At 50.8% G+C, this 142,605-nt stretch overlaps 1 protein-coding gene across 9 annotated transcripts; it reads left to right on the top strand.

Annotated features, from left to right (window-relative positions):
* Nucleotides 1–67,738: 67,738 nt before the first annotated feature.
* Nucleotides 67,739–123,023, top strand: CD82 (CD82 molecule). 9 transcript variants are annotated; one of them, XM_031653537.1, is made up of 12 exons: nt 67,785–67,887; nt 68,426–68,483; nt 89,724–89,805; nt 96,417–96,544; nt 96,910–96,992; nt 102,852–102,924; nt 107,772–107,896; nt 108,068–108,142; nt 118,272–118,373; nt 121,183–121,386; nt 121,657–121,740; nt 122,036–123,023. In XM_031653537.1, exons 5-12 carry the CDS (start codon nt 96,930–96,932, stop codon nt 122,111–122,113), a joined length of 804 nt encoding a protein of 267 aa, XP_031509397.1. In that variant the 5' UTR covers nt 67,785–67,887; nt 68,426–68,483; nt 89,724–89,805; nt 96,417–96,544; nt 96,910–96,929; the 3' UTR covers nt 122,114–123,023. The 9 variants fall into 9 exon arrangements, with proteins under 9 accessions (XP_021781568.1, XP_021781570.1, XP_031509399.1 ...); XM_021925878.2 differs by lacking the exon at nt 68,426–68,483 and having other exon boundaries at nt 67,760–67,887; XM_021925877.2 differs by lacking the exon at nt 96,417–96,544 and having other exon boundaries at nt 67,786–67,887.
* The last annotated feature ends 19,582 nt before the right edge of the window (nt 123,024–142,605 follow it).

Here is a 142,605-nt window from a genome sequence, read left to right as displayed (position 1 = left end):
TTACTTAGTACACTGGAAGAGAAACTTCTCATCAGAGAAATTCAGCTGTCACACTAGTGATGTTTTAGAGTCCAGTCTGGTCCTGGTCTAGGGCATTCCAGAACATTTCTTTTAATGTAAAGGACAGATTATTGCCTCTCAACTTCTCACCACTAAGACTGAAGTACAATGACTGGTAGGCCTCTTCAGGTGCTAGAAGCAGAGTATTTCATGTACATTCCAACTTATATGTCAGGTGAAATGAAAAGCTGCCAGCTTTAGGGGGACCAGCAGGAAAGCAGTGTATAGCAGATCCAGGCCGTAATGCAAGAAGCTCTGCTGCTTGGGCCATACAACCCAATAGACCCTATGGCATTGGAGCTCTCCATGGTGGGAAAAAATGCTGTGTAGATGTTATGGTAAACTTCAAAAGGAGAATCTCAATGTAGACCTCGGAAGTTCTGGAGCAAGCTCATACCATCTGCAGTGGAAAATAATACACGTTTCAAAAATAACTCCTGGAATGGTACCGTGCCCTGATAGAGATGGAGCACCTGACTATGGGACATCATGCAGCCAGAACTGCTCATCATTAGCTGGGATCAGTCACTACTGCAGAGCCATCAGATTGGGTGGGCCCAGTATGGCCAGAAAGCACAAATAAAACTGCACAAGCAAATCACACAGCTTCCCACATCTTTGGCCTCTGTTACACTGGCATCCTCCTTTGGCTCTCATCTATGTCCATATGGAGGGTCCCTTGTAACCAACTGACAGAGGAGCAAAAAAATTCACCCATGGGTTAGCTTGACTTGTGAGTGCAAGCTACAAATGGCCCATTACTGCATATGACCCCACTCAGGGCTAGTCCTGAAAAACAGTAATGAGGGAGATTCTCCCGGGTCCAGAGCTATGAGGACTGACCTGCTCATCCCTCTAGTGCAGAAAGAGAAGTGGCCCAAAGTTAGAATGTATATGGACTCATGGGCCATGGCAATTGGCTTGACTGGTTGTCTAGGAACCTGGAAGGAGAACATTTGGAAGATTAAGAACAAGAAGTTATTGGGGGCGGGGGGTGGGGGGAAACACGTGGATGGATTTAAAAGAATGGGCATAAAGTCTGAAAATCTTCCTGTTGACCCAGTGACCATCAGAGAGCATCTCCCTCAGAAGAGGCACTAAACAGTGATGCAGACAGAATAACTCAGCCAGGTGATGCCAGCCAACCTGTTATCAGTCACCCGAGGACTGCATAATTAGCACCTGCATGGAGTGGCCACAGTGGCAGGGATGGAGGCCATACATGGGAGAGATCCCATCATCAGGACTGATCTAGCTATTGCTAAATATCCAACCTGCCAGCAGTGTGATCCATGCTAAGCCCTTGATATGGCCTCTTCCCTCAAAGAGACCAAAAAAGCCACTCAGTGGCAAGTGATGGCATTGGCTTCCTTCCACCCCGGAATGAGCAGACTTTTATCTCGACTGGAATCGACACATATTCGAGGTGTGAGTTTACCCTTTCTGCCCACGGGGCTTCAGCCAATACCATCACCCAAGGTTTACAGTGTGTTCATCCATCCACACAGGAGCCTGCATAACATTGCATAGGACCAAGGGACTCACTTTAGAGAAAGGAGGTGCAACTCCCTTCCTTCATCTTCAAAGTGGATCACTCCAAGTCAAAAAGAAAATAATCTCACATAAAATATTTTGAAGAAAACACACAAAATAAAATACCTTTGCATGGCACTTCAGGAACTGCGTAAGATTTCTTCACATAACTTCATAAAATCTCACCTCTAGCTACCGTCCTCTCCTTTTCTGTTATTCTCTAGGTATTTTGTGTTTTGGCTACCATCTTGTTTAAATCCATGTGTATTCAACAAAATCTGCCTAGTCCTTTTGCTAATCATATACTTTTTGGTATCTATCACTAGATAATAAGCCTTTTGACAGCAGGGCCAGTTACTCTCAAATTTGACATAAATTCAGAATAGTTTTCTTGCAAATAAACCTGAGTTCAAATCATGAACACTCATATAGTTATATGATGTTAAGCAGGTAATTTAACTTTTCTTTGTCTCATCCTGCACATTTATAAAATGGGGATTATAACGCCCGAAGGAATGTCTCGTTAGAAAAATTAAATTGGGCTGGGCGCAGTGGCTCATGCCCCTAATACCAGCACTTTGGGAGGCTGAGGCGGGCAGATCACCTGAGGTCAGGAATTTGAGACCAGTGTGGCCAACATGGCGAAACTCCGTCTCTATTAAAAGTATAAAAATCAGCTGGGTGCAGTGGTATTCACCTGTAATTCCAGCTACTGGGGAAGCTGAGGCAGGAGAATCCCTTGAACCTGGGAGGCAGAAGTTGCAGTGAGCCGAGATCACGCCACTACACTCCAGCCTGGGTGACAGAGTGAGACTCCATCTGAAAAAAAAAGAGAAAAGGAAAAAAAAAGAATACTTAAATTGTATCATTAATTTTATAATTTTTATTATTGTTTTCTTAACTTTGTATTCATTCCCTGCCATCGTGGCACTGAATTCAGCACTCTGCTCAGACACACAATAAATATTTTTTGACAAAAATAAAAAACAAAACCACAAAGTGCATCACTCCAACCATTTCTTCCACTGTCACATTTCCTCTCTGACTTGGACCTTCCTGGCTTCTCTTATAAGGATCCTTGTGATTCCATTGGGCCTATCCAGATAATCCCAGATAATCTCCTATCTCAAAATCCTTAACTTAATCACATCTTCACATTTCCTTTTGCCATGTAAGGCAACATATTCCCAGGTTCCAGGGCATTAAGATGTGACCATCTCTGGGGGAGGGGGCACTTTTCTGTCTACCACAAGTGTTAACCCCTCACAGCCACAGCAATCATGACAACTGGGCACAAAGCCCTCCCTGTGGCTCTTTCACACATTAACATTGGAAATCTAGTGAGCTGGTCAGCCTGATCATGGCTAGGGCAGAAGGCAGAGCAAAGGTATGTCTGATGTAGAGCTGTAGACGGGCTAATGAATTGGCAAGAGCTGAGGGGTGGTGATGGTGGTGATGATGGGCAGGGAGACCAGCCCAGGGTCTCTGCATAGGGGGTGATGGAGCATGGGCAATACAGAGGCTGGCGAGACAGCTGTGGTGTTGGTCAGACAGCACCAACAGGTAGCCTTCCAGGACAAGTTCAGAAATGGACCCCACCCACCTTACCAGAACACTTAGCAGTGCACAGAAGAAACCACTGCTTCTGAGAGCCAGCTCTGCAGCTAGAGGTCATCTCTCAGGGCCTCACTCCTCAGCTGGAAAATGCAGGTGATAAGAAGGATGCCTCCCTCATAGTGTTACCATGAGCATCCATGAACGATGGGTGGAAAGGGCATCACGTGGTGCCAGGTGTATGGTAGGCGCTCAGGGAGTGCTGGCCATTGAGGCAGAGGTAGCCATCTGTGCACCAAAGGTGTATGCTCCCCAGCTGAGTCATTGCTGGAAAACAGCAGCCCAGCCAGGGACTATATTTCCTGACCCCCCTTGCCTCTGTGTGTGGTCATGTGACTGGTTCTGCATCCAGTAGAATGTGACCAGAGTAATAAGCCACTTCCAGGCTAGGCTCATTAGATGCCTGCTGTGGTCCTCCACATCCTCTCTCTTCTCCTAGCTGCCAGCTGAATGCTGATGCCCAGGCGGACTGTTGAAGCGAGAGGGTAAAGACAGCAGAGCCTCCGTCAGCCTAGGACGTGAGTACATCTCCCCGGTATTCCACCGCCATTCAGACTTCATGTGAATGAGAAATAAAATTCTATTGTGTTCAGCCACTAAAATCTTGGGATTTCCTCTATTCATAACATCAACTAACTTTACCTTAACTGATAGAATTGTCAATAATTCTTAGCTATCTGATCATTTGAGAGCCCGGCCCAAGAAATAAAATTGGCTTGAGGTTCAGAGACGAGGCTTGGGAAATCTGAAAATGGAAGAATGGGGCATTGCATTGACTATAACCCTGAGGTCTCAGGGCTGACCCTTGTTGGGACAGTGTGAGGTGTACGGACTAAATGTTGCAACCTGGATCAAAGGACCGTTAATAACAACAACTACAAATCATTAAGCACTTCCTGTGTGCTGATGCCTTCTTTGCTTTATGTCACTGAGCCTTAAGAAACAGGTACCAAGATTATTGTATTTACCAGGAGGAGCTACTACAAAGATCACCCAGAGAGATTGCAAGTTTGGTTAAGGTTGCACAGCTGCAGAGCAGGGGAGCTGAGATGCAAGTCCAGGGTGCTTGATGCCAAGCTGCGCTCTCAACCTTTGCAGAGATTCCCTCCATTATAGGCTGCTGGGAGCTACGAGGATTGCAAGCTCATAAGATTTTATTTTCAGCAATGACAAATTACCCAGGATTTGGCTAAAGCCATCACATTCAGAGGCTCTAGAATCAGATTTGCGTAATAAGCAGAGGAAGTCCTCAGGAGAAGGGCCTAATTTATAATTCTGGGGCCAAGAAGTCTGCAAGCTTTGGGTTTGAAGACATATAAAGAGAGGTGACCTGCCTGCCTTTTCCTTCCCAATTTCTTCATCTGGCCAACATCACTAATGTTTCTGGCATTTTTATTCTTGGCTGTTTACCTCCAACGAAACAAAACAACAAAGTTTAGTTATTATATTTTAGATTTTGACATTTATGGGTTCACAGTTACATAATCTTATAGCTATAAAGACAAGGGTGAACTCTCACTACAACTGTCAATGCCTTTGGGTCCCAGATCCCCTAGGACCCATTTGGAAGAGTCTATATTTCTTAAGCAAGCAGCCAGAAGGTTGCATATTAATATCTGCCTCCATTATTTCTTGCCACAATAATGCTGAGTAACAACCTCAAAGACTCAGAGGCACACAACAGTAAACACAGATATGGCTCAAGAGTCTACGGAGTTTCACTGGTGTGGGCTGGGCTCAACTGACCTTGGCTGGACTGGCCCATGTATCTGCTGTCAGCTGTGGGTGGTCTGGGAAGCTCTGCTGATCTTGGCTGGGCTTATTATGCCCATGTCTGGAGTCTGCCAGCTCTTTGCTGATCTAGGATGCCCTCGTCTGAGATGACTGGCGGACTCAACTTTGCTGCACAAGTCTCATCCTCCAACAGGATAGCCCGGGCATATTCCCATGGCAGGTACAAAGGCTCAAGAGAGAAGTGAGAAAAGCACAGAAGCTTTTTAAAGCATGGGCTTGTGTCACACCTGCTAGCATCCCACTGGTCAAAGCAGGCCACATGTCTGAGTTGCAGAGGAAGGACACTAAAAAGTTACATAACAGACAGCAGGAACACGAAGAGGGGCAGAGAACAAGGACAATTGTTCTCCGCCGTTGATCTGCCACAATACCTACCATTTGCTGTGTATTTACGGAGAGCCAGAGACAAGGTGATACCCATGAGTATTGAAGATGATGTATGTAAAGGATCTGGCCCTTGAGAACCAGATTCAGAGCCTCAGAGAGGTAAAGTAACTTTACAAAGGTCACACAGCTAGTAAACAGCAGAGCTGACATTAGAATTACATGTTCACTGACTCCCGTAGGTGATTTTTCTATACCAGCACATGACTTGGTTATTAATATTTTTATTAGTCATTTTGAGGCTGCATCATACCATAACTGCCTAAATTTCTAAATTAGGCAGAAGATCCATCCAGAACGTTTGGGCCTTTGTGGGTTTGTTAGTGTAAACATTTTAAATACACAATTTTAATATAAGATGATGACTCTGAAATAACAACAGTAATATTAATAACTTATCAAGAATTTACCATATGACAAGCATTGTGCTAAAATTTTTACATATGTCCCATTTTATTTAGGCCTCTCAATCACCTTATAAGCCAGGTATCATTTTCCCCTCCCTTTTACAGATGAGTTCATAAGAGGCAGGTATGAGCTCTAACCCAGGTAGGATAATGATCAAGCTTAAGTTTCGAACCGTCTTACTAAATAGCTCCCCGTCTGTGTTATGAAATAGAATTTGACATGTTTGCAGTCACTTTGGGGGTGATCAGCCATGGCCCCATGAACCTCTCCCTTTCTGCTTTCATCTGCTTCTCTCAGGTGTCTGATCTCCTCCGGCAGGATTAAACCAGGCATGGGGTGGGGTGAGGGCTCTGGGTGGAGGGGCAGCTTCCAACATTGCAGCGAGGAAATTGTGCTGGGAAGTGGGATGGGGCAGCGGGGGTTGCTCCTCGTGGAGTGAATAGGCACTGGCCACTGGAACCTGGCTTCTTGGCAGTGCAGCCTCCAAGATGGATGGCCACGGCCTTCAGGGCTGGACAACCACTTCGCGGGCCTTTGATGCTGAAAGCAGAGCAAATGTGAGCCGGCCGCCTGGCCACAGCTGCCTCTCATTAGGGTCTGCTTCCTCCAGCCCAGGACAAGGTGGGCCCACGAGGTAAGCGGGGGCAAACACCATATGTGTCACCCCCTCTGGCTGCAAAACCTTGCTCTTGACTTCTTGCCCCCAAACCCTCTTCCGAGCCCCCCACCCAACATCCCCCCTGGTTCTTCAGGCCAGAATCCGAAGTCTGAACAGGTCTTCCCTCCCCATCATCACTACTTCCCCACATTCAAGCCATCAGCAAATCCCATCGGCTCTGTTTTCAAAATAATCTTCAGCCTAACTAGGCTTCTCATCTCCATTGATAGCACCTAAGTTACACTCAGTCTGGCCTGGTTAAGGGCAGGAGCCTCTGGTTATGGGTCAAATTGTGCCCACCAATTAAATTTATATGTTCAAATCCAGGCCCCCTTAGCACCTTATTTGGAAATAGGGTCACTGCTGGTCTGATTACTTAACATGAGGTCATACTGGAGTAGTATAGGCCCCGAATATTCGTATGTAAGGGGGAAATGTAGACACAGACATGGACACAGGAGAATGCCTTGTAAAGACGAAGGTGGAGATGATGGTGATGCCAAAGAATGCCAAAGATTGTCAACAAACTACCAGAAGCTAGGTAAGAGAGAGAAAATGAATTTTCCCTCCCAGGGCTCAGAAGGAACCACCCCTGCTGACACCTTGATGTCAGATTTTTTAACGATGGGATGATAAAATTCTATTGTTTAAGCCTCCCAGTTGGACATGCTTTGTCACAGCAGCCCTAGGCAGTTGCAGCAGCACCCAGCTGGATTCTCCACCTCCTCTCGCCTCCCTCCCCATTTGACCCCACTCACATGGCACTCCACAGAAGACTGATACTTCAACAATTCCAATTTAGACCAAGTCATTCCCCTGCCTAGAATTGTATGCAAGCTTACCATGGCCTTGGGAGGTAAGCCAGGCCCTGGGAGACCTCACTCCTTCCTTTCTTCCTCTTTCTCCCTAGCCCTCTGCCCTCTGCCTACCCAGTCTCCTTGTCCATCTTGAGCATGCCTCACCCTTCCAGCTAAGGGACTTTGCAAATACTGTGCCCTCATTCTCTTCCAAGTCTTTGCACAATCACCTTGTCTAAAGAGCCAGGGAAGGGGCCGAGCGTGGCGGCTCACGCCTGTAACGAAATGAGGTCACATATTGACCCATTCAGTTTCAAATTCCAGCTCTGCCATGTCTCATACTGGATAATCTTGGGCACTTTGGGAGGCTGAGGCCGGTGGATCACCTGAGGTCAGGAGTTCGAGACCAGCCTGGCCAACATGGTGAAATCCTGTCTCTACTAAAAATATTTTAAAAAATTAGCTGGGCATGGTGGTGGTCACCTGTAATCCCAACTACTTGGGAGGCTGAGGCAGGAGAATTGCTTGAACCCAGGAGATGAAGGTTGCAGAGAGCCAATAGAGTGCCACTGCAATCCAGCCTGGGCGACACAGTGAGACACTCTGTCAAAAAAAAAAAAAAAAGCCGGGGAAACACTGATGAGAAGGAAGAGGATAGAGAAGGGAGGGTGGGAAAGGACCCTGATGGAGACTGACCAGCCTATGCCCAGCTCACAACCTCTGAGGGGAGAGGACTGCTCACCAGGGGTTTGAAGTTTTGAGGTGCAGAACCAGACTCTCACCCCAGCTCCTCTCTAGGGACTTGTGTAACCTCAGATAAGTCTCTGGTATGGTGATGTAGGCCTTGGCTTGTCCATCTGTAAAACGGATCAACATGTGACCTCATTTCATTCTCCCAACATCAGCGTGAGGTAGGTGATGTCTCAATAGATGCTGTTGGTGTCTTCATTTGTTAGAGGGGAAAACTGAGGCTGGGGGAGATGAAGCAACTTGCCCAAGATTATCCAGTATGCGACATGGCAGAGCTGGGATATGAAACTGAATCTCTCTGACTCCAGAATCCCATCTGTGGTCACTGGGCTACTACGGTGGTTCTGAGAAGCTGGGCCACTGACTGTCCACAACTGTAAAATGGGCAGATGATGGGACTTTGGGCGCATCTGTACAATGTAATTCCATGGAGATGATCCAGAAGACAAAGTGCATCTAGATACACTGTGAGGTGGAAAGCACCACACCCGCACAAGATAACGTGCACATTGAATACACTGCGTGTCCTCTGTTCTTCGGCTTCAACAGGACAGAAATTCCAAAGCCACTCAATGGAAATCTCCAGTCTCTCCCCAAAGGCAATGGCTGCTGCTCTTGGGGAGAGGGAGAAACAGCTGGCAGAGCCTCTGGAATTTTGCCAACGTGGAAATGATCCTATGGAACATAAGTTCCATAGTTTTTTTCAATTTACACCAGCTCTAAGGTTAAAAAAAAAAAAAGGAGGTTAATGAACAAAATCATAAGATCAATATGTTTGGGGAAAAAAATTGCTTTGAAACAGTCCTAGTGTAGGTTGCATATTAAATGGGAAGTCCCCAACTACAGTCACCTCCAAACAACAACTACTGACCAATGCCCAGCCTCTTTAGGGGGCCTGGCTCAGGGCTAAGATTTTTATCCATCTACTCTCATTTAATGCTGAAACAACCCTGTGAGGGTTCATATGGGGAGCGGTTCCCTTACCCATTTTGTAGGAAGAGAAACTGAGCTTCGGTGATAGGGAGTCCTTGGCCAGTCAGTGGCTGAGCGGAGATTTCAGCCAGATCTGTGGATCGCAGAGCCCGTGCCATCAGCCACACTTGGAGTGTGGCAGGCCAAGATGTGACCTCTTTATTAACATGTTTTTCTACAACTTCTTAAGCCCTTGACACTCCCCACCTCTCACTTACAAATAATGTGTCTTTAGCTTCAAGGAGCCTTTCACCATTGTCCCCAGGGACAATGTATATCACAAGCAGTGGGGAAAGAACAGAGTCCACAAGCCAACTCTAATTCTCTTCCACTTAGGGGAAAAGCTGAACCATTTGGGAAGAGGATTTCTTCAATGAGCTTGGAAAGGCAAAGTTGGAAGGGGTAGCCGGAGACTGTCTCAGAATGGGGACTCTGCCTGGCACCTGGGCCGAATCTGGAGGTAGAAGATGGGAATCACAGCCCCTTACACTGGAAGGTGGTGAGCAGAGGGACATTTCTGTCCCTCCCCAGGGAAAGCCCGGCAAGCCTGAGTGTGTTTGTGCACACTGGCTGCATGGGGGGTGGGGTGGGTGGGGTTGGGCTGTACCCACGTCCTCAAATGCGCAGGGCCTGGAGCAAAGGTGTAGAGTGCGGGGTCCCCACAGTCTCCCCAGGGTGTGGCAGGAGAACCCCCAGAGCCCAGAAAACCGCACCACTGCTAAGGAGAAGAAGATGATGGCCCAAAGCAGGACCTGGCCAGGAGATGAGGAGAATCCCAAGCTGTGAGGAGCCCAGAGGAGGCCTAGCTGCTCCCACATCCTAACCTGAGGGGCTGGCGCCTGAGAACAGCCATCACCATCGTCACCATCATTGGAGGATGAAAAGGTGTCAGCTGCCCAGACCTGAGGAAGCCCTGCCTCCCACTTGGGCCCAGTAAAATCCTGGGAAACTCAAGGCAAGGTGTGGCCGCGCAGTACAGCATCAGCACAGAGAGGGTCCAGGGAGAAATCAGCTCATCCCAGAAAAAGAAAGAGGTCACATTGATTTACACACCCAAGTTTATCACCTGCAAAGGGTTACCTGCCTTAGGATTCTGCCTCACACTAGTGCTTGCTGCTAGGATGTGCAGTTCTGTGCACCCCTACCTTTCTTCCTCACCCACACCACACACGCACACATACCCTCCATACACTCTCCACTCCCACACACACACCACCCCACACTCTTCATACGCTCTCCATACACACATCCTGTCTTCACATACTCACCGCACACCCTCCATACACTTTCCACACACTCACCCCTTTCACACACGGACACACAACCTCCATGCACACCACACACCCTCCATAAATTCTACACACACACAAACACACACCCTTTACACACGCACCTTCCATATACTCTACACACACTATCTCCACACACTCACCACACACCCTCCATATACTTTCCACACACACATACCCCTTCCACACACAGTCACACAACCTCCATGCACATCACACACTCTCCATAAATTCTACACACACAAACACACACACACACACACCCCTCCATACACTACACACACACCACACCACCCTCTCCATACACTCTACACACACACACACGACACACTCTCCATACACTCTCCACACACACACTGTCTCCACACACATACCACACACCCTCCATACACTCTTCACCCACACACATTCTCCACACACACACCACACACACCTTCCATGCACACATACATTCTACATACACACACTCTCCACACCCTCCACACACACACATACACACACCCTCTGTACACACACCCTACACATACATCACACACACCCTCCATATACTCCCCTCCACACAATTCACGGCCACACGGTCAAACATACACCTAGCATCTCCTTTCACACACACACATTCTACACACACACACACCCTCCGTACACACACCCTACACATACAGCACACACACCCTCCACATGGAGACTCTGAAGCCCAAGAGGGTTTCTCTCTGACCCTGTGTGAAAGGCAGAATAACACCCCCTCCATATATGCCCAAGCCATAGTCCCCAGAATCTGTAATATGCTATGTTCCATGACAAGGGAGAATTAAGTAAGGTTTGTCCTGGTCTGCTTCAGCTGCTGTAACAAAATGCCATAGACTGGGTGGCTTAAACAACAGGCATTTATTTCTCAAGGTTCTGGAGGCTGGGAAGTCCATGGTCAAGGGGCCAGGAGGATAGGGGTCTGGTTAGGGCTTGCTTCCTGGCTTGTAGACAGGCCTCTTCACCAAGTCCTCACATGGCTGAGGCCAGACAGGGGGCTTACTTAGCCCTTTTCCTCTTACAATGACACTAATCCCATCATGGGGGCCCCACCCTCATGACCTAATCACCTCCTGAAGGCCCCAGTTCCTAATACCATTGCATTGGAGCTTCAGACTCCAACCTATGAATTTGGAGCGACACAAACATTCAATCCATAGCAAGATTATAGAAGGAACTGGGGTTGTTAATCAGCTGACCTTGAGTTGGGGAGACTATCCTGGATTATCTTGGTGGTTCTTATCAGTGAAAGAGGGCAGTGAGAGTCAGAGCTGGAGAGAGTTTTGAAAATGCCACGCCACCGGCTTTGGAGATGGAGGAAGGAGCCAGGAGCCACAGAACGTGGGTGTCTTCTAGAAGCTGCAAAAGACGAAGGAGTAGATTCTGCCCTGGAGCCTTCAGGAGGAATGTATCCCTGCAGACACTTTGATTTTAGCTCAGCCAGACCCATTTTGGACTTCTGCCCTCCAAAACCATAAGATGATACATTTGTATTGTTTTTGGTGACCAAGTCTGTTACAGCAGCAATGAGTCCAATGCTGTCTGTTTCCTCAGCACAGCACTTTCCCTTTGCCTCCTGGCCTCTCTTCTGCTGTCCCCCGCCCCACCCATTTTATCACATTGCTCTTGCTCTCCTGGTCCCCTACCCCACCCATTTTTATCACATTGCTCTTGCTCTCCTCTTTCCCTACTATGGTTTGGATCTGTGTCCCCACCCAAATCTCATGTTGAAATGTAATCCCCGATGCTGGAGGTGTGGCGTGGTGGGAGGTGATTGGATCACAAGAGTGGTTTCTCATGGTTTAATACCCTCCTTCCTTACTGCTGTTATTGCGATGGTGAGATCTGGCTGTTTGAAAGTGTGTAGCACCTCCCCCCACACTTCCTCCTGCTCTGGCCTTGTGAAGTGCCCGCTCTCCCTTTGCCTTCAGCCATGATTGTAAGTGTCCTAAGACCTCCTCAGAAGGCAAGCAGATGCCAGCATCATGCTTTCTTTATAGCCTGCAGAAGCATGAGCCAACTAAACCTCTTTTCTTTATAAATGACCCCGTTTCAGTTATTTTTTTATAGCAGTGTGAGAATTGACTAATACACTTCCCAATCACTTTTTCTTCCTTGGACTTCTAACTCCAGTCCAGAGCAGGGGACATTGAATCTTTTTTAACCAGTTTTGGGCCAGGCTGCTCCCAGGTTTCAATTTCCATGGGGCAAAGTGGGAGCAAGCAGCCTGGGACAGGGGCCTGGACCCCGGGCCTCCTTGGTCTTTTCTGGGGTGGGGGCAGTTGCTTCCACCCTACCCCACCAAGCCAAGGGTGGATGTGCAGGCCGAAGGTGGGCTAGGAGCAAGAAAGTGGGAAAGAGGCGGGCGGGGTGGATGGAGTGGGAGAGAGATTGTCTCGAAGGTACCAGAGTGAGTCACACCTCATAAAGCAGCATGAACCGGAGTGTGGAGAGTTACTGCCATTGGAACTTTCATGTCCTTTCAATAAAGCCTTATCAACACCAAGCTGTATTTTTGGCTCTTAATTCCAGATGTCTCCCCAACAGGTCCCCAGCAGGGCCTCCTTTCTCCCTGCCTTCTTTCTACACGGGCCACTCAAGGCAACGCTGGGCCAGCTGAAGGAGTGGGACATCCGAGTAGCCTAAATCAGCCTTTGAGGACTGGGTCTGGGGTCACAGGAGCCAGGCAAGCCCAGCCAGTTTAGAGGAAGGTCATGGATGCAGAGATTTCTGACCCGTGACGCAGAGAGAGAGGAGGAGCTGCTGGTGGCTCTGCCAAAGGTCTGACTGAAAGACAGGGAGGGGGCCACACCCTGGGCTAATGCTGGGACACCTGGACCTTTACCCCAGCACTGTCCTTAACTGAAATGATAATCTTAGACAAGTCAGTTTGTTTTCCTAGGCTCAATAGTCTTGGCAAAACAAGGAACTTGCTCTAGCTTCTTTTGTTAATTAGTCAATGATTATCTAGAAAATGAGTAGTACATGCTGGTTTCTGTTGTTGCCTTGGGAGATGGTGGGTGAGTGAGGAGCAGGGTCTTGTAAAGCGTTCATTCCAGGAGGGAGAGGCAGACAAATCAAAAGAAAACACAGAAAAGGGCAAAATAACTACAGACTGTGAGCAATGCTGTGCAATAAAGGAAAGAGGATGGTATGATGGAGGGACCCTTAGAGGAGGAGCCTGGGAGGAGCCTGCCTTAGGAAGGCAGTCAGGGGCACCTTCTCTGAAGGGGATCTCTGAGCTGAAACAAATGAGATGATGTAGAGGAAGAGCATTCCTGGCAGAAGGAACAGTGAGTGCAAAGTCCCCAGGTGGGAATAAGTTCGGAGAGTTGGAGAAAGAAAAGTCCTTGTAGCCTGCATGGAGTAAGTGACAGAGAGAGACAGAGGAGCAGGAGGGGTGGGTGGTCTGATAGGCGGGGTCAGATTTCTTTGTATTAATTAGGACCAGGTCAGGTGCATGTCCAAAAAGTACAGAGGTAAGTAGTTTGGGGCTGGTGTGACATTCCACACCGTCATATCCCCAGCTCCTTCCATGTTGCTATTCCACAGCCACAGCATGAGGTTCATTCCTCATGACCCAAGATGGCTGCTTGAGCTCCAGACATCAAGTCCACTTTCCAATTATCCAGAAGGAAGAAGGAGAAAAGGAAGCCAGATTTTCTCCCTTTAAGGGCACTGCCCAGTATTTGAACACACCATTTCTGCTTACATCATGTTACCAGGAATGCTGGAAAGCATATTCTTTATTCCAGTTGGTTACATGCCCAGCTAAGAATCAAGGGTTAGATTACTCAGGAGGAAAAGGAGAATAGGTATGGGGTAGACAACTGGCTACTCTGCCAGCTCCCTACAAGGCAGAGAGTTCTCATGCAGGGCCTCCCCTGCCTCATCCACCACTCACATCCACATCCAACAATAGACTCATCATTTACCCCCCAAAACCAAATCTTCCCTATCTCAGGAATTGGTGACGGTGTCTGGTCAGTTGCCCAAGACAGGAATTTGATGACTCTCTACGCTCCCCGCAAGAACCACATCCAATATATTACCAAGGCCTGCCCATTCGACCCCCCAAATATATCGCAAGTCTGTTCTTTTATCTCTCCTGCCACTGCCCTCGTGGAAAGCCCATCTGTTCCCTGATCCTCTGCCATAGCCTACAAATTGGTCTTCCTGCTTCCTCACATCAACTCTGCACAGAGCAGCCACCAGTCTGAAGGCCACTGGGTCCATCACAAGTTGTTCAGTGCCTTTCAGAATAACAATAATGAAGTCCTAAATCTATGATATGATCCTGCAATGACCAAGCCCCGCTTTGTCTCTCATGCAATGTCTCCAGTTCTCCATCCCCTGGTTTTTGTCTCTTCTCTCCCTTCTGCCACGTTGGTCCTCTTCCTTTCTTTCTTTCTTTCTCTCTCTCTCTCTTTTTTTTTTTTTTTAGATAGAGTCTCCCTCTGTCGCTCAGGCTGGAGTGCAGCAGCGCAATCTCGGCTTACTGCAACCTCCGCCTCCTGGGTTCAAGCGATTCTTGTGCTTCAGCCTCCCAAGTAGCTGGGATTACAGATGTGCGCCATCAGGCCTGGCTAGTTTTTGTATTTTTAACAGAGACAGGGTTTTGCCATGTTGGCCAGGCTGGTCTCGAACTCCTGATCTCAAGCGATTCACCTGCCTCAGCCTCCCAAAGTGCTGGGATTACAAGCATGAGCCACCGCACCCGGCCACGCTGGCCTTCTTTCAAGTCATCAAACACTCCATGGTCCCTCCTATCACAGGGCCTTTGCACATGCACTTCTCTCTGCCAGGAATGCTCCGCCTGCCTCCTTTCTCCCCAGTAAGTCCTATTTCAGAGAGCCTCCCGTGACCTACCACTTCCACCCTAGACTCAGCCATTTGCTCCCACACCACCCTGTACATCTCACATGCAGCATTTGTCACCATTGCAATTAACTAATTGTTTAATGACTTCTCCTGTCAGAACATCAGCTTTGGCTCTGACCACCTCTGCCTAGAATTATAGTTTCCATTCACATTCTGCTAGTCAAAGGAGTCACATGGCTCCACCCAGCTGCAAGGGAGTCTGGGAGGTGGAAGAAGCCCTTGGAATATGTGGTGAGTTCTAACTGTCTCTTTCACCCTCCATGATATGATGTTGGGTTGGAGAAACCTCTACATGCATGGGTGTAACTCACCAGCATCGAGCACCTTCTACGTGTGTGCCCCAAAATAGGGCCACACCCTGGACACTCACCTTTGCTCACACTCACATTCCAGCTGACATACAGAGACCACCATCTCTCCTGCACACCCACCACTCCTCAGTGGAACATCCAGCACCTCACAGACATTTGGAATCCCTCCTTCCTAGTGGGAGATATGGAACTAGCCACAGATGGTGTCTTGCCAACCATGGGGCATCCTTGGTATGACTAAGGGGACATCTGTTCCCCCTTTGTCTTGAATATGGTCAAGGTAAATGGAAAAGAGGTTGGCCTTTCAACCAATGAGAAAACATTTGAAACCTTGAACTTGCTACGTCTATAATTCTCCAACCACACAGCCCTCCACCCATCCATTCTGTTATTCAACGGGCATTTTATGCCAGACATTGGATGAGACTTTGGGGTGTAGAGCCCCTAGAATGTATAAAGTTTTGTTGGTTGCACAAGGAGAATGGTATAAGAGTATGGCCCTTAGGGCAAGTCTAACTGGCTTGCTGAAACTAATAATAAGCAGGTAATCATAATGATAATGGACATGCCAAAGACAATGGTGATAGCTGCTGTTTCCTGAGTAGTTATTATGTGCCAGGCACTGGGTACTGTGCTTAATGTCTTGAAAATGTGATTGCCATTGATCTTCAAAATAAGTCCAGTGAAGTGAGAGTTATTATCCTACTTTCCCCATTTTCTTGATAATTCGACATCCAAAGCCAGCCTAGGTGTCCAGGTGCAGCACAGCTGGCTGTGCACCTTTGAGGTTTGTTCAGCGATGGTGGTAGCATCTCCAATGGATCCATTCTGTCCAGGGATTAAGGCATTCTTCCTCACTGCATAGCCTCCAAGCCTGCTTCTCCAACCCCTGTCTCCTTAAATTAGCCACATTGGTGTCTGTCGCCTGCTACAAGGAGCTCTGTGTAGTTGATGTGAACCAGCAGGAAAATATCCCAGCAAAAGATGAGGGGAATCACCAGTGCCTCAAAGGTGCCATCTTTTCCTTCCTCCTCTGTCTCTGCCTGAGTTCAAGGTCACAGCAACTCTCCCTGGATTATTAAAACGGCCACTACATGGCCCTCCCTATGTCCACAGTTGCTCCTTTAATAATTGTTCACACAGCTGTGAGGGGACCCTCTCTAACATAGAGGGTCTCTAACATAACATCTGACCCCTCACCCCCAGCTTCTAAGTGTCTGCAGGTCCCAGTGACCAGGGGGATAAGGGCTCCATCCTCCACCATGCCTTTCTGGCTCTTCAGATCTGCCACTGTCTGCCTACCTCCAATCATGTCCTCTCTTGGCCGCCTCTGGACAGTTCTCCAAATGTGCCATTGACACTAAGGCCTCTGACCCTTGATTCACATGGTTGTATCTGGTAAATAGTTGTTGAATGTTGAGCCCTGTGCTTGTCCTGTCTTTATCCCCAGTACCTGGCACATATTGAGTTCTCAACAAGAAGAACTTAACTGAATTAAGTTCAGTTAAGTTGTTGAATTAACTGAATTAAAATGAAATGGGATCTTGAGTGGTCATCTATTTCAGAAGTCTCAAATGGGTTTCCCAAAGGCTGAATTCAGCCAGCATCATTTAAAGATGTTATTTTAACTAGCTGTCAGCATTTTCTAAAGGAGAGATTCTACATAGGAATGGATTCAACTTTCTGACTTCTCTTCTATCAGCAAAAGAGCTGCTCCTGCTTTCCTTCCCAGCCCACATTCTGCTCTGACAATAATCGCGTTGGTGGGAGCAGAGTGGTGGATGTTTCTTATGAACAGGATAAGGGTTCTCCATTTTTCTGCAGCTCCTACCCCATTCACCTTTCTCTTTTTGGCAAAATCTGTCTTGGGCTCTTATAAGCACTAAATTTTTCAGTCCCTGAACTGTTTGAAATCTTATTTTACAAGTGGCCATAGATGCCCGCTAGGGGCTTGTCCAAGTTTGCATTTGGGGGAAAGTTGGGGCTGGGACCGAGATCCCCAGGTACTCACTCTGGTCCACCATCTGTCACACCGTCCCCATGCATCACTCTCCATGCAATGGAAGTGGCCCTGCAGGCCACACATGCTGGAATCTCCGTTTTGGATTTGCCTTAAGCTCCTTTTGCTACAAGGTTGGAGATGTTTAGAGCCTCCTAAGACTACATAAACTCCTCCCGTTACCACCCCCAACGAGCTCCTCCGATGCCCCCTAGCTCAGCGTCCAGGGCCACATCCATCATGGACACTGGGCTGTCAGCACGGCCATGTGCCCCTCACAAAAGCCCGAATCCAGAAAGGATTTATCCTGGGGGGAACCTTGTTATGCTTTTATGTCTTCAATTCATTAGATGTTCTGTCAGCAGCATAAATCAGGACCGGGCTTTCTTCTTGCACACTCGGGAACAGAAAAGACATGCAGGGAACAGATCTAAAACTCACAGAGGGCTAAACACAGAAGACCATGTTTTATCACCACCACCCCCCCATCCCATATTTATTCTTCTTTTTTTTTTTTTTAACCAAAAAGAGATCTGAGAGAGATCCCAGGCACTGGGGGAGAGTGAGGAGGGAGGATGGATAGGGAAACTGAGGTTGAAGTTATTAGTTTTCCCATAATCCTATGAGATTGTCCCCAATTTTCCTCAATTCCATAGTTTTTAAAATCCTATTATTCTTCCCTGGCACACCTAAGGGGAGTTATTTTTTAAAAACTAAACCCAATCAACCGGGCACGGTGACTCACGCCTGTAATCCCAGCACTTTGGGAGGCCGAGGTGGGAGGATCATGAGGTCAGATAGAGACCATCCTGGCTAACACAGTGAAACCCTATCTCTACTAAAAATACAAAAAATTAGCCAGGCATGGTGGCAGGCGCCTGTAGTTCCAGCTGCTGGGGAGGCTGAGGCAGGAGAATGGCGTCAACCCGGGAGGCAGAGCTTGCGTGAACCGAGATCGCGCCACTGCACTCCAGCCTGGGCAACAGAGCGAGAATCCATCTCAAAATAAAATAAAATAAAATACCTAATCATGTTAAACTCTTCAATAGCTCTCCATCACAATGGGAACAAAATCCAAACTCCCTACCAGGGGGCCTGGCCCATGCCTTCCTCTCCCATTTCATCTTGCACAGCTCTCTCCCTTTGCTCAATGAGTTGCAAAAACATTTTTCATTTATTCAACACAAGTTTAATGAGCACCTACTAGGTGCCAGGTACTTTTGTAGGCCCTCAAGTGGGGCCTATAAAAGCTCTGAGGGGGCAGCAGTGAATGGTACGGACCGAGCTGGTGGGAAAGATAGATGTCTTATAAACAGGTAATTGAACACTTCGTTAATTTCAGCTAGCCACAGAGGAGGCTGCCTCACAGGAAAGCCCACGAAGACTAAATTGTTGCTTCCAGAGCAGAACCACATCTCTGTTCTTCAGGAAAGCCTTTTCTGATCCACGACTCACTCATTGATTCATTCATTTATTCATTGAACAAGTATTCATAAGAGGCCTACTAGGGACAGTACATATAAAGTTAGTAGGGAACAAACATACATTCGTGCCTTAAGAAGTTCACATTTTGGTGAAAGTGAGACGATATCCTAAATGAACAAATACATGTATAATATGTCAAATGTGACAAGTGCTATTGAAAAAGAAACCAGAGGCCAGGCCCAGTGTGGCATGACTGTAATACAAACCACCCAGGAGGCTGAGGCAGGAGGATCACTGGAGTCCAGGGGTCTGAGGCCAGCCTGGTTGACATGGTGAGCCCCCATCTCTGAAAAAATTTTACAGGCCAGGCACAGTGGCTCACATCTGTAATCCCAGCACTTTGGGAGTCCAAGGTAAGCAGAGAACTTGAGCCTAGGAGTTCAAGACCAGCCTGGGCAACATGGCAAGACCCCATCTCTATAAAAAAATACAAAAATTAGCGGGGTGTGGTAGCGCACACCTGTAGTCCCAGCTACTCAGGAGGCTGAGATGGAAAGATCGCTTGAGCTGGGGAGGTGGAGGCTACAGTGAGCAGAGATCATGCCACTGCATTTTAGCCTGGGCAACAGAGTGAAACCCTTTCTCAAAAAAAAAGAAAAAAAATTCAGATGGGGTAGCCTGAGGAGGCCTCTCTTAGAAGGTATCATTTAGGCAGAGACCAGAGTGAAGTGAGGGAATGAGCCGTGAGGATAAAAGGTGGAGGCGCATGAGTGCTCCAGGGAGAGATAACAGTGAGTGCAGAGGCCCTGGAGTGGGAGTGAGCAGGATGTGTTCAAGCACGTGCAAGGAGGCCCAAGTGGCAAGCCAAGGGTGGGGTAAGAATGAAGATGGAAGAGGAGGCCAGAAGCCAACTCACGCAGGGCCTGTGGGCCATGGGAAGGGCTCTGCATGTATTCTGAGTGTGGCAGGAAGCTCTGAGGGTTTAGACCATGGAGAGCTTGAGTGGATGCTGGGAACAATTCAGGAAATGTCCCCAGCTGAGGCAAGGAGAGACTGGAGAGGGAGGAGTGCGTGGGGATTCTTGGCATCTGGAGAATGGAGAACTGAGCTTTATGCCTTGGGTGCTTGCCTGAGGCGCACACAGTAACATTCCATCTATGCTACATTCTTATATTATCATTACCTCCCTCCAGCTGTCCCTCTGTCCAGGAACCACATATCCTACTCTGTCTCTACTTCCTACACTGTTTTGGACATCTGAAAGGGTATTAAGTTCACACCAGCATGAAGTCCGACTTGATGTAATACTTTTCCAAGAATAGAGGATGCAAATGAAAGAATTTCGTTCTTTCTAACCCCAAAGTTATTCCCATATTGGGCCTTTGATGCAGCTACTGCTTCTGGAATCTGGACTCTCCTTCCCCCCAGCACCTTCACCCAGAGCCTCACTATTCCCTCCTTTAGAGATGTGTTGCCCTAAACTTTGCATGTTGAAGCCCTAACCCCCAGTGGGAATGAATTGGAGACAGGGCTTTTAGGAAGTAATTAAGGTTAAATGAGGTCATAAGGGTGAATTCCTAATCCAATGGGATGGGTGATGTTATAAGAAGAGGAAGATCTCTCTCTCTTTCTCTCTGGAAAGGTCATGTGAGGACAGAGTAAGAATGTGGCTGCCTGCAAGCCAGGAAGAGAGCTCTCACCAGGAACCAAATCAGCCACCACTTTGGTCTGGAACTTCCCAGCCTCCAGAACTATGAGAAATAAATGTCTATTGTTTAAGGTATTCTTTAAGATACTTAAGCTATTTTGTGTGGCTGCCCAAGCAGGCAAAGACAAGAGGTTTCCCAACTCTTTTGATCATGTATCCCTCTCCAACTGTAAAAACATTGATGGGCATGGTAGTTCATACTTGTAATCCCAACACTTTGGGAGACCAAGGCATGAGGATCACTTGAGCCTAGGAGTTTCAGACCAACCTGAGCAACATAGGGAGACCCTTTATCTAATAAAAAATAAAAAATTAGCCAGGTGTGATAGTGTGTGCCTGTGGTCCCAGCTACTTCAGAAGCTCAGGAAGGAGGATCACTTAAACCCAGCAGGCCTAGTCTGCAGTGAGCCATGACTGCACCACTACACTCCATCCTGGCAACAGGATCAGACTCCGTCTCAAAACAAAACAAAAAACATTGAGCACACCCTCCGCCAACTGTACGTATAACTATAAATTTTACATACATATACCACATACTTTTCCGTCAATCTGTACATAAAGCATCAGAGAAAATTTTGGTATCTTGTTTTTAAGATTGACAAATAACAATAAATGCAAGTTTTACTATTTTCTTCACGTACCCCATGGATTGTCTTAGGCACCCCTCTTAGGAGGCATTATTTTATAACTCAATCTCTGTTCTTCAGGAAAGCCTTTTCTGATCGACAACTCATTCATTCATTCATTCATTTATTCATTGAACAAATATTTATAAAAGTCCTACTAGGGACTAATATAAAAGTCCTAATATATACTAGGGACAGTATATATTAATGCATCAGATGTGGTTCTGCTCTGGAAGCAACAATTCAGTCTTGGTGGGCCAAGGAGACGATGCAGTCTCCTCTGTAGCTAGCTGAAATTAACGAAGTGTTCAATTACCTGTTTATAAGACATCTACCTTTCCCATCAGCTCAGTCTGTACCATTCACTGCTGCCCCCTCAGAGCTTGGCACACAGTAGGTATTCAATAAATAGCAAACGGATGAATGAATGAACACATGAACAAAAGAATGAATGACTGAGCTCACTCCCCCTTTTTTCTCCCCTTTCTTCAGGTCAGTCTTGCCATGAAAACATTTTGAAGTAGCCCAGGGACCGGCAGATCGGCCAGCGGAGTGGGAGTGATGGGGGAGATTTGTGAGCAGGGACCAGGTTAGCAGTGGTTTTATTACATCCCATTAAGCATATGGTCATAATTATAATAAGCACATGAATTATGGCGAGTGACATATGTTTCTTTAGAAAAAAAAAAAGGAGAGGAGGAAGAGAAAAAAAAACACTGCAAGCCCCCAGAAGCGGCCTGGATAGCTGGCTGGGCCAAACGAGCGAGCAGCGAGCGTGGGCCTGCCCTGCCCTGTGCTTTTTAACCCCTTCACATCCTGGGCGTGACCTGCAGGAGAGAGAGAAGGCAGCCCGGGCTGGGCTCCAGGGAGATCAGGGACTCCCGGGCACCTGGCAGGGTCTGGGGGCTTCTGACAGGGTCTTGCCCACTTGTCTGAGAGTCACCAGAGGACAGGCATGTGGTCAGCTAGTTAGTGTTCCAGTAGCTAGGATGAGACCTGGCCCAGAGCAGACATTTGGGGTGTGTGTGCATGCGTGCGTGTGTAAAGAGAATGGAGGAGGCAGAGGAGGAAGGAGAAAAGAAAGAATAAAGAAAAAAAGAAGGGAGGGAATGAGGGAGAGAAGGAGAGAGGGAGGTGATTACAGCTTCTAAATGAACTTTCATTTGGTCATTTATTCAACAATCAGGTTGTTTAACGCACATGGCATGGTGCAGCGGGTGAGCCCTGGGCTAGGGTTGGGACACCTGGGTTGCTCCCTGGGCTTCTCCATGCATATCCTGTGTGGTCTTGGGTAAACTGCTTTCCTTCTCTGATCCTGATTTGTCTAAGGAGCTGGTCACTTGAATCTTTCTTGGTTTGGGCTTTGTGAGGTCTGCCACCCTCTGGGTGGAGAGGGACCCAGAGAAGCCTGCCTCCTGCAGGAGATGCACCAGGGAGGTCTGCAGCCAACCCTCAGAAAGCAGGCTCCTAACATCTCCTTTAACCAACCTCCCTCTCATCCATTTTCCAAGTGCAAAAATAGCAGCCTGGATGTCTGTGCTGCCTCCCCATGAATAAGCCAGTTCTTCTTTTGTCTTCCATGCCCCAAGATCCAAAAGGACTATAACCAAAACTTCAAAGACACAAGTATCTTTAGCCCATTTTCCATGATCGGGGAGATCTCCATATCCGGGAAGCAGCAGAAGACAAGGGACCCTATTCTAGGAAGCACCACCTCACCCTGGCAGCCAGATCTCTAGCCCTCGGCCCCTAGAACAGGCATCAGGGGCTGCAGAAGGAGGCTGTGGGAACTGGGGACCATGGCCACCAGAACCTGGGGTGTCAGGAGGAACCAGACCCCATCTCTGAAAATGTGCACTAGAGCCTCGTCACCTAGAGAACAGTGCTTTAACTCACTCGAGTGGTTTCACACCGCCTTGGTTGATGAGGAGATGTGATTTGCTCAAAGTCTCTCAGCAACAGGGGACAGAGCCTGGCGGGGATGCAGGTCTGCCTGAAGCCTGTGCCAGGTCAGTTCTTCCTGCAAGAGGGCCCTACTTCTGCAGAGTGGAGGCCTGGCCTGGCCTCCAAAGGTGTGACTTAGGGCAAGTCAGGTCACCACTCTGACACTCAATATCTTCCCCTGTAGAATGGAGACCGCCCCTCAGAGGGCTCTCAGCGGGGGTGTGGGGCTTGGGGCAGGACCAAGTTAGAGCTTCCCGGGTTTTTCCCCAAGGGAGGTGGCTTTTGTCATCCTGTGTTTTGAAAGATTTCTATCTCTTGAACAAACTTTGTTTTAAAGTAATAATTAATTTAGTTCCCCCTTCTTATTCCTCAAAGACGCAGGTGGTCATCCTCTGAGAGATGACTGTGGCTTCCATGCTTGGCTGTCAGAATTTCAGTTGCCTCCAAGATGGAAGACTCTGCCCAGCCTGGATTCCTTGACCACAGGCAAAATATGTCTGGTCTGTGAGGGCCCCGGAACTGTTGGGATGACAGGATTAAACCCAGAAGGCCATCTGCCCTCTGAGGACCCCAGGCCAAGCACCCCTGAGAGGGTGATGGTGATCATAAATGAAGCTGTGGTCCTTCATGGAGCTCCCTGACAGCCCCACATGGCTCCAGGAAGTTTGCACGTGTGACCTGGAGGGCTCTGGCACTTGTGCTCATTTTGCATAAGAGGAACTGAGACTAAGATGTCAATGATTTCTCCCAAGCTGGGAGGTGGCAGAGTCAGGGCTTGAGTTCTATCTGATTCCAGAACGACCCTTCTGCTATAGTCAGCTTGGCCTGTCTTAACAAGACACCACAGGGTGGGTGGCTTAAACAACAGACACTTATTACTCCTAGCTCTGGAAGCTGGAAGTCCAAGATCAAGGTGCCAGCAGATTCTGTTCCTGGTGAGGGCTCTCCTCCTGGTTTGCAGACAGCTACCTTCTCACTGTGTTCTCAAGTGGCAGGGAGAGAGACAGAGAGGTGTAACTCTGGCGTTTCTGCCTTTTATTATAACGACGTGAATCCCAAGATAGGGGTTCCACCCTCATGAGGACATCTCAACCTAATTATCTCTCAAAGGCCCCACCTCCAAAACCTTCACATTGGAGGTTAGGGCTTCAATATGTAAATTTGGGGGCAACACAAACATTCAATGCATAACATGCCCAATTTCCCAACACTAATCTCCCGCTTCCCATGACTGAGTCCAGCAAAGCCCCCGTGAGTGGATCCTTGCCCTGGAGGACTTTGCAGTGTAGCAGAGAATGTGGACGCAAATTGATGTGATCAAACTTGCAAGGCAGCCATGCAAAGGCCCCAGGAGGCCTCGCAGGATTTGGCCAAAGATTGGCCACTGATCCTGCTTCAGAGTCAGACAGCCAAGAGAACTCTGAGCTTCCCTCTCTGTGCCTCAGTTTCCACCGCTACAGAGCACAGACACTGATGCCTCAAAGGGCTGCTGAAAGCTTTCCAAGAAACAGCAGAGGTCAAAACGCCCAGCGACCTGCGACTGAGACAAATCCGCCCTCGGGCTGCAGGCCTTCTCTGTGCGTTACCAGGTGGGGGTGGGAAAGGAAACGGAGGAGGATCGCATTCTGGGGGCCTGTCCCGGGAACTGGGGCCGCCCCGCAGAGTGATGGCCGCAGTGGGACGAACCTCCAGATAAATAAGAACAGTCCGCGTGAGCCGGGCTCATCTTAACACTAAGCAGAGGGGCCTGGGGCCGGACTTGAAAGCCGCCGGCTGAGATGGATTGGCTGCTGCCGAGGCGGGGGCAGCTGGGCGCGGGGGATGAGTGATGGGGTGTCGGGGCGCTCAGTCACCGCCAGCCAGAGATGCCGGCCTCTGTCCGGCCGCCGGGACATGTGCAGGGCCGCCGCCCCTCCCACGGCCCTGCGGGGGATTTATGGCTTCGTTAAAGGCCCGGAGAGGGGCTGAGGCCAGGCTTGCGGTGGGAGGGTTGGATGTCGGCCTGGCTGCCCCTGCTGGATTTCCGCCCTGAGCAGTGGAGTGGAAACCAGGCCGGGCCCCACGGGGCAGTGGTGGCTAGGGGTCAGGCACAGAGGGGCGTGAGGCCTGGCCTCCTTCCTTAGGTCGGCTGGGCCCGGAGGACGTCTGGGTGGAGGGTGCTGGCATCTCCCAGTGACCCCCTGTACGGGCCCCACCCTTGGCTCTTGGTCTATGTTTATACCTTGGCGCCTTCGCAGCTTCGCTTGCTTTTTCCAGCTGCCTTGCTTTTCCCCACGCAGGTCCTTCTGCCTGGAGTGCCCGGAGCCTTGCAGAGATCCCACCCTTCCTTGCTGCCTTGGCGCCTGTGCCACCGCTGTTGGAAGGCTTCATTTGACATTCCTGCTCCATCCTGTCAGTGTGGGGCTCCCTCATCAGGGCCCTGCCTTTCTCCTTGTCCATCGAGGCAGGGAGCCCCTTATTCTTCATCTTTAACCTGTGGTATTAACTAAACCATTTATTGAGCTCTTACTATGAGCCAGAGGCTGTGCTCAGCATTTCAGTATTTTATGACTGTGTTCATCCGTTCATTTCATAGACAGGAAAACCGAGCCTTGGAGAATCACTTGCTGGAATTCAAACCAAGGTCTGTCTGATTCCAAAACACAAAAGTGCTTGACAAGTCTGTGAAGCGCCAGCCTTGGGGAAAATCAGCAAACATGGAACAAGTTTTCTCTTTTTTCCCTTGCTACTGTTTTTCTGAGTCTAGCACCCAATAGATTCAGTGATATGACTTCACATATGCACAGTAATGGGACTTCACATATGTCCTCCCATTTGATCCTTATAGCAATTTGGCGAGGTCAGCCTTATCATGATAAACCCATTTTACAGAGTGGAAAAACTGAGGTCCGAAGAAGGGACAGGCCCTGCCAGGGTCACAGCCAGTAGGTGTCTGACCCAGGGTTCCAGGATGTCCCACGCTCTTTCCAAGGTCCCTCGGCTCTTCTCACGCCTCCTCTCTCTCAGCTAGGTCTCAGCTCTGGAGGGTGGACCTGGGGAATGCTGAGACCCTGCAGGTGGACTTTTGATCCTTCTCACTGGGGGAGCACAGGGGCCTTCAGGCATGAAACTCCTGGGTCATCCATGAGCCTCCCTAAAGCCCAGGCCCTCATTAACACCCACTCCACTGACCCCGCCCCAGGAGAGATCCTTCCCTTTGGTGGGATAAAGCCCCTGGCTCCCAAGTCACCCTGGCCTCCTACCCCTCTACATCCCTCTGTGCTGGGGTTGAGGTGCCTGCCTGCCTGAACCTGCAGCTCTGGAGTTGGCACAGCTGTTAGGAAGCAGCCTTCGCCCACCACCTCAGCCTCCCTGACGGGCACTCTGCCTCAGATAAGAGTGTGGACAACAGCTGGGCGTGGTGGCTCATGCCTGTAATTCCAGCTCTTTGGGAGGCTGAGGTGGGTGGATCACGAGGTCAGGAGTTTGAGACCAGCCTGGCCAATATGGTGAAACCCCGTCTCTATTAAAAATACAAAAATTAGCCGGGTGTGGTGGCACACTCCTATAGTGCCAGCTACTCGGGAGGCTGAGGCAGAAGAATCGCTTGAACCCAGGAGGTGGAGGTTGCAGTGAGCCAAGATTGAGCCACTGCACTCCAGCCTGGGTGACAGAGCGAGACTCTGCCTCAAAAAAAAAAAAAAAAAAAAGGTGTGGACGACAGACAGTCCATCAAGGCTGTCTGGGGAGGAATTGGAGCAATGCAAACTGGATGGCTGTTTGCCCTCCACATCCTCACAACCCCACTGCCTTCTGGGTCTCTTAATCATCTGTTTTGGGTCCAGATGTTTAACCAGTTGAGATTCTTAACACCTGTCCCAAAGGATCGGTCAAGCTCCCCATTTATTCCCTATTGAGGAGGAAAGGGAGGCTTTGAGGAGGAGATTGACGTGTCTGCAGTTGTTGTGGGGAACAGGACTAGAGTCAGCACTTGAGCCTGCAAAGATTTTTCTGCCTCCATCATTCATTCATTCATCCATTTATTCATGCACTCATTTACTCATTCACCTACTGTGTGCAAGGCCCTGTTTCTTGAGCACCTACTGTGTGCAAGAACAATGTTCTAGGCATTGGAATACCTTCATGACAAGGCTGGCAAATATTTTGTCTTCAGCTATAGCCCAGTAGAAAAGACAGGCATGAGACAGAAGTTCAGAGAATAATTAAGGCATGCTGTGACAAATCACTTTGCTCACATCTCTGCTCAAATGTCATCTCTTCTGGGTGACCTTTCCGGACCCCCCTGTCTAAAATGCCACCTTGTCAATCTCCATCCCCTTTCCTGATTTTTCAAAAAGTAGGAGTATGAGTATTTGGTACAAGGTTGTGCATTTCTTTGTTTTCCGGTCTTCCCCACTAGACAATGCACACCACGAGGGTGGGAGTTGTGACCCCTTTGTGCTCTGTCTGCAGCACCTGACCTACCGTGTGTGCTGAGTAGATACTTATTGAATGAAACATGAATGAATGAATGAATGTTACAAAGAAGAAATACAGGGGCTCTGGGAGGAAAAACAGGGAAACCCAGCCCAGCCTGGAGTTCAGGGGAGGTAACCCCCAAAGCAGAAGCTAACTTCAGCCTGAGCTCCAAAGCAGGCCAGGACACTAGAAAAGAGGCAGGAAGTCCAGGCACGGTGGCTCACGCCTGTAATCCCAGCACTCTGGGAGTCCAAGGCAGGCAGATCACAAGGTCAGGAGTTCGAGACCAGCCTGGCCAATATGGTAAAACCCCATCTCTACTAAAAATACAAAAAAAACCAAAAACAAACAAACAAAAAAACTAGCCAGGTGTAGTGGCACACGCCTGTAGTCCTAGCTACTCAGGAAGCAGAGGCGGGAGAATCACTTGAACCCAGGAGGCAGAGGTTGCAGTGAGCTGAGATTGAGCCACTGCACTCCAGCCTGGGTAACAGAAGAAGACTCCGTATAGAAGAAGAAGGAGGAGAAGGAGAAAAAAAAGAGGCAGGAAGAGCATTTCAGGCAAAGGAACCACAGCACCGGCAGAGCCCAGGGTATCTACGACCTGCAAAAGTCTCCTATCTGCAAAGCTTCCCCTATAGGACAGTCACAGGCAGCTGCCTCGAGGGCACACCAGGGGGAGCCAGCAAGCCTTTGATGGCACTGCAAAAGAGGCTGCAGATCCTTGGATTAAAATTCTGGCTATGTGATCTTGGGCAAGCTCTTTAACTTCCGTTAGCCTCATTTTTCTCATTTGTAAAATGGAGATGAGAGTGGCACCTACCTTGAGGGGTTACTATAAGGATGCATAGAATGACAGCTTCAAGATTTTTAGATGAGAGCCTGATCCGTGGTGAGACTTTAACAAATGCTGGTGGCTGGCTGCAGTGGCTCATGCCTGTAATCCAGCACTTCAGGAGACCGAGGCAGGAGGATTGCTTGAGGCCAGGAGTTCCAGACAAGCCTAAATAACATGAGATCCTGTCTGTACAAAAAATTTGAAAATCAGCCAGGTGTGGTGGCATGTGCCTGTGGTCCCAGCTACTCGGGAGGCTGAAGTAGGAGATTTGCTTGAAACCAGGAGTTCAAGGCTGCAGTGAGCCATTGATTGTGCCACTGCACACCAGCCTGGGTGACAGAGTAAGATCCTGTCTCTAAAAAAGAAAAAAAAAAAAAAGGCTGGCTATGTTAGCACAGTGCTGCCTCCCCTCACCCGCTGGAAAATTTAGGCCCAGGTGATCAGACTGTCACAGAAGCAATATTCTCAGCTGGCTTCAATCTAGGAACGGTGGGGTGGAAAATAAAACAGACTCCCAGTCCCTTGAGCAAAGCAGTTGCCTCTCAGCCTCAGTGTCCCCATCTGCTCAAGGAAGCCTCTCCCAGCTTCTCCGTGTGGCCGAGGTTCCCTCTCACAGCCTGTTCCCAGCCAAGCTTCCTGTTCCCTGAGGCTTTCACTTCCCGTCAGAGACCTCAGGGCCTTGCACATCCAGGCCTTCACCTCCTGCACGGATATTTTGCACTTTCCACCTTCCCCCAGCCCAGATGTCCTGGAGTCTTGCCTCCCCGGGTCCCTCTGGGCCTGCTGTCTGTCCCTGCCTGGCCAGCACCTAGCCAGCAAGCTGTTGGCCTCTCCCCAGGCACGCAGCGCCTGGTGCAGGGGCTACGCTGCCCTGAAAAGCCCCCAGGACACCAAGCACCCCCGAACTCCACCCGTCTGTGATGACTTCAGCAGAAAGTCCTGCCCGTACTTGTGGAAATTAGTGGGGAGGGGGGCGTTGGGGGCTAATCTTAGAGAGGGCCCTATTTGCCTCTCGCTGCACAGCACAGGGAAGACATGCTCCAGGTAAGTGCACGTTTTCACACATACCCTCCAGTGCATGTGGGCTCGGGAGAGCTGCAAAAGCTTCCCCACGGGACAGTGCTAGTCTCAGAAACTCAGGACGTGGGAAGGGGGTCACTGAGGGGGAGGCTCTGGCAGTGGGCCCAGCACTGTGGTTTCTGATGCTGCCTCGGCCGCCAATTGGAGGGAAGCTTGGGAGGAGGAGGAAATGCTGAGTGTGCAAATGAGCAGTGACATGGGAAATCTCACAGGGCAGAGGCAGCCCCCAGGATCTCCGCGAGGTGATGAGGTGACCTGGCTTCCCCTGGTTTGGTGGCCCTGGAGGAGTCACTGTGCTTCTCTAGGCTGATTCCCTTTTCTGAAAATGTCAGTTCCAGAGAGTAGGCAGCAAAGAGTGGGTAGACCCGAGTCCCAGTCACAGCCCGTCTCCCCGGGATCCTGAGGCTGCAACAGAGGGTGCTCCTCGCTGGGCCTCCATGTCATCATCTACAAAACGGGGACAGTGACCCTGACTTTGGAGGATTGCCCCAAGGTTGAGAAATGGTGTACACAGAGCATCAGACATGCTGCTTCTTAGATACATCCCTTCCTCGAGGCGCCTGCCAGGCCCCAAGTGAGATCAAGCCTCCTCTCTAGGGTCTTCCCTCACTAACAGTGGCCTTCACAGCACTGGGTGCTGTCTGAGCTTTTATGCATATTCATGGGATGATTTGATAAACGTCCCTTTCCCCCACTAGATTGTAAGCTCCTTGAAGGCAGGGATCTGAGCCTTGCACATAGCAGGAGCTTCTCTTAGTCAAGATCCAGCCAGGAAACTAGAACTCAAGTCAGGTATTTCAACAGAGGGCATGTGATATAGGGAGCTAGTTCGGAAGGGGTTGGAGGAGCTGAAAGGCCTGAACGGGATGGTGAGCCAGCCACGGACAAGCAGCGGCAGGCAGCTGTGACAACCTGGGACTCCAGAGATGTGGGAGGAAGTGTCCATATCTAAAGCCTGGGAACCGGACTAGGTGTGGGACACCGGAACCACAGTCAGGCAGGGGGCTGCCCATGGGAGCTGGAACCCTGGCGGTGACCCGACAACTTCCCAAGTTGCCCCTAAAGCAGAGAGAAAAAAGGAGGAAGACACTGGCTCCTCCCTTCCGCCCCGCCGGCTGATCTCCATCCAGTTCTTCCCATTGGCCAAGACTAACAGGAAGCCAGCAGGCAAAGGAGCCTGGGAAATATATCAGTAGAGTTGGCAGGAGTCAGCCCCGAGTCACAGGGGAGGGCCAGGGGAAAGCAGATGATCCATCCGTTCGCTGTCTGAGAGGGAAGGACAAATGGCTCCCCTTATTTACTGGTTCACAAATGCGTACAGCATTTAGGAGGCACACAGGGCAATGTTCTGAGCTTTTGACGAATGAGCAGCAGGAGTTCAGTAAATGATACCCATCCTTGTTGATGGTGCTTTTGTTTTTGTGGTCAGACACGTTCCAAGGGGCTCAGAACTGCTGTGATTCTGAGATTTTTCTGTCTCTGACCCCAAGATCCTCACCCCAACCCTGGCCTTTTTGGGCTCAGGGAGCCCAGACCCACTCCCGTCTCCAGGCCCTGCTGAGAGTAGGGGAGGAAGGGCAGAGGACGCAGCCCCCGGGGCCTGAGCCCCTGCAGAGCCCCTCCATCTCTGCCCCGGCTCCGTGGGGAGCAGGCGCTCCCTCTCCCCGCCTGTCAGTCAAACCCTGCCGCTTGGAAGTTCAAGCGTGGCCAAAAGGAAGCAGATTTCAAAACACACCTCTGCTCGCCCCCGCTTTCCTCCCCACCCCCTCATCCGAGCTGACCCAGGCTCCCTGGGGGCTCCCTTGCCCCTGGCCTGTCCTAGGCAGAGATAAAACCATAAGGATCTGGGGCAGAGGTCTGGTGGGATGTGGGGAGCAATGAGGGGAGCCAGCAAAGGCTCCCCAGCAGCCTCGGCCCACCCCTGTCTGGGGGCTGCTCCTCCTGCGTGGAGAAGAACCTGAGGCAGATCCTCTAAGAGGGCCCTGGGGGCGACAGGTGGGAGGGGCCTGAGCCCTGAAAATCAGTGAGGCTGGGGGCCTGCCTGCTACCTTTCCACACTTGCTGTTTTATTTATGATGCCATCCCTGCACTAGCATAAGCCTTGGCTTCTAGAAGATTCTCTGTAAATATCTGTTGAGTGAATGTATGAATTCGTGAATTCCCACTAAGGAGAAATTGGTTCCACTTTGACTCAGAAGGTGAAGGAAGGTGTGGGACTGGAGGGGCCCTGATAGTTCCACCAAAACCAGAGTCTCGGGGCCTCGCTCCTTTGTTATCGCCTCCCTCTGGCTTCCTCTCAGCAAGGCGGTTTGGGTCAGAGCCCTTGGGACCTCATCCTGACCCTGCTGCCTTCTAGCTGTGGACATTGGACAAGCCAGTCCCTCTTCAAACCTTAGCTTTCCTCACGTACATCGTGGGGAGAGACCTGTCTCCTCCACAGTGTACTGTGAGCCCTGAATTGAACCAGGTCCCACAAATAAATCCTAGCACAGCCCCTGTGTGCAACAAAGACGGCCTCACAGATACCGGCAACCTCACAGATACCAGAATGCACTGGAATGCTTTTCCATGAGGTTGTCAATAGGGTTAAAAGCACGGCCACTGTGAACAAATAGCAAATAGCCATTGCTTCTTGGCAATTTCTTTGCAAAGGCAGATGGAAATGAAGCAATGCCCAGGCGTGGAGGCCGATTTTGGAATGAACGTCTTGACAGTGGGAGTTCACCCTTCCGGGTTGTTTTGCGAATTTTTTTTTCATCTCCCCTGGTGCCCTCCGCTCAAATCCCAACCATAAAAGCAATGACAGCCGGGACCACATTGTTCATTTTATTGCAGTTTTGTTTTCCATTTGGAAAATCTCTCCCCAGAATGTGCTTGAAATTTTGAAGAGGTGAGTTAATATATCGATGATGTCTTTATTGTCAGGACACTTCCTGAATTAGAAATAAAAAGCTCTGCTGAATTCAGTCAAGTGGGATGGGGGAAGGGGTCCTTTCCCAGGGTAGAAGCCCTCCTTTTGTGATCAGCCTGGAGCGGGTGGGGAACCAAGCTTTCTGAGGCTGGGAGAAGACACAGCTTGACGGTTGGTGCCCCGTTTCCCCCGAAGGCAAAGGAGAAATCCCTGCCCTCCAGGGAGCAAAGGGCCAGGCAGGTGAATGTCCGAGGTGTGGATCCATTCCTGGCTCCTCCGGGACAGCTCAGCTCCCTACCAGCCCCAGCCTGATCCTCCCCCAGTAACTCACTTCATGTGAGTCACCCGGGAGCGTGGTGCAGACCCTCCCTCTGCAAAGCCATGAGGAGACATACTTTGACCTTGGTGCCCCCTCCACCGTGAGTTCCCCTCCTCTGCTCCACCAGGCCTCACCAGCCTGAGCCCTCATTCCTGAGGCCCCAAAGCCTCTTCCCCGCCACTGCCACTTTCTTACTGTCCTGTCGGAATGCCTCTGATCTTAGAGTCTGAAGTCTGTGAATCATAAGAAGAGGCAGATGGCAGGGTGGACTGCAGAGACCAAGGTCTTGGAATTGCACAGATCTAGACTTGAGTCTCCTTGGTCTCTTAGTTGCTGTGTGATGTTGAGCAAGTGACTTCATCTGTCTCTGTGCCTCAGTTTCCTCTGCAGTGATGGAAACACCCAGCACAGTGCCTGGTGGCTACTGATACTACTTGTTCACTTTCCTAAAGTCTGTCATTGCTGGGGAAAGAAGCAGCCCATGGATTTTGGCAATGGATAGCACCAGGCAGCAAAAGCTTCTTTTCAAGTAGAAACAAAGGACAGGGATGGTCATTTTAATGAATACCTGCTGTGCATCAGGCACACAGCAACCCTATTCTACAGACTCAGAGAGGTTAAGTTACTTGCCCAAGGTCACACAGCTAATGAAAGAGGGCCAAGTTCCTACCTGGGCTTACCAGACTCCCAGTTCATGCTTAGTTTTCTTCACCCTTGGCAAAGGAATGAATCTCGAAGGGTGGAATGTGGGTCCTGATGGGTGAGTGGGGCACAGGAAGCCCCTACTGCTGAAATCCATAAGCCACCCCTGCTGTGAAGGAGGAAAGGGTCAGGGCTGAGGCCCTACCACTCTTGCCCTCCTTCCGGTGACCTTGGCTGAACACAGTGGGGGACTCTGCCTTCACCTGGAGCAGTCATGCTCTGGGCAGGGCCATTTTCCTCTAAGGAGAAAACATCTTTTTCACACACAGATGCCTGAGTGGAATTCGTTTCCTAGGGCCCAGTGTTTCTGCTTCTATTTTTTAGTTTCTTTTGGTGGATTTGTCCTTACACCTTGACCGTGTGCCACTTTGAGTCCCGCTTCTCAGAGGCCATTTTGGTCCCCCTTAGGCCAACAGCAAGAGGGGTCCAGGACCCAGAAACAGGAAGCTGGGGAGAGCTGCATTCACTGGTGGATTTTTCTGTGTTGTAGGTGGGGGCATGGGGACTAGCAGGATCAGGAGGAAGGATGGGCCCTCTGAGAGCCTGGGTGACTGCCGATTGGCATAATTCTCAGGACCAGTTGAGGGGTTATTTGAAGGAGCCCTGGGCTGGGGTAGGAAGGAGACACCATACCCAAAGCTGCACTTTAGCTAAGGATAAGATGGTTTCAGGTCAGGTGCATGGGCTCACACTAATAATCCCAGCACTTTGGGAGGCCAAGGTGGGTGGATCACCTGAGGTCAGGAGTTCAAGACCAGGCTGGCCAACATGGTGAAACTCTGTCTCTACTAAAAATACAAAAAAATTAGCTGAGCATGGTGGTGTGTGCCTGTAGTCCCAGCTACTCAGGAGGCTGAGGCAGGAGAATCACTGAACATGGGAGGTGGAGGTTGCAGTGAGCCGAGATTGCACCACTGCACTCCCGCCTGGGCGACAGAGTGAGACTCCATTTCAAAAAAAAAAAAAGGGATAAGAAGGCTTCAGGTCTCAGTGCTCAGCGCCACTTCCTTCACCCCAGGCAGTCTAGGAAGGAACCAAGATCCTGAGTTTGTTTGCTCTCGACGGCTGAGCTCCCTGTATGAATTGCTACCCCTCTCTGTGCCCTGTTTCTTCTACCTGAAAAAGGGGAAGGCTCTGTCTCTTTAGGCCCCTTTGGAACCTCAGCCTCCCCTCTCGCTCCATCGTCCTCATCCTTCCTCTAAAATACGACAACATCCTGATTCCTCTCCTCGCAGGCAACCAGGCTTTGTTTTCTGTAAAACTTCCAGCTAATCTAAGAAATGCATCCCCACCCATGTGTTCCTGTGTTCATTGCGGAGGTCTCTTCTTCCCTAAGGCGTCCCTTCCCAGTGCTGTTGAAAAGGTAACAGGGTTCACGTGGAGAAGCTCAGATGTGGGGTCAAGTCACAAGTCTGTTACCGGAAAGGGGTCTTGATCCAGACCCCAAGAGAGGGTTCTTGATCTCTCACAAGAAAGAATTGGAGGCGAGTCCATAGGGTAAAGTGAAAGCAAGTTTATTAATAAAGTAGAGGAATGAAAGAATGGCTCCTCCAAAGGCAGAGCGGCAGTACGGGCTACTTGAATGAGTATACTTATAGTTCTTGACTATATGCGAAACAAAGCATGGATTACTCATGCGTTTTCTGGGAAAAGGGCAGAGATTTCCCGGAACTGAGGACTCTTGCCCTTTTTAGACTATATTTAGACTATATAGGGTAACTTCCTGACGTTGTCATGGCGTCTGTAAACTGTCATGGTGCTGGGGGGCAGTGACTTTTAGCATGCTAATATGTTATAATTAGCATATAATGAGCAGTGAGGATGCCCAGAGATCACTTTCATTACCATCTTGGTTTTGGTGGATTTGGGCTGGCTTCTTTACTGTATCTTATTGTAATAGCGGAGTCTTTGTGACCTGTATCTTGTGCTGACGTCCTGTCTCATCCTGTGACTTAGAATGTCGAACCTCCTGGGAATGCAGCCCAGCAGGTCTCAGCCTCATTTCACCTAGCCCCTATTCAAGATGGAGTAGCTGTGGTTCAGACACCTCTGACAACCCCACCACACTGGAGTCAGCCACCTGGGGCAGGGGCATCTTAGTGTCTCTGATGACAGTGGCCGCTCCTTGTTCCCTGGGCTGTTTGGAATAGAACCTGAGCCACCTCCTGCCCAGCCATGCCCAGTGCAGAGGGTCAAGAGATCAGCCTTTGGTTTCAAGCCTGCCCTCTAAGTTGCCATTGGCCAGGGATACATAACTTCGTGTCTTTGTGTCTCAGTTTCCCCATCTGAACAATGATGGTGTCCCTCATCTCCACCACCCACCTCTCCAGACACTGAAAGGAACCAGAATTGTGGGTTGCAGTGGCTGCTCCCTGATGAGGAGAGCCAGCCTGGCCTGGAGGCCTGGAGGAGGCTGAGGAGGTGGAGGAGAGGCCACGTGCTACAGCCCTGCCCAAACCTCGCAGCAGGCACATCTGCTACTCCATCTGGAACAGCGGGCCCCACCCACACACATGGTCGGGCAGCCAGACCTCCAGCACGCCCCCCACCCTGCCTGGCTGCCTTTCCTGCCACCCCCGGATTTGTAGCCATAATCTGCATATTTAGCAGTTCACCACGTTGCAAGCCAAACCATAAATCCTTCTCAGGCGGGGCCCTGGGAAAGCTCTCCTCATGCTTCTGCAGAGCCGCAAGACCTGGCGTCTAAGACCCCATTTTCCAAGTCTCCAGGTGGGCAGGACATTAGCTCTGTCTTCAGGTGTCCCCTGGACCTTCAGAGGCTGAACTAAGCAATCAGAATAGTCAGGATAATTCGAAGAAGAAGAAAAAGGAAATGAGAATGAGTTCATCATTTGACTTTCAGGACACTGAGTGAGACGAGCTGGGCAGTACTTCTCCCCATTCTGTAGAAGGGCATACCAAGGCTCAGGTTCAAGTTCAGAGTCATTCAGGGCCGACTCAGCCACAATGCCAGGAGGAGCCGTCATGTCTCAAAGGCCCGACCAATTCACGTGAATTTCTAATTCTCGAGTCTGGAAGCAGCTAGGAGCTATGGACAGAGCGTGGGGCAGGGGACCCACATGCTTGGCCTCCAGTCCCAGCTCTGCCCCTAATCAGTTGTGTAGTCATGGCTGCAGGGTTGACCCCTTGGAGCCTCTGTTTCCACCACCCCTTTACTCCTGGGCTCTCTCTAGGCCCCAATTCAGCCTCCCAGCCTCCCACCTCCCCAGCCCCAACTCCAAAGGAGTATATAGGGCTTCTGAATGTCACTGACTCTTCTTGAAAATGGAAATGGACACCCTTAGAGAGCGGTTGTCAAGAAATGTGCAAAGCAGACATCCCGGTGCCCTTAACCCATCCTTGAACCTGACCCCTACCCTAAAATACCAGCCATTAGCATTTTCCTAGCTCTGTCTTCCAACCAGATGGTGCAGTAAGTGGTCCATGGAGACTTTCTCATTTAGTCCTGACATCAGCCCTTCGGAGAGAGAGGAAGATGATGAGGAAGATAAAGAAGATGATGTTGGTGAGTGGCAGAGGCTGGGCTCAAAGTCAGAGCTGTCAGATTTGGAGGCCTGAGTCTTCACTACTGCTCTGTGCCATCCAAGGCCATGGGAGTCCCCAGGAAGAATGAACCCTCCACCATCTCCTCTTGGCTGTTTTCTGTAACCCAGTCAGCCGCATGAGGCCCATGCCTCTGCCTCTCCCCAGGTCCTAAAAGGTGTGTGTACCTCCCTATTTCCAGCACCCACCATGTCCCCTGCTCCTCTGCACTGGGGCACCCACTGCCTGGATTGGATATGAGAGGGAGATTGGAGATATGACCTCCATAGCCTGACTTTGTTGCCACAGGCCTGGTCTTGACTCCTCAGCTCACTGGGGGCTCCTCAGGGTGGGATTTGGGGTTCCAAGTCTTCTGTTCTCTCTTCTATTCCTGCACCTAATAAGGGTTTCTGGATCTCCTATCCCGTGCCAGGCATTGCTCTGGTGATGGAGACAAAGCCATTCAAAAAAAAAAAAACAAAAAAAAACACAACTATATCCTCAGTCCTACTGTCTTCAGCACAGGCTGTCCCCTAGGCAGTCTCTTCCCCCAAGTGTCCACGGATGGATGGAACAGAGAATTGAGAAGGAAAATAGAAAAGCCACATCTGGAACCACAAGACCAGCATGCAAATGCTCACTTGCCATTAGCGTGCTGTGTGACCTTGAACAAATCATATGCCCTCTGGCCTCAGTTTCCCCATCTGACGAACAGAAGACCTTGGCTCCAGCAATCATGCAGCCATGGTTATTCCTGTCCCAGCTTCCCAAGCGTTGCCATGCCCACCTGTAACTCTCTTTATTAAAGATTGTTCTTTAGATAAATGTACCTTTTCCAATTAAATACATTTATTTTAAAAGGTAAATTTATATTGCTGGGCACCGTGGCTCATGCCTGTAATCCCAGCACCTTGAGATGCTGAGGTGGGCAGATTGCTTGAGCCCAGGAGTTCAAGACCAGCTTGGGCAACATGGTGAGATCCTGCCTCTAAAAAAAAAAAAAACAAAAAAACAAAACAAAACACACACACACACACACACACACACAAATTAGCTGGGCATAGGGTGCTCACCTGCAGTCCTAGCTACTTGGGAGGCTGAGGTGGGAGGATCATCTGATCCCAGGAAGGTTAAGGCTGTACTGACCAGTGATCGAACCCCTGCACTCCAGCCTGGGGGACAAAGTGAGACCCTATCTCAAAAAAAAAAAAAAATTATATCACTCCTACAAATGAAAAAAAGAATCAGTATCATTTGCCATAAGAAATTAAAGGTGGCTGGGCATGGTGGCTCACGCCTGTAATCCCAGCACTTTGGGAGGCCGAGATGGGCGGATCACGAGGTCAGGAGATCAAGACCATCCTGGCTAACACGGTGAAACCCCGTCTCTACTAAAAATACAAAAAATTAGCCGGGCGTAGTGGCGGGTGCCTGTAGTCCCAGCTACTCGGGAGGCTGAGGCAGGAAAATGATGTGAACCCAGGAGGCAGAGCTTGCAGTGAGCCAAGATCATGCCACTGCACTCTAGCCTGGGTGACAGAGCGAGACTCCGTCTCAAAAGAAAAAGTAACCAGAAAAAGAAGTATGATGAAAACAAAACAATGTTATTGGCTTTACTGGAAACTGCACTGTGCCAGAGCCCAGCATCCCATGCCCTGCTCTCTCTTCCAATTCATTCACCTAACAAGCCTTCACTGAGCTCCTCCCATGAGCCAGGTGCTGTGCTGGTGCTGGAGATAATGCAGTTAACAAGAAAGAGACAAAGTCACTGCCTTTGTGGAGCTCACACACTAGTGGAGGCAGAGAGAAAATAAGTAAAATAACATGTAATAGAAGCACTGACCAAGAAAAGCGAGCAGGGGAGGGTCAGTACCTTACCCAGGATGGTCAGGGATGGACTGGATGTGAGTTTGAGTAAATTGAGAAAGGATGCAAGGGAGTGAGACATGTGGGCATCTGAAAACAGCATTCCAGGTGGAGAAAACAGCGAGTGCAAAGGCCCTGAGGCAGGAGTGCCAGCAGATCTGAGGAATGAACAGGATCTGAGATCAAAGAGCTAACAGAAACTGAGGTGAGGGAGGAAGATTAACAAGATAAAGATGAACTGGGAGTCTGATAAGCCCATTTAGGAACCTGGACCTCTTTCGTTAGCCATGTGACCTTGGGCAAGTAACTTAACTTCTCTGAGCCTGTAGATTAAAGTTGCTGTGTGCCTGATGCATAGTAGATGTTCATTAAAATGACCATCCCTCTGCTCTGTTTCTATTTAAAAGGAAACTTTAGTTGTCTGGTGCCCCCCATTGCCAGGGAGACTGCTGTTAGCAAGGAAGGTTTAGAGCCTTGAGAAGGGTTCAGGTCGGAGGGGCAGCAAATAGAAACTTCCTCATTGGTTTAATCAGAAGAAAGGGAAAGAGTAAAGTGACAACTCTCTGGCTGGGTGACTGTGCTAAGTAGTGCCGGGTCTTTACAGCTCTCTGAAATCAGCCTGGGGAACTCCAGAATGTGAATATTGACCTTCCCTGAAGCACACTTTGGGGCTCTCTAGGTTTCTTTCTTGCTCTGTTTCCAAGCTGAACACAGAGGCATCCAAAGCAGCTCAAGAAGTGATCTAAGTGGTCTGTAAATACCCTAGAGGGATCCCTTTCCCTTACCTCCCCCTCTTCATCCCATACATCTGCACTTTGTCTTGCCTTGCTTCCTGCCCCAGCCAGGTGAGATGGTCCCTGGTGGGGGCTGGAGCCTAGTGCAGATGGGACAGAGGGAGAGTCTGATCAGGCATCCAGTTGGAGGGAGGGTTGATAGAAGTTTGGAATGGACCTGCTTCTGCTCCTGTGGATGGATGACTGGAGGGTCTGGGCGCCTCGAGGGCGGGGCTGGGTTTTCGTCATACCGAAACCTGGTTGTCCCGCTCAGAGGCCAGCCTGGTGGGTATGTAAGATGGTAACTAAATAGCCTGCAAGCTGATTGGGCACAGATAATTCCCAAGGCGGCTGTGAGATGGCAGAATTCCAGTGAGGACAGGAGAAGCCGGCAGAAGTCTGGGCAGGGCAGGCGGACCCTCAACGCTCACCCCGGGCTAGGCCAATGGGTGGTACAATTCCTGGGGGCGCTCCTTGTGTTGCCTTCTATGAAATGGTACCTGCTGGGGCTGTGCAATGCTCAGCCTTGCCTGAGGTCCTGAGTAGTGCTCAGGACCTGGTAGTGCTGGCCAGGAAGGGGGAGCTAAGCTGTGTCTAACGTCGACCTCTGCCTATAGCAAAAGGGCTTCCTAAAAGGCCAGACACTGGACCTAGCCTGGGCTAGGGCTGAAGGCTGGCTTTACTATGTCGCCACTGTATGACCTTCGGCCAACTGCTTTAAAAAACAAAAAACAAAAAACAAAAGAAACTCTTTGTGCCTCAGTTTCCCCATCTGTAAAATGGGGACAGATTAAATGAGTTAATACAAAAAAGTACTTAGAACAGGGCCTACATTGTCAGTCCTCAATACATGTTAGCTTTCATGATAAATACTGTTGTGGTCATTATTATTATTTTCCTTGGCCATTGAGTTGGAGAAGGAGTTTGCTTCAGGAGGGACATGACGTGGTGAGGACGGGCAGAGATGGGAGTAGGAGATGGACACCACCTGTACCTGGCCCTGAGCTGGACACAGGGAGCAAGTGATGAGGCCTGCAGGAAAAGCTCAGCCAGAGAATGTTGTGATGCAGAAGGGGGAGGAGGGGCAGCGCACGGGGACTCAGGAAAGTTCCAGGATGACCTGTAATCCCAGCACTTTGGGAGACCAAGCTGGGCGGATCACTTGAGGTCAGGAGTTCGAAACCAGCCTGGTCAACATGGTGAAACCCTGTCTCTACTAAAAATGCAAAAAATTAGCCAGGCACGGCTAATTAGCGGGCACCTACAGTCCCAGCTACTCAGGAGGCTGAGGCAGGAGAATTGCTTGAGCCTGGGAGGCAGAAGTTGCAGTGAACTGAGGTCATGCCACTGCACTCCAGCCTGGGCAACAAGAGCAAGACTCCATCTCAAAAAAAAGAGAGAGAGAGAAATGATCTAGCAATATATAAGGTGCTGGGTGCTTATGCATTTTATCTCATTTAATATTCACATGTTCAGGACATTTAATATTGTTGATGATTTATTCCTATCATCAACAACTGTTATTATCCCTGTTAGGGATGAAGAGACTGAGGGTCACGGAAGGGAAGTAATTTTCTCAAGGTCACGCAGCTGGGAGGTGGTGGAGACAGGAGTAGAACCTTCACCCACCCTCCAGGTTGCCCTCCGCAGGTGGGAAGAGTGGGCGTGCTGGGCTGAGAATCGGGGCAGGTCTCCTCCGGGCTCTGCCTCTGCTTTGCTGTGTGATCTCCACTCGGAGCTTCTTACCCCTCTTCTGTGGAATGAAAGGGGAGCTAAGGAGGAGGGTGTCTGAGGGGTGAGAGACGGGCCCGGAGGAAAAGCAAGGGCGAGCAGGAGGGGCCGTGACCTCAGCAGGCTGGGTGAGGTCCCAGCTCAGGAGCATCCTGGGAGCTCTGGTGGACCTGGCCTGGAGCTAATTAGCTGCTGGGAGGGGAAGTGCAAGGGCAGCGACCTTGCGGGGGCGGGCCGACATCCCGCTGGCCCTGACACCAGGCCCAGCACCCACGAACATCTGGCCCGCTCTCATGCAGGCCTGGAGAGAGGCTCGGTCTGAGGGTCAGAGGTGGGGTGCAGATTGGCGGGGAGGACCTAGCTCTGCCCTGGGAGTTATGGGACCTTGGACCAGTTTCCCCATCTATCCCAGTGATAGATGAATCTGGCAGCCCCCTCCATGGGCCCCCTTCCAAACCTCACATTCCCTGGGCCTGCGAGTGTGGGGAGGGGTCAGGGAGATGGGACATCCCTGGAGGCCGGGGACGCAGGGCGAGGCCTGTGGGAGGACAGCTGAGGTGAGCCGGGGAGAGGACTGCAGCGTCATGAAGACTTGCACTTAGAAAGAGCCTTTTAGGGCTGGGTGGCTCATGCCTGTAATCCCAGCACTTTGGGAGGCCAAGGCAGGCAGATCACCAGGTCAGGAGTTCAAGACCAGCCTGATCAACATGATGAAACCCCGTCTCTACTAAAAATACAAAAATTAGCTGAGCATGGTGGCGCATGCCTGTAGTCCCAGCTACTTGGGAGGCTGAGGCAGGAGAATCGCTTGAACCTAGGAGGCGGAGGTTGCAGTGAGCCAAGATCACACTACTGCACTCCAGCCTGAGCGACCGAGTGAGACTCCTTCTCAAAAAAAAAAAAACAAAAGGAAAAAAGGAAAGAGCCTTGGAGAGCTAGCCCGTGGTTTGAGTCACTTAGGATCACTGCAGTGAAAGGGTGGCCAGGGGAGTGGGGTCCTTGTCCCGTCATCCTAGGCTGCAACAGCTTTCTTTGTCTACCTCCATATCTGTCTTCCACACTGGGTGTTGCACAGTCAGGCCTCTACTGCTAAGCCTGAAAATGCCTGACCCAGGCCAGCCCCATTTCACAGAGAGAAAGGCCCAGAGAGGGGAAGGGGTTGCTTGAGCCACAGCCAAGGAGGCTGAGGGGACCACGGCAACAGAGGAGCGCCACCTCCACCTCCCTATCCGTGTAACTCCAGCGCGTCTGCCTCTGAGGAAAAGAGACCTGCAGCCTACCCAGATGTGCTCACGCCAGCGCAGAAGAGTGTGTCCAAGGTGTAGAACGCCTGGACCACTGGCTCTCCTGGCATCTTCCGTAGGAACCTACTCAGCTCCATATGTTCTTCACCCCTGGTTTCTCCCTCCTCAGAATTCCAGGCTGCTGAGCTTTTCATTTCACTGTCCCTCAGAGAGGCAGAATCCATGTGCTGGGGAGGTCTGGAGATGCCTCTGGACTTCCCTGGGAGGTGCAACTTAAAAACAGAAAAGAAAAAAGGAAAAAAGAAACAAAACCGCAAATCCAACGCCTCTCGTCTGTCAGGTGGGGCCTGACAACATCCCGATGTCCCGTCGCAGGATTGCCCCCACTTTGGAGGGGAGGAAACCAAGGCTCAGAGAGGAAACGGGTGCTCCTGGTGTCCCCCGCTGGTACTAGAACCCAAGCCTGGAAGCTCCAAGCAGCCTGTGACCTACTCTGGTGAGGTTTTTCGCACCTCTCCCAGGGCCTCTTTCCTACCCGACACAGAACAACCCAGATCTGCTGGGCCCACAGCATATGCCTCAGGTCTCATCTGACCCTCCCTGGGCCTGGACTGCAGTGAGCAGGGCCCAGACAGCCGTTTCAGAGACAAGGGCAACACCTGCTGGAGACACATGAGCATGACATGCTGTGGCGTGTCACCCGGGGAAGGCGGGGGACACATGCACTGCCTGGCTTCCTTCCTCCCTTGGTGTGTATTTATTGAAGGCCTGCTAGATGCAGCGTCTCTGAGGTGTCAGAGACACTGAATGAAACCTGGTCTTTCCCCCACAAGAAATTTCCAGCCAAATATAGAAGGTGCGTAGCAATAATTGCAATGTAAAGTATGAAAACTAATGGTTTTCACTTTTTTCCCCCCTTTTAATCAGTGGAAATAAATTCCTGTGTGAAAATGTAGTTAACAGGCTAGGTGCAGTGGCTCACACCTGTAATCCCAACACTTTGGGAGGCCGAGGCAGGAGGATTGCCGAAGCTCAGGAGTTCGAGACCAGCCTGGACAAAATGGCAAAACTGCGTCTCTACCAAAAATGCAAAAATTAGCAGGGTGTGGTGGCATGCTCTTATAGTCCCAGCTACTCCAGAGGCTGAGGTGGGAGGATTGCTTGAGCCTTGGAGGTCAAAGCTGCAGTGAGCTGAGATTGTGCCACTGCACTCCAGCCTGGGTGACAGAGTAAGACCTTGTCACCAAGAAAACCAAAAGCAAAATGAAAAAAGTAATTGACAATAATAGCCAACACTTAGTGAGTACTTACTATGTGCTAGGCGTGGTCCTAAGTGCCTTATCCAAATGAACTCATTTATTCCTCCCAGCAACCCTTAGGAAGCAGGTACAACATTAGCTTCACTTTACAGATAAGGAGACTAATGATCAGAGAAGACGAGTAACCTGGCCAGGGTCACACAGCTTGAGATGCAGAGTCAGGTTTTGATGCAGGCCGACTGACTTTGAAACCTTGTCCTTCATCTCAAGGTTATACTGCCTCTCTGTACACCTGGTACAAGTGAGGCTTCTCTGGCAGTAGGGGTTGGGGGGATGTGAAGTTAGGAACCACACTTGCTCTGCCCATCCCCCACCTCCTCTGGATTCCTAAGGAACCATCAAAAGCTGCTGACCCCAGCGTGGAAATCCATGCATACATGATATTGATAGGTCTTAAGCAGGGAAGAGGGAAAAATTCTTTTTGAAGGAGAATTTGTGTCATTTTAATAAATTTTATGTACAGAAAACAAAAGTGTACATTTAACCCAGTTAAGTGGCAAGTTCTTTAACCTTTGCCTTTTCCAACTCGGTAATGCAAGCCGCAGATTTGGGAACCAGTACGTTTCTTCCCCGGTGATGACGGATCTCATCATTTCTGTCATTGTAATTAGTCCTGATAGCTTCCACCAGCTTAGTCAAAGCTCCTTTGTCTTTTGAGTTAACTTGTGTGAAGACAACAGTGGTGCAGGTCTTCCTGTGGACTGGACGTCCCAGTTGTGCCTTCCCCTTGATAATGCAATCAGAGACCCCCATTTTACAATGCAGGGCAGGCAGGAAGACAACAAGCTCAATGAGTAGTCAAGTGCTACTCAAAATGGTTAGGCCCGTTGTTTCCAAGCTACCCGCTGAGAGGTCATTGGCCTAGCATGCACACTCTTCTCTGCGGGAGGCAGCAGGCTGGCAACCAAACGTCTGTTCACAAGAAGTCATCACCGGCTGAGCCTTCTTGTTCTCCACCAAGGTGGTGACGGTGTTGACTCCTGCTTGAAGGACAGGTGGTCTCTTAGTGAGGATGTCCCCTTTGCTGTCAGCTTTCTTCTCAGCCGGGGCCCACAGCCTCTGCTTCTTCTCTTGCTTTGTCTCTGGTCTGTATTTGTGGGTCAGCTTAAGGAGCTGAGTAGCTGTTTGGTGGTGGAGGGCCTGGGTCAGCTGTTTGTTTGGTGGTGGAGGGCCTGGGTCAGCTGTTTGTTTGGTGGTGGAGGGCCTGGGTCAGCTGTTTGTTTGGTGGAGGCCTGGCCAGCTGGGGTTTGGGTGGGTGTGAGGGGCCCCACTTGCATTTGTAACGTGGCAACTCTGACTGCTGAAAGGAGAAGGATTGTAGGGTGGCAAGAGTGAAAGCCAGGCCAAGTGTGGTGGCTCACGCTCATAATCCCAACATTTTGGTAGACCCAAACGAGAGGATCACTCGAGGCCAGGAGTTTGAGACCATCCTGGGCAACATAGCAAGACCCTGTCTGTAAAAAAAAAAAAAATAAAAATTAGCTGAGTGTGGTGGCGCATTTGTAGTTCCAGCTACTCAGGAGGCTGAGGTGGGAAGATCACTTGAGCCCAGGAGTTGGAGGCTGTCTGCAGTAAGCTGTGATCACACCACTATACTCCTGTCCAGACAACAGAGTGAGACCTTATCTCCAAAAATAAAAAATAAAAATAAAAAAGACTGAAACCAGGGAGCTGAGTTGTCCAGTTAGGAGATGATTGCATTAAGCCAGGAGGGAGATGATGGTGACTTGGAACAAGAGGGTGGAAGGATGCAGATCAAAAGCAATGGAAGGTAGAGGTGGCTGGGCTTACTGAAGGGCTGGAAATCCAGGTGGATGGGGAAGATATGTCAAAGGAAGGAACCAAGGGTATGTCCTAGAATTTGCACTGTGGATATATGGTGCTGTGACTTACTTAGATGAGGATGACAGGAAGAACAGGTGTGGGGCAGATGCTAAGGGGAACAAGTGTTCCACATGTGATTGCATGAGAGGAGATGAGACGTAAAAATGCATATATGAGTCCAGGAACTGTTGAACAGATCAGATCTGGAATTATAAATCTGGCTGTCATCTCATGAAGAAAAGGTGATCCATGACCAGAGAGAAGTTATTCACAATTCTATATCCAGCAATAAAAAAAAAATAAAAAGATATCCCATTGATATCGCTATTAACACTACCAATGTCAATCCCATTCTTGTATTACCATTGTTGTCATCAGGATCACCACCATCATCAGCAATACAATCATCACTATCACCAGCACCATGATTGTTATCATCACCATAATGACCTCTCATTACCTCACCATCACACTTCACCATTCTTCTCATCACTACAGTCATCACTCCCATCATCACTGTAGCAACCAGCATCTGCATCACCATCACCATAGCAACCACCATCTCCATTGTCATCACCATAGCAACCACCATTACCATCCTTATCACCATAGCAACCACATCATTCTAATCAGATACCATTATCAGCATTGTTATCATTGCCATCAATGTTATCACCACCTCTCCCACCATCAGTGTCACTAGTAACGCCACAATTTTCATTCTCATCACAACTCTTACAACCATTTATCACCACTTCCTCCATCACCAACTCCATCACCATCAGAAACTGCAGACCTGTATCTCGATTACAGCTACCCTTGCGTTATCATTTCTATCACCGTCATCCTCCTCATCATCTGTTATTAAATGTTATTCTTTCTGTAAAGCTGAAAGCGCTTGATCTGTGACCTCACTCATCTGCACTGTTCTTCACTGTTGCTGAGTTCACTTTTCCTACTTTACAGGTCGAGGGAGGCCTCAAAGAGGAGGCCTTGTTGAGAAACAGTCATGGAGTAAAACATGGAGGTTTTGGTTTGGGCAATGAGGATTAGAATCAAGGATCCCTAAACTTTGAAGATGAGTTTAGGAAAAAGGTCACTCTCTGAATCCATGTAAAGCAAATGAAACCAAGAGAAACTGCAAGGATATAGATTAGTCTGCTGTTAACAAAAGATCTCAAGTTCAGTGGCTTCAGCAAAATGGAAATCTCTCTCTCTGGCATGGCTGCTTAATGTTGGCAAGGACCCAGACATTCTATCATGTTTCTCCATCATCCCCAACATGCAGTTTCATGCAGTTAAAGAAAGATGACAAGTTTGTCTGTTGGGTCTGCTTTCCAAGCAATGGAAATGGAGTAAAGGGAAGAGAAGGTCTCTCTCCATCTCTCCATCTCCTTTATCTCCTTTATCTCCTTTAAGGGTGTGACTCTTGATTGGAAAATAATGGGACCCTGCAACTTGGAATAGGGACAGGTGGGAGGAACCTGATGAAGCTGGGGACACTGAGTTTGTAAACTCTAATGAACCTTTTTTGCCAGAAGGAACAGCTTCCCCATCCCCTGTAGTGGCAACATCCCCTCCCTGACCCATGCTGCCATCAGCCTTTACACCTTTGTCTGAGGAGATTAACCCTGCACTGCCTGAGGCAACAGTGATGGCCTCACCTGAGGCAGTTGCCACGCAAGATAACGTTGTTTCTCCTCAGAAGCCATCGTCAACACCTCTGTTTGCTTCTAGACCTGTAACTAGACTGAAGTCCTGGTGGGCTGCTAGAGGTGAGGTTGAGAGTGTGACCCATGAGGAGGTGCACTACACTCAAAAAGAACTGTTTGTGTTCTCCAGTTTATAAAAACAGCTATCTGGAGAACATCCATGGGAGTGGATATTAAGGGTATGGGATAATGGTGGAAGGAACATACAGTTGGATCAGGCTGAATTTATTGACTTGAGCCCACTAATTAGGGACTCTGAATTTAATATTGCAGCTTGAGACGCTCAAAGAGGTTCTGTTTGCTTGGTTAGCTGAACTATGGATTAAAAGATGGCCCACTGTGAGTTAGCTGGAGATGCCTATCTCCCTTGGCTTAATGTAGAGGAAGGGATCCAAAGGCTTGGGGATATGGGGATGGTGGAGTGGATTAGTCACTTCAGACCTACTCATCCCAGCTGGGAGGGTCCAGAAGATATACCCTTGACCAATGCCTTATGAAATAGATTTGTAAGGGCAGCACCTGTATCTTTGGAGAACCCTGTAATTGCTCTTCTCTGTATGTCAGATCTAACAGTGGGAACTGCAGTCACTCAACTACAAAATTTAAATACAATGGGAATAACTGGATCCTGAGGTGGCAGGGGCCAAGTGGCAGCACTCAACTTTCAAAGGCAAGGTGGGTGTACTACCATAATGGACAGCAGAGGCAAAACAGCAATCAGAATAGTCTCATTTAGAGCTTTGGCATAGGCTAATTAATCATGGTGTTCCTAGAAGTAAAATTGATAGGAAGCCTACTGCATTTCCACTTAAATTATGCAAGAAGAAAACTTCTAGGTCGAACGGACAAAAGGTTAATTTCAATTATAAAAACAGAGAATCATGGTCCTTCAATCAATTTCCCAACTTGATTTACAGACCCAGCCAGTTTATTGACCCAGAACCCCTTGAATGAAGGGGAAGCCAGGTCCCCTTGAGGAAGGACCCCACTACATTACCCACTACTTATTCAGTGAATCTTTCTCCCATCCTTCCCCAAGGAGACCTCCGGCCTTTTACCAGGGTACCTGTACACTGGGGAAAGGGAAATGATCAGACATTTGGGGGACTACTGGACACTGGCTCTGAGCTGACATTGATTCTGTGGGACTGAAAATGTCATTATGGTCTTCCAGTTAAAGTAGGGGCTTATGGAGGTCAGGTAATTCATGGAGTTTTAGCTCACGTCTGACTTACGGTGGGTCCAGTGTGTCCCCAGACTCATCCTGTGGTCATTTCCCCAGTGCCAGAATGCGCAATTAGCGTAGACACACTTAGCAGCTGACAGTACCCCCACATTGGCTTCCTGACTGGTAGGGTAAGGGCTATTATGGTGGGAAAAGCCAAATAGAAGCCATTAGAGCTGCCTCTACCTAGAAAAATAGTAAATAAAAAACAATATCACATCCCTGGAGGGATTATGGAGATTAGTGCCACCATCAAGGACTTGAAAGATGCAAGGGTGGTGATTCCCACCACATCCCCATTCAACTCTCCCATTTGGCCTGTGCAGAAGACAGACGGATCTTGGAGAACGACAGTGGATTGTCGTAAACTTAACCAAGTGGTGACTCCAATTGCAGCTGCCATACCAGATGTGGTTTCATTGCTTGAGCAAATTAACAATCACCTGGTACCTGAGATGCAGCCATTGAGTTGGCAAATGCCTTTTTCCCCATTCCTGTCCATAGGCTCACCAGAAACAGTTTGCCTTCAACTGGCAAGGCCAGTAATATACCTTTACTGTCCTATCTCAGGGGTATATCAGCTCTTTGGCTTTGTGTCATAATCTTATTCGCAGAGACCTTGATCACTTTTCACTTCTGCAAGATATCACACTGGTCCGTTACATTAATGACATTAGGCTGATTGGATCCAGTGAGTGAGAAGTAGCAAACACACTGGACTTATTGGTGAGACATTTACGTGCCAGAGGATGGGACATAAATCTGACTAAAATTCAGGGACCTTCTACCTCAGTAAAATTTCTATGGTTCCAGTGGTGTGAGGCCTGTCGAGATATTCCTTCTAAGGGAAAGGATAAGCTGCTGCATTTGGCCCCTCCTACAACCAAGAAAGAGGCACAATGCCTAGTAGGCCTATTTCGATTTTGGTGGCAACACATTCCTCATTTGGGTGTGTTACTCTGGCCCTTTGTCAAGTGAGCCGAAAGGCTACCAATTTTGAGTGGAGTCCAGACCAGGAGAAGGCTCTGCAACAGGTCCAGGCTGTGGTGCAAGCTGCTCTGACACTTGGGCCATATGACCCAGCAGATCCAATGGTGCTTGAGGTGTCAGTGGCAGATAGGGATGCCATTTGAAGCCTTTGGCAGGCTCTCATAGGTGAATCGCAGTGGATGCCTCTAGGATTTTAGAGCAAGGCCCTGCCATCTTCTAAGATAACTACTCTCCTTTTGAGAAATAACTCTTGGCTTGTTACTGGGCTTTGATGGAAACTGAACGTTTGACTATGGGTCATCAAAGCACCATGTGACCTGAGCTGCCTATCATGAATTGGGTGCTTTCTGACCCATCAGGCCATAAAGCAGCATTCCATCATCAAATGGAGGTGGTGTATACGTGATCTGGCTCGAGTAGGTCCTGAAGACACAAGTAAGTTACATGAGGAAGTCACTTAAATGCCCATGGTCTCCACTCCTGTCACCCTGCCTTCTCTCCCCAAGGCTGAACTGATGGCCTCGTGGGGAGTTCCCTATGGTCAGTTGACAGAGGAGTGGAGACTAGGGTCTGATTCACAGATGGTTCTGCACGATATGCAGACATCACCAGAAAGTGGACAGCTGCAGCACTACAGCCATTTTCTAGGACATCCCTGAAGGGCAGCAGTGAAGGGAAATCTTCCCAGTGGGCAGAACTTTGAGCAGCACACCTGGTTGTACACTTTGCATGGAAGGAGAAATGGCCAGATGTGTGATTATGTACTAATTCATGGGCTGTAGCCAATGGTTTGGCTGGATGGTCAGGGACTTGGAAGAAGCATGATTGGAAAATTGATGACAAAGAAATTTGAGGAAGAGGTATGCAGATGGACCTCTCTGAGTGGTCAAAAACTGTGAAGATATTTGTATCCCATGTACATGCTCACCAATGAGTGACCTCAGTGGAAGAGGATTTTAATAATCAAGTGGATAGAATGACCCATTCTGTGGATACCACTCAACCTCTTTCCCCCGCCACCCCCGTCATCGCCCAAAGGGTCCATGAACAAAATGGCCATAGTGGCAGGGATGGAGGTTACGCATGGGCTCAGCAACATGGACTTCCACTTACCAAGGCTGACCTGCCTGGCTATGGCCACTGCTGAGTGTCCAATTTGCCAGCAGCAGAGACCAACACTGAGTCCTCGATATGGCACCATTCCTTGGAGTGATCAGCCAGCTACCTGGTGGCAGGTTGATTATATTGGACCTCTTCCATCATGGAAAGGGCAGAGGTTTGTCCTCACTGGAATAGACACTTACTCTGGATATGGGTTTGCCTATCCTGCACGCAGTGCTTCTGCCAAGACTACCATCCATGGACTCACAGAATGCCTTATCCACCATCATGGTATTCCATACAGCATTGCCTCTGACCAAGGCACTCACTTTATGGCTAAAGAAGTACAGCAGGCTTTTGCTAACATGGCAAAACCTCATCTCTACTAAAAATGCAAAAATTAAGCCAAGTGCGGTGGCTCGTGCCTGTAATCCTAGCACTTTGGGAGGCTGAGGTGGGCAGATCACCTGAGGTCAGGAGTTTCAGAACAGTCTGGCCAACATGGTAAAACCCCATTCTCAGTGAAAATACAAAAATCAGCTTGGCATGGTGGTAGGTGCCTGTAATCCCAGTTACTTGGGAGGCTGAGGCAGGAGAATCACTTGAACCTTGGAGACAGATGTTGCAGTGAGCCGAGATCACACCACTGCACTCCAGCCTGGGCGACAGAGTAAGACTCTGTCTCAAAAAAAAAAAAAGGTGGGGGGCTTGGAGATGAAAGACTTGGGGTCAGGGGAATAGGGCCTGCCCCATTCCTCATGGTCTCAGTTTAATCCCCCTGGCTGCAGGGTCAGGTGAGGGCAGACATGGAATTAAGTCTCTACACCAAGTTTCAACTGCAGACACCCACCCACCTCAGATAAGGACACTTGAGGCATGGGATTTACAGGCCAATGATAACTGGCCTAAAGTCACAGCATTTAATAATCATATGAAATAACATTAACCACAGTAGGTATTAGTTATAAGCATGGCAAGTGAAATCTAGTTGTTTGTGCAGAAAAATTTTATTTAAAGGCTCTTGCAAAGCCTCCCAAATTGTTGAGCATGGGGTTGGGGTTGGCTGGAGAGTCACAGCTTCTGTGAGGTTATACTGCAGTAACAAAGAACTCCCCAAATCGCACTGATTTATATCAACAAAGGCCCTATTCCCCACTTATGTTACATGACTGCTAAAGATTGCTGGGGGTCATGTGAGACTCTGTTTCATGTGTCTTTGTTATTCCCAGATCCAAGATGGAAAATCCGTCCCTATTGAGGGTCTTCTCATGGGAGAGGAAAGAAAAAGCAGTGGTCAAGCCACATGGTGGCTCTCAAAGCTCCTGCTTGGATGCGGTATCTGTCATTCTGCCCACATGCCATTGGTTAAGGCAAGTCACGAGGCTGAGCTCCATATCATTGACAGAGAAGTGTCCTCCCAGAGGGAGTTGTCACCAGTCACATGACAATGGACGGGGCTGTCTAATCTTACAGGAATGGGAAGGAACTCGTTGGAGAAAAGGAAAACACATACCAGTCCCTCTAGCACTGACAGCTGGATTCTGGAGAGCACAGCTACCATGTACATCAGTTACAAAGCCACTGAATGCCACAAATCATGCTTCATAGTAGCTCTCATTTGACTATATTTCATTTCTGCATTTCACAAATTATTTATTGAGTGCCTCCTGTGTCCTGGGCGACATTCTAGCACTGAGGATATAGCAGTCAATGCCTTTGCCCTCTTGAATATATAGCTGGATACATATTATATATAATTTATACGTAAATAAAAATATGTACATATTTGCCATCATGATTTGAAAAAATATTTACCCCAAATTTACCCTTAGTCTGTTAAAGCAGCTGTAACAAAATACTTTAGACTGGGTAATTTATTCACAATAGAAATTTATTTCTCATGGTTCTGGAGGGTGGGAAGTCCAAGACTGAGGTACCAGCAGACTGGCATCTGGTGAGGGCCCACTCTTTGTTTCCCAGATGGCTACATTCTAGCTACATCCTCACATGACTGAAAGGGCTAACAAGCTCCCTTGGGCCTCTTTTAAAAGGGTGCTGCTCACATGCACGAAGGTGAAACCTTCATGACCAAATTACCTCCCAGAGGCCCTATCTCTTAATACCATTGCATTGGGGAGTAGGTTTCAACACATGAATTTCAGGGGACACAAACATTCAGACCATAGCACTGACTGATGAACAAAAAGCCTGCTCTAATGATTTCACACAAAAATGAAGGCTAGACCATTTGGGCTGTGGGTGGATACTGCAAGAAGACACGTGAGTGTGAGTTGTATCTCAGTAGTTCTTCCAGGAGGTCTACATCCAATGTTCGCAGTGTAATGTGTAACCACCACTATAGGCTCATTCTCTTTTCTCTCTCTCTCTCATTTGTTTTTGAGACAGAGTCTCACTTTGTCACCCAGGCTAGAGTGCAATGGCACAATCTCGGCTCACTGCAACCTCCACCACCCGGGTTCAAGCTATTCTCCTGCCTCAGCCTCCTGAGTAGCTGGGATTACAGGTGCCGGCCACCATACCCGGCTAATTTTTATATTTTTAGTAGAGACGGAGTTTCACCATGTTGGCCAGGCTGGTCTCGAACTCCTGACCTCAAGTGATTCGCCTGCCTTGGCCTTCCAAAATGCTGGGATTACAAGCTTGAGTCACTGTGCCTGGCCTACTATAGGCTCATTCTCATTATTAGGTGTAACTGTTGCCTAAGAAAGAGGAAGAGCCTGTGGAGGAAGCAGATGAGCCAGGAGATCTGGGAAATTTAAGCACTCATAGAAATATTCAGCAATGAAAGAAATGCACCAGTGAGCCTCCATTTGGCCGTGTGTGACTCTGCATACTGTGCATATTTTTTTTCGTGAATAAGAAAGTAAAGAATGATTATAAAAGTGTTGTTGGTTCTGGAATACACTACCACATTTCCTGAGCACAACAGGTGTTTTCTAAAAACCTAGAAAAACAGATTAAGTGGTAGACCAAAAACCATCATCTACCAAAGAGTCCCTAAGTCGGCAGACACACAAACGCACTAATGACTCCATTTAGGGTTGGGTAATTAGGCGATTGGTGTTTCAGATGCTCTCTATTATGCAGAAGTCCTCAGAGAATTGTAATACTGTGCATGTTTGTATGATATTGGATAAATCGATTGGGATTTTTGGATAGGTTAGTATTATGTCCTAAATGATTATGTCCCCTCTGATATTCACATATTAAAGCTCCAACCTTTAGTGTGGCTGTTTTTGGAGATGGGACCTCTAAGGGGTAAAGATAGGGACCTGATCTGATAGGATTAGTGTGTTCATAAGAAAAGACACTGGAGCTCTTTCTCTCTCTCCACCATGTGAGGAAAAAAGAGAAAAGTCAGAATCAGAGGATTACCTAAGGTTGTAAAACAGTTTATGCTGGAGCCAAAGTTAGAAAATGTCTTTGTGATTCCTTGTTCCATTGTCTTAATGAGGTGACTTAGTCCACTTGTACTGCTATAGCAAAATACCTGGGACTGCATAATTTCTAAATAATATAAATTGATTTCTCACGGTTCTAGAGGCTGGGAAGTCCAAAACCAAGCCCTGGTGGATGCAGTGTCTGGCAAGGCCTGCTCCTCATAGATGGCACCATTTAGATGCCCTCACATGGCGGAAGGGATGGAAGGGCAAGAAGGGCTAAGCTGGTTCCCTCCAGTCCTTTTATAAGGTACTAATCCATTCATGAGGTTGGAGTCCTCATGATTTAGTCACTTTTCAAAAAGAAGTGATCACTACCTCTTACTACTACCAAGGTGGGGATTAAGTTTCAATATGAATCTTACAGGGGCTGCACATCCAAACCATAGCACTAGTATTTCAAACAGTGACATCACATGTTAATATTGGCCCACTATGAACATATTTTAAGAAGCAGAAGCAACATATGTTATCTGCCAAGATCTCTCCCTTCCATTCTGCTAGAAGTCTTATTAGGGCCCCAAGTCTATGGTGTCAGTCCCAGATCCCAGTGTGGCCCTTTTATCACCAGCCCAGCCAGGAAGCCTGCAGGCTGTCTCTGGAGCCCAAGCACTTTCCTGGAAGTGAAGAAAGAAGAAATGAAGAAAGAGCTAGAAAAAAGAAAACCTTCTAGTTCACCAGGAGAGATCACCTTTATCCTGGATCTAAGAGGAATTTGCTTGCTGGGGTCTTTAGGTATCAGGTCACTGGGCCATATGATAAACTTTATCCATGACAGCAGTATTTAAAATAATGTTTTATCTGAGTTCTATTTCAAAAATTTCCAGGTTATGCCCTTAAAAGGACGAGAGGTTCAGGCGATGGGTTCATCAAACTCTTATAAGTCACCACTAAATAACTTACTGTAACCAAATACCACTTGCTCCCCCCAAAACCTATGGAAATAAAACATTTTTTAAAAACCCCCACAAAACCCATGAAAATATAGCTAGAATGAAAAAAAGAAAAAGGACAAGAGGCTGCCTTTTGCTTCCCCCTCCCTGTCTTCCCTGAATTCCCACTGGCTAGAATGGAGATGTGATGGCTAGAGTTGAAGCAGCCATATTAGACCTCAAGGTAGCACCAAATATTGAGGAGACCGAGCAACAAAGACAGGAGACAAGATTTCAACTGCATTCTCAGCTGTCCACCAAATTAAATATTAACATAAGACAGATATTAACTTTGGCAGCATCATCACTATAACCACCACCACTACCACCATTGTCACCATCATCAATGTCACCATCAATGTCATCAGCGTCACCACCAACACCGTCAACATTCTCACCATTACCATTACAATCCACTATCAGCACCTTCACAATCACCACGACCATCTCTATCACGTTTGTCATCATCACTGTTATCATCATCCCCGTCATCGCTGCACCAACCAAAGTCATCATGAATGACATCATCAGCATCATCACTGCCATCTTCATCATCATCATCACAATCATTATCAGCATCTTCATTACCATCAACAGCAGCTTTGCCATCACTATTCCCACCCATGGAATGACTCTCAGTCCACAGACTGTCAGGTCAGCAGCCCAAAAAGAAATGAGGCCCACTAAGAAATACTGTTGCTGCTGCTCCTGCTACAGTTCTAACCACCATCACTGCTATTATTACTGTTGCTGCTACTACTACTGTTATTGTTGCTGGCAGTCAGCCCTCCATCCATATCTGTGGGTTCTGCATTCATGGATTCAACCAACCACACAATAAAAATATTTCGAGACATAAATTCCACAAAATTGGCTGGGCGCAGTGGCCCAGCACTTTGGGAGGCCAAGGTGGGCAGATCACTTTAGGTCAGGAGTTCGAGACCAACCTGGAAAACATGGTGAAACCCTGTCTCTACCAAAAACTACAAAAATTAGCTGGGCATAGTGGCATGTGCCTGTAGTCCCAGCTACTCGGAAGGCTGAAGTGGGAGAATTGCTTGAATCTGGGAGGTGGAGGTTGCAGTGAGCCAATATCGCACCACTGAACTCCACACTGGATGACAGAGCGAGACCCTGTCAAAAAAAAAAAAAAAAAAATCCACAAAATCCCAAAAAGCAAAACTTGAATTTTCCAAGTGCTGAGTACTACCTTCAACCCACATGAATGAAGTGCTGTGTAGTCATTGTATTAGGTATTATAAGTAATCTAGAGATTATTTGAAGTATATGGGGGAATATGCATAGGTTATATATTAGTCAGGGTTCTCTTAGAGGGACAGAACTAATAGGATATATATACTATATGTGTGTATATATATGTGTATATATATATTATATATATAAAGGGGGGTTTATTAGGTATTAACTTAAACAATCACAAGGTCACACAATAGGCCACCTGCAAGCTGAGGAGCGCGTAGAGCCAGTCCAAGTCCCAAAACTGAAGAACCTGGAGTCCAATTTTAAAGGGCAGGAAGCATCTAGCATGGGAGAAAGATTCAGGCTGGGAGGCTAGGCCAGTGTCGTTGCTTCACGTTTTTCCACCTGCTTTATATTCTATGGAGGCTGATTAGATGGTGCCCACCTGATTAAGTGTGCGTCTGCCTTCAACAGTCCACTGACTTGAATGTTAATCTCCTTTGGCAACACCCTCACAGACAAACCCAGGATCAGTATCACATCCTTCAATCCAATCAAGTTGATACTCAGTATTAACCATCACAAGTCCACCCCTTGTCAACTTGAACCCATACACATCTCCTGAGATCATACACAAAACATCACACATCATACATAATCTTCAAATAAAGACAATAGCGATGTCATAATTATGCCTAACATAATACAACTATCCTTCATACAACAGGAAATGCACCAATCCCCAACCCAAATATGACTACATAAAGTTAACAATACTTCAATGCTGATATGAATAAGTCAATAAATCTTATGTCACATGATGAAGGAAAAGGAAATAAAATGAAGATATTTTCTTAGTACAAGTGTATACATGCACAAACATGTTTTTAACAAAAGAAGGAGGAAATACTCATGACAATTACAGTCCTCGTTTCTGCAGTTGGTTGTGTGGTCGTAGCTGGTATTGATGACTACCTTCTTCTACTACCCATTCTGTATTCCCTTTGCCTTCAGCAAGCACCTCAGCAGGTTGTGTTTTTGTTGTTGTTGTTGTTGTTTTTCCTGGTGGAGTGACCCAAACCTTCATTCCTGAAGGGCCTGGGTCATTTGTAGTCCTCTCTGGATTGGGCTGTTGTAGTTTCCCATTGACCTTAATCATAGTGCGTGGTAATACTAAGAGAGGCCCTAATGGATCTCCTGTGTTCCATGCACACTCTTCCTTATCTCCGGTGTGGAGTAGTAGACTGATTTCATCTTGATTTTCTGGGTCAATCACCCCAGCCAACACTGTAACTTCCTTCTTAGCCTGTTGACTTAAAGATAGGAGGAGCCCAAAGTGTCCAGGTGGCAATCTTAACTTCCAGTTTAATGAAATCGTTGTTGTGTCTCTTGGTGACAGCATTCCTCCCTCTGAAACTAAGACCTCTAGGCTAGCAGAATGTAATGTTGTGGAAACAGGAAGCAAAAGTTTTGCTAGTAGGATCACTTGGGGTGATGGTAAATGGTGCCATTTCCAGTTCCACCCCTTGATTCCTGGACCCATTAATACTGGCTATGGGAGAAACAGTACCATATATTGGATGCTGATTCAGAGCATACATGGCCTTCTAGAGAACTTTGCCCCAGCCCTGCAAAGTACTGTCACCTAGTTGGTGCTGTAATTGTGACTTCAAAAGTCCACTCCACCATTCTATCAATCCAGCTGCTTCAAGATAATAGGGAACAGGGTAAAACCAGTGAATTCCATGAGCGTGAGCCCATTGCTGTATTCCCTTTTTTTTTTTTTTTTTTTTTTTTTTTTTTGAGATAGAGTCTCACTCACTCTGCTACCCAGGCTGGAGTGCAGTGGCGTGGTCTCGGCTCACTGCAAGTTCCGCCTCCCGGGTTCATGCCATTCTCCTGCCTCAGCCTCCCGAGTAGCTGGGACTACAGGCACCTGCCACCATGCCCGGCTAATTTTTTGTATTTTTAGTAGAGACGGGGTTTCACTGTGTTAGCCAGGATGGTCTTGATCTCCTGACCTTACGATCCACCCACCTCGACCTCCCAAAGTGCTGGGATTACAGGTGTGAGCCACCGCACTTGGCTTAATTTTTGCATTTTTAGTAGAGATGAGGTTTTGCCATGTTAGCCAGATTGGTCTTGAACTCCTGACCTCAGAAGATCTGCCTTCCTCAGCCTCTCAAAGCTCTGGGATTATGATTACAGGCGTGAGGCACCATGCCAGCTGATTTTTTTTTTTTTTTGAGATGGAGTTTCACTCTGTTTCTTGGACTGGAGCGCAGTGGGGGTGATCTCGGCTCACTGCAGCCTCTGCCTCCCAGGTTCAAGCGATTCTCCTGCCTCAGTCTCCCGAGTAGCTGAGATTACAGGCTCATGCCACCACACCCGGCTAATTTTTGTATTTTTAGTAGAGACAGGGTTTCACCATGTTGGCCAGACTGTTCTTGAACTCCGGACCTCAGGTGATCCTTCTGCCTCAGCCTCCCAAAGTGCTGGGATTACAGGCGTGAGCCATCGCGCCCGGCCTTCAAGCCACTCTTAATTGGCCGCACTGAGCGCTGTGGTGGACACCAGAGGGCGATAAACGCTCATTTTGGAGAGAAGATGAGAGATTTTTTTTTGGTTTTATTTTATTTTTTTCTCCTCTTTCTCTTCATTTCTGTTGGTAAAAGGAATGACTCGGACACAACTAACTAGTTCATCTTATAGCCCTAAAGTAGCAAATATTGTATGTGCATTGCCTGCAGCCTAAGCAGTGAGGAAACAAACCCAGAGAGGTGAAAGTCACATGTGCCCAAAGTCACATGCTTGAAAGTTATCAGAGCAAGGACTTGAGCTAAACCATGTCTCACAGAGGAGGGCAGTGCAAACATGGCAGCTTTCACAGGGATCATCCTGGAAAGAAAGGAAGAAACAGTGTGGTGTCCCTGTCTTCCTGCTAAGGTCTGTGTGGCCCTGCCAGCTACTCAGAATGCTCTCAATATGAACGTGAATTCAGCCAGTATTGCTCCCCGGATTGCAAACTCAGTTGCCCATGGGAACCAGGCAGGTCACAGAAATGAGGGAAGCAGGCTAGATGAGCCACAGGCACAGTGGGGACGGTAGACAGCTGGAGGGTGTATGTCACAACTGAAGAGGTCAGCCACAACTCAGGTCCATCTGCTGTGGGCCCCATCAGAAGGCACAGCAGGAGGCTCAGATGTCCCTATCCCTATACATCTAAAAATCAACATAAAATTCCCCAATTTTTAAATGCTGGCCACAACTTCAAAACTTTTTCAACTCAACTCACTAAGCCTTGGCCTTCTCAACTGTATAAGGGAGAGAATGTCTACACCATCAGCTTCTCGGGCCACAAGTGTGTTCTTTTAGATCTCAGGCCTGATTCAGGGAAAGATCTCCCGATTGATTTTGTGCAGCTCCACCGAAGAACAGGTATGAGAGTTTGCCTTTCCGCAGCACCTCCTCATCCGTCTCAGGGGCTTATGAGTGCAGGCGTACATTGCTTTTTATTACACTTTGCGGATACTGTATTTTTTCACAAATTGAAGGTTTGTGGCAACTGAACTGAGCAAGTTTATCAGTGCCATTTTTCCAACAGTATGCACTCACTTTGTGTCAGAATTTTGGATCAACCGCTTTTTTTTTTTTTTTTTTGAGACTGAATCTCTCGCCCTGTTTCCCAGAGTGCAGTGGCGTACTCTTGGTTCACTGCAACCTCTACCTCCTGGGTTCAACCAATTCTCGTGCCTCAGCCTCCTGAGTAACTGGGATTACAGGCGCCCGCCACCACGCCCAGCTAATTTTTGTATTTTTAGTAGAGACAGGGTTTCATCATGTTGGCCAGGGTAGTCTCGTATTCCACAACTCAGGTGATCCATCCACCTCAGCCTCCCAAAGTGCTGGGATCACAGGCATGAGCCACCGTGCCTGGCCAGGATCAACATTTTAAAAATAAAGTATGCACATTTTTTAGACATGCTATTGAATACTTAATAGACTATGGTGGAGTGTAAACATAACTTTTACATGCATTGGGAAACCAATGCAAATTGTGTCTCACTTTATTGCAATAATTCACTTTAGCGTGGTGGTCTGGAAAGGAACCTGCAACAGTTCCAAGGTGTGCTTCTATCTGGACACTCTGAAAAAGCACTGCCCAGAGAAGTCCCCTTTCTTCTGCTTTGCTATTCCAACAATCCCTCCCTAAGGGCATGGCTGATGGTCTCCAATGTGATCTGCTGGGGTTCAAGGAGAAAATAATAGGACTGCTTTCTGTTTGTTTTTTAGATATATATTTTTAAAATAATTATCTTTTAAAATTTTTGTTTTTTGGCTGGGCGTGGTGGCTCACACCTGTAATCCCAGCATTATGGGAGGCCGAGGTGGGTGGATTACCTGAGGTCAGGAATTCAAGACCAGCCTGGCCAACATGGTGAAACCCCATCTCTACTAAAAATACAAAAAAATTAGCTGGGTGTGGTGGCACACACCTGTAATTCCAGTTACTTGGGAGGCTGAGGCAGGAGAATTGCTCCAATCCAGGAAGCAGAGGTTGCAGTGAGCCAAGACTGCACCACTGCACTCCAGCCTGGGCGACAGAGTGAGACTCTGTCTCAAATAATAATAATAATAATAGTAAATAAAATAAAATATTTGTCTTTGCACATTGTTCATAATATGTAAAACGGCTAATAAAATAGTACATACATATCTACTATAACTAAATGACATATATTGGGATGTAGGCCCAACATATATTTGGGGTACCCAACCCCTACCATGGGATTAAGCTGATGCCTAAAAAGCAAAATAAACAGGTGGAACAGGGAATTGTGGATGGGGAGGAGGGGACATGATTTAATAGTTTCAAAGACTTACCCAAGTGCCACAGTTGTAAGATAAATATAAATAAGCTTTAGAATATGTAAAGTGCTACACAAATCCTAGTTATCAAATTAGTTAAATATATTTAAATTAGTCATTTTACAGCTTACTTTTAAAAAGATGGCTGCCATTATTAGTATCGTAGTTGCTATGGCAACATGGCAATGTGCAGGGGCCAAAAGCCCCCTGAGGCCAGGGCTGGCTGGGAGTAACCCCTGGACCTTCAGATGTAGTAGGTGGCAGGGCAGGATTTGAGTAGGGGCCTCACTGATCTTTTTGAAATGATTGAGACAGGGACAAATCAATGGCTCAGTCTCTTCTGTGGGAACTCAGCCCCTGTCCTCAGCTACAACCCAGTTATAATGGGCTTAGGGTTCCGAGCCGGTTTAAGTGGTTTGGAGAAAAAATAAAGGCTGGTGGTCCTGCTGAGCCCATTCAAATGCAGGAATGACTGCATTTAGAAAGTGCTATTAACCACTTCCTGACCTGAGACTCAGCAAGAGGACAGAGGATGGGACGGAGTTATGCCAGGCAAGCATTGGAGCCCAGCTTTCTGGGGCCAGCCTTCTTTCTGTAAGCAGGAAGCAAGGTCCCTTCAAGGCCCTGGGGAACCTCCTTGACCCAGTGCGAGGTTTGCGATTCAGTGTTGGGCGCTCACTGGGTCCCAACTTGGGCCTTTCCCCTAGGGCTCAATTTCAGGAACTGAAAATTGGGTTAGCTATATATAAGCTGCAACTTCACTTTCCACCATCACTGGTTAGTTGTATGACTTTAGCATCTGAGTGCTCCATTTCCACATCTTGGGAATGGGCCTCATAATAGTATGTGCCTCATTGGGTTATTGCTATCAGGATTAAATGAGTGCAATTTTTAAGTCTATAACTTTAAGGAAACTGTGCAGGTTGAGGGAGGGAGGTGCTAACTCTATTCTGAGGACTCTTGAAGAAAGTTCTTAAGACATCCAATTACTAGGCCAGGCGTGGTGGCTCACGCCTATAATCCCAGCACTTTGGGAGGCCGAGGCGAGCGGATCACGAGGTCAGGAGATCGAGATCATCCTGGCTAACATGGTGAAACCCCGTCTCACAAAAAAATTAGCCAGGTGTGGTGGCATGCACCTGTAGTCCCAGCTGCTCAGGAGGCTGAGGCAGGAGAAACCCTTGAACCTGGGAGGTGGAGGTTGCAGTGAGCCGAGACCACGCCACTGCACTCCAGCCTGAGCAACAGAATGAGACTCCATCTAAAAAAAAAAAAAAAATCGAAGTACCCAAGACTAATTATCCACTGCTGAACTTCTTGTTCATTTGTGCACAAATGCTTGTGTGATACATATTGCATACCGTTTTTTAAAACAATCAATTGAGTTTGAACTCTCAGCTCCCAAGCTCCCATCAGGGGAACTCTCCTCCAGTCATTCTGAGGACTCGTTTGGGGCAGATAGTATTTTTCACAGATGGCTGCAACAATATCTCCTTTCTTGAAAATTCTTCTAGAATTTCGTTACCCCCTGGTTAAGAAAGAGACTATGTACCCTGCTCTTGAATCAGGTAAGCCTTGGTGACTGCTTCTACTAATAGGATGCAAAGGAAGTGATCCTAGGTGACTTCTAAGGCTAGGTCACAAAATGCCATGCACTTCTAAGTGGGTCTTTGTTTGTCCTAGAAAACCAGCAGCCTAATTATGAGGAAGCTCAAGTCCACAGCTCTGGCTGACCTCCCAGCTGGCAGCTAGTGCCAACTTGCTAGGTGTGTGAGTGCACCATCTTGAAAATGGATCTCTAACCTCCAATTGAACCAGCTGACATTGTGTAGAGCAGAGATAAGCCTTTGCTGCTGAGCCCACCCCAAACTGCAGATTTAGGGGCAAAATAAATGAGTGGGATGGTTTGTTACACAACAGTAGGAAACAGATACCCCCACTCATTCTCTTTACCTTCCTCCACCAGAGTTGTGCAATAGTCTTGGGGCCTTAACCTAGGCCCAGACACCAACAGGGAACTGGCCCCCATGTTCTTGCCTACAACTTCTTTGAAGTCTCCTGCTCAGCTGTTCCTCTTCCACCTTTGGGGTGGGGGAATCTTCTGAGAGTCTGGGAATCCTATAGCCATATCTCTCTGAGGTCTTGCCATGCCACCATCTTCCCCACCTCCAAGTTGGCCATAGATATCTTCTCTCAAGGCTTTCTAGGGTGGTTCTTCTAAACCCTTTTCCCACCTCCAGAACTCCTGGCTCCATCTCTAGAATGGGCTAAAGAATTTCCAGAGGTGGAGTCTCTCACTAGAAGTATCTGTGCTCTCTGCCTGGCAAAATGTCCAAGGTGAGTCATGACAAAGCCTGCCTTCTGCTGGAAGAGAGGAGATAGCGACAATGCTGAGGGAGCCAACCCCATGTGATATTTCAGTGAAGGACTCTGCTATGGTTTGAATGTACTGGAAACTGAATCCCCATATTCATATGTTGATGGTATTTGGGGGTAGGGCCTTTGGGAGGATTAGATAAGGTCATCAGGATAGGGCCCTCATGGTGAGGACTGGTGGCTTTATAATAGGAGGAAGAGAGACCTGAGGTGGCATGCTCTTGCCCTCTCACCATGTGATGAGGCAGTAAGAAGGCTTTCACCAGATGTAGCCTCTCGACCTTGGACTTCCCGGGCTCCAGAACTACATGAAATAAAATTCTTTTATCAATTACCCAGCCTATGGTATTGTATTATAGCAACAGAAAATGGACTAAGTTAGACTCAGATGCACATCTACTCAACAACTGCCCCTTAAGCTTCTGGACATGTGCTAGAAGCTGGGGAGACAAGGCCAAATGGCAGTGTCACCATAGACCTGGACAAGAGGGCACCTGTGGTCACCCAGAGCCCACACCTGACCTTGATCGTGCTTTGGGTGTTTAAAAACCTAGACCGCCTAATCAGCCCAAGCTGGTTTTTTTGTTTTGTTTTGTTGAGACAAGGTCTTGCTCTGTTGCCCAGCTGGAGTGCAGTGGTGCAATCTCAGCTTACTGCAACCTTCACCTCCCTGGCTCAAGCGATCCTCCCACCCCAGCCTCCTGAGTAACAGGGACCACAAGCGTCCGCCACCACGCCTAGCTGATTTTTGTAGTTTTTGTAGAGACAAGGTTTCATCCTGTTGCCCAGGCTGGTCTTGGCCCCTGAGCTCTTCAATCCTCCTGCCTCAGCCTCCCAAAGGGCTGGGATTTCAGGTGTGAGCCACTGTGCCCAGCCCCCCAGTCAGTTTAAGGTTTACAAAGCTGCCTGCCCAGGTCCATCCTCCTGAGGATACATCCTGTCCCTGGAGCGTGCACCCATAGAGAGGTAACCAAGAGGTGGCTCTAGGCAAGGCGTGTGGGCAGAGTTTGGGTATGTGGGCTGGAGTGTCCACATGCCTGAGTCCTAGGCCACTTGTGACATAGGACAGAGATGGGGTGGGAAAAGAAGTGGAGTGGGTGGGCTGAGGGCTAGGGCCAGGCTATCCTCCCGCACTGCCATGTTCTTGCATACAATTCTAAAGAGTCCAATAATTCTAAATTTGAACATGGTCTTCCTGGTCATTAGAAAGAACATTTGTCAAGGCAGGAAAATACACATTTTATTTCACAGTCTGTTAAATGTTTGGATACAAGGTATCTGGTCCTTGATTTGTGCTCTTGGGCTTTCCGTGTTTGGGTAGGTCAGCATAACAGGACCAGTGCCCCAGGCCCTGCACTCCTACAGGGAGACACTCTTCTGTGGGGCTCAGACAATGACAGGGAGTATGGCAGAGATTCCAGAAGCTGCCTGAAGACTGCTCTCAATGTCACCACAGCTGCCTCTATCTCTAACCAGGAGTGGCAGGGCAGCAAGGGATAGCAGATGGGACTAATATGAGGGAATGTCTTCATGGGAGAAGGGGACAGTGAGGGGATCCAGCTGTTTTGCCAATGGCCAGTCCCCATCTGTCGTGCTGGAGCCCTATTAACTTCAGCAGGGATGGCACTAGGTTCAAAAGGCTGAAGGAGAGACCAGAGCCAGCAACTGGGACATGGGGGTTTATTGGGAAGCTTACACACAGGAATGGCAGGTGGCAGTGGGCTGGAAAGGAGAACTGTACAGGGCAAGAGAGCCACAACCGCTTACAAAAAGGATACAGTTTATACATCATTCTCACTTAGCACCCTCCCCCTAACAACCTCCACCTGATAACTTTCATTTGGCCCCAAAGAACCTTGAACCCCTGTACAGCCTGCATTCCACAGGATGGGCCAGGGTTCAAATGTTCCTCACAGATAAGGAATGAATCTCCAGGTTGGTCACTCCCGAGTTCCTTAGCTCAAAACTCCAAACACACATTTGGGTGCATCTGCCATACAGGACCATTCTCAGGGTATGCTTAAGTCAAGTTATCACTGGCAGGAGCATCTGTCATACACCATCACAAACACCCCCACCTCGGAGGGACGGGGTGTGGAGTAGGGTGGAATAGGAGGATATTTTATGCCCATTTTGCATGGGCTGGGTAGGGTAGGGAATCTGAAACCCAGCCCAAGACAGAATGGCACAGTGGTTCTCAGAGTGTGGCCCCCGGACCAGCATCCACATCACCTAGGAGCTTGTTAGGATCTGAACCACTAGCAGGATAGAGGGTGTCTCTCTGCGGGTAGGACACGCTGCTGGGTTTAAAGGATTCCCCAGCCTCACTCCTCTGACTTGGTGTGGGAATTCTATGAAGGAGACTTTTTGCTGAAAAAGAGAACATTTTCTGTGCATGTACGGCATTCAGATGGTGGGCCAAACACTTCATGAATGCTGTCACATGTAATCTTCAACAGCCACCGTCAAGATCGGCATGATTGTTATGGCTCTTTTTATTATTATTCCCTGTTTAAGGGCTCATCCCAGAGAGGTTAAGTATCTTGCCTTGTCCTGGGGTTAAAAAGCAACCAGGAAGCTACCTAGGTCTGTGTGATTCTCAGACCACTCTAACTTCTTTACAATTTCTCAACAGTGGTTCATGCTTGAATGTGATTCAGAATCACCTGGAGGCCGTATTCAAACCAATTGTCCCACAGTTTTCCATTCAGTAGGTTGGGATGGGGCTTCAAAATCCACATTCCTAACAAGTTCCCAGATGATGTTGCTCCTGGTTCAAGGACCACGCTGTGAAAACTACACTGCTGGGCTGGGATCCAGCTCCCGCCCCTACTCCACCCAGACAAAGCGCTCATAATCATACCCTCCCACAATGGTGTGTTGTGAGATGCCAATGTGATAATGGAAGTGAAAGAGCTTCGTCAGCTGCCCAGATGAATGCCCCTGGTCATTAACCAGTTAATCTGCCTGAAGCTAGTCCCCCGGAGGCTGGGGGGGCGCAGAAGGCTGGGACACAGGGTGGGCACCGCAGCCATCTAGAGAATTCTTGCAGCCCACCTCAATTCTGGGTCACTTTTTTTTCAGGGAGAAAGCCAGCTTTGAGGGCTTAGGCCCGCAGTCCTTCCTGCCACTCTTCTCAACCCACACCTCCTCCCTCACCTCAGGCAGCTGCTGGGCACTGCCCCAGCACTGGCTGGCCTGGGCTACTTCCCCAGGGGCCAGTCCAGGCAAGCTGGGGCAGCTCAAGCCTGTGACTCAGGACCTGAGGCTGAATCCCGCTCACGCCCGCCTCCATGATATTCAGAGGCCGTGACTTCCCTTCTGTGAGCCTTAAACTGCACATTAGTAAAATAGGCGCAACGAGAGTACCCATGAGTTGTGGGAATTCAAGGACTAGAACTTCATACAGCGCTTGGCATAGAGCCTGGCCCCTGGCAAGGATTCAATCAATGGTAGTCAGTATTTTCAAAAAGTGCCTGGGCCCAGGCCGCCTCCTGATAGAGGCCCCGACTTGGAACACAAACCGCTCCCACGCCGTTCCCTGGCTGCACCCGGATACACCCGCCCTGGAATGCCAGCGTGGGGGCCCCAGGGCTACCCGCCCGGAGCTGAGAGGGGCAGGGCAGGCCAGGATTAGGAAGGCGCTGAGCCGGGGCTGGGGCGGGGAGGGGCGTGGCCTCACCCTACTAAGGCCGAGGGATGGGGTGGGCACGAAGGAGAAAGTGAAGGAGGCAGGGGCGCTGGGAGGGCCCGGGAGACCGGGAAGGACGAGGTAGGCGGGAGCTGGGCGGGACCGTTAGGCAGCGCCGCGAGTGGGCAGGGCTGGAGCGGCGCTGGCTTCATCCCCTGTGTAACCTGGGGGCGGGGCTGCCGGGATAGAAGAGAGAAGCCGTAGCGGGGCGGGAAGAGGGGCGGGGCCTCAACTCCAGCAGGGCCCGGCGGCGGGGCTGGTCGGGGTAGGGCCATAGGGGGCGGGGCCTGGCCATAGGGGGCGGGGCCTGGCCGGCGGGAGCGCACCGCCTTCTCAAAGGGCTCGGGGGCGGGGTCGGCGGAGGGGCGCCGAGGGGGCGTGTCCCCGGGGGGGCGGGGCCTGCCGAGTCCGCGGCGTTCCCCGGCTGCAGCCAGGAGGGGGCCGAGGAGTGACTGAGCCCAGGGCTGCGCAGTCCGACACTGACTGGGGCACAAGCGGGCGACGCTGGGCCTGCAGCGCGGAGCAGAAAGCAGAACCAGCAGGTGAGCAAGGGGGCAGCAGGCCGGGGGAGCCTGCCCGACAACCAGAGGCAAAGTTAGTTTTGACCCCCGCTTCTGCGGTCCGTCTCGGACAGCTTTCCTCGGAACTAGTGACAGGTCGGGGCAGCTGGTGGGTGAAAAGGAGCTTTAGCCCCCAGTCCTGAACCCCCAGTTCTCACACTCGGGCTTGCACTAGCTGCGTGATCCTGGGTCCGTCCCTCCACCCGGCTCTGGACCTCCCAGGTTCCAGCAGGAGGAAGTGAACCAGATTAATTCTACGCTGCCGTTGCCCTTTCTCACTTAAAACGCCGGAAGGTGAGAGCTGGCAGGTGAGCGCAGGCTGCAGGTCGCCACAGGTGTTCCCATCGCATTGCCCTCTGCAGTTTCTCTCCCTGCAAAATGGGACTAAGAGAAGCGAATTGCTTTAAAGAGTGCACTGGTTCCTCGGTTGGGGCTCGTAACCCATGAACTCTGGGGAAGAGGAGGCCAAAGCAAGGAGGTTCCATTTCCCGCCTCACCTGCTTCCCACAATTTCTGACAGTTCAGCTGAGTCGGACCCCCTAAGACTTCAAGTTGGAAACGCAGTGGGGCTTTTCCAGGTGAGCTGGCCTGAGCAGGGGGTTGGAAACGGGAACAGTTCTTACACTGGTGACTGGGGAAGAGAAGAGAAAACGCCACCAATCCTTGCGCCCAGAGTCAAGCCCAGGGCCCCAGTGGCTCTTGCAGCATACCCAGGGTTAATTTCTTGGCTGACAGGTTCTGTTCCTGGTGGCCGTGGGTGCTCTGTGCTGGGCCCCAGTAGTGGGGCAGCCTAGTTCTGTGGTCAAGGGCCTGGGCTTTGGGATCAAACTGATTTGGATTCCATTCCCCCTCCAAACTTCAGTTTCCTCACCTGTAAAACAGGGATAATGGCAATATCCAATGGCAGGAGCAAGCACTAAATAGAATACTGTGTATACACTACTTAGCAAGGCGCCAGGAAACCAGTGAGACCTCCGTCCGTGACAGCTGCTTTGATGCGGATGGGCAGGTGATGGGCTTGCTTCCTATGCGGAATAAGCCTTTTTTTTTTTTTTTTGAGAGATGGGGTTGGCTACAGCCCCTCCTGACCTTGTGATAGCCAGAAATTGCCACCTGCCACCAACATCACTCTATTTAAGGGATGAGGACTGTGTCATCTGGAACAAAGAGTGACTGAGTTTTCTGTAATGTTGCTTGAGGTTGGTGAGTGTTGAGTTAAATACGTCTAAAAATGTTTACTGAGCACCTACTATATGCTAGAGAGAGCTAGAGGTACAGAGGTGAACTAGCCAGACCTGACTTGCTGACAATGAGGGCTCCCCCATCCCTACCATGTCCCTGTAGAGAGGATCAGTCACACCCAGGGCTTATGACCAGATGAGATTTCATGGGTCTGTGCTGCCCTAGTGGCTGGAATCCAGCTATACCATTGCACACTTGGCTTGGGATGGAGGCGAGGGGCAATGTGGGCACCTGATATGTAAGCAGGGTTGGGCACCGAAGGACACTGAAGGAGCTGCATTATGTTGGCTCCCTGCATCTTCTGGGAGATAAGCTGTACAGTATGGAACAAACTGGAAAGTGCTGTGGGACAGAGATGGATTGGCGGCTGCGCTGTGTGCAGGAGACCGTGTGTGTATGTAGGGCAGGGGGAGGTGTTCAGAAGAGTGAGACACTTGAGAAGCCAGGGCAGGGGGTGGGGGTAAGGAGGCTTCCTGGAGGGGGTGAGACTTGAATAGGACTTTCTGCCTGGGCTCCTGGTCCTGGTTTGGCTTGGATCAACATGGGACCACAGTCTCTCCAAGCACTGAAGTGGCATAAACTGGAGTTTGGTATGGTGGGGAGGGAGAGGGTCTGGTAGGTGGTGCCTGAGGTGGGGAGGAGGAGACGTTCATTTCAACAGAGCCTACCTAGTGAGCCTTAAAAGAAAGCCCTCGCCATCACCACCTCCCCTTCCCGCTGGATGAATGACAAGCAACCACATAAGGCTTGCACCCTCAGGTTGCTTACCATCCAGGAAGGGGCTTACACAAGAATACCAGTGACTCTGATGCAAGATAAATGAAAAAAGGATTAGAGGGATCTTCAGAGCCTTACAGACTGGGAAGATTTCGGCACCCAGAATGAAGATGGTGTCTTGGGGAGAGGAAAATGCCTAGGCAGAGGCAGGGAGGTCAACCTGTCCTGAGAAGTCTCAAGAAACTGCTAGGTTGCTCATTCTGGCTGAAGTTTGGGACTGTGCGGGGATACACAGTGGGACCAGTAGGTGGAATCAGCTTACAGAGGGCCTTGAATGCCAGGGTAAGAACTTTGGATCTGATTTGCAGAAAGTGGGAGCCACTGAAGGTTTCTGAGGAGAGGAGTGACACAACAGAGCAGCACTTTAGGAAAGTCAGTCTGTGCCAGATGTGCTGGGGTGGAGGATCCAGCAGTCAAGGAATAATGAACCAATGGCTGCAGTGACAGGGAAGAAGGGGTCTGGGTGGCTTTGGGGATGTCTGCAGTTGGGAGTGAAGGAAGAGACACCAGCCATGGGGATAGCGAAGGCGCCACTGGAGGGGTGGAAGGGGACTGTTTCAGCACCTTTGCACTTCTTTCTCCTCCCCATCCTGTCTGGTACATACTAGGGGCTCAGGAAGGTGGCTGGATTGGGTGAGTGGTGGGGGCACTGGGAGGGTGATGAATGCTACAAGGGGGGGGTTTGCCCATGAAGGGGAGGCATCTGGGCCAAAAAGTGGGAGCCTGTGCCAGCCAGCAGTAAGTTTGGGAGTGGGGGGCGGGGTGGTTGGAAGAAGTGCCTGCTGGTCCCTCCTTCCCATCCCAGCCCAGGGAGGATAGGGGTGAGAGGTCACCATGTGCTATCTCTGGCAGTGGGTGAGCAGTCAAGGTACAAGTTTCCCACAGTAGGGGGACTGGGGCAGGATTTTGGCTTCCCTGGGCTCCTCTGAAGTTTCTGCTATGTGGGGGTGGCCCCCTCTGTCTTGAGGCCTCACACTTTAGAGTCACAGCCTGGAATCTCCCATCACCTATCCCCTTCTACCCTGGGGTTCCCCCAAGGACCAGACAGTTCCCACTCAACCCATAGCTGAGCAGCCCCAAGTCCTGAGTGTTCTTTTGGATTTGGAGCATCTGGGGCCAGCTGGCATCCCTGCTTCTGGTTTGGCCTTGGCCTTCTGCTCCAAACCGTTATACCCACTTCCTCCACCCCACGGGAAGCTCACGGGGGGCGGTTATGACTTAATCAAGAAGATCAAACGGCCAGAAGCTGGCTCTGTGAGAGGTGGGAAGGGAGGGAAGAGCCTGGACTGTTTGGCCTGGGCCTCTCCGTGGGACAGGACCCGTTTAATCTTAGCAGGAACTGCCCTACCCACCCGCTTCCCCTCCACTAAGCCGGGGTCTGAGGAGCTGGGAGGGGAAGCCCAGAGGTAAACATGGAGCGAGTGGTGTGGGACGTGTTGCTCCCCTCGCCCCTGACGCTGCCCTGAGAAGAGGCAGACAACCACAGACCTGGGGCCTCTGCAACAGGCCCAGCTGCTGTCTCTCGGAGGCTGGCTGGCTCCTGACTCACCCCCGGGCTTCCCCTCCACTGTGGTTTTCCTGTCAGCAGCTGATTCACTGTGCTGACAAGGAGAGGCAGCTGATAGAGGAAAGAGACCCATGTTCTGGTCCTTGGAGTTGGCTCCTGCTCTGCTGTTTGTGTGTTGTGTGACTTTAGATAAGTTCCGTCTCCTCTCTGGGATTCCTTCCCTGACTTGCGGATGCCCCGTTCTTTCCTTGGCTCCCAGGGAGTTCTGGGACCTGGCATCTATCCTTTGCAAAATAGGGCATATCTGTGAACACCCACCCATACTCAGAAGTGCGCACACACACACACACACACACAACCCCAACACAGTGGAGCTGGGCAGCTCCCCTCAGACAGAGCACTTGATCCTGCCTCCCTGTTCTTACCTTGTTTCCCCCACCTGAAGCACCTTTATCTACCTTCTGCCTGTTCACAGATTAGAGAGATGATGGTACGGCATGGCAGTAAAGCACTGGACTTTAGAGTTGAGATCTTGGCCCTGCCAATTTCTAGCTATGCGACCCTTTCTGAGCCTCAGTTTTTGAACCTGCAAATGGGGATAATGATGGTCATGGCTTCATAGGGCATGAGCAGAGGACAAAAAAGTACACATGAAACGCTTAGAATTGTTATCCCTAGCACATAGTAAATGCTCGATAAAGGAGAGCTGTTGTTGTTTGCTGCATCTAGTTGGTCTTTCAAGGCTGGTGCCAGGCTCCTTCTCAGGCCCCCAGGGACATTCCCAGAACACTTTCCTTCTGCACAGGGCCTCTGCGCCTCTCCAATATGTGTGTGCCCCAAGACGGCAGTCATGTCTGGCTATGTGGGGTTCTCTGGCTCTTCCTGGGGGCGGCTGGGTCTCCTCACTGTGACACTCAGCTTCCTGAGGGGCAGTAGGTCTGAACATCGCTGGCTGCTTTTCCCAAGCCCCTCCTTGCCCTTCACCTTCTCCTCTGTGCTGGTTTACACTGTCGCTTTGTGGTGTGTGACGTGTTTCCACGAGCTCTCCTGGACAGGCACTGCCCTCTCCTGTCTGTATCTCTGATTCCTGGCACACAGCAGGCACTTGGGGATCTATGACTGAATGAATAGGTAAGTGGTTCTCTTGGGTGGGGTCGGGAGTATCAGCAGGACCCAGCTTGGTGCCAGATACCAGGTGACTCCTTGGCAAAGGCAGAGCCAGGAAGCAGGACCTGGATGCCGCTGCCCGGCGCTTCAGGTCCGCGGGCCCCACTTCTGCAACCTGGATCCAGGGAGATGGGAACGCGCTGTCTGTCCTGGGATTGCTTTCGGCAGAGCTTCTGCTTCTCTTCTGATGCCTGGCCTTTACCCTCCTAAGAGGGGAGCAGCATGACTTCCTTCAGCCCCAACCCAGCGAGGGGCCACTCTGGCCTTTAGTGAACTCTGACTCAGCCAGAAAGAGCATCTTGGAGTCAACAGTTGTTTGTAGAAGGTGCTGCTATCCTATGGGGACTCAAGCTGGGGCCTGGAGAAATGGGATGGTGGCCTCCAGGAAGCCCATCCTGGACATCATCCATGCAGACCCCCAGGTGGGCAGCTCTGGGAAGCCCTACTCTCCCCTCTGGCCTCCTACCCTGCAGGGGAGGCTTTTGCCCCTTCTCTCTCCCCCTTGACTTTCCCTGCCTTGTGGACGGGTGATCTGGTGTGGGAGCTGTTCAGAGTTCTGGGCCTTGGATCTCAGGGTCAATGTATAGAAGTGAACAATGCCCTGAGGGCTGGGCATTAGGAAGCCCGGGTTCAAATCCTGGCTCTGCCATGGAACTACAGCGTGACCTTGGTCAAAAGAGGTGACTTCTAGGCTGGTTTTCTTCCTTTTAGGCAGCAAGTGCTCCAGAAGCCTTCCTGAGTCCCAGCTGGGCTTGGGCCCAGGGGAGTGGGGAAGAAAGCCTAGGCAAGATCACAGACTCTGGAATCAAACTGCCTAAGGATGATTCCTGCCTCTGCTACTTACCAGCTGGGCGTGACTTTGTGTCTTACCCCTCTGTGCATCAGTTTCAGCATCTATAAAATGGAGACAACAATAGTACTCATCTCATAGGGTTGTTTGAGAATGATATACGAGCTAATGCACATGAAGCATTTAAAACAGTGCCTGGCACATAGTTAGCGCTATGTACGTTCCTGCTGTTTTTGGTAGCATTTATTTTTATTTATTTATTTTTGAGACAGAGTCTCACTGTATTGCTCAGGCTGGAGTGCAGTGGTGCAATCTTGGCTTACTGCAACTTCCACCTCCAGGGTTCAAGTGATTCTCATGTCTCAGCCTCCTGAGTAGCTGGAATTACGGGCATGCACCACCACGCCAGGCTAATTTTTGTATTTTTAGTAGAGATAGGATTTCACCATGTTGGTCAGGCTGGTCTCAAACTCCCGGCCTCAAGTGATCCTCCAGCCTTGGCCTCGCAAAGGAATTACAGGCATGAGCTACTGTGCTCGGTGTTTTTGGTAGTGCTATTAATAGGAAGCAGGTTGTAAGTCTTTGAAGAGCTTGAGTCTGGAGATCAGGGGACCTGGGCTCTGTTCCCAGCTCATCTTTTACTTGCTGTGTTACCTTGGGTAAGTTATAGCCCTTCTTGGGCTACAAAACTATATTATCTTGCATTTGCTGCACTTGGATTTTGTAAGTGAGGCACAATGTGATGCCACAGTGGATGGCTGCAGGGTTTTATTCAGGGGAAGGACTCCTGGGGGCCTGGCTTATTCTCCTGCAGCCTAGGAAGGAAGGAAGGCTGTAGGTGGGCAGGTCCCAGCTGCTGCCCTAAACCATTGCAGAGACTGAATGGCAGAGCTGCTCCCTTACAACTCTACTCAATCAGGCCAAAATGTAGCAACTACATGTAATGTACCCGTTATGAAATGCAATTATATAGATTAGATTATAGACCTTTATTATCTTTTTACTTTCCCCTATTTTCCAAATCTACAGTGAGCCCATATTTTTTTATGCTCAAGAAAAAAAGAACCCATTCCTACAATGAAGCTATAAAAAACATACCATACATATTTGAACAAAAAATGTATTATACGAACTTGGGATTACATTGAAGTTCTTTTTGTGAATAAATCATATTTTTTCGAAGGAGGGATGGGATGTTGGTTTGAAGTGAATATCAATTTGTCAAGCCTCAGAAGACTTGGAGGGAGTGCCTGTGGTCGTGTCTGTGGCCCTCGACCACCCAGGCTGGGAGACAAGAGTTAGAGGAGTGTAATAGAATAGAAGTGTAATCTGCCTTCCCCTGCGGTGGACACGCCCTGAGTGTTGGGTGGTGTTTAGAAAGCTTTTGAACAGTAGTTGAGATCAAGTGCCTTAATGACCATTCTGAGCCTCAGTTTCCTCATCTGTGAAATAGGGATGGGCTACTGTGAGGGTTAAATGAGCTAAACACACATTGAAGACAGAGCCCCAAATGGAAGCCGACGGAAGAACGTGGCTTTAGATCTGGGGCCCAGAGGGCTTGCTGACTGGCCTGTCCTGGACCTGGCAGAGTTACCCGTCCCGCCACAGGAAGTGCTGGACAGGAACCAGCCTCCTGCAGGACCAGGCAGCAGGAGCAGACAACAGCCCAGACAGAACTCTCCCTGCGGGCAACTTGGCTCTTCGAGGGGCAGGGCCCTACTGAGCCTGCCCTATGTGTCTCTAAGACGAGCCAATCATAAGCCGCCTGGGGCGTGGCGTGAAGCCAGAGGGTGGTGGGGGGGTAGGGGGTGGGGGCTGGCAGCGGAGCAAGGCCTGAGATGTTTCCCTGACAGAGGTCCCTCCATTGGGAAACAAATGGAGAGGGGAGTCTGTGTTCCGACGTGTACACATAAACCTTTTTGAATGATACCTGGTATGAAGTAAACACTCAATAAATGTTTGTTGTTGCTGGTAATAATAACAATTGGTAAATTCTACTAGTACAGTTGGAAAACCATCTCCCACTCACTGTCTTAAAAAGTGGAATATTAGAATGCTTTTGCAATGGGACCTCTGAGACATCATCGTATATAGAGGAAATAGAAACCGGCAGGGGAGGTTTGATTTATCTGAGGTCATGGAGCAAGTGAGTGTCTAGGCCTTGAGTCACCTTTGGACATGTAGGTAGCCCACCTCCCTGACCCCTGGCCTTTCTGAACACACAGCAGTGGGGTAACTGAGGCAGGGAGGATGTGTCCTCTACTCTGAACTAGTCACTTGTTTTCCATCTGAAAGCCCCTCTTATCCGCTTTCTCTGCCCCACACCCTCTCCTGGCAGGGTTGAGCAAGTCTCCTTGTTTGCCAGGAGATGGTATAGCATGGCATTATGGTTCTCAAAATTTGTGCATATAGGAATCCCTAACGATCCCTGCAAGTTGCAGTCAGGGAACCACTGGGGCTGTGCCTACAGTTTGGGGTTCTTCTAGCTTCTCAGGCATTGGTGTCAGCCAGACCAAGCTATGGGCACAGTATCTGCTCACCTCTGGGCAAGTTTCTTGGCCTCTCAGAGCCTTGGTTTTTATGAGGATTAAATGAGATAATGCTGGTAAAATGCTTCGTGGCAGACCCAGGGAAGAGTGCACCCTCAATGAAACCAGAGGATAAGGGTGGTGATGATGAACAAAGGCTGTTCCTGTCATTACTTCGGGGGAAATGACAGGGAGTCTTCCTCTCTGAAGGCTGAGGTCCTCAGTCTGGAGTGAAGGAGCTTTCCGGGGTTGTGTGGAGCTCTGGTGGGGGGTCAGCAGAGGCCTTAGGTCTCTGCAGTCTTGGTACCCAGACTATCTGAGCCCAGCCTTGACCTGGGTGCTCTTGGCATAGAGTTGAGGGCAAAATTGAGGGCGTATGTCTAGAGTCACAGGGTCTTGGTGGTGTGAGCAGCTCTGTGCTCCATGCAGTCAACCTACCTGCCCAGTCTGATCCCATGGACCACATCCAGCGTTTGCTCACCCACCTCAAGTCTTGGAGAGCTCATGATTTTTTATTTCTGGAAAGAACTGACTCTTAGAAAATAGGGGATGGAATCTGAGCAAACCCACCCACCCTTGGCTTCCCCATGTTGATCCTGATCTTGCTTGTTGGAATTACACACAATGTGGAAACTCCCTGGTGGAACCAAATCTTGTAGCAGAAGACCCCAGGCCAGCGATTCTGACATAGGAAGGAGATATTTTCTTTTAAAAACTTTATCTAAACCAAATGGCTACCCCAAGAAACCCCCCCAAACTTTCTGAAACCCCCCAAACTTTCTGATTATTGAAGAAAGAGGGTTTTTTTTTTTTTTTTTTTTTTTTTGTGGAAAAATTCAGGCGGTAAGGAACAGACCTACAGGAGGAAATAATTGCTCAGAGATAACTGCTGTGAACAGTTTGGTGTTTTGGCCTTAAAAAAAAGCACACACATACAAGATTGGGATTGTACCACACAAACCACTTCCTGCACTGCCACTTTTGACTGAACGCTGTATACGGAGGGTTTTCCCATGTGATTGAGCATTCTCCAGCAAGTTTCCCAGCTCTGTAGTATTGCACCATAGGAATCTGCTGTGACCTGGTTAAGCATTCCCCAGCCGTTGCACATTTAGGCCCTTTGAATTTTTCATTAGTATTCCCCTTGCTATAATGATCGCCTTGTCCCTATGTATATTTTGTACTCAACTCTAATGAGCTCCATGGAATGAATTCCTAGAAGTGGCTTTCCAAGTCAGATGGTTTTTAAACTCAAGGCCAGAGGACCAGAATCTCCCACCCTAACCAGTCTCCCAATTTCGCTTCAGCCCTACTGGTGGGGGAGCGTTCTCTCTGTCCCTGGTTCTAGTTGGCCTACCCACAGGAGGAGGAGGAGCAGGCTTTTAGGGTATGTGTATCTGTGAAAGAGAAGGAGATGGAGAAAGGCAGATAGATATAGGGGAGTGTTTTCTCTTCAATTACAGTCTGACTTTTGACCCTCTCCTCTCTGGGAGCCTGTGGTGTCATTAACTAATCATGGACTCTCTTTACTATTTAATGACCTCTCCCCGCAGTGACTCCTTCCTCCCCAGCAGTCTCCTGGAAAGGAGGAGGTGGGAAGATGAGTCAGTGGGGGAAAGTTTCTCCAGAGTGGGTGGTGGGTGTTGCGGTAGTTCTCAAACTCTGACATGCATCAGTCCCTTGGACAGCTTGTGAAAGCACAGATTGCTTGGCCCCACCCCCAGGTTTCTGATTCTGTGGGTCTGGGGTACCACCTGAGAATGTGCATTGCTAACATGTTCCCAGGGAACACTGCAGCTGCTGGCCCTGGACCATACTTTGGGTACCAGTAAAGTAGTGGGATGGGGCGGGGTGGGGTTCTGCGGTGAGTTTCAGCTCCTGGTGCTGCTGACAGTAGGAACCTTGTCCTGTTTAATAAAGGCTCATCTTGTGAGGCCTGAACTCACCTTCCCCTCCTGCCCCCACCTCACCACCCCTTCTCCCATGTGTCCTTTGGGAACTTTCTGTGCAGGAGGACAAGAGGATTATCCGCATCTCCATTTTACAGAAAGGAAAATTGAGTCTCTGACAGGTGACCTGCTGTGTCTGAGGATGTTGAAAGTAGGAGGGCTAGTACTGGAACCCTAGCCCTCTCACGCTCCCCACCTCAACTTCTCCAGTGCAGGTCTGGTGTGGAAGCAGAGAGGCCTTCCCTGACCGCTGTGCTGGCCCCAAGTGAGGGGCCTGGGGAGGCAGGTTCCTCCACACCATCTCTGCGCTGGGATCTTGCTCCACTTCTTATCCCCCGACTAACTCTTCAGTAACGTGATCTTCTTCCAAGGTCTAGTGTTCTCCAGCAGTTTATGTTCCCAGTTAGTGTTCTGGGCAGCTTTTCCAGGAAGCCAGGAGCCTTCTCCTGTCAAACCTGGGCTTCACCCGGCAGGCACAACAGAGGGAGGAGAGAGAAGCCTCAGTTATTGAGCATCTAATGTGTGCCAGGCCCTATCCTGGGCACTTTGCAGCCATGATGTCAGGTCAGCCACCTCAGGTAGGGGTTAACACCAGGTCCCATTGTATAGATGAGGAAACCGAGGGTCCAGGAGGTGAAACAACTTACCCAAGGTCACAGAACTGAAAGGGGCAGAGCTGGGCTTTTGATTTCGAACTCAAGGCTGGGGTCTGGTCTGGGACGGCAACAGGTCCTGTTCTGGAGGGAGCCAGCATGTGGAGTAAGCAGCCTCCGCCCCACCCGCCATCCACGCAGAGAGGGTCAGCCCGAGGGTCAAAGCTCTCTTGGGATTCAGGGTCGTGCAGTGGGAGGGCACTGGCTGGTCAGCAGGAGACCCCTTTCAAATCCTGCTCTGCTACTGCCTAGCTGTGTGGCCTGGGGGCAAGTCACTTCCCGGCTTGGGACATCCGAGTCCTCCTTTCTCATAATGATCCCTTATGCTTTATAGCTCTTGGCAGTGGACATTTTCCCATGTACTTATTCCCGATCCCTCAAGCCTTCCAGCACCCTGTGAAATAGGGCGGGCATTATTACTAAGCCCATGTTCACAGAGGATGAGGATGACAGAGCAGTGAGTTGCCCAGAATCCCGCGGGCGGTTGAGGGATGGTGCAGGAGCTAAGACTGGAACCTGGGTTGTCTTTGCGGCCCATCTTGAGCCCAGCCCTGAAGATGGGAGAACTCTTTCTCTCTCTTCTCAGCCTTAGGATGAAGGATCCCAGGTCTCTTAGTTGGGCTGGTGGGTCCTGGGTGCAAGGGGCCCAGGATCCCAGAAAGGGCTGGCCTGGGATCTTTGCTGTTGGCCAAGAACCCATGGGGAGGCAAGACAGGGTGGCCCGGGCTGTCTCTGTTTCTGACTCCTGCCCAGGCCTTGCACATGAGGTCCTTGGTGCTGAGGGGAAGGAGGGGTTCAGCCCAGGTTTTCCTCCCAGCTCAGCTGCTTGCTTCTCCTGGGAACTGTGCTTTTCTTCTAAAATATGTCATGCGGAATTTTCCAGTCTCTCACACATGGGTGCCTGGGCCCTGCAGTTTCACCTGAATGCCATCACTTCCTCCTAAGTCTTCCTCATTCTTCCACACCTGGCTCCAGCCACTTTCTTCCCTCGGGGAAGCCTTGCTCCTCTGGCCAAGCCAACTCAACTCTCTCGGGTTCTATGCAGTGGGCGAACTGGCTGACCGGGTTGGTTAACTCCCCAGTGAGGCATGAGAGCAGGGCCTGTGGCTGGTGTGGGTCCAAGCCCCTGCAGGGTCTGGCAGGGCGTGCAGCTGAGTCTGTGCATGCTAGGGAAAGGTTAGCCTCAGACCTGGAACTCTCAGGCTTGTGACTTTCAGCAAGTCACTTACCTTCTCTGAACCCTGGTTTCCTTCACCCGAAAGTAAGAAAGCTACTTTCCTTGTTGATAACTTCTGATACTTGCAGAAGATAAAGTGCAAAACATCTAGCACTGGCGCCTGGGGGTTCATGGCACTCAGGAAATGCCAGTCCCTCATCTTCCCTGCAGTGGGCTCAGGCTACGTTCTGCCGCCACCCACCCCGACCCCCTTTAGTGGGGGGCCTGGTTGGGCTTGGCCTAAGGCCTGAACTATATCTGCTCTAGGTAGGGGGTGTCCTCGGTGGATAATGGGCCAAGGATTGGGCACAGGGACAGAATCAGGCTGATTTAATCAGACTCTGCCAGTTCCAAGTTGTGACCCTCCCCGGGCACATTACTAACCCCCCTGAGCCTCAATTTCCAGATCTGTAGAAAGAGATAACTCTGTCTCCTGTGTTCTCAGGATCACACATGATCGGCAAACAGGAGACCAGGGGATGGGGCCCAGGCGACCTGAGGGCGGCCTCCCAGGAGGCTTGGGTCAGGCCAGTGGCTGCTTATTTACATATCAATTTTCCTACTGGGGAACAAATAGTCCCCTTTTCCTCTGGACACCTGGAGGCTCTCCAGGCCCATATGCTCTTTGTGTAGTGCCTGGTTTGCTGGGTCGCCCAGAGAAGGAGGCAGCCTCTCTCTGAGCCCCTGTCTTCCTGTGGGAAGAGAGCCAGGGAGCCAGCCCAGGTGTGAGGCCCTGCCTGGTTCTATCTGAGACCACGATGGTGTTGCCGTATGTCCCATTCCTGGCCCCTGGGGACAGACCACTTCCTATAGCACCTAGCACCTTTCCTTCTCACTTGTCTGTACATCTATACACCCCCTTTCTAGCTCCGTGTGGCCCAGGACCTTCTCATGGTGATAATGATCACCACACTTCCCTTTATTGTGCTAGAGCGTTTTACTCCCCAAACCACACGCCTCCCTCTAGGACAGGAATGAACCATTACTACCCAGAGAGGGGAACGCGCCCAAGGCCCACAGCCGGACTCACTACCCTCTCTGCCTGCCCCAGCTCTCACTGGATGCCAAATTCTTGGCTAAGTCCATCAGCAATGGAAAGTTGGTTGGCCCTGGGAAGAGGAGAGGCTGGCAGAGGGCTAGGTTCAGGACTGGGCCAGCGGGGATGGGGTCCCAGATTTCCACCCTGCATTAGGAGCTGGCATAGGGACTGTCCCCACTGCACAGATAGGTAAGCTGAGGTTTGGGGAAGGGGAGTGATTGATTACAGCCTAAAGCTGGCTGGGCTCGTTCCCCTTCTCTCTTCCTCCCCATGGCCCTGAGTTGCTCTAGTGGAAGGGATTGGATGGGGCTGTTTGGGACCCGGATGTTCATTTTGTGTTAGCCGCTGCGGGCTGAGGTCAGGTCCCTTCTGTCTGCCTCAGCTTCCTTAGGGGGCTCAGAGTGGCTGGCTCAGAGCACTGCCGTGCCCTTTCTCATCGTAAAGGCCTGGCCAGCAGCCCGCTCAGGAATCACATTTGGTGGGGGACTGGGTTTTTTCCCAGGGCACAGTGCTGCCGCTCCTAGAATCTCGGGGAGGCCGAGGCTGAGAAAGACGTGCTGGGGAAGGGTCTTTGTGAATGGGAGGTAGGGAGAGGGCAGGGTAGGGGAGGCTAGAGGGTGGGCCCATTCCTTGGGAGGCACAGAGGAAACAGGACTCTTGGCTACAAAACAGGGGGAGACGGAACATGCAGGGCAGTCTCTGGGGTGGCCCCAGAGCAGGAGCGGGGGAGCTGGCCTGGCTCCAGGGGTGGGTGTGGGGTCCTCCTGGGTCAGCAGGGCCTGCGCTCCCAGGCCGGCCTCACCGCAGGCTCCCCTAGACTTCCTGGTGAGACCTGACAGGGCCTCAGGGTCTGCAGGTTGGTGCTCCGGGGGACCAGAGGCTCCCTTCACCCTCGAGTCTGTCTGTGTCTTTCTTTTTAGTCTCTCTGTCCCTGCCTCTCTCACTCTCCCCTCTGTACCTTGCTCTGCCCAAGCCCCTCAGCAAACCCAGAGGAGAGGCCCAGGGAGCCCTGGGGAGGGAGGCCTGACAGGCCCATGCCGGTTTCCTTTTGTTACCAGCGTTCCTGCTGGAGCTGCCAAGTGTCTGGGCTGCTTAAATGGCTGCTTCTCTGCCTGGGAACCAGGGGCCCTCTGTGGGAAGCACAACCCCTTTATTCCCGCCTCGGCGGGCCCAGATCTCTGCAGTAGACCATGGAAGTGGGTCTCTCAGGGCCACCCCTTGCAGGAGCTGGGCTCCTGTCATGGGGAGGGCTCGGTAGGCTAGAGATTGGGGCCTGTGGGCTGGGTGAGGTTGCCCTGGACACTCTGGGTATTCCAAGGCTCTCGGGATGTTAAAGGGAGAGACTTAGACGATGGCAGAAACAGGGAGTGACAAGGAAGAGGGGATGGCTCCAGGGAGCCACAGACAGAGATAGGGACCCCCACAGAAGGGAAGAAACAGCTGAGGGAGAAGAACTTCAGAGAGGGCTGAGGCCCCACAGAGCCCTGCCCTGCCTTCTCCTCACCTGGGCTGAGCTGCCTTCAGCTAGCTCTCAGCCAAGAAGACCCCCTACCCCCAAGTTCTTGGAGTTACCCCTACCCCTACCCTCCACCCCGGCCCGTGTCTCTGTGCTTTCACCCAAGCATCTGTAGAGACAGAGTCCCCGTACCTATGTGCATCACTTTGCCTTCACTGTGTCTCACTTACTCTTCTCTCTGCCCATCAAATACTCCTAAAGGCCTGCAGAGTACTGAGAACTAAGCCTTGGGAGGCAGGAAGGATCAGCCCATTGGACAGATGAAGGAATTGAAGCTCGGAAAAGTTAAATGACAGTTGGGAAAGGGTGGACAGGCCAGGCGCAGTGGCTCATGCTGTAATCCCACCCAGCACTTTGGGAGACTGATATGGGTGGATCGCTTGAGATCAGGAGTTCAAGACCAGCCTGGTCTACGTGGTGAAACCCGTCTCTACTAAAAATACAAAAATTAGCCAGATGTGGTGGTGTGTGCCTGTAATCCTGCCTACATGGGAGGCTGAGGCAGGAGAATCTCTTGAACCCGGGAGGCAGAGGTTGCAGTGAGCCGAGATCATGCCACTGCACTCCAGCCTCGGCGATAGAGTGAGACTCTGTCTCAATAAAAAGGGTAAATAAACAGAACCAGAGTTTGAACCTATGCCTGTCTGATGTCTATCCTAAATTCTCATGATGAGATAATTAGGGCTGCCATATGGTGATGCCTGAAAGTCTGTGCTGGAGAATGTTTTGGAAAGGCTGCCTCGAGGAGGTAGCATTTCAGCAGCCCTGTTTCTACCTTCCTGAGCTCAGTGCCTGGGGAGGGTACGATGTGACAAAAGGCTTGCCTGCTGCCATGTGGGGTCCCTGATTAGAGTCCCTATCCCTCTCTCTAATCACCCTACTCAGGGCCCACACCCTTTTGTTAGCCACCTACTCTAGCTGGCTAGGCTCTGGGATCAGTGTGCAAGCTGGTCACTGGTGCCTAGTGTCGCCCCAGAGTGTCTTCAGTTGGTTGGGTTTGGAAGCTGGGCCATAAAGCTCAATTAATCTAGGCTGGGCCTTGGTGGGGTAATTTTCATTACCTGTCATTTACAACTTTGTTTCTGCAGGCAGCATGGTGTGACAACAAAGCTCAGGGGTTCTGGGAGGGTCAGACTGTTGGGGTTCAATTCTCTGCCCTACCAGCAAGGTGACCTTGGGCAAGGCCCTTGACCACCCTGAGTCTCAGTTTCTGCAATTGTATAGAGGGGTGATGAACAGTACTTATCTCATAGGATCATTGCAGGGATAAACTGAGCCACGTGAAGGGCTTGACACAATGTCTAGCTAGTAATCATGCAAACATGTTCGCATTTGTCATTGTTAAACACTTGAGTCTGTGTTCTAGAGAGCCCCTTTTGTCCTTCGGAGGGAGATGGAGTCAGCAGGCTGCTTTGTATAATTGCTCACGTTCATGTCTGTGCCTGTCTGGACTGGGTGCTCCCTGAGGGCAGGGATGAGTTGGAGTCATCTGTTTCCTGTTTCACTCCAGCTCTGGGCCAACCTGGAGTGGGGATTCGGTGAACTGCAGTGCATGGTGGCTCAGGAGAGAAACTGAGCACAGAAGGGCCACTTGGGAGGCCCCTGGGAGGGCAGCCCCTCAGGGCCTCTGGATCATGAGCTGTGTATTCTGAGAGGACAGTGTGCCCTATGAGGTCCCCTCTGAGGGCTAGGACTGGTTTCATGTCCTGCTGTTTCAGCTCGGCCCTCTGTGTCCACCTCCTTCATGGCTGGCTGGTGGAGGGAGAGAATTCTGAAATGCTGTGTGTTTGCTAAACCTGCAGGTGCCTGGCCTCACCTCTGGATGCTCGGATTTTACAGTCCTGGGACCAAGGCTTTGCCCCTTTAATACCTGGCTGCAGTGACCCCCGCTGCCTGCCTTGCGATTGCCTTGGTGGTGGGAAGCAATGTCACAAAGTCAGTAGGGTATTGAACTCCAGAGTCCGAGAGTCTGGAGGGCAGAGCTCAGCTGCACCACTGTCCCCTGTGTGACCGGGGCCAATGCTGCCACCCTCCTGAATCCCAGTGATCCTGCCTGGGGTTTGGGGGCTGAATGAGATAAGATCAGTGAAGCAACACTCCCAAGCAACTTGAAACATTCCATTTCAAGTTCTTGGTGGTGGTGACCTCCCTGGGGCAGTCTGCAGGAACCCTGTGTCCATCCTATGCCTCAAGGGACAATCTTTATGCAACTTCCTTGCTGTGGGACCTAACAGGACCTCTTCCCAGAATCCTCTGTCTCTGTCATGCTGACAACCTTGGGTTTGGCACGCTGATTCTGGTTTCCTCTTGGAGGGTTCTAGATAGCCTATTTTACAGATGAGAATGCTGAGGCTCAATGCAGGCAGGCAGCTTGCCAGAGGTCACGTGGATACTGAGAAATGAGATTTGGAATTTAGGTCTCTCTCAGGGCCCATTATTTAACTGCCCCCAGTTGTGGCACTGGGGAGAGGGCCTCAAAAGGTGGCTGGCCCCTGAGAGCCCACCTGGGAATCCTGTTGTCAGGTCCTCTGGAATCTGAGGCTTCTTGCAGGCTCTCTTTAGCTCCTAAATATCCCTTTAGGTTAGAGCTTTCCGATCAATGAGCTGTCGAGATGGTTATCTCTGGAGCCCTTGAGAACAGAGCCCTAGGCTAGTAACCTCAAGCCAGATGTAGTTCTATCTGTCCGTCCCAGTGAGCTGAACAAATAGGTATACTTCTCAACGTGTATCATGATGCCAAACAGGCTGGGACACACTGACTGCCCTACACAGTCCCCTCCCTATCCCCCAACATACACACTGAACATGCACATTCCCCAGAAGGGTTGGGGGTAGGGGTTTGTTTTCTTCTCTGGGCATCAGTCTCTTCATCTGAGGAGTGTGGGCTGAGCTAGTGATGTCAAAGGCCATTCTGGCACTGTGAATCTGAGTGCATGAGTCTTGGCACCTAGCATTGGGAGACAGTAGGGGCTGTCTGGGGCCCAAGCAGCTGGCTAAGAAGCCAAAAACAGTCAAGCAAGGGGGCTGTGGAAAGCAAGAGGTCAGAGGCTATGGCTCAGCCTCAGCTTGATTCTTTGGCTGCGTGGGGTCCAGGCAGGAATGCTGGAGGGCTCAAGGTATCTGCTGGTTCCCACTCTGCACTCTCCTGTCAGAGTGGCCCCCTTGTTTACCTAAAGGCCCTCCAGTCTCATTGCTAGGGTTTCAAAGCATAACCTCCTGAGAAGGGCCACATCTGTCAGCCTCATCAGCCAAACTGAAGGAATGTCCCGGTCACGATTGGTGGAGCTGCTCTTTTCCTTCCTGAAAGGAAGCTGAGAGTCAGGCCTCAGGGATCTGGGGTAGGGTTGGGGGATCAGGCAGCAGGCAGCAGAGGTATGGAAGGGTGGGACAGTGGGCTGCGCCAAACCTTGTTCATTTGGGCAGCAGGTGAGGGTGTTATGGAGATTGCATGGATGCGGTGGGTAATGGCATAATATACAGGAATGCCTGCTGGCCTGTGTTGCTCTTGTACCCCGGCCTCCTTTCCCCAAATGTCAGCTGTCAATCCCAGCTCTCTCAGGAGAGAGGGAGCCTGCCTCACTGGTTCATGGGATCCTGTGACAGGGTCACTTCCTTAATCTCTAAGACAAACAGGGAGGCTCTTTGGGCTCTGAAATCCCGTGATTCCTGGGAAGGTCTGATTTGGATGTGTTTCTTCCAACCTTGGTGGCGGTAGTAGTGGCGGGATCTCCTCACTGTGTGGTGAGGAGCTGATGGTGACCGCAAAGCTCCTTCCGTGTCATTTCCTACTCCTCCAACTATCCCATGAGATGGGGATCCCACCAGCATCTTGGGGTTAGAGGTGGGAATGTTGGGACTCAGAAGGGTTTAATAACTCGCTTGCTCAAGCTCACACACCTAGGAGGAAGCAGAGCTGGGATTGAAGCCTAGGATTTGTTTTTGTTTTTGTTTTTTTGTTTTTTTGTTTTGTTTTGTTTTGATACAGAGTTTTCTCTCGCTGCCTAGGCTGCATGCAGTGCAGTGGCATGATCTCAGCTCACTGCAACCTCTGCCTCCTGGGTTCAAACAGTTCTCCTGCCTCAGCCTCCTGAGTAGCTGAGATTACAGGCACCCGCCACCATGCCCAGCTAATTTTTTGTATTTTTAGTAGAGAGGGAGTTTCACCATGTTGGTCAGGCTGGTCTTGAACTCCTGACCTTAGGTGATCTGCCCACCTCGGCCTCCCAAAATGCTGGGATTACAGGTATGAGCCACTGTGGCTGGGCTGAACCCTAGGTCTTAAAGGAAACCTGAGGCCCTCATCCTGCTTATGCTTACTCTTCTCCTGTTGCCCAGAGTAGCAGCTATTTTTTTTTTTCTGGTGGGTGGGGGTTAATATCAACAATAAGAGTAAGACCAGAGATTGAAAAATAAGATAGTGAGAGGTCAAAAAGCCAGGCACTGGTGTCAGCGGGGGTTTCAGGAAACACATCACCTGTCAAACATGAAAACAAACACAGCCGTCTGTGCCCAGTCTCTTCCCATGGGCGATCAGGACAAAGTCCAGAGGACCAGAGAGCTGGTGGCCAAGAACCCAGCTTGCAGGTGGAGTGCCTGTGGATGGGCTGGCGTCCAGGGCACAATAGCCCAGCCAGGCTTTCTCACTCCCCTTTCTGCCCGACTGGGCAGACTGAGCTCCCACGGGATCGGATGCCCAACTCACCAAACTGGCTGGACCTCTGGGTCTCAGGCAGTTCCCAGTGGCACAGCCTGGAGGCTAGGGGCAGAGGCTCCTCCTTCCTTAGGTGGCCCAGCCTGGTCCTGCTTGTTCGCCAGCCCCTCACCCAGGAGCAGCAGTGGTCGTCTTCTGGCACATAGCCTCTCCAGGGTGGGCACATGGCTAGAGACTAGATCAGGCCTCAGAGGGCTTCAGACTGTTGGTCAGGAAAGCAACAACTTTTCCAGATCATCATCATCACCATAGTTGGTAACATTTATCTGACACTTACTGGGTACCAGGCACTTTATAGATACAAACTCTTTAAGCCTGACCACAACCCATTATTAAGTTCATTTTACAGGTGGGAAAGCTGAGGCACAGTGGTAAGGTGATCACCCAAGGCTACACAGCTGGCAAGGTGTGGCAGATGTGGCATCTTCAGGCAGAGAGAGTGGGAGGAGAGGGCCAGGCACCAGCATAGATTGCGCCCTACTATGCACTAGCCTGATGGTGATTCACCTTCATGCCTGCGGTGGGTGGGCTGGGTTGGCATCCCCATCTGTGGATAAGGGAGCAGCTCTGCAGTGTTTCCCCAGGTCATGTGGCAGATACCCGGCAGAGCCAGGGGTGGAGCCGAGGGCCATCTCTGTGATTCTGAGTCCAGTGTTTCTTATCCCTCCCATGTGGGAGCCCCAGTGTGCAGGGACAGGGCCGCAGGTAGAGAAAGGAGCTCTGGACTGGGAATCTTCAGTTCTCTACTTCATGCTTAGCTCAAGCTTGCTGTGCCACCTGCCATCTCTTGCTCTCTCTGGCTCCTCTGAAAAGTGCAATGATCTCAAAGGTCTTCTCATGCACAGTAATATTGCTCTGGGGTAACAGACTGGAGTGGAAGGAGCCTTGAGGCAGCCCAGGTTGGAAGATGGTGCAGGGAGCTTCATGTGACACTGTTTTTCAGATGCCAGAGTGCCAGGCAGATTCTCTCTGGCCAGGCGCTGCTGCACCAGAAACCCCAGGCCTGCCTGCACCCCACTGAGGAGCAGAGGGGCTGGCCTGTGTAAGGAATGGAGCCACGGCAGTGGGTCCCAATATACTGGAACCCCCTGGAGAACTGAAGAAACCCTGATCCCCAGGCTGCAGCCCAGAACAACTCATCAGGGTCTCTGGCAGTGGGGGTCGGGCATCAATAACTTTCAGAACTCCGGGGTAATTCCTGTGTGCAGCCAAGGCTGGGGACCACCACTCTAGGGCATTTAGGAGATGGGGGCAGAGAAAACCTTGGCCCCAGGTGGGCTTTCCAGGGTCTGTGACCTCCTGAAATTGGAAGGAAGCGTGTGCCTGCCCATCTGTGTGCATTTTTCTAGGGAGAGTTCACAGCTTCCGTCAGCTTTTCTGACCCAAAGGAGATTAAAATACTTGCTTGACCCCAGGCATTTGAGACAACTCTGGGCAATAAAGTGAGACCCCATTTCTACAAAATAATCAGCCAGGCATGGTGGAGTGTACCTGTGGTCCCAACTCTATGGGAGGCTGAGGCAGGAGGATCACTTAAGCCCAGGAGGTTTAGGCTGCAGTGAGCTGTGTTTACACCATTGCACTCCAGCCTTGGCAACAGAGCAGAGTGAGGTCCTGTCTCAACAAATACATATATATTTAAAAATCCTGGCTGGGTGCAGTGGCTCACGCCTGTAATCCCAGCACTTTGGGAGGCCGAGGTGGGTGGATCACGAGGTCAGGAGATTGAGACCATCCTGGCTAACACAGTGAAACCCCGTCTACTAAAAATACAAAAAATTAACCAGGCGTGGTGGCGGGCGCCTGTAGTCCCAGCTACTCGGGAGGTTGAGGCAGGAGAATGGCATGAACCCGGGAGGCGGAGCTTGCAGTGAGCCGAGATTGCGCCACTGCACTCCAGCCTGGGCGACAGAGCGAGACTCCATCTAAAAAAAAAAAAATTCCTATCTTAGGGGGAAGCAACCCATCTCTACCCCAATCCAGCGATATCATTCTAAGGATTAGAAACCTACAGCTGCAGGATCAATTCTGGTCTAAGAAATCTTTCCCGATCTCTCTAGACCTCCCTTTTTTCTCCAGCTTCCTAAAAACACACACTGAGAGCTTCTTATACACAAGGCACTGTTCTGGGCTCTGGGACACACGGTGAGTGGGACAGGGGCAGCCCCTCCCCTTGAGGAGCCCATATTCTAGTGGCGGATGCAGACACACTAGTGAACAAATAGGCTACTGCAGTGAGGGTGCCATGTAACAACCCAGATGTCAACCTGGGCTGCTCCTTTGGGTCTCCTGGGAAGCCCAGCCCTACCCCTAGAGATCCTGATGACTTGGTTGGGGCAGGGGGCCTGGGCATGGCCTATGTTGATTGTAATGAGCAGCTGGAGTTGAGGCCTTCTGAATAGATTGGGTGTTTAGGGGTGGCCTTTGGGAGGAGGGATGTCAGCCTTCCGAGCCAAGGCCTGTGGGGAAATATGGGAAAAGAGTAATTCTGGCAGAGAAACCCTTTTGTAAAGGCCCTCAGGTGGGTATAAGGGCCTGATATACCAGGACAACAGGAAAGAGGCCACGTGAGCCTGTAGGGGGAAGAGGACAGAGGAGTGGCAACCCCGGCGGGGCCCCGCTGGCCGCACAGGGAGCCTGGATTTATAGTGAATATGTCTTCAGCCACATTACCTTTGGAGAGTCACAGACAGGAGTGACGAGATCTGGGCCGTGTTTTTCAGAGTCCTCCCTGCTGCTGCGTGGACGACACGTGGGCACGGGCAGACGTGGGTCCTGTGACCAGCTGCACTGGTTTCGTGGAAGGTAAGTCCTGGGCCGAGAGGAGTGGTGGGTTGGAGGGGACACGCTTGGGCTGTGGGGCAAGGAAGGCGGAGACCGAGCGTGGCCCTCAGGTGTTCAGTCTGAGCCACCTGGTGGACGGAGGGACCATTTCTTCCCCCTCTCTGACTCCTACAGCATTTAGAGTTCTGGAGTGCTGGTCCCTGGGGAGGCTCAGCAGCAGGTCCTGGCATTCAGATCTGGCCCGGGGTTGAGCACCTCACACACCCGCAACCTGCCCTGTGGGCAAGGACAGAAGAGGCCTGAGAACAGTCCCTGCAGACTCAGGGGCAGTGGATCTTAGACTACCTTCAGGTGGCCGAGAACTTGAAAGCCCTGGTGTTCTTTGTGGCAGTCCCTCCATCTGTCTGTCCATCCATTCGTCCACTTACCTACCCATCCATCCCTGCATCCACCCAGTCTTTCATTCGGCAACGTTTGTTGGGAGTCTGCCTTGTTCTCATAAATAACATAGTCTCCCCTTCAAGGTATCACAGTCCTCAGGGGAAATGGACAGGCAAGTAGAAAGTGACTGTGCAGCACTTCGTTATAGGAACTGCCATTTATCCACAGCCGACCATGTGGCAGGCATTTTGCCCATATGATCTAATCTAATGTCTGGACAAATCTTCAAAGTAGGGTTTGGGTTTTTTGTTGTTGTTGTTGTTTTTTGAGATGGAGTCTTGCTCTGTCATCCAGGCTGGAGTGCAGTGGTGCGATCTCGGCTCACTGCAACCTCCGCCTCCTGGGTTCAAGCAATTCCTCTGCCTCAGCCTCCCGAGTAGCTGGGACTGCAGGCACCCGCCACCATGCCCAGCTAATTTTTGTATTTTTAGTGAACAGGGGTTTCACCATGTTGGCCAGGCTGGTCTCGAACTCCTGACCTGGTGATCCGCCTGCCTCGACCTCCCAAAGTGCTGGGGTGACAGACTTCAGCCACCGCACCCAGGCTGCAAAATGGGTTTTATCTTTGTCACTTCACAGATGAGTAAAGTGAGGCTCAGAGAGGTTAAGTCACTTGTCCATGGTCACACAGCTAGGAGGCATTAGAACTGCATTCAAATCCAAGGCAGCCTGATGCCAGAGCCTGTTCATGGAGCTGCTCTGGTCTCCAGTGCCACTGGAAGGAAGGAGAGAGGGAGTGCCTCTAACCAGCATGTGTCTTGGGGGTCAGGGGTTGGCAGTGGTAGTGATGACAAAGCTGGCTGGAGTAGGAAGTTTCCTGGAGGTGATGATTTCGGAGATGAGTGTTAAATGATGAGTAGAAGTTGGCAAAATATTAATATAATAATTGTATTATACAAACTGATCTGGCATAAAATGATATATTTGGTCAATTAAAATTGTAGTTGCTCAGAAATGGTCAATTTACCTGGTGTCAAGTATAACATAAGATCAGCACCTCACCGGGCACAGTGGCTCACACCTATAATCCCAGCACTTTGGGAGGCCTAGGCAGGTGTATCACCTGAGGTCAAGAGTTCAAGACCAGCCTGGCCAACACGGCAAAACCCTGTCTCTGCTAAATACACAAAAGTTAGCCGGGTATGATGGCACACACCTGTAATCCCAGCTACTCTGGAGGCTGAAGCAGGAGAATCACTTGACCCTAGGAGACGGAGATTGCCATGAGCCAAGATCGTGCCACTGCACTCCAGCCTGGGTGACAGAGCAAGAGCGAGAGTGCCTCAAAACAACAACCACCACCATAACAAAGATCAGTACCTCCATCCTGCTGCTCACGGTTCTCTGTGACTGTTCTGGAAGTTTCCCATAAGATGTGCTTGCATCTCATTCCCTTGAATTGTCGGTGTTTTTAACACAGGAAAGCTTGAGCAGACTCTGCAGTGTTTACCAAAAGTATACACAAGAAAGCATAACATTGGAGGACATTCTTTTGGTTTAAGATCATCTGTAAATTAAATCTTCATCCCTCGCTTCTCCTGCAAGTACTGAGCCAACTGATGATGATACAGACGTCGGCCCCAGCTCCGGGTCACCGAGTCCTGACTGTACCAGGCGCTGACCTCACTCCCTCTTCAGGACAGGAGTCCAGTTGGGAGTTCCACTCCCCTAGGAGATGAATGAGGCCCAGGAAGTCCCTCCTCTGTGGCCACACATTGGCAGAGTCAGGATTTGAACCCTTGTTCAAGGATCCTGTGTCTTCTCTCTCTAAGTCACAATCAATTCCTGCCACCCCACTGTTTCCTTTCTCCAAAGTTCCCATGCCAAGGGTGGTCCTGACCCTTGCTGCCTCTTTTTTTTTTTTTTTTTTTTTTTTTTTGTGTGGGAGTTTCACTCTGTCGCCCAGGCTGAAGTGTAGTGGTGCAATCTCGGCTCACTGCAAGCTCCACCTCCTGGGTTTACACCATTCTCCTGCCTCAGCCGCCTGAGTAGCTGGGACTACAGGCGCCCGTTACCACGCCCGGCTAATTTTTGTATTTTTGTAGAGACAGGGTTTCACCGTGTTAGCCAAGATGGTCTCGGTCTCCTGACCTTGTGATCCGCCCACCTCAGCCTCCCAAAGTGCTGGGATTACAGGAGTGAGCCACCGCGCCTGGCGACCCTTGCTGCCTCTTACAGAGACTTGCGGGTGCACCATTTGATCCCCTACACCAGGGGCCGGCAGACTTTTTCTGTAAATGGCCAGACAGATCAGTAGGCATGGCTGTGTGCAGAAATTTAGATTCTCTGTAATTTTCATGCATTAAAGAATCTTTTTATTTTTTTTTAACTGTTTAAAAATATGAAATCTGGGCCAGGCACAGTGGCTCACGCCTGTAATGCCAGCACTTTGGGAGGCCAAGGCAGGCGGATCACAAGGTCAGGAGATCAAGACCATCCTGGCTAACACAGTGAAACCCCGTCTCTACTAAAAATACAAAAACAAAATTAGCTGAGTGTGGTGGTGGGTGCCTGTAGTCCCAGCTACTCGGGAGGCTGAGGCAGGAGAATGGCGTAAACCCAGGAGGCGGAGCTTGCAGTGAGCCGAGATCGTGCCACTGCACTCCAGCCTGGGCAACAGAGCGAGACTCTGTCTCAAAAAAAAAAAAAAAAAGAGAGAAATCTGTTCTTAGCTCAGAAGCTGTATAAAAAACAGGCAGGGGGGCTGGATTTGGTCTGCAGGCTGCAGTTTACCAACCCTGGCTCCACACCAATCCTTATTTCTGTCTCATGGATGGCAGACTGAGACTCCGCTCTCAGTATGGGAGGGCAGATCCAGGCATAACCCCTGGCCTTCTGAATTCAACCTTGGGAACTCCTTGAACCTTGGGGGTGGTTGTGGATTCCTTGAAGTTGATGCCACAGCCCATCATGGGTGAGCTGGGTATGTCCCCGCCTCGGGCTGAGCTGACTCCCTTGTCTGTGTGGGATTGCCCATCTCCTGCTGAGTGTGGAGACTGTTCTTCACCCTCTGCTCCCTGTCACTTTGAAGGCAGAAGCATCTGCACTTGCAGGGCAGGAAGACTTTGTCTTCTGGATCTTGGCCAGTGTGCCTGGGAGCCGCCCATCCCAGGTTCCAGTTATCAGCACCTTCTCCTCCCTCGGGTGATGTCCAGGTACCTCTGGGTCTGTCCCACTTGACTGGGCTGCCTGGCTCTCATTTCAGCATTCAGACCCACCCAGCTGCCTCCTGTGTGGGATGGAGCCCATGGTGGTGTAAGGGGCCAGGCGGCCTGGGCCCTGTCCTTGCCGGTCCTCCTACTTGTGACCTTGGGCGGCTCCTTCTCTCCTCTGTGCCTCCATTTGCACGTAGAGGTTCTGAAGAGCTTAGCCCAGTGCCTGATACAATTTGTGTGCGTGACCAAGGGACCAGCCAAGCTTGCCGGGGATCTGGAATATCATGGGAATACCAGCCCAGCCACGTCAGCCTTGGTGACGAGGTTTCCCAGCTTCCTCCTTGCCCTCCGAGCAGAGCTCCTCTGAGCAGCCCTTTCATCCTTACACCTAACTGGACAAAGGAAACCCAGCCATCCCTAGAGATCCCTTTATAATCCCAGCTACTGCCCAGAAGGGACCACTTCACAGAAGAAAGATCTTGGGCTCTGAAAACCACTGCCACTTATGAGCTGTGTGACTTGCACAAGTTACTGAACCTGTCTGAGCCTCTGGTCTGCCAGGGATAGAAATACTCACTTCCTGGGCTGGTTGTGAGGATGATGGGGGATGATGTCTGAAAATGGCCACTTGTAGTGGTTGCTAATCCCTGGCGGCCACTCCTTCTCCTTACAGACGTCATACTTACTCTTATTTTTGTTTGTTTTTGTTTTTGTTTTTGAGACAGTCTCGCTCTGTTGCCTAGGCTGGAGTACGGTGGCGCAGTCTCGGCTCACTGCAACCTCCGCCTCATGGGTTCAAGCAATTCTTGTGCCTCAGCCACCTAAGTAGCTGGGATTACAGGCACTCGCCACGACGCCCGACTAATTTTGTGTTTTTAGTAGAGATGGGGTTTCACCATGTTGGTCAGGCTGGTCTCGAACTCCTGACCTCAGGTGTTCTGCCAGCCTTGGCCTCCCAAAGTGCTGGGATTACAGGCATGAGCCACCATGCCCAGCCTATACTTACTCTTTTTCTAAAAGCTGCCCTTTGCTGAATGCCCCCCCGCGGGGCTGAGCAGAGGACGTGTGAGCTGGAAAGTGTAGAAACCCCTTTCCCGGACTTTCTGAAACTGCAACACCATGGATCTGACTCAGGGTTGCCAAAGAACGGTTTCCACACTTCTCCAATTTCACAAGGATGCCAATGGCCCCGTTGCCGAGACGCATAGTTAGTTGCTGGACTGCAGTTAGTGGATGTTGTTGTGGTGAAGGGGTGGCTTAGCTACTGCTGCTTGGGCACTGAACCTGGGTTGGCCTCTCGGGGCATGCCCCATGTTGTTTACTAGAAGGAGACCTGGTCAGGCTGAAACACAGCAGATCCATGGTAGGAAAGAAAAACAGATGCCGCCTGGCTTTGGGAAAGAATCTCTCTTCTCTTGCTGTCTTGTTCCTGACGTTTGTGAAGTGCCTGCGGTATGCCAGGCTCTGTGCTGGGAGGTGAGAGAGAGGAAAAACAATAGCTATCCTTGACGTAGTGCAGAGCCCCAGGAGGCCTTCCTAGACCAGGACGGGGTTTGGGCATCGAAGATCTCTGGCTTTCTGGGCACAGGAGAGTCATGTTTTCTCTTCTCTAGGTCTGGGGAGCTGCCCAGGCTGCACTGCCCTGGCTCCTGAGTCACTGCCATCTCTGCAATTCTCAGATCCAGGCCTTGGAGCTCCCTAGACTGGAAGAGCCATTTAGTCTAATCTCCCTATGTAGCACTTAAATCCCCCATGAGTATTTTTTTAGACTTTGCTTCCATGCCGCTTGTGATGGGAAGCTCACTACCACCTAGGCAGCTTTTTCCTAACTTGGGCAGCTTTGCTTCAGGTGATACCTCCCAAATCTGCCCTTTAGAAAGGCACTTAAAGAAACCGTCCTCTAACAAAGCTGTTAGAGGAAAGAAAACTGGACTGGACCCCTTGGGAGGTCATGAGCCCTCCTCATTAGCCACCTTCCCCATCACCGGAGATGTGTGAAGTGGAAGCTGAGCTCCCACTTGACAAGGAGGATGGAGGATTGTTGATGGTTAGCATGTCCAGAAAAGAGTAGGGAACCTGTGTGTAGCTGGGGAAATTGAAGACTTTCAAGCGGTGCTGGAGGAAGAAGGAGTGAAGCCCAGGCTCTGGCTTTCCTTTCCCTTTGCTCTGTGGCCTGCCCTTCCCCCTCCATAAGGCAGGGAAACACAAGTGGGCCTGGTGCCTTCCCCTCCACCCCCCCAGCCCAGCTTTGCCCATGCAGCTGTCCCAGGCCAGCTGTCCAGGCCCCAGCTGCCCGGCGGTCCTGGCTCCCTTTGCCCCACAGGGTCTGAAGGCTGGCGGTTGGCACTCCTGGATTTTCTGGCCTCTGAGTTAGGGTGAGGACAGTCAGCTTCTAGCTTCCCTCTTCCTCCCGGGGCCCTCCCCTCGCCTGGGGTCTTTTGGAGTGGAGGGGGCACAGCATGCCAACGCATGGTTTGTGTCATTTCAGAAGCACAGCTTGTGTCATCGGGGAGACTGTGAAAACTTGGAAACAACCTGTGTGTCCAATCTTAGAGTATCAGTTAAATGCTTTACGGGATGGCCACATCTGGGACTTTAACCTGGGGCCACTGGGGTTCCTGAATGGGTTTCCTGAGGCCCACGAACTCCCCGAAATTATTAGCATTACAAAATGCTAACTACACATGAATTTTTGGGGGGACTCTGTGAGCCCCCAAATGTTAATAAGTACTAATAGGATGGAAGCCTATGCAGCATATGAAACTATGAAGAGCATTTTATCAACATACAGAGAGTGAAGATCATAGAATGAAAAAAACAGGCTACAAAACACTATACAGAATGAGCCCAATTTTGTTTAGAACCATTTGTTATACACATACACACACACACACACACACACACACACACACACACGAATTATAGCTATTAAAATGATGCCAGTTTTTAATCTCTGGGGTGAGATACATTTTGCTTGATTTCTGTTTTTTCTGTATTTGTTGGGTGTTCTACAATGCATGTTTATTCCCTTTGTAGTAAGAAGCCGGGACACTCACCCATTTTCTGAGAAGCCAGAATTCCCCTTCTCACCTTGGCAGACCCCACAACTCCCAGCCCCTAGTCCCAGAGGGAGTCTGTGGAACAAGCACAGGTCTCACCTCTGGGTATGTGTCAATGGATCACTAACTTCCTAGCCCCCGTCTTCCAACAGAGTCTATCTGTGCAAGTTTCAGAGCCTGGGTCATGGAGGTGAGGGGTGAGGGTCTCCCTCTGTCATTTTGCTCCCACCAGCCCCAACCCCAGTGCAGTGGCTGACCCAGATCCTAACTGCCAAGCATCAGGTGCCTGGCACATGAGACTACTCGTGGGACCCCATTTCCTAGCTGTGTGGCTTTGGGCTAGTTGTCTAACCTCTCTGGGCCTCTGCATCCTGTAATGGGACAGAGTTAGTACCCACCTCCTGGGGTTGCTGCAAGGGCAGACCGAGCTGATCCCCTCACTGGCCTGCCTGCCTTCTCTCTTCCCCCAGGAAGCTCCAGGACTGGCAGGATGGGCTCAGCCTGTATCAAAGTCACCAAATACTTTCTCTTCCTCTTCAACTTGATCTTCTTTGTAAGTATGTCCCGTGCCGCCCTGACCACCTCCGAAAAGATTCTCCTCCCAGGGGCATCCCAGCCTGACTCCTTCCAGAGCCGACTGGGCCACGGACTGGGGGATTTGGTGGGTGGGGACTGAGGATGAACTATCTCCAATGGAACCTGCTGCCGGTAGCAAGGAGATTCCCAGGCATTCCCAGCTGGTCCTTTGACAAAGCACTAGATTCCTGACCCGGCCTTCCCCTCTCCTAGAGCACCCAAAGCCTGGGCTGGCCAGGGCTGGAGGTGGGTATGGGGAGGGAGAGGAGAGCCCCTGGGCATCCCCCTAACTCAACAGCAGGAGCTGCTAGAAGAAGCCTCTTAGCATCTCTCTAGTCCTGCCCTGGACCCCACCCTGCCCATGTGAAGAACTGACCTGTTACAGTTCGAGGCCCCAGTTGCCCCATCACACCCCCATCCCTGTCATGGGAAGGTATGTCCCTGAGCTCTCATAGAGTGACCAACAGGACGCCAGGCTTTGGGCTAGCGAAGGGCACGTACCTCCTTCCCCAGACCCACCCCAGCAGATGGGCCGTCCAGAGGTCAGCTCTGTGGACATTGACCGCTGATCTTCCCAGGGCCTCGGTTTTCCTCTCTGGCCTGGCACGGACCGCTTCTCGCCTTGGAGTTGCCGGGATGGTGGGGTGTGTGTGAGTGTGAGAGTGTGTCGTGAGGGGGCAGGGCCCTGGAGAGGACTTCATAGCCTAGGAGTAGCGTTGGGGGCGCTGGCTTCTCCATGTTGATGGTCTACCCGATAGTGTTAAAAAAAAAATCAGGTTGTACAGTAGGATGTTTCTTATGATCCAAAGTTTTAAATGTACATATTCATAAAAAAGTGAGTATTTTTGAGAGGAGAAGAAAATACCTCTGAATGTTAATGTTGGAATTCTTGGGAATTTTTATTTTATTCTTTAGGCATCTCTGTATTTTCCCAGTTTTCTACGGTAGATATGAATTGCTTGTTAGGGGGAGGGGTACATTACAAGTTACATGGTTCATGGGAAGTTTGGGAAATAAACAAGAATCATTTTAAATTCCCCTTCAGGCCAGACATGGTAGGTCTTGCCTGTAATCTCAGTGCTTTGGGAGACCGAGGCAGGAGGATTGTTTGAGGCCAGGAGTTCTAGATCAGCTTGGGCAACATAGCAAGACCCTGTTTTTCTACAAAAAAAAAAAATTAAAAAATTCCCCTTCATGACTTTAACCCAATGCACAGACATGTACACGTGTGTTCCTGGCACCTGCACACAAGTGTGCACACATGCATGCACACACACAGGAAGCCCTGGTACTGCCTGCCTTGCTGTTTGTCCACCCTGGCCCTGGCCCCAGCTCCCTCCTGGAGGACCCTGTGAGGCCCCACTGTGGCTCTGGCCCTCTGCTCATGGCAGCTGGGCCTGGAACCCACCCCAGGCCAGGCTTGGGCTTCCCCAGCTTGGCGGTCAGGTCCCTCCTGGCTGCCCTAGGACTTTGGGAAGCAGCTGCCCATGCAGGCAAAGCCAAACTTTTCCTGGCAAGCACTTGGTGTCTGGGCTGAGACCCAGCATAAAGGCCAATAGGCCAGGACTGGAGGGTCGGGGAGAAGGGGAGCGCTGTCGCTCTGTTCCTGGGGGCTTTAGGGACTAGAGAGATGGGTCTGGGCTCTGGCCTAGTACTAGGTCACGGAGCTTGGGTTTCAGGGATAGAGAAACTTTCCTTCATGCAGTGGGGGTTGGGGAGACCCCAGTAGAGAAAGGGAGTGAGGTTGGTGGTTTCGGCCAGGGCGTCCCTTTCTGTCCTGCTCTCAGGCTGCCCTATGGAACCAGGGACTGGAAAAGCTGCTCTCTGGCCAGGGCGTGGCCTCCTTTTGGCTCTTCCAGGGGGCTGGCAGGAGTCAGGTGTTAACTGTCTGTGTACTGGGGCCCAGGGTGATCCATCAGGAGGCTGGAGGGGGAGAGGAGGAGCTTGTATAACAGGAGGGTGAGAGTGAAAAAGGAAAGCTGGAGGAGGCACAACGGGCTTGTTTACTCCTCAACAAATGTGTATGTGACACCTCAGTATCTTCAGATGTTCAGGGCGGAAGAGCCCTGATTGCTATACTTCCGGAGCCTGTGTCCTAGGGAGCAGTGGGCTTCCATCAAATAACTACTCAAATGCATGAAAAATTGCAGTTGTTGGGGGTACTGGGAACAGATAGGCTCTTTGGAAAGCAGATGAGGCTCTTGGCCTGGTCATGGAGGTCAGCAAAGGCTTTCTGGGGTTCTGGGTGTGGCTTTGGAGAGGCGGATCCTGGCAGCGGGGCCAGCCAGTGAAGGCAGAGTGCGCCTCCCCAGGCACAGACTGGGTCAGCCTGCCTCTTTGTTTTATGCACATCGGGAGGGGTTAAGTGGTTGGATTTGTGGTTTGGAAAAATCCCCGTGGCTGCTATGTGTGCTCACGCCTGCGCGCATGTGCACCTATATGTCTTTGCCTACACTCCTCTAGACTCCAGACTCCCCAGCACATTGCCACTTTTCTCAGGTCCAAGGGAATGCAGAGGCGCTGGTGCTGCGGCCATGCTGGGGAAGGAAGCTCTCTGCTCTGAGGGTCCTGCCTCCTGGCTGGGTCCCATCTGGGGATTGGAGAAGGTCTGGGGAGTGATTAACATGGGGCCTGCCCCACAGCCCCAGTCTTGATTCACAGAGAAAAAGCGGGTGCCATGGTGCCTTGCCCATTCTGATAGGCTGTCCAGCCAGGCTCTGGCTCCGCCACAGCCCCGTGGCTGATCCAGCCACACCTGCTCATCAGGCTGGGGTCATCAGACCTGCAGAGGGACTGAACGGGTAGCCCTGGGGACTTTGCTCTCCGGGTTCCTCTTGGCAAGCTGAGGAGCCAGCTGAGTAGTGTGGGGTTTTGATCTACCTGGGATTATGTGTGCCCAGAGGGGATTTTCTGTCCTGCCTCCCATTCCCTTTCGGTGGGGGCTGTCCTCCCTCCTGTCCCACCCTGTGAATGCAGGAGGGAACGGGGCAGGGGCTCTGCCCACATGGGTCTGAGGTGCAGAGGGAGCAGACGTGGGCCTGAGCACTGGCCCCTGCCTCGCTGTGCTGTGGGGTGGTGGTGGGCTGAGTAGGGTTGCAGGAGTCTTGGGGAACCAAACTCCCAGGTCCTGGAAATCCCCCTTTCCCCCAGCTATGCAAATTAAGGTGGACCCACCTTCCAGCAGACCCTTCTCCTCCCCAGTGTCTCAGGGGCTTTTCGGTCCCGAGACTGGCTTTCTGAGTGAAGGCCGAGGATGGATCCAAAATATCCCTACAGCTCACCTGTCACCATCTGGTTTCCAGTACCTGATGGATAAAATCAAGGCCTCATATAAAATTCCCTGTGTATAAAATGAGGACAATTACAAGGCCCGTCTCACTGGGAGAGAGGAGAGGGCATATAATACCTCAGTGATGATTCTGGTGGGAGACACTGGGGGGCAGACATGGGGTCATCACTGTCCCTTTGTGGTTGTAGTCATCAGCCACAGTGGTCTTTAAGGCAGCAAGTACAAGGGTAACAGGAGAGAGGCAAACCCCTACCGAGCCACCTGGGCCCTGGGGCAAAAGGAAACATCAATAATACTGATACTGTCAACATTTTAAAGTTTAATAGTTCATTAATCATGGATTTTTGGCCTTTTTTTTTTTTTTTGTGAGATGGAGTCTCACTCTTGTTGCCCAGGCTGGAGTGCAATGGGGTGACCTCGGCTCACTGCAACCTCCACTTCCTGAGTTCAAGTGATTCTCCTGCCTCAGCCTCCTGAGTAGCTGGGATTACAGGCGCCCACCACCACACCCCGCTAATTTGTTTTATTTTTAGTAGAGACGGGGTTTCACCATGTTGGCCAGGTTGGTCTTGAACTCCTGACCTCAGGTGATCCACCTGCCTCGGCCTCCCAACGTGCTGGGATTACGGTTGAGTCACCGCACCTGGCCCTTAATTTTCTTTTTAAAGTATTGCTGCATGGCCGGGCGTGGTGGCTCATGCCTGTAATCCCAGCACTTTGGGAGGCCGAGGCAGGTGGATCACCTGAGGTTGAGAGTTCAAGACCAGCCTGACCAACATGGAGAAACCCCGTCTCTACTAAAAATACAAAAATTAACCAGGCATGCTGGCGCATGCCTGTAATCCCAGCTACTCAAGAGGCTGAGGCAGGAGAATCGCTTGAACCCGGGAGGCGGAGGTTGCAGTGAGCTGAGATCGCGTCATTGCACTCCAGCCTGGGCAAAAAGAGCGAAACTCCATCTCAATAAATAAATAAATAAATAAATAAATAAATAAATAAATAAAGTATTGCTGCAAAATATTATTTCTCTTGATTCCTGAGTTTTTGATGCTCCCTCATGTGTTATACCTGAGGCAGGTGCCTTGTGCCTTGGGCCGGTCCTGGCTCTGGTCTTTCATAATGATAGAATGAGACTGATAGAGACCCTGCACCCAGGCCAGCCCCAGGCTCAGGGCTCTAAGGCAGCTGCTGGCCTCAGACCTGAGATTATGGGATGATGGCTGAGGTGGGAACCCAGGGCTGGTGATACAGGTGGGAGTTTCAAGATGGGTCATCCACCAGGTGGGTCCCGTCCAGGCCCCCACTAATGGCCAGCCTTGTGGACTGACACAGGGCCACCCCCACCTCCAAAGGGAACCTGCACCTTTGCCCAGATGGCAGGCACTTGCCCAGTCTTCGCCAGCTTTGTGGGATGGTGGATCTTGGCTGGGACTCCACCTGGGGACATGAGCTCAGCCCTGGTAGATGGGAGAGAGGCAGGGAATCCCTGGGCTTGGGATCCTTTTTTGTAACCCCTCATTCATTTTTTCCTTTATGGGGGGGCAGAAGGAGGGGGTCTTGCCCTGTCACCCAGGTTGGAGTGCCGTGTCATGAACACAGTTCACTGCAGCCTTGACTTCCCTAGGGTCAAGTGATCCTCTCTCCTCAGCTTCCCCAGTAGCTGGGACTACAGGCGTGCACCACCACATTGGCTAATTTTTAAAATTTTTTGTAGAGTCGAGGTCTCATTGTGTTACCCAGGCTGGTCTCAAACTCCTGGGCTCAAGTGATCCTCCTGCCTGGGCCTCACAAAGTGTTGGGATTACAGGCGTGAGCCACCACGCCTGACCTTCATTTTCCTTTCTAGTCCTGCATTTGCAGTTTGGTTCATGAGCTCGTTCATTCCCCCAGCTGCTTAGCACCCAGTGCTATAGAGCTGCTGAGGATACAGAGCTGTCTGCAACCAGCCCTGCCCTCAGGGAGCTCTCAGTCTAACCAGATAAACTAACACAGCAGTTAGACCCAGTGGGAATGACTAAGAAGGGCCGGACAGTGGTTGCAGCAGAATGGGGGCACCTGAGTTTGCCTGAGGGGGTCAGAGAAGGCTCCTGTGGCAGGTGGCCCCGTTGTTCAGACCTGGGGATGAGTTGGGCTTTGTTGTTCAAGTCCACGGAGGGTCTTCCTTAGAGCTTTTCTTTTTTGGGAAGCTCCTAGGCCGTGAATTGGGTGGAGTGGGGGGGATGAGCTGTGAAAAGGGCCAGGAGATGCGGCAGGAAGGGTGCCCCTGGCAGGAGGCTTCACCAGGGGGCTCGGCTGAATCACACATGGTGGAGGGGGGCAAGATGGGAGGTCGGAGGGATTCCCTGCCCAGGGTCCTGGTGTCTGGCTTGCTGCGGTGTGGGACCTGAGGCCATCTGGACATTCCTGGGCTGGAGAAGGGTGGAGGTGGTACCCTCTGTGGCCCCCTGCCCTGCCCACTCTGACTTGGGTTGCAGGGACAGCTGGCGGGGGAGGGCTCTCACCCCATCTTGGCTTGGCTCCCCATTAACGGCTCCATTCTCCTTCCAGATCCTGGGCGCAGTGATTCTGGGCTTCGGGGTGTGGATCCTGGCCGACAAGAGCAGTTTCATCTCTGTCCTGCGTAAGAACCCCTCAGCTTCCCCAGAACCAGGCTCACTGGAGAAGGGAGGGCCAGGGCGCAGGCACAGCTGTTCCCATCAGTGCTTCGGCTTCAATGCCTGTTGCTTTTCCCGCTGACCTCAGGGATGTAGCCAGGTCCTGCTGCCGACCACTGCCCATGGCTCTTCTCTGCAAGGGTTTCCAAAAGGAATTTTCTCTTCTTCCCCAAACAAAGCTGCTGTTGTCTGGGGGAACACTGGAGATGAGGGAGGCTTGTTTTCTCTTCCTGGCCCCTTTCCTTGGCCCTGACCTTAGGAAAGCCTCTTACATTCTCTGTTCCTTCACTTGCCCATCCAGCAGAATGTAGACAACAGTCCCTCCCATTTCACAGAGATGTAAGAAAGATAGTCGGGGGCTGATGAAGCACCTGCTGTGAGTGGTGCTTCGCTATGAGCCCGGCAGCAGCTCGGTGGGTCAGGTGTGTGCACGGATGAGGAAGGTTCCAGGCACAGTCACCAATTATCATGCTCCTCATGTGCCAAGCAGTTTGTACCGATAAACTGTCTTAATCCCACCACAGCCCTGTGAGGTAGATACGTTTCTATTCCCGCCTTACCAATGAAGAAACAGAGGCTCAGAGAGGTTAAGTCCCTTGCTGAAGTTCACACAGCTTCTAAATGGTGGGTGTGGGACTCGAACTCCAAGAGCTTTGGTCCTAAATGCAGCACAGGGCAGGGTGAGCCACAGTGTGGAAACCCCTTCTCTCACTCTTTAGAGGCAGAAGAAAAGAGGCCCAAGACATTTCTACAGGAATAAGAGCCCTTCCGTGCCTGCTCAGCCTCCTCCAGGAAGCCGTCAGGGCCTGCTGCGCTGACCTCTCAGGGGCTCCCTGTGGTGAAAGGGAGGTACAGCAGAAGCCCCCGGGGGACAGCCCGTGCCACTCCCCTCGTTGAGTGCGGCCTTGGCTCACTTCTCCCAGCAGCTGCCCAAGGCAGCTGGTTTGGAATGTGGCCTGTGACAGCTGCTTGATTTACATAAAGCGGAACCTGGCTAGGATGTGATGATGGAGAGACCACATCTGTCCCCCCGGCCCCAGGGGCTAGGCCTCCTCTCCAGGAGATGGAAAGCAGGGATGATCCACACTCTAGCCACATCTGATGCACCCCGGGGCTCTCAGTCTTACCCCCTTTCACCCTCCATTCTGGGGTTAAGGTGGGTGGGCGACCCATGCCCCCCACACTCTCCTGGCCTGTGTGACACACCCTCCTTGGCCCCATGAGGCCAGCTCTCTACTTCCTGAGTCATGGCCCAACCCAGCAGGCTCTGCACCCCAGGGCAAAGTCTAGAGGCCCAGCCTGCCCACCCACATTTCTGCCCTCTGCGCCCTGCCCCACGGCTGGTGCAGTGGGGGTGAGCCCGCTGGGTGGGGAAAGCTTCCTGCTGCGGCTCTGGCCTCCTCCCTGTTCGGGTCTGACAATCTCAAGCTGGCCAGATCTTAAAGGTCTACTGTCTGCAGTAGAGGGTGCATTTTACAAATGCTTCAGCCCAAGCCCCACCCGCCCCGAGGGACCTGACGGTCGGTGTGCGTGGGAGCCTGAGCGCTGGTGTTCTCTAAAAAGTTCCCCAGGTGGATTCCCCAGGCAGCCAGGGTTCAGAAACACTGATCCTCTAGCCTGGTCACTAGGCACTGGTGTAAACTGAGGCCGGAGGTGGGGAAAATGACTTGCTAAGAGTCACGGAGCAGCTGAGGGGCAGAACTGGGGATAGCTCTTTCCCTGCCGAGTTGAATCCCTGCTCTGAGTTCATGGGGCTGGGCGTTGCTATCCTCATTTTACAGAGGAGGAAACTGAAGCACAGAGAGGCGTCGTAACTTGCACACAGCAAGCAGGTAGGGGAGCTGGCTGCAGATGAGGTAGCCTAGCTTCCGGGCCCGTGCCTTGAACCCCTGGACCACATGGCTCTGCAGCCACATGCCACTGGTTAGTACCTTAGTAAGAGGAAGCACTCTGCAGTGAAGAGCAGACTCGAGCCTGACTGCTGGGGTTCGATTCGCGGCTGTGCTGTCCACTAGCTGTGTGACCCTCAGCACATTGCTTCACCTCTCTGTGCCTCCTCACCTATAAAATGAGGATCGTAGTAGAGTGCACTTTCTGTGGTTATTGTGAGAAATTAAATGAGCCTCTCGTTTTTATCTGAAAAGAGTTTAGGACAGCCCCCAGTGAAAACCCCTACATACGCGATGGTTAGCTAAATTTTATAATACAATTTAATCCTTTTGCCATCTTCAAGGAGCAGGCTTTAGACCCATTTTACAGAGAAAGAAATAGAAAATGGCTTGCCCAGGGTCAGAGCGTGTTGGCGCAGAGCTGGGATTAGAATCTCCTTTTCTTGATCCCTCGTCCCTTTCTGTTTGGGCCACCTCCTTTCTACCTTCCTGGTCCCTTCTAGGCCCAGGAAGACTAAAAGGTGTTTTGTTTTGTTTTGTTTTTGCCATGTCCTGTGGATGGCCTACCCAGGAACATACCGTCACCTACTTCCTAAGTCAGCTTGCTCAGATGTGGGGTAGGCCTGGGATCCTGGGGGACCAGGGAAAGGCATCAATGAAATGTTCTGAGATACGGAGACCTCGCAGTTCGTCTGGTCTCCCAGGGAAAGGATCTGAGTTGGGGTCTCAGCCCTGGGCCTTGCCTGCCAGGCAGCTTACAGCCTGCTAGCCTCTCTGAGCCTCGGGGTCCTTGCAGACAAATCAGGATGTGAGTACAGCCGCAGAGGGCAGTTGGTGAAATTAGGCAGGATGCTTTGGATAAAGGGCCTTGTTTGGGGCTGGCACACGGCAGCTGTCTGGGCAGTGCCAGTTTCTTTTTTCTGGGAGTAGTCACTGGGAGAAATTGTTGGAAGCCAAACCCAGGAAGTTTAGGAAAAGTGGAATTGACAGCCTCTCCCTGCACACGCTGGTGGCTGGGGCTCAGTGCCAGGAGGTCCCCACACTCACCCTGAGGAAGGTGGGGGGCTCCTGTGAGGAACTGGGTGGAGGAAGCCTGAGAGTAGGGTGGGTTGGCCAGAGCTCTTCCTGAGCTCCAGAACATTCTGTCTGTAATCAGGAAGTGGAGCTGAATCCCACAGACTCCCTCCCATCCTCCAGCTTGATTGTTATTCCTTAAGGGCAATAACGCCCGTTGGGGACCAAGGTGGGGACCTCGGCCTCTCCAGGATCCCCAGGGAGTCATGGCCAGCCCCAGGCCTGTATTCTCCCTGCTGATGGTCAAGGGGTTGGTCCTGGCTGTGCCTCAATGCTTAGGGGCGCAGGTGAAAAACGCAGGTCCTTGGCCTTCTGCTGGGAGCATCTTGGTCGGGTTGTAACGGACGCAAGCATCTGCATCCCTAAGAGGCTCCTCTGATCCACACTGCTCTCCAGCCTTCTGGAGATGCCAGCATCTTCACCCTCCAGGTGTGTCCTCTGCTGGGGGTACAGCGTACCCATGCTGGTGAGCTAGAGATGACATGAGCTTTACCCTGTGTGATGGGTTGGGTGTCTTAGGAAATGTTGGCCAAGTGCCCCTGCTGGATTCCTGACCTCCGCCTCCTGGAATGGGCCTGTCCACAGGTGACTCTAAAGAAAGTCTTAGCCATCAGGCCCATCCCTGCACCTCCTAAGCGTCATTTCCTCCCGGGCTCCTTTCTTGTTCTCACTGGTCCATTCTCTCGCCTTCTTTCCAATCTTCAAATACACCCAGCTCCTCCTTCCTCAGGCCTTTGCACCTGCTGTGCCCCCTTTCTGGAATGCTTTTCCCACAGATCTTTGCTTGGCTGACTTCTTCATTCACGTCTTGGCTCAAATGTCACTGGCTCAGGCTGGCCTTCCTCGACCCATTCCGACCCTCTCCCCGACGGGCAGTTCTCTGCAGTGAGTCAGCTTTGGTATCTTCATGGCGACCAACACAACCAGAAAACCTGTATTGTGTACTTTTTGTCTCCACTCCCCACCCCCAAATGTCAGACCTTGTTAGTCACTCTTCTGCATCCCCAGCAACTGGCATGGTGCCTGGCATGAAGTGGGCACCCAGTAAACATTTGTTGGCTGAATGAACATGCATCACACCTGTAGCAATACATGTGCCCTGTGCATCAGCGGAAAGGGTGTGGCATTGGAGGTTTGCATATTTTCAAATTCCAGCTCAGGCCCTTGCCTGTGCGCCTTTCTGAGCCTCAGTTTTCTCATCTGTGAAAGGGCCCTGCTAGTGCCTGCCAGGCAAGGTGATGTCAGAATTGGAGACGGCGTGTAGAAAACCCCTAAGGCTCAGTGAGTGGGCAAGAAAGGCTGGTGTTTGTTATTATATGGACAAGAAGGAAGGCGGGTTAAAAATCAGCTTGCAATCTTAACGTCCGTGGCCCCTGGAGAAGCAGCCAGTCCTTTGTCTGTCAATTCCGCAGATCCTCACTGTGCCCAGCACCTCACTGCCAGAGGCGCTGTTCGAGCTGAGAGTTTCCTGGGAATACAGCGAAGCTTCTGCCCTCATGCACCTCAGGTCCTTGGTGGAGGGGGAGAGCAGACAATGAGCAAGAAGAATCAGTGAAATGTAGTCTGTTCAATCCTGAGTAGCGTTACGAAGAAAAAAATAAAGCCGGGAAGGGGCTTAGGCTGGATGAGGGTGCGGATTGCAAGTTTACTGGGGGAGGGACACAAGTGGGAATGCGTGGGAGCTGGTTCCCTGTTGGGCAGTGAGAAGCCAGCAGGGGAATGCAGCTGACCCCAACAGCCTGGCTCCAAAGAGGGGATGGGGAAGCAGACCTGGGCGGTTAGGCCAGGTGTTCATACCTGCTGGGCCCACTGATTTTGTACTTAGTGAGTGTGCTTCTTCTTCCCCCTAGAAACCTCCTCCAGCTCGCTCAGGATGGGGGCCTACGTCTTCATCGGCGTGGGGGCAGTCACCATGCTCATGGGCTTCCTGGGCTGCATTGGCGCCGTCAATGAGGTCCGCTGTCTGCTGGGGCTGGTGAGTACGGATCCCTCTGCAGCTGATGACCATTTCCTCTCACCCAGCCGAGTGCAGCCTGAGCACGTTGCTGGCCGTAACGCCGGGTGGAGAGCGTCTCCCGAGGCATGCGGGCTGGGTGCACCTGGTCGGGGACCCACAGCTGACTTTTTGCCTGCTCTGTGTCCCCAGTACTTTGCCTTCCTGCTCCTGATCCTCATTGCCCAGGTGACGGCCGGGGCCCTCTTCTACTTCAACATGGGCAAGGTAAGCCCCTCGCTCCCTTCCCCCTCACTGGGCTGGACCAGCCATGTGGGGGGTTGACCTTGAGTGTAGGGGATGGACATGGAGCCCCCCAGTTGTCACAGACAGACCCAGTAGGTGTCAGGGACGGCCTTCTGGACACTATTCTTTGTGATCAAATGGGGGAGTGTTAGAGGAGAAGGCAGCAGGTGTGGGCAGTGCCTGCCGGGCCTGGATCTCAGCCTGACCACACTGCTTTCTAGCTGTGTGGCCTTGGGCAAGCTGCTTGCGTCTATGTGCCTGTTCCACCATCTGTAAAATGGAAACAGTAAGAAAACTGAACTCTCTGAGTGGTTACAAAGATTATTCGAGATTATCTGAGTGAAACACATAACACATGGCACCATAAGTACTCAATAAATGTCATTCTTGTTATTATGAAGATACTTTAGCAACTATTCAATCCATGCCACTCACCCACAAATGAGGTTTAGAAGGAGACCGTTAATAAAAACATCAGTCTTGTGTCTGAGGGGAGATGTTCAGCTTTCAGAAACAGAATATCAGACTTACGGCGGCTTAAACTTGAAGGACATCTGTGGTTGACTTGCCCGGAAGTCTGGTTTTGAAGCTCAGAGGCCGTGGTTCTGGCTGTTCAGCATCCTCGCTGGGATGGCTTTCCTGCGTTATGACACTTACCTCGTCGTTCCAAGATGGCTGCCACAGCACCAGGCACGACGTCTGTGCTGCTGTGGCTGGAAGATGGGGAAGTGAGCAGTGCCAGACATTGCCATCCCTTTTATCAGAAAAGCAAGCCCTGCTTGGGCGCAATGGCTCATGACTGTAATCCCAGCACTTAGGGAGGCAGAGGTGGGAGGATTGCTTTGAGACTAGCCTGGGCAACATGGTGAGACCCCATCTCTACAAATCTTTTAAAATGCTAGGCATCGTGGTGTGCACATGTGGTCCCAGCTACTCAGGAGGCTGAGGCAGGAGGATCCTTGAGGCCAGGAGGTTGAGGCTACAGTGAGCCATGAAACAGAGCCTGGGGCAACAGAGTGAGACCCTGTCTCAAAAACAAAACCCTCCAACAGACTTCCCCAGACTGGGTTACAAAGTCACCCTTGGTTGCAGAGGAGGCTGAGAATGTGTCAAACTTTCAGACTCTAAAGACAGAGGCACAAGAGAGAAAGGAGCCAAGAATGGCTGTTGGGTGAGCCAGTTAATTGTGAGTCACGGTTATTGTGTAAGAAGCACCTACTGTGTGCATGTGGCATCTTCTAGAAGCTTTCCATACATCATCTTGTCCTCACAATGGCTCTGCAGGGTTTTATGTTGACAGATGGAGAAGCAGATGCTCTGAGATGAAGAGCAATAACAACATTGATAACAGTGGCTCTAACCCCCACCATCCCTCCAGTTGAGTTCATGCACAGCATATACCAAGTACAGTGTTGACCACGCCACGTGACACTCCTCTCGCTGATCCCCACTAGACCCTCTCAAGGTTGTGGGAGAATCTCCGTCCTGCAGATGAAGGAGTAAGGTCAGCCTAGGCTCCCTGACTCCGATTCGAGTTCACTTGTCCCCAGACCCTGCTGCACGTGGCCTGTGGCCTAGCAGACCCTTGGGGTCCCTGCTTCCAGTGCCACCAGTTCTTGTCCACCAGTGAGGGTGGCAGAGCTGGCAGCCAGTTGGGCTCCTGCACGTCACCACTTGAAGGTCAAGTTGCCTGAGATCCCTCTTGGAAGGTAACTGAGAAAACACTATACCAACATCAACATCAGCAACGAACACTTAATAGAACTTAGAACTTAATAGAACTTCAACAAGACAAGATACTCTTGGTAACTAAGGGCTAACTTGGGCACTGAGCTTCCTGGCAGTCAAGGCAAAAGTGGAAAATAGTGGATTTTGTAGATGAAAAGCAGCTTGTTTGGCTATGAGACAGGAAGCCAGCAGTTAAGGGAGGGAAATTCCTTTCCCAGAAAAATGGTTGTGGGGTCAGGTCTTCATTTTTGCCCTATGGCACTGGAGCTTCTTTAGTACCCAGTTAGTGATATAAACAGGGTGGATTAGAATCAGGCCTCAGTGAGCCAGCTTCTATGACTCAGAAGCTGGTCGCCTCTACAGGGATCTCGTGCAGTCTGTGTGATTCACCATCTCTCAGTAATAAAGATGGCACCCACCGGGTTGGCACCAACCACATGCCAGGAGCTGAGCTAGAAAAGTGAGCTGACATACACGTTTCAAATTTACAAACATTTTCCATTTGAAGAAACTGAGACCCAGGAAAGCAAAGTGACTTTCGGCCACTGACACACGCAGCTTTGGTGCATCAGAGTGGGGATTTCCATCCTGCTCCCTCGGAGTCCGAGGCCCATGCCTCCCTGTACACCGTGCTGCCCTCCCGTGGGCTGTTAACTCTGCTTGGCTGATGATGATGAGCTTAGACTCACAGGTGTCCTGTCAGTCCCAGAACAGGACTTGTTTGGAGATTTGGGTTTCCCAACCCCAGCCAGGCTCTGTGCATTGCACGACCGCCCCCATCTTCCCCTCCAGAGTCCACACCCCCTAGTCGCAGCCTGCTTCACCTTCGTCCACCACCACCTTTTCTGGAAGGCAGGGGGACATTTTCTGGCTTTGCTGAAGAAGTTCTGATGCCACTGTATTGCCCAAGTTGGAATGAACGATTTCTTTCTTCTTTCCCAACGCGTCGTAAATCTCAGTGGAAGACTAAACATACTTTTGATGGTGTTTATTCTGGCAGACAAGGCTCGGCATGGGGGTGGGACTTGCCTGAACCTAAGGAAGAAAGGCCTTTTGAAAGGAGATAGGGCTCCTGTGCAGGTGGGTGGGAGCGACCCTGCTGTGGTCTCCAGGGCTGCCCTTTGTCCTTCCTGCCCCTGCCACCCGCAGCCACTGTTCTCAGGGCAGCGATGGGGAGGTGGGGGACCTTGGCATGGCATGTCACCTCTGGAGCCTTGGGTTCTGCTTCTATAAATCGAGAATAAACCTGCCTCTCCCTGCCCTAGCTCAGGCTGGAGTGAACACAGACTGTGATACTTCTATGAACATGCAGAGTGGTGTCCAAGGGTCTCGACTATGGAACCACTGCTCTGACATTCTGGGCATGCTACTCAGCCTCCCTGTGCCTCAGTTTCCTCATTCGTCAAACTAGTAACAATATAGGCCCGCTCACTGTCCCTTCTCTGCAATTCTGAAATCCAGAAAAGCACTTTGAAAACCAAAAGTAGGCTGGGCGCGGTGGCTCACACCTGTAATCCCAGCACTTCGGGAGACCGAGGCGGGCGGATCACAAGGTCAGGAGATCAAGACCATCCTGGCTAACACGGTGAAACCCCGTCTCTACTAAAAATACAAAAAATTAGCCGGACACGGTGGTGGGCACCTGTAGTCCCAGCTACTCAGGAGGCTGAGGCAGGAGAATGGCGTGAACCCGGGAGGCGGAGCTTGCAGTGAGCCGAGATTGCGCCACTGCACTCCAGCCTGGGAGACAGAGCAAGACTCCGTCTCAAAAAAAAAAAAAAAAAGAAAAAAGAAAACCAAAAGTAGCATTTGCAACTCATTTGATGGCAAAATTGAACCTGAACAGAAGCAAGGCTGTGTATGGGCTTTGCCTGCCCCATTAGGGCATCCCTGGGGAAATAGAAATGGGAGTCATTGCAGGCTGCTACCCCAGCCCCCACTGGCGGGTGTGATCTGTCCCCCCAGGCCCTTTCTAAAACCTGATCCTGTCTGGAGCCAGAGCCCCCAGGGGCTGCCTCGCAGCACTTGAGAGATGAAGAGCCCTAACATATGAGAAGGGTGTCGTGCGGCGCCCAGCCAGAGGCCGATGTTGCTGGCATCATTGCCAGTGTTTATTATTATTGCTGCCATTATTCACTTCATGAGGGCCTGGTAAGGGCTCAATAGGTGGCAGCTGTTCCTGCTGCCCTCGTTGTCAGCAGAGCAAGGGCTGTGGGAACCAGGATTTAGGCGTGGCACTAAGATCCTCATCTGCTTGTTTATCCAGCCTCTGGTGAGCAGAGCCCAGCTCTGGGATTCAGGGGCCCTGTGTTTTAGTGTGGGCTCTGCCGCTGATTGCTGTGTGGCTTCGGAAAAGTTACCCAGCCCCTCTGATCCACAGGCGAGCTCTTGGGCCATGCCCAGTGCAGGCAATCAGGGATTCTGACTTGTTCTTTCTAGACAGTGGGGGTGGGAGGGGTGAGAAGGAAGCAGATGCAGTTTGCCCTTTCCTGTGGTGTGCGGGAGCTGAGCTGGATGTACTTGGCTGGCCATACCTGTGCCAGGGAGGCCCCTGAGGCTCTGAGAGCTATCAGGCTTAAGGAGAAGACATTGGAGGGGAAGGGGCTCACTTGGCCTGGCTGGGAGCCAGAGGTGGGGGCTGTGACAGTGGCAGTGGCTGGTCAGACAGCTCCCCAGAGATGTTGGTCAGGGGAACTGTGATTTCCTTCTTGTCCTCGCTCTCACCCTGAAAGCCCCAAATTGCTGGTGCGCATATACTCTCATGTGTGAGACGCAGGTGGCGAGACAGGTTCCTAGGGGACAGTGTGGTTCTCTGTGAGCTGTCTGCTTGCTGAATTAGAACTTCCTGATTCTCAGGCTTGGGCTTCTCTTGTGATGGGGCAGAGGGAGGAAGGGCAGCTGGAGCTGGGGACAGGGAGAGGTGACCTTTCTCTTCCCTGTTGAGAAGGGAATGGAGGAGTCCAGGCCGTTCCTCTGGAAAAGGATTATGGAAAGACACTTGGGCTAGAATCTCTGAAGCACACGCTGGTCACTGGCTCCGAATTCTGGGGTAGCTAGTTATGGGGCTTGCAGCTGGACTTGCCGGAAAGATACAGGTGATCACAAAGACTAAATGCTCCCACCACCCCCTTTACGGCCAAGGGCCCTCATTTCCTATCAGGGTACTGGGATACAGCCTCTGAGCTGGTGTATCTGTATTCTAGCAAAGCATTTGCCAGCATCTCCTGTGGGAAACCTGGAGAGGACAGGAAGATGTGGGTCCAATTCATGCATTGGTACCTCATTATAAGGGGTGATTTCACACCTTAAAGAGCATGGTGAGAGGTCTGCACAGCACCCCAAGGGGCGGGCACAGAAGCCTGAAAAGTTACCCTGGAGACGTAGTCTGGTCTCAAGTATCTGGATGAGATGTGTCCTTCAAGAGAGGGATTTGATTTATTCCTGTGGTCCCAGCTGGGACTTAGGTAGCTGGGAGAGGAGGAGGATGTGAACTAATACAGGTGGGTAGAAGTCATTTGAGCAGAACTTAAATTGTATCAAGAGCCTCCCAACTCCGCAACATGCTCTCGTGTGAGTTACTGAGTTCCCCATCACAGGGAGCATTTAAGCAGAGCCTAGAAAAGCGTGACTCTTACATTTGGATGATTTTCTGGATTCAAAGGTCTCTCCTAATTCTGACTGTGAAAATTCACACTAAAAGGGGAGGTCAAAGCGCAGCATTTGGGTGGGACGTGAGTAGAGCCACGCAGAGGACAGCAGGGTCACGGGGAGGCGGCGGGCAGCTTGCCGAGGCTAAGATCCTGGGGCCCTGGAGCTGCACAGATCAAGATCTGGTCATGTCTCCGCTGCTTTCTATCTGTGTGATCTTGGGAAGTTGCTCCAATTCTGAGCCTCACTTTTCTCTTCTGAGAAATGGGGAGGAGGGAGACAGGGAAGACAAGGCTGGCTTCCTCGGCATTCAACCTATGCAATCGCACAGGATGCTCTGCTGTTGCTGTATTGACATTCTTTTTTTTTTTTTTCTTTTTGAGATAGAGTCTCGCTCTGTTGCCCAGGCTGGAGTTCTCAGCCCACTGCAACCTTCACTTTCTGGGCTCAGGTGATCCTCCTGCTTCAGCCTCCCGAGTAGCTGGGACTACAGGCACGTACCACCATGCCCAGCTAATTTTTGTGTTTTTAGTAGAGATGCAGTTTCACCATGTTGGCCAGGCTGGTCTCAAACTCCTGACCTCAAATTCCTGCTCATCTCAACGTCCCAAAGTGTTGGGATTACAGGTGTGAGCCACCACGCCCGGCTGAAATTCTTAATAATTTTTAAACGAGGGGCTCTCCATTTTCACTTTGCACTAGATGTAAATTATGCAGCTGACCCTGGGCAGGACTCTTTATGGCATGTGACAGTGACTCAACTGAAAGTGGCTAGAGCCAGCAGAAGGCTCAGCTGTATCCAGGTTCCCAAAGGCTGCTGCTGTCCCTCTCTACCCTTCAGCCCTGCCCTCCTCTGTTGGCTCCCTTCTCGGGCAGGCTGTCCCCCATGGAGCCTGAAGGTAGCCCAGGTCCTCATCCTACCACATGGATGGAAAGAGGGCTGGGTGTGTGAGCGTGGATCTCAAGCCCATCTCTGAACCACTCACCGTGCCTGCGATGTGGATGGCACTGAGTGGCAGGCCAGGTCTTTTGCCTGCCTCTGGCATTGAGGGAGTGGGGCCTCCCCAGCTCCATGGAGAAATAGAAAGGTGGTTACACCCAAGGAGTGGGTTTCTGCAGGGCAGGCAGAAACAGTGGAGCGGTCCCTGGGAGGATGGAGGGAGATCATGAATGTCTGCTCCTGCTACCTCCATGTCCTTTTGGTCTCAGTAGCTACCTGGTTGCCAGAGTGACCTCCCTGTACTCCCAGCACAGGCCTCCTGAGCGTTGGGGTCCCAGGGCATCAACTCCAAGCTGAACCAGCCCCTGTGGCCATGGTCCTCGTGGCCCAGGTGTGTCCCTCAACCACATTCTGGACTGAAAGATGTTGTGGTGTTTCCATGGAAACCACCTGTCTAGGTGGAAACCACCCAGCTTCCATCACCTTCTCATTTCAGGGGGCCTGGGAGAGAAACAGGGAAGTCCAGGCTGCTGTGACAGCCACGCTGGGGTTTAAACAGAGCCTCAGTGCAACATGTCGTGAGGAAGCTGGCTGGGTGGGGAGGATGTGGGCGAGGCAGCTTTCTGCATAGATGCTTCTGGAGAACCCATCCTTTCCACACCATGGGGATCACCCACCCATTGGGGTTGAGAGGTGGACCTGAGATGTCAGATCGGCTGGCAGACAGCCCAGGCTATGTGACGCAGGCAAACCACTTAGCTTTTCTGGGCCCTGGTTAAAACTGGGTATGGCCATGTGGTTTAAATGCCAAAAGCTTAATAGGTAAAAACCTGGGTTCTGAAATCAGCCAAGCCTGGGTACAAACGTCACTTCTTCCACATGTTGGCTGTGTGACCTTGGGCAAGTTAATTAACCTCTCTGGGTTTGTTTTCTATGTCTCTATAATGAGGGAATGGGGTGAATACCTAGGCCATAGGTCTGCTGTGAAGATTCAGTTGAGATAATACATTTAAAGTGCTTACCACAGCACCAGGTACATAACAAACATTTGATAAAAGTTAACTACTATTAGTGTTGTGATTAATTACTGACAGGAAAGCTTTGTAAATTGCAGAACTCTGTATAAGGTGTTTTGTTTTGTTTTAAAGTATCATGCTGAGAGCTTTATTGAGAGAAGGGCAGGGAGCATCATCGGAGGCTGGTTTCCCAGCATTCTTTTTTTTTTTTTTTTTTTTTCGAGATAGAGTTTCACTCTGTCACCCAGGCTGGAGTGCAGTGGTGCAATCTCAGCTCAGTGCAAGCTCCACCTCCCGGGTTCAAGCCATTCTTCTGTCTCAGCCTCCCAAGTAGCTGGGACTACAGGCACTTGCCATCAAGCCCAGCTAATTTTTTGTAATTTTTTTTAGTAGAGATGGGGTTTCACCATGTTAGCCAGGATGGTCTCAATCTTCTGACCTCGTGATCCGCCCACCTCGGCCTCCCAAAGTGCTAGGATTACAGACATGAGCCACCGTGCCCGGCCCCAGCATTAATTTAACCAAGAGTGAGGAGCCAGGGCTGCAGGTCCATCTGCAGGATATGAGTTTTCTGTTCATTCGAGGGCTGCCTGTGGGGAGCTGCAGGAAGCCCCACCCACAGGGTTCCCTGGGAGTCAGGCTCTAAAACCCCATCTAGAAGTACCTATCCCGTTTCTCCCAATTCTTCCTTCTCAGGAACCAAGGTGGGAAGGTGTGTGGCCTTCTCCTTGGCATCCCTGCCTTCTAGAGTCCCTCACCCTGGGGCTTCCCACTGCCGTGACCAGCCCATCCATGCATGTGCCCTGGAAGGCCTCTGGGCAAGGTCCGTTTGAGAGGCGAGGTGGAGCCAGGCAGGGGCTGGCTCTCGGAGGCCCCCCTCCCACCCAGGTCTGCTTATTGCGGAGGGAGGCCCTGCCCTCAGCTGGCTCTGGGTTTGCCTCCCTTTGCACAACTGACTTATTTCAAAACCCCCCTTCTGCCTGCTTTGTACATCAGGGTTTTCTCTGTGGGGTTAGCCGAGAGCAGGTGCTGCTCTCCACCACAAGGAGAGTGACCCTCAATTCCTGAGCAGGGTGAGGATCAGTGTAGGCAAGATGTAGATTTGGGCCAGGCGTGGGGTCTCAGGCCTGTAATGCCAGCACATTGGGAGGCCGAGGTGGGTGGATCACTTGAGGTCAGGAGTTCGAGGCCAGCCGGGGCAACGTGGGAAGACCCTGTCTCCACTAAAAATACAAAAATTAGCCAGGCGTGGTGACACGCGCCTGTAGCTCCAGCTACCTGGGAGGCTGAAGTGAGAGGATTGCTTAACTCCAGGAGGTAGAAGTTGCAGTGAGCTGAGATCCTGCCACTGCCCTCCAGCCTGGGTGACAGGGAGACCCTGTCTTAAAAAAAAAAAAAAAAAAAGAGATTTTTTTGGAGCTCTGGGGCAAGCAGCCAGGTCCCAGAAAAGCAGCTGAGCTCACACTCCGGCTGGCTGGTGCTGCTGGCTGAGGGCTTGGGAAGGGGTGAGGGAGGATCTTTTCTGTTTTGTTTTGTTTTGTTTTGTTTTGAGATGGACTCTTACTCTGTCACCCAGGCTGGAGTGCAGTGATGCGATCTAGACTCACTGCAACCTCCACCTCCTGGGTTCAAGCAATTCTCCTGCCTCAGCCTCCTGAGTAGCTGGGATCACAGGCACCCGCCACCATGCCTGCATAGAAGGAGGATCTTTTGATCACATAGTTGATGCCGAAGTTCCAGGTCCCCCAGTCTTGGGGCACCCTCCAGGCATCTACCCTTGGGGGCCCTGTTTGGAGAGGCTGCACTCTGGTCCTTGGAAGAAGGAAGCTGAGCTGGGCTCTCCTCCCTGTCCCTCCTTCTCCCTGCAGCTGTGCTGTGGGAGGCATAAGGATTCACCAAGAAGTTGCATGGGTCTGGCTCTGGTGCCTGGCAGACCGTGGTGGTTAGGTGTGCATTCAGCATTCACGTACCCCGCACACCTATTCTGTGCCAGGCTTGGCGCTGGCCATGGGGGACCCTGTAGTGAGCGTGCCAGATGTGGTCCCTGCCCCCATGGAGCTGATGTGCTAGTGGAGAGAGATGATAAGCCCTGAAAACTAACAAGCATGTAACGTCAGTGCTCTAAAGAAAAACACAGCATGCTTTCCCTTGTGGGAGAAGGGAGGCCAGGGGAGGGGGGGTTGATTGGTGGGGGGAGAGGGGATGGGGAAGGGCTGGTATTTTGTAGAGTGGTCTAGTAAGGCCTTTCTGAGGAGGTGACATTGGAGCAGAGCCCTGAAGGAAGCAGAGAGTGAGCCATGTTAATGTCTGGGGGAAGAGCATTCCAGGCGGTGGGAACAGCAGGTGCAAAGGCCCTGAGGCAGGAGTGTGCCTGGCACAAAGACAGCTTGGAAATCCACACAGTTGAAGCAGAGGGAGCAAGAACAGAGGACACAAGGTTCAGGGAGGACAGACAAATGGCGTAGGGCCTCCTAGGCTGTTACGAGGACACTGATGGTGGGAACTGCCTTGGTGGTGGCAGGTCCCTACAGGGTTTTCAGCAGTGACATGAGAATATTGATGTTTACAGGGCCAGGCTGCTGCCGAGCACAGAAGAGACAGTGGGGCAGGAGTGGTTGGCACTGCCTGCATCGGGCACCCTGGGAGCACCAGGAAAGTGGTTGGAGCCATGAGCATGTCACAGGGTTGCTGAAGGGAACAGGGGGGAGGCAGTTTAAGTAGCGGTGACCACAGGTGGGCACGGGTTTCAGGAAATCTGACCCTGACCTTTGTCCTGCAGCTGAAGCAGGAGATGGGCGGCATCGTGATGGAGCTCATTCGAGATTACAACAGCAGTCGCGAGGACAGCCTGCAGGACACCTGGGACTACGTGCAGGCTCAGGTGAGGTGGGGCACGGCTGTGGGAGGCTCTTTGGCCTGGGTGGCCCTGAATTTGGGGCTCTGTGTACCCGCGTGTCTGGGACTGGCATCTGCAGTGCTCGTGTGTGCCTGACAGTTTGTAGGAGAGTGTGCTTCTATGGGGGCAGGGCACCCCAGTTAGCACCACAGCTCCCTGCTCGGGGGCCCAGAGACTCAGAGACAGCTTCATAACTCGGTGCTCCCATTTGTGGCCAGAGAGCACGGGGGCAGTTGTCAGCCCTCTTATCTCGAGCCACACTGGGGAGCGTTGGGAGCTCCACCCTGGGTTTTAGGAAACTGGATGCCAAGTAGCAGTGAGAAGTCCCAGTGGAGGCTGCCTCTGGGAGGGGCACTAGCTGGGGAGGTGTTGAGGGAACCTTCTAGGGTGAAAGGAGTATTCTAGCCAAATCTTGATACTGGTTTCACCAGTATGTGCACATACGTCAAAATGCACCAAGCTGAACATGTGCCCATTAGTTCACGTGTATTAGACCTCCGTTAAAGTGAGAGAGATGGATGGATGGGGGGATGGGTGGCTGGACAGATGGATGGACTGCCCAACTGACCAACAGATAGACTGTCCAGGTTCCCAGCCTGTCTCCATAGTGATCCAGTGACCACCTGGCTCTCCTTTCTTGTGGTCCCGGATGCTGTGTGTGCCCTTGGCTGGAACCTGCTGTCTCTGATCTGCAATCCTGTGAGGGCGCAGGACACAGTGATCACGTAGGGCCTCAGGGGAGGTCCCTGAGGTGTTGACTCCTCAGGGGAGGGCTGTGGGGTATAAGGGGCATGGGCAGCAGGAGAAAGCCTGACTCTGGGGCACCAGGAGAGTTTGCAGATAGGACACTCCATCTAGGCGACGTGGACTTGACCATCTTCTGAGCGGAGGAAGGGGAGAGCGATGTTCTCTGGCCCTGACTGACATAGGAGATCAGGCGTGGGGGTCGTGGCAGCTGGAAGGCTTGGTTCACACAGGGAAATGTTTTGGTCGCCTATGTAGTTTGACCCACAATTGCTGAGACTTTGCTAATTTTAGCAAAGTCTTGATGTCACCAATGACATAAACCAGCGCCACCTGACAAGGGACCTGGGAGGAGAAGTGGGTCCCTTGGGAGGTGGTGAGCATCCTACCCTGGAAAGTCATTGGCTGGTTCCAGATGATTCCGATGCTGTCAGATGCTGCTTGGGCTGGTGGTAAGTGAGACTCCCAAGGCCTGGAGTGCTAACACTGCCACAGCCGCTAGACTTTTGCTGAGCCTGCCTCCTTGTTTATACAATGGGGCTACTGACCCATGCCGTGTGAGATACATTGTTAAAGCCTCCAGCACTTAGGCAGCATTTATTATGTGCTAAGTTGGTGGTGATGTTTTAGTCACCATGCACATCCGTGGAGACACAGGCGGAGATGGCATGTGCTGCTGGGGAACAGGTACAGCCGGGGTCAGGGCAAAGCGTTGCTTGGGAGGAGGCTCTGCCATAGACGGGCCAAGGAGACCTGCCTTATTTTGCTCTGGTGCAGGATGACCTGTGGGTGGCCCCAGCTTGCAGACCTGTGCACCCCTCAGAGGTGCCAGCCTTTTGTTCGAGAGAGGAGGCAGCCAGCCTGCTGGAACAAGCGCCTGTAAAAGCTGGATTAGAAACGGCCTGGAGCTGAGCATTTCCGGGTGTGCCTGGTACGCCCCCTGCTGTCCACTGGCTATTGGTCGGGCAACATCCGGAGATAGGAAGGAAGCGGTCCAGGAACTGACCCCTGCTGTGACCATGGCTATCCCACTGAATCCTCCCAGGAACCCCCAGCATTGCGGGGATTTGCACACAGAGACCTCCTTTAGCACACAGAGCCCAGAAAGGCTTTCTTCTCTCTAGAACTAGAGCATTTTCTCCTTTAAAGTGGCAGAATTGACCGGTCGGGCGAGGTGGCTCACACCTGTAATCCCAGCACTTTGGGAGGCCAAGGCGGGCAGATCACTTGAGGTCAGGAGTTCAAGACCAGCCTGGCCAACATAGTGAAACCCCATCTCTACTAAAAATACAAACATGAACCGGGCGGGATGGTGAGTGCCTGTAATCCCAGCTACTCAGAAGGCTGAAGCAGGAGAATCATTTGAACCCGGGAGGTGGAGGTTGCAGTGAGCCAAGATCACGCCGCTGCACTCCAGCCTGGGTGACAGAGCAAGACTCTGCCTCAGAAAAAAGAACAAGAAAAAAAAAAAAGCAGAATTGACGCTGTATCCTTTTTCACTTTCCACTTTTTCTCCTTTTCACCAGGAAGCTCAGAGGCAAATCTCAACTCCTGCTCTAAAGTCAAACAGCCTTTCCTAAGCTTATTGTGCTCCCCACACCTCTGCTGGGCACTTTGCCTGACTCATCCCATTTAGTCCTTGTGATAGCCCTGCAAGTTGGGAATTTTAATTATCCCCATTTACAGATGAGGAAACTGAGGCTATTTCCTTGACGGAGGTTGCTCAGCTGGTAGGTGGCAGGGCGGGGATTATAACCCAGTAGCCTGACTTTAAACCCTGCACTGTGAACGGTCTGCCGTCCATTCTCCTTGTGCGCTGCACAGCTGCGCTCCTTCAACTTGAACTTCCTTCCTACTCTGCTTTGTATTTTTGCTGATCCTGGTTTTGATTTTTCTGCTGTACTTGTAGTTTGTGATGGTTCGGCTGGGACCAGGGGCCTGGAAGTGGCATATCTGAGTCTCTGTCCTGGGGAGGCCCCGCCTCTGCCAGGAGGGCAGCCTGCCTGCGGTGGGCAGTGAGCATAAGCAGTGTGTCCCCTGCCTCGCCCAGGTGAAGTGCTGCGGCTGGGCCAGCTTCTACAACTGGACGGACAACACTGAGCTCATGAATCGCTCTGAGGTCACCTACCCCTGTTCCTGCGAAAACAAAGGGGAAGAGGACAACAGCCTTTCCATGAGGAAGGGCTTCTGCGAGACTGCTGGCAACAAGACCCAGAGGGGCAACAACCTTGAGGACTGGCCTGTGTACCAGAAGGTGTGCGGTGGGCGGGGGGCTGCGGATTGGGGGCTGGGATCTGAGGGTGTTGGGGGCCGTCTGGGCTACTGCTCAGCTCTTCCTTCCTCCATTTAGTTCCTTCCCTTGATTCACCTGTCATTTGTACCTTCATCTACTTCTTTGTTAATGTATTCATTCAAGCAACAGGCAGAACCCTTCCAGGCTGGGACTAGGGGGCTCTCAGTGGTTCTGCATGGTGGGGCGGGATGGTGCAGGGTGGGGTGGTGTGACCGTGTTCTCCCCTTGCAGGGCTGCATGGAGAAGGTGCAGGCGTGGCTGCAGGAGAACCTGGGCATCATCCTCGGCGTGGGCGTGGGCGTGGCTGTCATTGAGGTCTGAGCCCCCTCCCCCAGCCCTTCTCCATCCCTGGTCCTCCTGGGTTGTCTCTGGAGGGCCCCAGCACCCCATCAGCTTCCAGAGGCCCTCTGGCCTGAGCACTGTCTCGCTGTGTGACCTCAGACAAGGCACTGCACCTCTCTGGGCCTCCCTCTACTGCCTGCATCACAGGGTGGTTGTGAGGCTCAAGTTGAGGATCCACTTAATCCCCATCTAAACCTGGATGGCGGGGCTGGGGCATCTGAGACCAGGACAGCCCAGCCTCCCTCTGACTCTCCGCCTCTCCCCACAGCTCCTGGGGATGGTCCTGTCCATCTGCTTGTGCCGGCACGTCCATTCCGAAGACTACAGCAAGGTCCCCAAGTACTGAGGCAGCTGCTGTCCACATCTCCCTGCCCGGCCCCTGACCTCAGGGCTCCCAGGGGTCTCCCTGGCTCCCTCCTCCAGGCCCGCCTCCCACCTCACTGCAAAGACCCCCTTGCCCACCCTGACTGAAAGTAGGGGGCTTTCTGGGGCCTGGCGATCTCTCCTGGCCTATCCGCTGTCAGCCTTGAGCCCTGGCTGTTCTATGGTTCCTCTGCTCACCGCTCATCAGGGTTCTCTTAGCAACTCAGAGAAGAACGCTCCCCGCAGCGTCCCTGGCGCAGGTGGGCTGGACTTCTACCTGCCCTCAAGGGTGTGTGTATATTGTATAGGGGGCAACTGTATTAAAAATTGGGAGGGGGGGCGTTAGATAAGGCACCCTGGGCTGTCAGGAGACTGCCTACTGGGCGGGTCAACTTATTTCCACTATGACATTTATATCTTTGTTTTTTCACAATTATATTGAAGGCAGTGGGAGAGGGTGGGTTTTACCTGATATTAAGGGGTAGCACCCCTTCCCCAGGCCTGATGCAGGTCCATCTAGACAGCTCAGATTAGCCTGGGCCATGCCCTGGGGACAGGGCTTAGGGGAGCTGAGTCAGAGGGGGTCTGCCTGGGTAACGAGATCTGGCTTGGCCCTGAGCTGCTTAGGGACAGGTGAGTCCTTGGGGGCATGGCACAGAGCTGGCCCTGTGTTTTCCAGGGTCCTGAGCTGTCCAGGGACAGGGAGGAGGAGGATGGCTTCTCCTGGGAGAAGGTGGGCTGGCCTTTCTTGGCAAGCTGTCCTCTGGCCCCTGGGGAGTGGGGTGGGTGAGGCTGTGCCTTGTAGGGGGGAGAGGGGAGGGGGCTCTGTGTGCACCATTCTGTAAAACACACTCAAGATTCTAAGACTATTAAAGAAGATTTATAACAGTCTAGTCTGGAATGGTAGGGATGCTGCTTCCTGGGGCAGGGGAGGACCCAGGGCAGAGGGTGTGAGCAGAGTGGCTGGGTCTGCTGGAGACTGCTGGACCCCTCACGGCTCTGCCCTCCCCGCAGGCATCTGCCTCTGCAGCCTGAATCTTAGGATGGTGATGGGCCAGGCTCTGATGGGCCTGCCTGCACGGTGGGGTGCCTGGAGTTTGATTTGGTGCTAAGAGAGGTATAGATTGTATCTCTCCATTCCCGCTTCTGAAACTAGGGTATGGATGCCCCCAGAAGGTACACAAAATGTGGGCTGGTGATGGGGGACAGGGGCCACAGGATAAACTTGGTCTCGCTTTCTAGAGCATCATTTTTGCAAAGATTTGTGGAAGGAAGCATTTTCATACTAAAGAAATGTGTTAGAGTAAGATGTGCAGAATTCAGGGGACTTTTTAAGATGAAATGTGAGACTTTGGGAGGTTGAGGCAGGTGGATCACTTAAGGTCAGGAGTTCGAGTCCAATCCTGGCCAACATGGTGAAACCCCATCTCTCCAAAAAAATACAGAAATTAGCAGAGTATGGTGGTGCACGCCTGTAATCCCAGCTACTCAGGAGGCTCAGGAAGGAGAACTGCTTGAACCCGGGGGATGGAGGTTGCAGTGAGCCAAGATTGTGCCACTGCACTTCAGCCTGGGCAACAGAGCGAGAATCTGTCAAAAAAAGAAAGAAAGGAAGAAAAAGAAAGAAACAACAGACAGAGAGAGAAAAGAAAAAAGAAAAAAGAAGCTAGTTCTTACTTGTGCACGGCTCTGACGACTGAGCCCCAGCATGCCCTTTGCCCAGCGTCATGAAGCCCAGAGGGCACTTGCCCCGCCTTCTCCTCTCATTTCTGGAGGAGCCGGCCGGCAGCAGAACTCTTGTCTCCCTGCAGTGGGGCCGGGCAGGGCAGCGGCTAGAGTGGTGTCTCAGCGGGGACCACCAGGCGGCGCTGCAGCCTCAGCCTAGGAGCCCGGCAGAGCCCAAAGGTTCCGTGGTTACTCCCAGTCTCACCAAACCCGGGCCTGCCGGCATCCCACTCCAGTGGAAGCACTTGTGAAAATGCAGATTCCAAGGCTCAAGGATTCTGGCACTGCAGATCTGGGATGGCGACAAGGAATCTGCCTAGTTGCACCCCTTCACGGTGATTCCGGAAGATTCTCAGACCTGGAGTAATGTCTGTCCCAAGCCATGTGCTGACCTCCCAGCGCATGTGGCAGCTGAGGAGGTGTCAGCAGTGGGGTCGCCTGTGGCCTTGGCCGCCTCCCTCTGGGATGGGGGAGGAGAGGGAAATGTTGATGTTTCCACCTGGCCTGACTTCCCTGGCCCCCCACAGCTTCCACCCTCAGGAAGGGTAGCAGAGAGCTATTGGGTGTCTTTTCATAAATGCTTTCTCACTGGGAGCAAGGGGACCTGAATTTGAGTCCAGCTCCATCTCCATCTTCCTGTGCGACCCAGGGCCTGGCAGGCTGAGGGTGGGCTCAAAGCTGTTTGCAAAATAGAGGACTGAGAAAACGTCAGAGGTTATCGAAGCTTCCTCTGTCATGTCCATCCTGCCCAGAGCTCACAGCTGGAAGGGGCCGGAGCCAGGATTTGAACCCCATGTATCTGACTTCAAAGACCATCCTCCTGGCTCCACTGGCTCCTGCCCTCTCATGTCCCAGAACAGCCTCAGGACATGTGGTGTTGTGAGGCCCTGACCCTCGCTTTTGTGAAATCTGGTCACTGTGAGCTCTGAGCCTGCTGGGTTCCTCATTTCAACCTCCTGGGGAGCACCCAGTTTTAGCACCCCACTTACCTCTGACCTACGAGGTTTTGGGAGAGAGGGAACGTAGACCCATGTCTATCTAACACCTGGAATCGTCCCTGCAGCCGCTAATCCATCCCACGCCCATCTGGGGCTTCCACACCTTCCAGCTGCCCTCCCTGGGCCCTCTGTGGGCTGCCATCTGTCCTGCCAAGGGCCCTGCCAGGCCCAGAGGACTGGTACATGGGTACTGTGTGGAGGAGGGTACAAGGGTGCTCCTTGGCAGTGCCCACCCACAGCTCCCTGGGGCAGGCAGGAAGAATGGCTGGGGCAAAGGGTGTTAGAGACAGTGCCTAGGATGTGTCCAGGAAGCTGGACTTTGGGGAGCACTGATTGGCATGGCCACTGACCAATGGGAATGGAAGCCAGGCCTGAGCTGGAATAGGATCTTTATATGTGGATTGGCAGGAGGTGCTGGAGCTCTGAGAGGTTGGACTGGCGGGGGGATTTTCAACTGGCATGGAAATATTTCACCATTTTATTCATAATAACTGGCATGGCTGACTGGGTGAGTACTGCTGAATGGCAGCCTGGTACATGTGCACATACATGCATGCGCTCTGTCTCTCACACGCACACACTCAAGGCCCTGAAGACCCCTGAGGGCTCGGTCCCCAGCTCTTCTCCCCTGAGACTAAGCTGTGGGTGGCCCGTAGTGAACAGGGAGAGCCAAGTGTCTTCCTGCCTGGCCTTCCCGGGCCTACACTGCAGAGCCCCCTCTGCCACTGACCACCATCCTGTCTCCTAGCAGAGCTGCCTCCAGCCTCTGCCCCGGGTCTTCCAGGTGAGCAGGTCCCGCAGGCTAAGAGGAGCCGTATGTAGGGGCACACTGGTGATGCTGGAGCATCTAGCCACCAGGCATCTCCTGGGCCAGCGCTCCCATCGCCTTTCTCCTCTGCAGAGGGACAGAGACCCAAGTTGCCACGCTGCCTCGGGGCAAATGTCTGGCTGTTCTCTGGGGTCTTTAGGGCTGTAGGCTAAGGTTTATCCATTTATTCATTCATTCATCCCATGAATACTTAATGGCACAGACTATTTGTGAAGCACAGTTCTAGGATCTTAGGAACACAGCAGTGAACACACACAAACCCCTGCCCACATGGCACCTGCATTCTGATGAGTGTAGAGACTCTTGCACACAACTGATGCACCAGGACACACGTGCACACACAGCACATGCATGCACACAGTACACCCTCCCACACGTACACAGGTACATACCAGCACACACTGCCGACTGCTGACAGCACAGTCGAAGCCGAGTGTTACTGTGGTATCCCTGGGGCCCATCCAAGGCCCCATCCTGTGGAAGGAAGTAGAGTGAACAGTGCGCTGAACAAACAGGAAAGTGGGAGGAAGTGTTCACCGCTCAGCCCCGTCCCCTCCAGCCACAGTACAGGAATCAGCCATTGCCCTGGCAATCCCCTTCCTAACTGAAATCAAATAGAATCAGAGCAGCTGCCACTGGATGTGATGGGCTGTGCGACTTCACCTCTCTTAGTCTCATCTGGAAAATGGGGACTCTTATTCCTCATTCCCAGTGCTATTGTGGGAGCCAAATGCTATCACGTACACAGTGAGCTTGTTCCCCAAGCCGCCCATTCCAGGACTGGCACCACCTTCAAGGGGAGGTTTCTCATCCCCTGGGGATACCTTCTCTAAGCAGGAATGAGGCCCACAGGAGGACTTGAGGACTTGGTGCCTCCAGGGCAGGGATGGTTGATTGGCCCAAGGGGCTGGGGCTGGGGCAGGTAAGAACCTGTACTCAGCCTCTTGCCTAGTGGGAGGGTGAGCAGGTAGGAGGGCCATTAGGGGACATTTGAGCTGTGAGCACCCCGGCCCCCAGCTGCCCCCTCTGACATCATTTCCCCAGCACCTGCCTTCCGAGCAAGGGGAATGTCAGGCCCAGAGCCAAGTGCCTCTCCCCAAGTGACCTCAGATGCCTTAAGCAGTAGCCCCTGGGACAGGAGTGGGCTTCCTGCAGGATGCTGGGGGCGGAGGGGTGGCCAGCAGGAACAGCTGGGAGTGCAGAGGGGCTGTGCGGAGGTGGGGAGTGGAAGGAGAGAGCTGGAGAGTCCCCAGCAGCCTCTTGGAGGACTGTGTGGGTGGGAGGGGATGCTGATGGCAGCTGATAGGAGTGGAGGGGTCCATCCTCTGCCCTGCCTTGCATGACACACCTGGGTGAGCCCAGCTTGGGGCTTCCAGGGTGACAGGGGCCCTGCGATCCCAGCACCCAATCCTCTTGGTCCTGGTTCATAGAGGACTCAGGCACTTGGGGTGGTGTCTGAGTTCTTTCCATGGGGAAGCTGTCGGGGAACCCACTTAGTGGGTAGGTGGGGGTCTGCTTAAATGCAAGGAGAGAGGCCTGTATTAGTCCATTTTCATGCTGCTGATAAAGACATACCCAAGACTGGGCAATTTACAAAAGAAAGAGTTTTAATGGAGTTCCACGTAGCTGGAGAGGCCTCATAATCGTGGAGGAAGGCAGAAGGCACATCTCACACGGTGGTAGACGAGAGAAGACAGAAGGAGAGCCAAGCAAAAGGGGTTACCTCTCATAAAACTTTCAGATCTCCTGAGACATATTCACTACCATGAGAACAGTGTGGGAGAAACCGCCCTATGATTCACTTGTCTCGCACTGGGTCCCTCCCACAACACATGGGAGTTATGGGAGTACAATTCGAGATGAGATTTGGGTGGGGACACAGAGCCAAACCATATCAAGGCCTTCCCCAGAGGGGCAGGCTCTAAACCCAAGGGAGCCCACAAAGGGGAGGAACAGAGAGTGGGAGTGAGAACAATGCTATAAGCAGGACCCCAGCTGGGGGAGCTAGGAAGATGAGCAGGGCTGACCCTTTGGGGTGAGGTGGGACTCGCAGCAGGCAAAGAGGCAGCAGGGCAGCAAGAGGAGAGTGCAGGCAGCCACTGCAGAGGGCATGGTGGACCCCAGCAGCCATGGGACCCTATCTCCTTCCAAATCATCATCATCGTCACAGCAGCCACCATGGATTTAGTGTTAAGCTTTAACCCTGTCACCCCAACAGTGTAGCCACACTTGCTCCCCCCACCCTTTTAGAGTGTGGAAACCGTAACTTGGAAAAGCTAAGCTGTTTGCCATAGCCCTGACCCACTACACAATCCAGGAGTCATTCACATTGGATTCACAAATCTATCTTCAGATCCAGAGTCACAGTGACTGAAGAAACTGGGGTTGGCCCCTGGGGCCTGTGACTCTATATCCTTTCCAATAGTTCTCAAGGCCAGTGGGAATGAAGATCCCTGGTTCATAAAAAGAGAAGAGGAGTGGGCCTTTTCTAAGGAGGTACAAGTCCGTTAAACCCAACTTTTCCTCCATCAATCTATCCAATAAGAATTTATCAGGCACCCACTCTATGCCAGGCATTGTGAAAGGAATCAGGGGTCACCAAGGTAAACAAGCTTGTGGAGCTGACAGTCCAGTTGTAGGGGAGGCACAGGGAAAAAACACAAACAGCAGAAAAAGCGCCCCATGTCAGGGACAGAGAGGGCAGCAAAGGTGATCAAGGCTCTGTCTCTACCTGCCAGGAAGTGCACAAGGTAAGACAAGCTGGTCCCCAGGCTGGTGGTTGTCCCTTGATGTCCTCATTGCCCGGGGCATTGTGGAGGTTGCCACTCCACCAGGACATGGAGGAATGAATTCAGTCCCATGGGCTGACTGGCCCAGAGTTCAAGGGGATACATGGGAACCAATCACAGTGTGAATACAAATGAGAACCAGGCACCCCCTATCCACAAGGGGAACTAATCTGGGCCTCCTGTCTATGTGGTCAGGAAAACCTTTTCCAAGAGGTCAACGGAAACTATCTGTAGCTTGTGATGATCTAAAATGCCTCGTCAGGAATTGCTTAATGAGTTTATTTAGCAGACAGCTGGGCGGAGGGGTTGTCCAGGTGGGCTGTGTGTATTTCCTTCCTCTGAGGACTGAGCAGGGCAGGGACTCCATCCTGCGTCAGTCTATGGGGGACGCAGGTCATCAGACCCCCATGACTCCATGTGTGGGATACCTGTGCCTGGTCCCATATGGAGTCTGGTTTCCATCTCCTTCGGAAAAGGATTGTGACGGTGGCAGGCTGGCTCGGACTGGGGAATAGAGAATGTAGTGGGGAAGCCTCGTGGGAGAGCAATCGGCTTTCCTGCCAGTGTCACAGGGCAGAGTGAGCAGCTAGGGTGGAAGTCATGGCACTGGGAGTTGAGGGGACGTGGTTCTGTCTCAGATGTTCCCTAATTAGTTGCATGTGGTCATTGTTTGCAAAAATAGTCACACTTATTCCCCTTCCTGTATCTATGCTCTCTGCAACATGACTATGCAGCTAGCACCTCTCTGATGGCTGGTTGTGTGACTTCCTTTGGCTAATGGAATGTGGGGGAAAACATAGTGTGTCAATTCTAAGTCTCAAGGAATTTTGCACACTTGTCCCCACTTCTTCTGTCTCATTGCCTCACTCTCTCAAAACCCTGCCACTGCCTCATGAAGAAGCCCAAGTTAGCCTGCTGGAGCATGAGAGGCAACCGGGTCAGTACTCCATCATCCCAGACAACAGCCAACTTACCCCCAGAAGCAGAACCACCACCCTACCTGCAGCCAACTTCAGACGCAGGAGAAGACCAGATGAACCACCTAGCTGAGCCCAACCTAAATGGCTGACACACAGAATCATGAGCTAAACAAATGGTGGTTGTTTCGGGCCCTAAATTTGGGGGTAGTTTATTATACAGCAATAGCTAACTGATAGGATAGGTAATCATAATGACAGCTACCATTTGCTGAAGGCCTGTTTTACACCAGGCCCAGCACTAAGCACTTGACATACATTGCATGAGTCCCCTGACTCATTTAATCCTCACAATAGCCCTGAGAGTTGGTATTAGGATGCACACTTTATAGATAAGAAAACAGAGGCTCAGAGGAGACATAAGTCTGGTCTAAGCCTGCTGAATAGTAAGAGACAGAGATCAGATGAGAACCTAAAATCTGTCTTCATGGGTGTGGTGTCTGAATCTCCCTTCCAGAAGAGCCTTAATGTCAGAGAGAATCAGCATCACTTGAGAGAGTGTAATGTATTCTGCACACGGGAGCTGACATCATTAAGAATGTTCTCAGCCTTCCGTCCCCAAGAATTATGCCCTGTCTCACCCTGTTCTTCTCTCACCCCTAGTCAATGCCTCTAATTCCCTTAGGCTTCTGGAGAGAAAGACAAAAGACACAGATGACGGGATAATTTATTTCTCTTTGATTCCACCTGCTATTTAATCAGTAAATATTTACAGAGGGCCTGTTATGTGCTTATTTCAGAGTGTTCTTTCTTTCATGACACATTTTCTGGCTCCCTATGGCATGCTCTTACTCTGCCCATGTAGCCTTTATGGCAACTTGAGGGTCGTTGGGATTAGCCCCACTTTACAGCTGAGAAAACTCTGAGGTTCCAGAGAGGCGAAGTGGCCACCTTGAGGTCCCTTAACTAGTAAGTGACCAAAACAAGATTCAACTCCAGGTTTGGCTGAATTCAGGCAGGGTCTCTTCTTAATTTATCACCACAGCTGTGGCTTTTTTAAAAAAGGGATTTTGAAACTTCCCCTGGGTTCTGTGTATGGCAGGTAAGGGGCTGGAAGGTGGAGAGGAGAAAGGCTAGTGGGGCTGTTGGAAAACGTCCGCTGACTCTCAGAGGTGGCTGGCTCCTGGGCTGGGCATGGTGCTCAAGCTCAAGCTCTGGGTAATGCTGTGAGCTGGCCAACGAGGACAGCAGGAGGTCACATGTCCTGGAGGGAGGAGAAATAGCCACAGGCTCCAGCCTGCTTCCCTTGTGTCTGCAGCTGACAGCCACAGCCATCGCTCATCCCCACCCGCCCCTCTGCTTAGCTGCTGGACCGCTGCCATCTTCCACCACCAGAAACTGGGCACTGGGCCCTACCCCTCCCCAGCTGCACTGTTTACAAATGGGAAATTCAGGGAGAGTCCGCCCAGGCTGTCTTCTCCTCCCGGGGCCATCACTTCCCTGGAGGTGGGGCTTAGCCACAGGTCTCTCAAGGGTCCCAGAGCCCACCCCCGACCCAGGGTTCCTCCTTCAGACTGGAAGCAGGCTCCCACCCAGATGTCCTGACCAGAGTCTAACTGCACGGAGCCTTCACCAGTGTGTGGGAACAGGAGGACACAGAGGTGAGAGGCTGAGAGGCCTGGGGGTCTTCTAGGCAATGAGGCAACCCACTGTCCCACAACTACACATGGTTGCCTTCCCCTAGGGCAATTTGGGTGCTGGAAATATCCCTGCCCTGGAGGCCCTGACTGGCTGAGAAACCTTAGACCAATCACCCTGCCTCTCTGGACTTCCGTCTCCTCATCTTGAAACTGAACAGAAATATTCTCAGAGCCACATAACCACACAGACAGCAATATGAATTAAGTGTTCAGCACTTTGCACACATGATCTTAGCTATTCCCACAACAATCCTAAGACCTGAATTCTTAGTGAGGTTAAGTAACTTGCCCAGGGTCTGGGTGAGTGAGTGGCCACAAAAGGTTTGGACTCAGTCACCCTGACTCCCAGCCCAGGGGTTCAGCCTCGTGGCCACCAGCCTCCCTTCTCAGGGTGGGTCGTACTTGCAAATGTATAGACGCCCTGCCCAATTCACCAGCTGCAGGTCAGGTCATGCTCCACACTGGCTTGCTTGATGCCCTGGATGAAGTTGCTGGCCGCCGGGGTCTCCTAGTGCCCTAAACTCCTCTGCCATATCTCCATCATCAGTGAGCTGTGCTCCTTTGGTTCCTGGAACAATCTCCCTTATTTCTTCCACCTAACTCCTGCTCCTCCCTCAGATCCGCCTTCAGGGAACTCCCCAGAGCACGGCCCCAGTGACAGAGGTGGCCTTGCCCTTCCGCCACCCTTTCTATGGGGAGGGCCTCCCCTGTGCAAATGTCTGGCCCATAGGTTCAAATCCAGACTCTGCAATCTCTTTTAGACCCTCCTCTGGGAAATGAGCATAATAATGGTCCCAACCACATAGGGTTGTTGCCAGGACTAAGTGATTTAGCAGAGGTTCAGGCTTAGAAAAGCTGTCAGGTTTTTTAAAGATGTCTAGAGTTTAGGCACTCAGCATGGCCCAGAGTGTGACACACCATTGTAGGCTTTCCTATGATACAGCCTCCAACAAAACTCGGCGTCCTGAGTCCCTGGCAATAGAATTGTTTACTTTTATGCCAAGACGGTCCGAAAGGCACCGAAATCTGCATGTGGCGTGTGCCCAGGCAGAACCCACAGTTCTTATGAGGTTATCTAAAATGAAAACACACATCAGCAAGGCCCAAGGTGGTCCCGCACGTGCTGAATGTGTCCGGGAAAGGAGGCAATGTGCTTTCCTCATGGAGGAGCAGGAAATTGTTGGGAAAGTGTTGAAGGCACAAGCACAGTGTGTTTAGTTCAGAAAGCTAAAGAAAAAAAAAAAGAAGCCTTTTTGAGTCATTACAAAAAAGAAAGAAATTCTGCAGATGTGGAGCAAGCTTGCCGTGCCCCAATGGGCATTTCGCCCCCAAAGGCGCTCTCCTGATAGTTATCATTGCTGGTTGAAGTCTGTGTCTTCTCCGCTGAACCCTAAGTTCCTCAAGGGCTTCTGGTTCATTCCTTGCCCTGTCCCCAGCTTGGAGCGTGTGCCTGGCACATAATGAGCACTTAATGCATATTTGTTGGATAAATGAATGAATGAATACAACAGGCCCCATTGTCAGTAGCAGCATGAAATAATGTGATGCAGAAAAGAACTCAGGCAATGATAAGTTCTTTTAGAGTGGGATCTTATACTTGTGTGACCTGATAATCACCTGCACCTTCTGCTAGAAATCCAGATTCTGGGGCCCCACCCCTGGAGATTCTGGTTCTTTGGGTAGGAGGGGGCTCTGGAAATCGGGGCTGGATTTTGTTTTGTTTTGTTTTGTTTTGTTTTGTTTTGTTTTGTTTGTTTGTTTGAAACAGAGTTTCACTCTTCTTGCCCAAGCTGGAGTGCAATGGCGCCGTCTCAGCTCACTGCAACCTCAGCCTCCCGGGTTCAAGGGATTCTCCTGCCTCAGCCTCCTGAGTAGTTGGGATTACAAGCATGCACCACCACGCCAGACTAAATTTGTATTTTTTAGTAGAGACGGGGTTTCTGCATATTGGTCAGGCTGGTGTCTAACTCCTGACCTCAGGTGATCCACCCACCTTGGCCTCCCAAAGTGCTGGGATTACAGGCGTAACCCACCACACCTGGCCGGAAATCTGGGCTTTTAAAAGTACCTCTGTTGATTCAGATACACAGGCAGTTTTAGAAATGCTGGCTTAGAGCAAAGCTTGGAGAGGAGAAAAGTGAATATACTGCTTATGTGTCTCAGAGGGTTGGGCCTGGGGTTCCTCCTGTCTGAGATAGAAGGCAGAGGGAGAGGGACCTGGTGGGCTTCCTGAAGGAGGAGGCATGGAGGCAGTGTTGAGGATGGGTGCCAGTCTTCCAGGGAAGGAAGAGGAAAGGTGGAGGGGTGTTGCCACCAGTGACCCAAAAGGATGGGGCACCAGCCTCCAACCTCACAATGACCACCTCTAGAAGTCGGAGGAAGGTGGCTGCAGTCCCAGCGTGTGACAAGTCCCGGGTCCTATGAATCAGGATGCCCCTGGGGGAAAGGACGCCCTGAGCATGATGTCCTGTGTCCACTCCACTTAGGAGGAAATCAGGGGCAGCACTTTCTAAAGGAGGCCTAGTCAGGACAAAACCTCAGGCCTGGGATTAGCCCAGTGGGCCTTTCCTGGAGGTGGCACCCTAGGCTCTGGAAGGAGAGCTGCCCCAGCCTAGAAAGGCTGGGGAAAGGAGAAGAAAGAGGGATTGGTGATGGTCGGCAGCATCTCCCATTTCTGTCATGGTCCGGAGGAGGGGTGGCCAGTCTGAAGTCACTGGCAGGCATTAGGACTAGAACTTGGTGAGGACGTTTGGAACATGAAATGCCCACCTCACTGCTTCCCACCTCCTGAGCACAGGCACGCCATTAGTCTGTTTTCAGCCCAGCACAGGTGGGGAGGAGAGAAGGCAGCCAGAGGGACATTAATTAATTTATTTATTTATTTATTTATTTATTTATTTGAAACGGAGTTTCGCTCTTGTTGCCCAGGCTGGAGTGCAATGGCGCCATCTCAGCTCACCACAACCTCCGCTTCCCAAGTTCAAGCAATTCTCCTGCCTCAGCCTCCCGAGTAGCTGAGATTACAGGCGTGCGCCACTATGCCAAGCTAATTTTGTATTTTTAGTAGAGACCAGGTTTCTCCATGTTGATCAAGCTGGTCTTGAACTCCCGACCTCAGGTGATCTGCCCGCCTCGGCCTCCCAAAGTGCTAGGATTACAGGCGTGAGCCACTGTGCCCAGCCAAGAGGGACATTTTATTGTTAGATATTGACTATGAACTTAGGCCTCATGAAGTCCAGACCCCAGGAAAGCTGTTGTAAACTGGGGTGTTTGTTTATGTCTGTGTGCATGTGTGCGTGTGTGTGTGCGTGTGTCCACATGTATGCTGCGGGGCTCCTGAGTGTGTACAGGGATGTTATTGATTCTTTACCACTGTATCCCGAGTGCCTAGCACAGTGCCTGGCATGCAGTAGGTGCTCAGCAAATGAATGGGTGAGTTCCAGCGTGTCCACATATGTGTTGTCAGATGCAACTCAGATCTGTAGGACCCGGGGAGCCTCCCCAGAGCTCCAGAGACGGCAGCACTTGCACAACCTTAAGAGTTCAGGCTGTTTTGAGAGACAGGAAGGATTTGCAGGCAGGAGACCGAGAGCGACCCTGGACAGCCAAAGGTGAGCCATATTCGCCAGGGCCTGGAGGAGAGAGAATGCAGGAGACACAGCAGGTGCCAGGGCTGAGAGGTGTGAGATGGGCAAGTCCATAGCAAAAGGGCGCACTGGAGTTAGACTGCAAGGTACAGATACAGCTTGAGCAACTGAGTATGCTGAAGCCTTATTTCCTGGGCTTGGGGACCCTGGGGAAGGAGTGCAGCTGGGGACAGATGCGGGGTCCTATCATGGAATAAGAGCCATGTTGGAAGTTTGGGCCGAGAACAGGCTAATGGCCTGACTGTTGAGGATATAAAAGCTCCAGTGACTAGAGAGAAGGAGGTGTTTTGTCAAAAGGATTTCTTTGGAGGGAGATCTGGGGATGCTTAGATTTCTAGCCCCTATGAGGGGCTGTTTTGGAAGTGCCTGCCCCTCTTATGGCTTGGTTAGAGCTTCCCAGTGGATTGTGAGAGGATGGTAACGTGTGTCACCAGTGAGCTGGGGATGCAGAAGCCTAGACAAAGTTGGCTCCCACCAGGAAAATCTAAAAAGGCCAGCAAAGGCTGCTGCCTGCTAGGGATAAGCAGGAGATGGATCTGAGGTTGGGACTGGCTGGGATTCCCCAGAGTTCACCAGAGGGTAGAAAACAGGAATATTTTCTGGGGTCCAAACATGGGCCTGGTCTACCAAGAAGTTTCACAAAACACAGCTCTTCCTCCTCCTCCTCTTCAGAATTATGTGGACAAGTAAACCTGGGAAGCATTACAGCACAGCACGAGTGTGGGGTGGACGTGGAAAGCCAGGGTTAGAGCGGGCAGCAGCCACCTGCAGGATGCCCGTGGCCTGCGGTGTGGGAAGTGCAGCCAAAGGCTCCCGGGACAGGAAGGAGGCATCCAGAAGAACCCATAGAGTCAGCCCTGCCCTCTGCCATGCCCTGTGAGCAGAAGCCATCCCACGACAGAACCAGTGAGACAAAACCTTTCCTTCCCGACTCCTCTCCCTTCCGGGCTATGCCCTGGCAGCCCCTGGAACTGCAAATACAGGGTAAGTGTCCCTTACCCCAAATGTCTGGACGAGAAGTGTTTTAGATTTGGGACATTTTTTTTTATACAGAGTGTCGCTATTGTTGCCCAGACTGGAGTGCAGTGGCAGGTTCTCAACTCACTGCAACCTCCACCTCCCAGGGTCAAGCGATTCTCCAGCCTCAGCCTCCCAAGTAGCTGGGATTACAGGCATATGCCACCATGCTCGGCTAATTTTTGTATTTTTTAGTAAAGATGGGGTTTCACCATGTTGGCCAGGCTGGTCTTGAACTCCTAGCCTCAAGTGATCCACCCGCCTCAGCCTCCCAAAGTGCTAGAATTACAGGCATGAGCCACCGCGCCCGGCCAAGATTTGGGATATTTTTGGATTTGGGAATATTTACAGATACATGATGGGATATCTTGGGGATGGGACCCAAGCCTTAAACACAAAATTTATTTGTGTTTCATATACATCTTCTACACATAGTCTGGAGGTAATTTCTAGACTATTTGAAATAACTTTGTACGTGAAACAAAGTTTGTGCATATTGAACCATCAGAAAACAGAGGTTAGGTGGAATATTCTACACTCGTAGTGTCATGTCATGGGTACTCAAAAAGGTTTGAATCTGGGAGCATTTCAGATTTTGAATTTTCGAATTAGGGATGCTCAGTCTGTAGCAATATGGGGGAAGAGGGGCACGGAGCAAGGGCATGTGCAGGGGCAAAGTAGAACCAAGCCCCTTCTCCAGCTTGCTGCCGGCAGAGGGCAGCAAGGGCAGAAAGGTGGGTTAGCGTTGAACCAAGTTCAAAGATGCGGTTACTACCTTGGACCAGACACTTTTAATGCCAACCTGACTCTGTATTTGCAATTTAAAGTGACCTAAGAATTTTTATCGCCTAACCGGGGTCAGAAAACTTGTGGGGCTGCCTGAGTTTTCATCCAGGAATCGGGGGGACGAACTTCCACCTGCAAAAGAATCGTGAAAAGTGGAAAAAAAAATGTTGGGTGACAAGAATAAAGTTGTTTTCCCTTTCCCCTGAGTCTGCTTATCTGATGCACTGGTTTCTGTCATTACGGCTGTGACTCTGTCTCCCCTGCTAGAATGTGGGCTCCTGAGGGCGGGGCCCTGTCAGATTTGGGTGTGTCCCTCCAGCATCTGGCCCAAGGCTGGGTATTTGCTAAACCTCAGGAGATGTTCATTTTCTCTCTTCTTTCGCCTGACCCTGGGTGTTCATAAGAGGTGGCATCAGGTTCTGAGGGTAGCCCAGGGTCTCATGGATGTGGACAGAGATTTGGCCCATCCCTCATGGCTTCTCCAAGTGTCAGTCACATAAATCAGTCAGGCAATCCATCTGCCAGCGACAGGACTCAACGGTCAGGCGGTCAGACAGTCGGGCATTGATCAGGGGACGGCTGGCCGCCAGCCTTGCCAGTCAGATGGACAGACAGTCCGAGGATCACTCTGCACTCACTCCAATACAGACACCGCTTTGCAGGGTCCCCTCCCAGCACGCCAAGAGTGTCTCTCCTCTCCCAGAGGCCCCCTGCCCAAGAGGCCTGGTCTGGGGTGCTCCTGGCAGGGTGCCCATCTCTGATCGCCGACTTGGCAGCCTCCTGGATGCTGGCTCCAGCGCTGCCCCTCCTCCTTCCCCTTCCTCCCAAGGTGGGTGCTTCAGGCTCTGCCAAAGCATTACTAAGCCCAGCGGTGACGTCACCCTCCCTGGTCCCACCCCGCCCCCAGCCGGCTTACCCTTCACCCCTGGCTGCCCCTGTGAGGATGACACATCCTGGGTGGAGGAGGGGCTGTGCCCTGGGACCAACGTGAAGATCCTCCCCCACCCAGGCTCCTCAGTGGGTGGGATCTGGTCAGATGCTTCCCCAGCTGGAGGCTGCTCAGCTCCAGCAGTTATAGTCCTGGAGACTGAACCAGACGTACCCCAGTGCACACTGAGGCTCTTCCCCTCACCACCAGGGTGACCCTGGATAAGGGACTTTATCTCCTTCCGCTTCATCTCGGATGATAATAGGATCTGCCTCTGGGGGCGAGTGTGCGGGTGTGAGGCTTCAATGAGACCATGCACCGCAAACCCCTGCCCCACTTACAAGGGGACCTTCAGTCCGCCTTGGTTGCCTGCGGGGCGCTCACTCCTAATTCCTCAAGGTCCATTTCAAAGCTAAATGGCTGGTCCTTTGCTGTCAGTGTTAGCTGAACGACAAGGACTTTTCACCAATGCTGTCAAGCTACGAGGTCAACACCCATTTCCTGGGATCACTGCAGCCGTCCCGCAGTGTGGAGGGCCACTTGGGAGTAGGCCTTGGACCTTGCTGCCCATGGAAAGTCTAAGCACTCCTCCTCACTTTGGTTGCAGGGATTTTCCCTCCTCAGTGTGGCCAAAGGCCCAGTCCCAACTCCCAACACTGGCTCTTCTCTCTTCTTCCCAAATAAATACCTGGATGGAGGTTTTATTCAGGAACAACCTTGAAATAGAACCAGGCCATCTATCCCCTGGCACCTGGGATCTGGAGCCCCAATATTCAGAATGCTGAAGGTTGGTTGGCTTGGCATTGGGAGGGGGAAAACCTTCCTCCCATTCCTCCAGGGAGATCAGAAGGCAACAGGGTCTGCTGTGATCTGCCCTGCCCGAGATCCCTGTCTGACTGACGGACGATCACCCAGGCTGCCCCAGCAGGTGCCATTGAACCAACACTTCAAGGGTGTCCCTCAGAACATTAGTCTTGCCAGGTGCTTGACAAAACCCACACCTACACACATCACCACCACCAAAAATCACATAATAATAGTAAGTGTTATGTGGCTTGCTCAAAGTGGAGGGTCTATAAGAGAACTCCTCATGAAGTTGGGATCCTACAGAACTCAATTCTTAGTGTAAGGGTAAAGAATAAATAACTCCAGCCAGGTGTGGTGGCTCACACCTGTAATCCCAGCACTTTGGGAGGCTGAGGTGGGTGGATCACCTGAGGTCAGGAGTTCGAGACCAGCCTGATTAACAAGGTGAAACCCCGTCTCTACTAAATATACAAAAAAAAAAAAAAGGCTGGGTGTGGTGGGAGGGTGCCTGTAATCCCAGCTATTCGGGAAGCTGAGGCAGGAGAAGTGCTTGAACCCCGGAGGGAGGTTGCAGTGAGTCGAGATCGTGCTATTGTACTCCAGCCTGGGCGACAAGAGCAAAACTCCATTTAAAAATAAAAAAGAATAACTAACTCCACTGCACAGACGGGAAGCAAGGAAATGTATCCATCTTCAGCATGACATCATGTGGAAGAGGAAAAACGTCTACAATGAGAATGCAGAAGCATAAGCCAGCCCTGATGTGCCTTTGCTCCTGAATTGGTGCTACCTATATGCATCAATAAACTTCCAGTAGAGACTTCAGTTTAATGTGGCCCTAGGTTCGTAATGCTCAAACGTGATGCGCAGGATCAAATATAAACTGTCTCTGGAGGGATGTAATTGTAAAGACTCCTACAGATAATGTTCCAGGAAATAGGAGGTCTCAGTAGAAAAATTATAAAACACACAAAGAAACAAAATACCACGAACAAGAGTCAGTATAAACAACAGACAGGAGAATCAGACCAGAAAAGACAAGTGACATTGAAACTGGATGCAAAATACAGGATGTTTCAAAAATAAGAGAAGCTTGAAAATATGAACAAGTAACCAGAGTCTGCACGACAAAATGGATTTGGAAATTAATCAAATGAAATTTTTTTTTTTTTTTTTTAGATGGAGTTTTGCTTTTGCTGCCCAGGCTGGAGTGCAATGGCACCATCTTGGCTCACCGCAACTTCCGCCTCCAGGGCTCAAGCGATTCTCCAGCCTCAGCCTCCTGAGTAGCTGAGATTACAGGCGCCTGCCACCAGGCTTGGCTAATTTGTTTGTATTTTTAGTAGAGATGGGGTTTCACCATGTTGGCCAGGCTGGTCTCAAAATCCTGACCACAGGTGATCCACCGTCTCGGCCTCCCAAAGTGCTGGGATTACAGGCGTGAGCCACTGCACCCGGCCAAATGAAACTTCTAGAAATGGGAAATATAGTCACTGAAATGGCAGAATTCAAAGTATGGGTCAAATAAGAGTACATACCTGTGAAGACAGAATTAGTAAAATATAAAACGAAACTGCAGAAATTATCCTGAATATAGTCCAAAGCGAAAAAGAATTGGAAAGTAGAAAAGAGAAGTAAAAGATGTGGAGGATAGAGATCTGACATGTTCAGTCAGAATACTAGAAAGAGAAGGGGGAAAGTATGGGGAAGAGGTAATATTTGAAGAGATGGTAACTGACTGTTTTCAAGAATTGTCAAAAGACATCCAACCTTAGACCCAGAAAACTCCGTAATTTTTAAGCACTAAAAATAAAAGGAAATCCACCAGTATACACATTACAGTGAAGCAGCAGAATTAAGAAAGAGAGATTGTCACCCATAAGCGAACTCTAAGTAAGTTGATCTTATAGAAGTAGAGTAGAATAGTGGTTATTAGAGGCTGGGGAGGGTAGGGAGGAGGGATGAATGAGAAGAGATTGGTCAATGGGTACAAAGTTACAGTTAGGAGAAATAAGTTCTAGCGTTCTCTTGCACAATAGGGTGACTATAGTTAACAATAATGTATTGTATATTTCAAAATAGCTAGAAGAGAGGATTTTGAATGTTCTCACCACAAAGAAATGATAAATGGTGATGGATTTGTTAATTACCCTGATTTGATCATTACACAATGTTTACATGTATCACAACATCACATTGTTCCCCATAAATATGTAGACTGATTATGTGTCAGTTAAAAAGAAATTATACTTTAAAGAAAGAGATCATAAAAGCAGCCAGCAAGACAAAAAAAAAAAAAATCCCATGAAACAGCCTTTAGACAGGTGGCTGACTTCTCAGCAGCAACAATTCAATTCAGAAGACAGTAGAATAATATTTTTAGTGCATTTTAAATTATATTGCTAAAATAAAATAGTTGTTGACCTAGAAGTCTGTATCTGGTGAATCCACATTTCAAGAACAAAGATGTAATATAACTGGGAGGGGCCGGGCATGGTGGCTCGTGCCTGTAATTCCAGCACTTCCGGAGGCAGAGGCGGGTGGATTGCTCGAGCTCAAGAGTTCAACACCAGCCTAAGCAGCATAGTGAGATCCCCGCTCCGTCTCTACAAAAAATACAAAAATTAGTTGGGTGTGGTGGTGCATGCCTGTAGTCCCAGCTACTTGGGACGCTGAGGTGGGGAGATCACCACTGTGCTCCAGCCTGGGTGACAGATTGAGACCCCATCTCAAGAGGGGAAAAAAAACAAAAAACTGAGTTTACCACAATGGACCTCACTAAAGGATAGTCTAAAGAATGTACTTTATTCTCCCTAAGGTCAAGAACAGATAAGGAGGTCTGCTGTCACCAATTCTATTTAACATTGTACTGGAGGTTGTAGCCAGGAAATTAGGCAAGAAAAAAATTAAAGAAGTAAAACCATCTTTATTTGCAGATGATATGTTCCTCTGTATAGAAATGGTAACGAATCAACTAAAGAACTATTAGACTAATAAACAAGTTTAGCAAGGTTGCTGGATACACAATCAATGTATACAGATAATTGTATTTCTATACATTAGTAATATATAATCCAAGAAAAATGGATGTAAGAAAAACAATTCCACTTACAATAGCATTAAATTTTTTTTTAAACTAAAGAATACATTTAACAAAAGAAGAACAATGCTTGCACCCTTAAAACTGTAAAATATGATTGAAATAAATTAAAAGAGACCTAAATAAATGGAAAGATTGCTTCTGTTCATGAACTGGAAGATTTAATATTATTAAGATGGAAATGCACCCCAAATTGATTTACAGATTCAGTGCCACCCCTATCAAAATCCCAGCTGGCCGTTTTACAGAAATTGACGAGCTGATCCTAAAATTTATATGGAAATGTAAAGGACCAAGAATAGATAAAACACACTTGAAAAAGAACAAAGTTGGAGGACCCACACTTCCTGATTTTAAAACTTACTACAAAGCTGAAGTAATTAAGACTGTAGTCCTGGCAAAAAGATTGACATAGAGATCAATGGAAGAGAATTGAGAATCCAGAAATAAAATCATACATTATGAAAAAGGGTGGATGCCAAGACAATTCAATGGGAAAACATATTCTTTTCAACAAATGGCGCTAGAACAACTGGATATCCATATGCAAAAGGATGAAGTTGGATTCTTTCCTTACACCATGCACTAAAATTAACTTACAATGGATCATAAACCTAAATGAAAGAGCTAAAACTATAAAACTCTTATATATAAAACTTAGGAACATAGGTTTCAATGTTAGTGACCTAGGATTAGGCAAAACCTTCTTAGCCATGATGTCAAAAGCACAGGCAGCAAAAGAAAAAAATAGATAAATTGGACTTTATTTAAGATTAAAACATTTGTGCTTTAAAAGATATCATGAAGAAAGTGAAAAGACAACTATAGAATGGGAGAATATATGTGGAGATCATATATCTGATAAAGGACTAGTATCCAGAATATATAAGGAACTCTTACAATTCAATATTAAAAGGACAAATAATAAGCTATTTGAAAAATAGGCAAAGGACTTGAACAGACATTTCTCCAAAGAATATATGCAAATGGACCAGGCACGGTGGCTCACGCCTGTAATCCCAGCACTTTGGGAGGCCAAGGCAGGTGAATCACAAGGTCAGGAGTTTGAGACCAGCCTGGCCAAGATGGTGAAACACCATCTCTACTAAAAATACAAAAATTAGCCAGATGTGGTGGCGGGCCCCTGTAATCCCAGCTACTCAGGAGGCTGAGGCAGGAGAATCTCTTGCACCCGGGAGGTGGAGGTTGCAGTGAGCCGAGATCGTACCACT

Source organism: Papio anubis, chromosome 12, assembly GCF_008728515.1.
Source record: "Papio anubis isolate 15944 chromosome 12, Panubis1.0, whole genome shotgun sequence".
In the NCBI taxonomy this organism is placed as follows: domain Eukaryota; kingdom Metazoa; phylum Chordata; class Mammalia; order Primates; family Cercopithecidae; genus Papio; species Papio anubis.
The sequence above is the reverse complement of the archived record's forward strand: the minus strand, read 5'-3'. Positions and strand labels throughout refer to the sequence as shown.

Bases quoted from the DNA above. Each gene is read 5' to 3' on its own strand.
- CD82 (XM_031653536.1), top strand. From the start codon at position 70,057: ATGCCTAGGCAGAGGCAGGGAGGTCAACCTGTCCTGAGAAGTCTCAAG. The intron at 70,207-89,723 runs GTAAGAACTTTG...CGTGTTTTTCAG, and splicing joins AGAGGGCCTTGAATGCCAGG to AGTCCTCCCTGCTGCTGCGT. The intron at 108,143-118,271 runs GTAAGCCCCTCG...TTTGTCCTGCAG, and splicing joins TCTACTTCAACATGGGCAAG to CTGAAGCAGGAGATGGGCGG.